The sequence below is a fragment of the Oncorhynchus mykiss genome, chromosome 24, assembly GCF_057628025.1.
Source record: "Oncorhynchus mykiss isolate SJ-2025 chromosome 24, ASM5762802v1, whole genome shotgun sequence".
In the NCBI taxonomy this organism is placed as follows: domain Eukaryota; kingdom Metazoa; phylum Chordata; class Actinopteri; order Salmoniformes; family Salmonidae; genus Oncorhynchus; species Oncorhynchus mykiss.
In genome coordinates, this window is record NC_143045.1 from 11,138,017 (window position 1) to 11,281,534 (window position 143,518).

Genomic DNA, 143,518 nt, shown 5'->3' on the forward strand with positions numbered 1-143,518 from the left:
GCAGTTTTATCACAACACAATGCCACAGATGTCTCAAGTTGAGGGAGTGTGCAATTGCCATGCCGCCATGCTGACGGTTTGTTCATGTCAACGTTGTGAACAGAGTGCCCTATGGTGGAGGTGGGGTTATGATATGGGCAGGCATAAGCTCCAGACAATAAACACAATTACATTTTATTGATGGCAATTTGAATGCAGAGATACAGTGATGAGATCCCGAGGCCCATTATCGTGCCATTCGTCTGCCGCCATCACCTTGTTTCAGCATGATAATGCACTGCTCCATGTCGCAAGGATCTGTACACAATTCTTGGAAGCTAAAAATGTCCACTTCTTCCATGGCCTGCATACTCACCAGACCGCGTGTTCCAGTTCCCACCAATATACAGCAACTTCGCACAGCCATTGAGAGGGCAAACATTCCACAGGTCACAATGGTACCGGAGGGGATGGCTGACGATTTACGTGCTCCAAACCAACTGTGTTATTTTGTTCGTTTTTTTAGCGTTGTTTGTAACTTATTTTGTACATAATGTTGCTGCTACCTTCTCTTATGACCGGAAATAACTTCTGGAGATCAGAACAGCGATAAATCACCACAAACTGGTAGAAGCTTTCTCCTTTAACGAGTCCAATGAATCCAACGTAAAGGATATACTGCTTTCCCAGGAACAGGCCCAAATCCTTGTCATTTGCGTGAAGAGAAGACGGAGAAAAAGGGGTCGGAGGTCAGGCTGCCTTCTGAGAATTCGTAGGCAAGTGAGTAAACCCCCAATGCCATCCGTTCTATAAAAACAGTATGTTTTACCGAGTCGTGGCTGAATGACGACATGAACAACATACAGCTGCCGGGTTTTACACTGTATCGTCAGGATAGAACAGCGGCCTCTGGTAAGACAAGAGGTGGCGGTCTATGTAGATTTGAAAACAACAGCTGGTGCACAATATCTAAATAAGTCTTGAGGTCTTGCCTGCCTGAGGTAGTGTATCTCATGATGAGCTGTAGACCACACTATCTGTATTTTTCGTAGCTGTCCACATACCACCACAGACCGATGCTGGCACTAAGACTGCACTCAATGAGCTGTATACCACCATAAGCAAACAGGAAAATGCTCATCCAGAAGAGGCGCTCCTAGTGGCCGGGGACTTTAATCCAGGGACACTTAAATCGGTTTTATCAAATTTCTACCAGCATGTTAATGTGCAACCAGAGGGAAAAAAAAAAAAAACTAGACCACTTTTACTCCACACATAGAGACGTGTACAAAGCTCTCCCTCGCCATCCAGTTGGCAAATCTGACCATAATTCTATCCTCCTGATTCCTGCTTACAAGCTAAAATTAAAGCAGGAAGCACCAGTGACTCGGTCAAAAAAAAAGTAGTTAGATGAAGCAGATGCTAAGCTACAGGACTATTTTATTAGCAGAGACTGGAATATGTTCCGGGATTCTTCTGATGGCATTGAGGAATACAACACATCAGTCACTGGCTTCATCAATACGTGCATTGATGACGTCATCCCTACAGTGACTGTACGTACATACCCCAACCTGAAGCCATGGATTACAGGCAACGCACTGAGCTAAAGGGTAGAGCTGCCGCTTTCAAGGAGAAATCCCGCTATGCCCTCCGACGAACCATCAAACAGGCAAAGATTCAATACAGGACTAAGATCGAATTGTACTACACCGGCTTCAACGCTCGTTGAATGTGGTAGGGCTTGCAAACTATTACAGACTACAAAGGGATGCACAGCCAACACCTGCCCAGTGACACAAGCCTACCAGAGGAGCTAAATTACTTCTGTGCTCGCTTCGAGGCAAGTAACACTGAAACATGCATGAGAGCATCAGCTGTTCCGGACAACTGTGTGATCACGCTCTCCGCAGCCGATGTAAGACCTTTAAACAGGTCAACATTCACAAGGCCGCAGGGCCAGACGGAGTACCAGGACGTGTGCTGCGAGCATGCGCTGACCAACTGGCAAGTGTCTTCACTGACATTTTCAACCTCTCCCTGTCTGAGTCTGTAATACCAACATGTTTCAAGCAGACCACCATAGTCCCTATGCCCAAGAACACTAAGGTAACCTGCCTAAATGACATCCAACCCGTAGCACGCGTCTGCAGCCATGACGTGCTTTGAAAGGCTGGTCATGGCTCACATCAACACCAGTATCCCAGAAACCCTAGACCAGTGGTTCCCAAACTTTTTGTAGTCCCGTACCCCCTCTAGCACCAGGGTCAGCTCACTCTCAACTGTTGTTTTTTGCCATCATTGTAAGCCTGCCACACACTATACGACACCAGCCATATCCACCGCAGCAGGAAGAATTAAGTCCTCCACAATAGTATGGGGCTTGCCTGTCCTAGCCACTCGGTAGCTCACCATATAAGACTCTTCTAGCCCCTTCTTATTCATGATATCTGTTGCTTTTAGACATGTCTTACTACTCATAAGTCTTAATTCTCACTCAAAAAACTCTGGAGTCTTATTTTTCAAATTGGCATGTTTTGTTTCTAAATGTCTGCACAAGAGTGAAGGTTTCATCGAGTTGTGAGATAGTACTTTTGCACATACACTACCGGTCAAAAGTTTTAGAACACCTACTCATTCAAGGGTTTTTCTTTATTTTTTACTCTTTTCTACATTGTAGAATAATAGTGAAGATATCAAAACTATGAAATAACACATATGGAATCATGTAGTAACCAAAAAAGTGTTAAACAAATCAATATGTATTTTATATTGGAGTTCCTTTCAATAGTCACCCTTTGCCTTGACAGCTTTGCAGCTACTTTGTGTAGCTAACATATTCTTGCTTTGCATTTACCTCTAATTTAGAAGACACTGTTGCACAAACATGCTGATTTAGGTCTACACAATAACTGGTATTATCAGGCTGTATAGCTAATTACGCTTGCTCTTACTCAGTACATTTATTAGCTAGCTAGTGATTAGCAGCTAACAAGATTTAAGAAGTTGCTAAGAAAAATTCTAACTAGCTGTTTGCAGATGTAAGAAACATAAGCTAATAGAACGCTAGTAGATTTATATTAAGAAGCAAAGTGACAACTACATCGTTGTCATCAACAGTGCTGCGTTGACCATGCAGACTGAACACAAGTGTCTCGTGGTTGAGGAACATCAAATGCGCTCCTTGAGTGTCAGGGTGGCGTGGCTAGGTCTGTGTGGAAAGCGGAATAGAGAGAGTGGAGAGAGATGACTCAAGTAAGCGAAGTAAACTAAAAAAATTGATGTTACACACTGCGTATCACATTTAACAAACCAAACATTAAAATACCGGTATAGAAGGTAAAGTAAAAACCCAGTGGCCCGTGTATCAACACCAGTATATCACAAAAAAACAGTATACCGGCCAGCCCAAAAAGGGGGGAAATACAGTCCCTATTTTTGGTAGTAATTCCTGGAATGGACTTAATGTTATCAGACTAGGTCAATGTAATCAGTGAAAAGATCGGCACACTTCGGGTCTGATTTTGAATGGATAATTAACATTTATTGTAAAAGGTTGGTTTGAGGAATATGTACTGCTGTCTGGCTGATTTTTTTATTGTGCATTGAGTGTGCAGATGCGTCTGGGTATCACTGAGATGTGGCCATGATGCTGGATACACCTGTGGAAGAGGGACAGAAACAAAGGAAAATACAGGAGAGAAAACAGGGAGAGGAAGGCAGGGGAGCAGGAGAAAAAGGGAAAGAGAAAAGAATGTCAACAAAATTGTCTTTCCATGAAAAGTCTTAAATCTACACTGACAGGAGTGAAGAAGTTGAACTTTGAAGTTCTAAAAGTGACTACAGACTAGACAAAAGCCACTTCACTGGATACCAGCAAGCAAGACAGAAACTGAGACACAAGACAAGGAAACACTCACTCTCAAAGTCAATCTTCTCCACAATGTTCTTGGGCTTGACACTCTCCTCCTGGTTAAAGATGAAGATCTGCCCTTCCTCATTCTCCGTCCACCCGTACTTGCTCATCCACACCTTCACCTGTGTGTCTGAATGGGGAGCAGGAAGTCAACTGAGCAGGGGGAAGTGGGATATGACTTACAGATAATTAACACTGTAGAGTCACTGAAAGAAAGGAAATCAATAGGACAACACTCTCCAAAAGATATACATCATAAATGAATGGCCTTTACCAAGGGGGTCACCCAGCATCTCAGCTAGAAGTCGATGCTCAATGTTCTGGTATGTGATTCCAACCACATGGCAGATAACTGTGGAGAGAGCAGCAGTTAGAAAGGCTATTATCAAGTTTGTATTGCAATATTATACAGTCAGCAACTAACTTGATTTCCATATGTTCTACTCACACTTGCGCACTGAGTCCTCAAAGCCTGTGATGCCATCAATGAATTCCCTGTTCTCCTCCAGGCTGGACTGAGTGACAGACAAAGGAATGAGTACCATACAATCATACCATTTGGAGTACTGGAGGTCACACTTCATAATCAAGTCATGATAGGGGTTGTCTATTGGTACAGCCGTCAATCTCCAGTTAGAGCCACAATGTACAGTCATGTTTAACCTCAATGTTCTGTTTGAAACCATTCCTTCATATTAGAATACGATCCCCAAAATTCTCTGACAATGACTGGAAAGTTGAGTGAAATGAGCAGGACAAAAAGCAGGTGAAATAAAGAGACAGACCAAGATATGTATTGTGTACATACCCAGAAGGACTGGAAATGGCAGGTCTCCAGGAGGTTCCCCAGGTACAGGATCTGCCTTATGGGGCGCTCCTCCTGCTGCTTTACTGTAGTCAAGGCAAAGCACCACACACACAGCAAACAACTGGCCACATAATAGACAGTAACGTCCACACCAAAACCACTCAATAAGGTATACCGCCCAGGACTAAATGATTGTCTGTTTCTGAACAAATTATTGTCAATGTTGTTGTTGACAGGGAGTACAGAAATGGACTAACTGCACTAGTTGCAGGGTTTATACTAGAATATACAGAGCACCGAAAGGATACGTGTGTCTGGTCAATCATGCACTTGCACAGAGTAAAGTCTGTGTGTGGTAGGTTGGTCAGGGCCTTGAGCAGAATTTGCGACGTCACTGTGACCTGGAAGTAGGCAGGGTTGAACTGGTACCTATAGGAACAAGAACAGCATCTCTGTTATTGATATAGCCATGAGTGGTGTTCTGCTAGACCAAGAATGTACACCTTAAGGGCCAAGTACCTTATGTTATTTTCAGAGGTAGACTGGCTCTGTCAGCCAAACACTCCATATAAATGTGAATTGTTTCTCAATTGCGATACGGTTCTAGAAACATAAAGCTCTTTACCTTCATATCACATCAAAATAATTTCACAAATGCAAAATATACACTTACTGTACACCGTTTTAACAGTCTTTATCACAGTTGCAGCCGACAGCATTTTTAATTGACAACACGTTTCTGGCGGCCTTCTTTAGTTACATACATGTTCGGAGCATGCTAGATAGTAGGGATGTGCATCCCTCCCTTACAAGCACGATTCAATACGCATCTAAAGACATGGGCTCCGATACAGGTACGATACTATTAGTTTGAAACGATTTGGTGCGTTTTGATGCAACGCACAAACAATTGTTGCATGAACACATTCATTTCCCATTCTAAATCGATATCTGATACTGATCGAGCTCAGGAGCTGGATCGGTCTGAGTTGACTTCTCTGAGCTGCCCTGTGTGTTTGTGTGTGTGAATGATGTAGTATGTGCTGAGCCATATGGCAGACCGAGCGTCTACCACTGTTCATGTAAAAATGACCAAATGCACTGACTGTTTAAATATTTTGTACGGCGTACATGGCAATCGGAAAGCTCCAATCAGCAGTTGTGCTGATGTGCGATCAGTTGTGTCCACCCGGTAGCCCACACAGCTCCACTGATAAAAAATATATTTTGGGAACAATGACTAGCAAATGACATTGGTTGTCATTTAAGATCGTAAAAGCCATTTTACAAACATCTGAACGCTGAAGGTGACTTGCAGATGTAGCCGGTTTTCTTTTGGAATTGTGGAAACACTAACCGTGTTAATGTTCAGATTGCCGGGTTGATAACAAAACTTGCCCATACAGAAAAAGCCTTCACCCAATTACTTATGTGTAATGGAATTGAGATTCATGATCAAGGGCTGCTTGCCACCCAGCAGACAAATCGAACTACATATGTTAACCATTTTGTTCTAGCCTAACAAATGTGATAGTAGTCAGACAGTCAGAGGTAGGGTGACTCACAATTTGAGGATAGCCAAATTGGCCTCTAGGTCGTATGCATTCTCTTTAACTTGTGTTTCCACGTAGCGTTCCAATGTTGCAAGGTTCTCTGGGTTGTATCTGTAAGAAATCATAAACAATGTAACATTAAGGGCATGTGTTCAACAGATAGCCGACACAGCTAACAAACTACAACAAGTTGAGCAAAAATATGCATAGAGTCAATCAAGCTACAACCAACCAACTGTCAAATGATGTTGTGTTAGGTAAATACCGTTAGCTTAACGTTACAGTTTACCGGTAAAAGCCTGTGTACCTAAATAGCTAACGTTAGCTTACAAGTAGCATTGGGTAAAACAAAGATCTGACACAAACACGTCGTTAGATGTTGGAGATGTCTAATTAATGACCCCAACAGCTAACTGTAACTTTCTATATAATGTCAAACAATCAAATGTAGCTAGCATTACGTAGTAGCAGCACGCAAACTGAATGGGCTAGCTAAGCTAGTATTTGTCAAACAAGTCTGCATACCTATCAATTCCTCGTAAGAGCTTTCCCACGTTGGCTCTCATCTGCTCGAATGAAGACGCCATTTAATCCAAACTCGTATTGCGGTCTTTTTGGTGCTAAATTTGAGAAAATCCGCACGTGGACCGAGAAGTGGAAAAGCGAGTGAGTGGAGCGTAAATGTCTTGGAACGGAAAGGGATGTGGTGACTTGACGTAAACAGGAAGTTAGTTTACTGACGGACCACTAGTTAGAAACTGCAGAACATGTCGCTGAAATATGCATTGGAGACAGCATATGATCAACAAATCAGTATGTTTAATTTGTGAACATATAGACGAATGGCCGAATATATGCACTATAATTATCATTGACGAGCGTTTCGAATGACGTGAATGCACCGAGGAGCCCGAATGTGATGGTTTTACTACCACTAGACTGAAACCAATTTGGTTCCTGGTTCCTACCCAAACAAAATGACTGCTGCATTGTAAATTGACTGCCTCCTATTGTTGTGATGGAGTATGAACTATTAAGATAAATATATTGGTTGCTGTAAAAACAGTATATTTAGTATTGCTCTCACATTGTAATATGTTATATAGTTACAGGGTTTTGCTAATTAGCAAATCAACCTTCATTTGTTTATTTTACCTGAGAACACATTCTCATTTACAGGGGAACAGTTACAGGATGAATGAGCCAATTGTAAACTGGGGATGATTAGGTGATGGTATGAGGGTCAGATTAGGAATTTAACCAGGACACCAGGGTTAACACCCCTACTCTTTTGATAAGTGCCATGGGATCTTTAGTGACCACAGAGAGCCAGGACACCCATTTAACATCCCATCCAAAATACAGCACCCTACACAGGGTAATGGCCCCCATCACTGCCCCAGGGTATTGGGATTTTTATTTTATTTTTTTGAGCAGTGGAAAGGGTGCCTCCTACTGGCCCCCCAACACCACTTCCAGCAGCATCTGGTCTCCCATCCAGGACCAAACCTGCTTAGCTTCAGAAGCAAAGCAGCAGTGGGATGCAGGGTGGTAAACTGCTGTTGGGATCATCAGCTAGATCCAGCAGGGGACAGATTTTTTCTTGAGGGGATGCTCAGGAGGCCGGTACAGCATTACAAATTATTTGTAGACTGCAATTTGACTGCAAGAATCCCAAACATATATAATATTTGACTAAAACATAATCATTTCAATCCTTGCTTACATTTGTATACAATCACTTATAGTGTCTCTAATATGCGTGGGAATACTTGGGAAAAGATTTCCAAAAAGTAAATAATTTGGAGGTGATTTCCTGATGTTTTTACAGTATTTTATGTCCAACAATGAACATTTGAAAAAATACAAATGTGTATTTATTTTTGCTCAGAAAACCATTGGTTTCCAGTTGGGGAACACTGTGCTAGTGCATGTGGTATGTGATATAGCCTGTGCCTAATGCAACAGTGATCTATTTTTCAGTGGTGATGTGTGGTTTCTAGGAGACTGCACAAGTGCAAGACATTACTTCCTTTTATGGCCAAACCTTTAAATGACATAGGCATCGACTTATCTCTCTGCCTTATCTCTCTGCCTTGAAACTCCATTATAAAGTGACATTTCTATTATCAGTTAGTGCACACTGTCATATGCGTATCACAACTAACGCCAAATAGTCTAATTTCAAACCTGATCATCAGCCGTACTATCCCATAGGCCTTAATTGCCCTTTCGTTATTTTAATGAAGGTTATCTGTGGTTGCTTTCTATATGCCTATGGCAAACACCAGTGGGTGTTTGTGTGCTATGGCCTTTGACAGACACACTTTGGGCTTTCTTGTATGCTCAGACACGCGCACACACTTCCACACACATCATCATACGCTGCTGCTACTCTGTTCTTTATTTTACTCATATTATGATCTATCCTGATGCATAGTCACTTAACCCTGCCTTTGTGGACATATCTACCTCAAATACCCTGCACAGTGATCTGGTACTGGTACTTCCTGTATATAGCTCCACAGTGATCTGGTACTGGTACTTCCTGTATATAGCTCCACAGTGATCTGGTACTGGTACTTCCTGTATATAGCTCCACAGTGATCTGGTACTGATACTTCCTGTATATAGCTCCATTCTTGTGTATTTTATTCCTCTTGTGTTAATTATTATGATTTTTAACTCTGCATAGTTGGGGAGGGCTCAGGGCTCGTAACTAAGCATTTCACAGTCAAGTCTACACCCGTTGTATTTGGCGCATGTGACAACATTTGATTTGACAATATTATGCGATAAAGCCTGCTGTCATTCTAACAACAGTATGTGCATATTATTGTACAATGTTTTTAGTGCTCTCAGCAGGTCCAGAAAAGGTTTTCTCTCTTTTGATTTCTTACTCATTTCTTATCACCAATACTGGAGCAATGTGATGCCTTTGACTTATGTCCTTTGGTAGTCAGTGAGTCAGAGAATTCAATCAATATTCAATCAGTATGCGTCAGAATGTTTTTTTCAAGTTTCCTCATTGGAAGTAATATTTTAGATAATGAACGCTACCACTCTGAAGCATGGCAAATAATGGTTTAATGTTTAACACTGTTCTTGTTTCTCATGTGTATCGACATGCTACTGTTGCTCTACAGGAAGTCAGGCCATTATAAATGGCTCCAAACGAGAGCAGTGTTGCAGATTTGTAGCTCACACCTCTGCAGGCTTGCCCAAGTGACAAGAAAGAACCCACACAGAAAACCGAGTAGCGCAGCTGCACGCACGCACGCACGCACGCACACACACACACACACACACACACACACACACACACAAATAATGTAAAACAGCCAATGGTGAAACTAAGTCTCATTCCCTCTCTCTCTCTCTCTCTCTCTGTCTCTCTCTCTTTCTCTCTTTCATACACTCATACCTTCACAGACATACACCCAACAGGAAATAAAACCAGAGTAAATGTAAATGAGGGGGGTTTAAGTGGGGAGTGAAGAAGGAAGGTGAGAGAGAGTGTGGTGTGGTGTTTGTTCGCCTCAGCCGGAACAGCAGTCAGTGGAGGGAGTTTGCGTCTGTGTGTGTGTTTGTGCCATGCCCCAGGAGTAATGGACTCCCAGAACCGGGCTGCACTGGACATCTCCACCCGGAACCCCCAGGAGGACTTTGAGATTCTGCTCCGGGTCGGTGGAGGCACCTATGGCGAAGTTTACAAGGTCAGAGATTAAAACAACTCACAGCCAGGACATTTTCAGAGAGTTTTATGCTACCTTGTTGTTGTGCTTTTAACTTTTTTTGTCATGCGTCTAATGGTGGCCTGTGTTTCGAATGTCAATAGTCTGATTAACAGTAACATTTTCCCATTTAAGATTGTATTTGTGGGGGCAGGCAATGGTTTGATTTCATGTAGGCCTAAATCATGTCTCAAGTAAATTAACCTTGTTGGATTATTTCATTCACATTCTCAGGGAATTTAGACTTCGATTTTTTTGTAATTCCTGTTAAGTGGTTTTAGAAAAATAGATTTTAGATTAACTTTTTTTCATATACAGGTTTCCTTTGTCTCTTCATCTTTCACTTTTGGTTAATGAATATGGCCCTTTGTATTACATTAAAGCACACTTCAATCACTCTTGCTTTATCTCAGTTCTGTTTCCTCAAATAGTGAAAGATTGGCTCATAGCTCACCAGGGAAAAGAGGTTGATCTGTTGTCTTTCTTCAGGTAACTAAGTCCTATACTCTTACCATGAGGTCAGTTGTGTTTACCTCTCACAGCTCAACCCCAGCCAGTTACACTGTGGCTTTGTATGTAGCAGTTTTGTTCATGGGCAGAATGTCTTCTCTGTCAGTAACTGTGTTGGAACAAGACAAACTCTCACAGCTCTGGAGAATTCACCGTCCTAAAGACACATTTATTGTGACCACATTAGATACACAATGTGTTCACCTTGAATCAGGAGAGGTGCGTAAAGGATGTGACCAGTAAGTGAGTTGGAACATCACATCCATTAAAACAAATACAGAATCTTAATCATTGATATGCATGGATGTTGGGAGGCAATATCAAACTGTATCCTGCAGTACCACTTGTTTTCTACAAGTTGCAAGGACACATTCTATTTCTTGAGTAAGTCATATTATCGCCAGTCACAGAACTTTGCAGAAATGCAGTGTGCTTTGCACCTGTTTGAACACCACATGATGAGTGTGCTATTCTGCACCAGCCCTGATCATTTCATTCAGTTGCTACGTGCCTTCTCTGTGCTGGACGCTAATGCTACAGTATAGGAACATTTGGTGCAAATTGTGTATCTTATGTGGAATGTATACCCCTTTCCAGGATCCTGATACACTCTACAATGTCAATAATGGTATTGTAGAAAAATGACAAAGATTTTACAATATCATGAGTGGCCTTACTGAACGAGCATAGGCAGAGTATGCCAGCTGCTGTGTTCAGGAGCTTGCCCACTGTACATCTGACTGATGCAAAGTCTGAGGGATATGGAGCTCACTTCCTCTCCAGAGAGAAACGGAGGCCATCGATAGATTCTGCTCTATTTTCACAGTACTTTGCATTTTTTCAACAACTTATGGTAGCAATGTCTGCAAACAGTTTTTTTCTGCAAAGTGAATAAATACACATTCAAAGCACTGAAGCCACAAGGGCTTTCACAATAATACACTCACCCACAGGCACATACACACAAGCCGACACACATAGACACACACAAACACACACACTTATTCACTCTCTAAGGCCTATGTGTTGATTCAACAAGCAGACAGAACACTGATGGAGACCTGCAGATGCGGCACTTTGCTTACCCACAGTGTCAAGGAAACAGGCCAGCCTTGAGTGAGCGTTTTGTATTTTTTTAAATTATACCTTTATTTAACTAGCATGTGGGGAAGAGGAAGAACATGTTTGGTTTGCATGCTGTCTACGTTAAGTGTCTGGAGGGGCTGAGGTGGGGGGCGGTCAAGGAAAGAAAAATAAACACCAGAAAAATACCTGGACTTCTGCCAATGTTTGTCAATGTCTCATACAGTGCCTTGCGAAAGTATTCGGCCCCCTTGAACTTTGCGACCTTTTGCCACATTTCAGGCTTCAAACATAAAGATATAAAACTGTATTTTTTTGTGAAGAATCAACAACAAGTGGGACACAATCATGAAGTGGAACGATATTTATTGGATATTTCAAACTTTTTTAACAAATCAAAAACTGAAAAATTGGGCGTGCAAAATTATTCAGCCCCTTTACTTTCAGTGCAGCAAACTCTCTCCAGAAGTTCAGTGAGGATCTCTGAATGATCCAATGTTGACCTAAATGACTAATGATGATAAATACAATCCACCTGTGTGTAATCAAGTCTCCGTATAAATGCACCTGCACTGTGATAGTCTCAGAGGTCCGTTAAAAGCGCAGAGAGCATCATGAAGAACAAGGAACACACCAGGCAGGTCCAAGATACTGTTGTGAAGAAGTTTAAAGCCGGATTTGGATACAAAAAGATTTCCCAAGCTTTAAACATCCCAAGGAGCACTGTGCAAGCGATAATATTGAAATGGAAGGAGTATCAGACCACTGCAAATCTACCAAGACCTGGCTGTCCCTCTAAACTTTCAGCTCATACAAGGAGAAGACTGAGCGGAGATGCAGCCAAGAGGCCCATGATCACTCTGGATGAACTGCAGAGATCTACAGCTGAGGTGGGAGACTCTGTCCATAGGACAACAATCAGTCGTATATTGCACAAATCTGGCCTTTATGGAAGAGTGGCAAGAAGAAAGCCATTTCTATAAGATATCCATAAAAAGTGTTGTTTAAAGTTTGCCACAAGCCACCTGGGAGACACACCAAACATGTGGAAGAAGGTGCTCTGGTCAGATGAAACCAAAATTGAACTTTTTGGCAACAATGCAAAACGTTATGTTTGGCGTAAAAGCAACACAGCTGAACACACCATCCCCACTGTCAAACATGGTGGTGGCAGCATCATGGTTTGGGCCTGCTTTTCTTCAGCAGGGACAGGGAAGATGGTTAAAATTGATGGGAAGATGGATGGAGCCAAATACAGGACCATTCTGGAAGAAAACCTGATGGAGTCTGCAAAAGACCCGAGACTGGGACGGAGATTTGTCTTCCAACAAGACAATGATCCAAAACATAAAGCAAAATCTACAATGGAATGGTTCAAAAATAAACATATCCAGGTGTTAGAATGGCCAAGTCAAAGTCCAGACCTGAATCCAATCGAGAATCTGTGGAAAGAACTGAAAACTGCTGTTCACAAATGCTCTCCATCCAACCTCACTGAGCTCGAGCTGTTTTGCAAGGAGGAATGGGAAAAAATGTCAGTCTCTCGATGTGCAAAACTGATAGAGACATACCCCAAGCGACTTACAGCTGTAATTGCAGCAAAAGGTGGAGCTACAAAGTATTAACTTAAGGGGGCTGAATAATTTTGCACGCCCAATTTTTCAGTTTTTGATTTGTTAAAAAAGTTTGAAATATCCAATAAATGTCGTTCCACTTCATGATTGTGTCCCACTTGTTGTTGATTCTTCACAAAAAAATACAGTTTTATATCTTTATGTTTGAAGCCTGAAATGTGGCAAAAGGTCGCAAAGTTCAAGGGGGCCGAATACTTTCGCAAGGCACTGTATGTTCATTATCGTGGCAAGTTGTTCTTGCTGGGCTACAACATGAAGCTCAGTAATTGAAAGAGCTGTGGGGTTTTATGTGTTTGTAACTTTGTACTTCTGCTTCGGCACGCTGTTCTATGAAAGCAGAATACTTTTTTTTGGGTACACATTTAGCTAAGACTCTTTTTTCAACTTCAACTCCTATCCTCTATCTAGGTTAAAACCATTTCACTTTTTAATAGCACCCGTTTTGATTTGAATTAAACCTTCCAGACATGCAGTATTTGCCCATTGTAGAAGTCGTCATAAAAGTGACTTTTTGGACCTGAATGCCAAAACATTCAAGAATAAAGGTGCTCAAAGTTGACCTATTTTGTATACCCCACCATACCATGAGACAGTGATCACTGGAAAAGATAAACAGTTGAGATTTATTTCATTTAAAAGCTTATGAACAGGTTTGTCAAACGGTTTTGTAATTCCTTGATAAAAACTGTTTTTATAACAATTTAATATTTTGATAACCTTAAATGTAAATGATCTAAAAAAAACATGTACATCTTTTTTTTTCTTCTTCTCATATTTGCATATGTTGTAGCTTAGATCCTGTTTAACATCATCTGAGGTGTTTGTGTTGTGCCCGCCATCAGTTGAGGCACAACATGCTCCTGAATACAGGGTAGGTGTCAAGTTTTGGCTGATAAATGTACTAAAATGGGAATAAAATAGAAATGTCTACTTTCAAATGGTACCACAAAGATGGTTGGAGGTCCACACATCATAGAATACAGTTTTTTAAAAATGTTATATACTTACGTCAATCCTCCATAGGAAAGTATTGAAATCCTAGAAATATAGATGATAGAATAGACATTTAAGTTGACATTCGACCATGGGTGGACCAGCGGCCATCTTTGTGGTAGTAATTAGAAGTAGAAATGTAAATTCTATTTAAATGTCAATGGTGGACCAGCTAAATTGCAGTGGTCTGAAGGGGTAGGTCCATTCTATGAAACATTTTTTCAATGATTGAAATTATACCCACCCTGTATTCAAGAGCATGTTGTTTCTCAACCGATGGTGGGATCAACAAAAAAAACCTCAGATGATGTATGGTAGGGTTTTAGCTACTACATATGGAAATATGAAACAAATCTGAGTTCATGTGTTTTTCGATAATTGACACTAAACGAAAATGTATGTCATAATCTTAATTGAAAAAAACATTTTCCAAGAAGTTCTAAAATAGTTTGACAACCTTGTTAGTAAGCTTTTAAATGACATAAAATTCCACCGTTTATCTTTTCCAGTGATGAAGACATGGATGACTCATAGTATGGTGGGGTATGCCAAATTTGAGCACCTCTATCTCCTGAATGTTTTGGAACTCAGGTCCAAAAAGTATCTTTCTGACCACTTCTTCCATGGGCAAACATGTATGGATACTTTCAAAAAGTGGTTCAATTCAAATGGATTTACCCTCTATGGAAGTAGACTTGTTTTGTTTGTAAGCAGGGATCCTACTGATGTGACATTCAGAAGAACTACTTACACAATCTCAAGTTCTCGATGCAATACAATTTATCCCACAGGCTCAAATGCATTGACTCGTCATGTACCAAACTAAAAAGGACAGGATAAGGTTGAGTTTCCAATAAAATGCACTGACATGCTGTACCAGGTGCAATCTTTGGCAACAGGCCAGAAAGTGAAAATAAAGAAGTGAGAGAGTCATTGGTATTTATAGTATCTACACTTCACGAGAAATAGTGTGTGTATGGGTGTGTCTGTGTGTGTGTGTGTGTGTGTGTGTGTGTGTGTGTGTGTGTGTGTGTGTGTGTGTGTGTGTGTGTGTGTGTGTGTGTGTGTGTGGACTTGTGTGGACGTGTTTAACTAGACTTGTAGAAGTCCCCACAAGAATAGTAAACAAAAAAAATTGAACCAACTGGGGACATTTTGTTGGTCCCCACAAGGTCAAATGCTATTTCTAGGAAGTTGAGGGTTAACGTTAGAATTATGTTAGGGTTAGAATTAGGTTTAGGGTTAGGGTTAGGAGCTAGGGTTAGTTTTAGAGTTAGGAGCTAGGGTTAAGGTTTTTGGGTTAGGGTTAGGCTTAAGGTTAGGGTTAGGGGTTAATGAAAATAGGATTTTGAATGGAACTGAATTGTATGTCCCCACGAGGTTAGCTGCTCAAGACTTACACTGTAATGGTAAATGGTGACACGTGACCTTTAAGAGTGTCCCTGTGTTTGAACTTTCTGAACTCATAACATAACTTCCTCCCAGTGGTACTTCACAAAGTAGAACCTCTTACTTTTTGTTTGGCTGAATTCTTTCTTTTACTCCTCCGCCCAAAACATCTTCTGCATTCGCCTATTTTTATAGATTTAATTTGAGGGATCATAAGTCACTCATCATTATCGACTGCTGCGCTTCTTAAGACATTTATCCTCTATGAGTATAAGAGCTGGTGAGTGTCTGCATCTGTGTGGTGTCAATCTGTCAATAATGTCAGTGACGTCACCATGGAAACGGCCTGACTTCGATCACAATGTTTCCAGTGGTCTGTGAGAGGAGCACTGTTTGTTTTGTGGCTTTCCTTCAGTGACCATCTCTCTCCACTCAACCCAGCCCCCCGCCAGCTAACCCCGCCCTATTGTCTGCCTACTTTCCACTGTGCACACCCAGGGGCTTCAGTTGAAGTCGGAAGTTTACATACACTTAGGTTGGAGTCATTAAAACTTGTTTTTCAACCACTCCACAAATTTCTATAGTTTGTTAACAAACTAAAGTTTTGGCAACTCGTTTAGGACATCTACCTTTTGCATGACACAAGTAATTTTTCCAACAATTGTTTACAGACAGATTATTTTACTTATAATTCACTGTATCACAATGCCAGTGGGTCAGAAGTTTACATACACTACGTTGACTGTGCCTTTTAAACAGCTTGGAAAAATCCAGAAAATGATGTCATGGCTTTAGAAGCTTCTGATAGGCTAATTGACATAATTTGAGTCAATTGGAGGTGGACCTGTGGATGTATTTCAAGGCCTACCTTCAAACTCACTGCCTCTTTGCTTGACATCATGGGAAAATCAAAAGAAATCAGCCAAGACCTCAGAAAAAACTGTAGACCTCCACAAGTCTGGTTCATCCTTGTGATCAATTTCCAAATGCCTGAAGGTACCACGTTCATCTGTACAATCAATAGTACGCAAGTATAAACACCATGGGACCATGCAGCCGTCATACCGCTCAGAAAGGAGACGCGTTCTGTCTCCTAGAGATTAACGTACTTTGGTGTGAAAAGTGCAAATCAATCCCAGAACAACAGCAAATGACCTTGTGAAGATGCTGGAGGAAACGGGTACAAAAGTATCTATATCCACAGTAAAATGAGTCCTATATCGACATAACCTGAAAGGCCGCTCAGCAAGGAAGAAGCCACTGCTCCTAAACTGCCATAAAAAGGCCAGACTGCGGTTTGCAACTGCACATGGGAACAAAGATCTTACTTTTTGCAGAAATGTCCTCTGGTCTGACAAAACCAAAATAGAACTGTTTGGCCATAATGACCATCGTTATGTTTGGAGGAAAAAGAGGGAGGCTTGCAAGCCAAGGAACACCATCCCAACCGTGAAGCACGGGGGTGGCAACATCATGTTGTGGGGGTGCTTTGCTGCAGGAGGGACTGATGCACTTCACAAAATAGATGGCATCATGAGGTGGGGAAATTATGTGGATATATTGAAGCAACATCTCAAGACATCAGTCAGGAAGTTAAAGCTTGGTCTTCCCATTTGTTGTGGCAAAATGGCTTAAGGACAACAAAGTCAAGGTATTGAAGTGGCCATCACTAAGCCCTGACCTCAATCCTATAGAGAATTTGTGGGCAGAACTGAAAAAGTGTGTGCGAGCAAGGAGGTCTACAATCCTGACTCAGTTACACCAGCTCTGTCAGGAGGAATGGGCCCAAATTCACCCAACTTATTGTGTTAAGCTTGTGGAAGGCTACCCGAAATATTTGACCCAAGTTAAACAATTTAAAGGCAATGCTCCCAAATACTAATTTAGTGTATGTAAACTTCTGACCCACTGAGAATGTGATGAAAGAAATAAAAGCTGACATAAATCATTCTCTCTACTATTATTCTAACATTTCACATTCTTAAAATACAGTGGTGATCCTAACTGACCTAAGAGAGAGCATTTTTACTACAATTAAATGTCAGTAATTATGAAAAAATGAGTTTAAATGTATTTGGCTAAGGTGTATGTAAACTTCTGACTTCAACTGTATGTTTAGTGTTGTTGTGTCAACCAACAATCAAGGGCTCTCATTGGTGTTCTCTAGTGTATGTCGGGTGTGTGATTGGGCAGTGCTGAAGTAAATAGGACAGTCTGGACTGTCCTGTTAGGTGTTTCCTCACAGCGGACCACAGATCTTTTTAGCACAGTAAACAAAACAGTGAACGCCACAGAAAAGCTACACCATATCAACTCTCAACAGATAATGAACACAGTTTTTCAATGGAAAGTAATTGTCGCATAAACTCATTGACCCAACATGATCTGTCCTGAGGTCAGTGAATCAGGTTATACTCCCCTTCCATAACAAGTCCACTGACTGATGCAGCTGTCTGTTACTCAGGCTCGGAACAAGCAGAACGGGGAGCTGGCGGCCATCAAGGTCATCAAGATGGAGCCAGGTAAAATAACCCCCCTCTATTACTACAGATACTGGAGACCACACATGGGCTCAAATCAATTATTTATATATACACTAGATGACTGATAGGGGGTGCTGTGTTGAAGCCACCATGCCTCCATCTTGGTACTCCTCCACCGGTGTAAAAAATGTTTTGGAATCTATAGAAATACATTTATTAATGTCTATATTCATTTTGCCGTGTTTATTCTATTACAGACACCTTATTGCATACTTTAAATTATATTATGTGAGCTAAACATACAAATTAAAAAATATCTATATATATTTTTTATCCTTAAAGTATGATTTTTTGAGATTACTAATGTTACTGTCCCCACTACAACAACAAAAAAATACTTAAATACATGTAATTTTGTCCTTGAAACATTTAATTGAAATACTGTAGAATTCCATTCATTCCTATGGAAGACAGCACCTACTGGGGAGTGCCAAGATGGCCGACCGGTGGCTTCGAAGCCTCTCAATGGCCAATACATAGCATCAGTAATCCAGGGTTTATATACATCATTGGTTCAAATACTATTTCATATCTTTCAAATACTTGGAGCGTTTGCTGTAACCTGTCTGGAGTATCAGGTGGGTGGAGTTTGGTCATTCTAGACATTTATGTTTGTTCCATTACAACCGGCAAGTTTAATTGAGCACAAATATAGTATTTGAAATGATTTCAAGTAGTATTTGAATCCAGGTCTGAAAGAAACAAACCTTTCAATCCACATTGGTATCAGATTTCCGAGGTAATGCCGTTATTACCGTTCCACAAAAAGAATTGGTTACAAACCAAGATGATGTTGTGGTGCTATATTGTGACATCATCTGGCATCCATATACATTGCAGTGTGGAACGTGATATAAAATGATATAACCTTTTCCCACACAGAGGAGGACTTCTCAGTAATCCAGCAGGAGATCGTCATAGTGAAAAGCTGCAAGCACCGCAACATTGTGGCCTACTATGGCAGCTATATACGGTGAGTGGGCACTGAGCAGGCCCTGCCACACACAGCCACATATCATACTCTAGTTGGAATGGGATGATACAGACTAACTGGGAATATTATCAGTTGTGATCATGATAAAGTTACTGGAAATATAAACCTTTAATATGACAGAACCGTCCGTGTGTGTTTCCAGGGCCAACACGCTGTCGATCTGCATGGAGTTCTGTGGAGGAGGCTCTCTCCAGGATGTCTACCATGGTGTGTGTGTGCGTGTGTGTCAGCTTAGGTTGATTTGTGATGTATTAACTGAGAAAACTCTGAGGAGGAAGGTGAAATTGTTAGACTAACAGAAGGTGAGAGGTGATCTACAGTATGTGTGGATGAAAGAGACATAAAGCTGTTTGATCAGGCTTTGACTACAGATCAGTCTCACAACCAGCAGGGTTTACTCTGTGAAGTACCTCTGGCAGGAAGTTTTGTCACGTTAGGACGTGCACAAAGTTCAAACACAGCAACACTCTTAAAGGTCACCTACACTCTTGTAAAAAAAAAAGGTGCTATCTATAACCTAAAAGGGTTCTTCAGCTGTCCCCGTAGGAGGACCTTTTGAAGACTATTTTGGGCTCCATGTAGAACCCTTTCTACAGAGAGTTCTACATGGAACCAAAAAGGGTTATCCTATGAGGACAGCCGAAGATCCCTTTTGGAACACTTTTTTTCTAAGAGTGTATCACCATTTACCATTACGCTGAAAAAAACCCTCCGCCCAAAACATCTTCTGCATTCGTCGATTTTCATAGATTTAATTTGAGTGATCATAAATTACTCATCATTATTGACTGCTGTGCTTCTTGTGACATTTGTCACGTTGTCCTCCAGAGTAATGTGTGTGGGTGTGTGTGTGTGTGGGGGCGAACTGGAGCAGATTACGATCTACAACTGTAACAGAGTTTATAAAACAGTGTCCTACTTTACACCCTCTCTCCTCTCCCTCTAGTGACCGGACCTCTCTCTGAGCTTCAGATTGCATTTGTCTGCAGGGAGATGTTGCAGGTTAGACCACTCATATCACACATTACAATATAGCATGGATAACATGTTACTTGGCTGTTTTAGGTAATAGTTTTGATATCTCCAGCTTTGATATATCAACACGTAACAGTGTACTAACTGTCTACCTGCAGGGTCTGGATTACTTACATGGCCAGAAGAAGATTCACAGAGACATAAAGGTGAGATGACCAGGGTTGACTCCCTAATCTGCTGGGATGAGTCATGCCTCTATAACGGGTATGAATGGCCCATGGGGGCAGGAGCCTATCTCCTGTTTCAGTAGCATGAGTCAACTTGATGTACTAGTACACCTCCTAGACAGGACGCTAGTCTGTCGCTAAGGGCCGTTCTGGCTGAGACAAGGCTTGCTTTAAGTTATGATGCAATGTTTGTTGTGTTTTCATGCTGTCCAGACAGCATATACTGTACACATTGCTCTGTCGTGATGGCTTTTGTCTCTTCTTCCTGTTGTCCAGGGTGCCAACATCCTCCTGAACGACCTTGGAGAGGTGAAGCTAGGTGTGTGACTGTGAAGCCCTAGTACACTCATCAGGAAGTAAATAATGACACCGAAATTATACATTTTCTGTCCTCACATTAAACAAGTGACGTATTTATCTGGCTGTTTAGCGGACTTTGGGATTTCGGCACAGATCACGGCTACTCTGGCACGGCGGATGTCCTTCATCGGGACTCCTTACTGGTGAGGTTGAAGGTCAAATGAGTCTCCTCCCTTTGGCTCTTCTTGAGGTTGTATCTGATGTCAGATGGTCTTGATGTTGATGGTAGCGGTTGCCCGTGTCTTCCAGGATGGCGCCAGAGGTGGCTGCCGTGGCGATAAAGGGGGGTTACAACGAGCTGTGTGACGTGTGGTCTGTAGGAATCACTGCTATCGAGCTGGCTGAGCTGCAGCCCCCATTGTTCGATGTGCACCCACTAAGGTAATCACACACCCACAAATCATTCCTCTCATACACACACACACACACAACATTCTTTCTTACATTCACACTCCCCGCAGAAAGAATAAAGACGTTCCTCTTTCTACACCTTCTTATGTTCCAGTTGTATGTACATTCATGCCTGACCTTTATGCACATGCCGTTTACCCACTTTTTTACATTTCATTTCACCTTTATTTAAACAGGTAAGTCCATTAAGAACTCATTCTTAGTTACAATGTCGACCTGTGATGACACACACCCACAAAAACACACACACAGACAGACAGACACACAAACCTCACATCAAAGTCTTGTCTTTTCTCAGGGTGCTGTTCCTCATGTCCAAAAGTGGCTACCAACCTCCTAAACTAAAGGAAAAGGCCAAATGGTATGCAGTAAAACCATTACTATCCACCTGGGCTGTGGCAATGATACCTGTATTCTTTAATTCCGTCAATTAATCTACAGTCTGTAATATGCAGTTGGTTAAAACAACAGTATCTCTTCCACCACTTTCATGTTAGGTCCTCGATTTTCTATAACTTTGTCAAGGCAATGCTGATCAGGAACACTAAGAAGAGACCCAGTGCCTCAAAGATGCTGACAGTGAGTAAACCTCAAGAAACACAGAGAATGTCTCTCTTCTCTGCTCGATCTCACTCACTCACCCACCGGTTCTCTTTCTCCTTCCCTCACTTTTCTTCTAATGCACTAGCTGCAATAGTGAAAGTGGGCAGTAAGATCACAGGAGTGCAGCAGAGTAGTCCGTCTGACCTGTACAACAGAGAAGGGTTGAGAAAGGAAGAATCCATCCTGTCTGACTGCTCCCACCCCCTACAACATGAGTTCCAGGTCCTACCTTCTGGCTCCCAGTTTAGATCCCCCGCTGTTAAGACTAACAGGTCCAAGCACTCCTTCACCCTTATGGCCATTGCCCTTTTCAATACCGGGAAGAGAAGGAGGTAGGCTAGGGATGATGATGATGATGTTGAGGATGACGACCGTAATATGTTGTTGATGATGGTGGTGTTGACGTTGATGATGTTTTTTTTGTTTTTGCCGGCACGTTGTTGATATATTGTTGACTAGATGATCTGAAAATGCACTAAGCACTTTACTTATTAGGTGACTTTGGCTTGCTATACTTTTGTGCTGCTGCTAATGTCAATCACTAGTAGGCCTATTGTATACACTCAGTATACCAAACATTAAGAATATGGTATTGATATTGAGTTGCACTCCTTTTTGCGCTCAGAACAGCCTCAATTATTTAGGGAAAGGTGTCGAAAGAGTTCCACAGGGATGCTGGCCCATGTTGACTCCAATGCTTCCCACAGTTGTATCAAGTTGGCTGCGTTGCAATTCATGCCACAAGCCCTAAAAATCCTTCTTTAACCTGTCTCCTCCCCTTCATCTACACTGATTGAAGTGGATTTAACAATTTACATCAATAAGGGATCATAGCTTTCACGTGGATTCACCTGGTCAGCCTATGTACACACAGTGTATATGTCTATTGATGGCTGCCCTATGACTTCATGTACTAGCCCACAAATAAAGTTGAAACTTGGGCTCATCTATTCATCTCTTGTAATCACTGTACGCCTTTTTCTCTCCTTGATACCCCCCCCCCCCTCTCTTGCTCTCTCTTTCTTTCTCTCCCTATCTCTCTATGTCTCTCTCTCTCTCTGTCTCTCTGTTTCTCTCTCTTCCTGCAGCACCTGTTTCTGACCCAGCCGTGTCTGAGACAGGATCTGATCTTGGATCTGCTGGAGAAGCTGCGTCACCCTGAGAAACTGAAGCCCTCGCTGCCATCTGAGGAGGAAGATGTGGAGGTCAGAGCATCACACACATACCCTGCACAATCAAACACACACACACAAACACTGCCATCTGAGGAGGAAGACGTGGAGGTCAGAGCATCACACACATACCCTGCACAATCAAACACACACACACAAACACTGTATCATATAGTAATATATTTTGTATACACAATACACATGAATGATACGTATCAATAAACATGATCACACATTGTAAAAGACATGTAAAATGTAAGAATGCAGTACTCATGGCTATATGGTGATATCTCCTATAGGTTGTGGTACCCGGCTCCCTGAGAAGGATCTACTCCATTAACAGACACAACCAGGCAGAGAGAACCAACTCTGACATCAGCTGTGAGATAGATATATATATATAATTATTATTTTCCTTTGTGAACCTGTCCAGGAAATGTACTCGGTTGTATAGATGTGCGACTAATCACTGGATTTGTGTGTGTGTGTGTGTGTGTGTGTGTGTGTGTTATCAGTGGAGCAGCTCTACACCAGGAGGCCAGTAAAGACAGCCTCACCAGAAGCAATGGTAAGTGTGTGTGTGTGTGTATGAGTGTATATGAGTGTATGTGGGCAGTGGTGTAAAAAGTACTCAATTTACGTACTTGAGTAAAGATACCTTAATAGAAGGTTACTCAAGTAAAAGTGAAAGTCAGCCAGTAAAATACTACTCGAGTTAAGTAGTACTTTAAAGTATTTTTTTACTTAATACATTGCATATAAAAACTTGAGCTAGCGCACACCCAGAATAATAGTTTGTGTGGAGGTGCTGACTAACGGCGAATAAACTATAAACTATCAAAATAAAGGAATCTCCCAGCAATTTATTATACATGGAGTGTGTGACTTTCTCTCTTTTGATAGTTTATACTTAAATCTTTACACCACTGTACCTGTGGTGTATCCATGCCTGTGTACCATTGTGCTTCCTTGTGTGGATACAAATGTAGGCCTGCGTATCTTATTGATCTGAGTCTTCTGTCATTGTCTTTCTGTACTTCAGGTACGGTCTACAGTGCAGTGGCACACACTGGGATCCACTGGCAGCGACAAGAGCCTAATTAGGTATGGGGATTACTGCTCAGCAAACCAATAACACACTGACTGATGTCTCCTTCATCTCCAAGTCTTCCACTTACAGGACAAATTATCCTATGGGTAATAAGAAGACCACTATTGACTACCGATCTTATCTGGCACTGTGTTGATCTCCTTCCCTTTCTCTCTTCCCCATAGAGACCAATGCATGGACTCAGATGATGACTATGATGACGTGGACATGTAATCCCAACGCACACTTGACTATTCATTCATTAGTTTATTGAAATATCTTCAGTTGTACATTTATCTGAGCTGTTTGACAACCCTCTCTCCCTTCTCTCTATCTTCTGTCCACAGTCCGACCGTCTGCACCAGAAGGTAAGCAAGCCTACTGAGACTTACTTCAACCATTCAGTCTCATCTGTATTTCTGAGCCCATATTCACACAGTCCCAAAGTAGGAGTGCTGATGGATCAGCACCACCTCTCTTATCCATTATGATAAAACTGATCCTAGATTAGCACTCCTACTCTGAGACACTTTAGTGAATACAGGTCCGGATGTACACTCTTAGAAAGAAGGGTTCATCAAAGGGTTCTCCTAGGACAAATAACCTTTTTTTCTGAGTGTACTGTATTTCTCAGTTGGGATGGAGAGGATGGACTTCGCTCAACATCATTGTCTTTACCATGGTTAAGTTCTGAACAAATGGAGTAAAAACTCAAAGACAACTAGTACAAAGCTCAAACCAAGTTTATTCACCCACTGGGACAAACAGCGGTCTTATACACATGTCGCGCTTCACATATCACTGTTGTTGACAACACACATAACAAAAATGATTCACAATTGTCTCCCTATTTCCGTATAATCTGTCACAGTTCCCCTCCCCAATAGGGCATAAACCAACCTCTCTCCTTATTGCTACTGCTAAGACACACAAATCATGTTCAAACAACGTTTGAATATCTTGGATGGGGCTCTCATCCAGAACTTATAGGCAACCTTTTAACACCATCCACATTCCCACTCACTGACAATGTTTCATCAGCACAGATATTCTCAGATATCTCCTATTCTCCATGGTATGCATTTCTGTCCTTTGTCCTTCTAGATGGGCTACTTCTCTACAACCTTTCGTACTAGTACACAAGCATGACAATTTATCCATACACACGCACACTCTACGGCCTCATGGCCACCACGGCTGGGACTTTCGTCCCAACTACGGATCTTGCAGGAGAACAACCCCACTAGGGACCTATCCTTACGCAACCTACCCTACAGTGTAGTGTCACCCACGGATCTCGAGGAGAACCAGCTCCACTCGGGACCTATCCTTACGCAACCTACCCTACACTGTAGTGTCACCCACGGATCTCGAGGAGAACCAGCTCCACTCGGGACCTATCCTTACGGAACCTACCATACACTGTAGTGTCACCCACGGATCTCGAGGAGAACCAGCTCCACTCGGGACCTATCCTTACGGAACCTACCCTACACTGTAGTGTCACCCCCGGATCTCGAGGAGAACCAGCTCCACTCGGGACCTATCCTTACGGAACCTACCCTACACTGTAGTGTCACCCACGGATCTCGAGGAGAACCAGCTCCACTCGGGACCTATCCTTACGGAACCTACCCTACATCAAATACATCATTACACAATGAGCCTACTGATTAAACTCATGCTTTCTAGGTCCGTATCCTATAATTGGTTCAGCCTACGACTCTCATCTTCCCAAGATGTCAGAATGAATGGTAAAAGGTATAGGAACTGTGCCTACCTTGTTTTTGGTGCCGGCTCCTGTTTCACTGATTCGGACTCTCTAGTTCGACTGTAAATCGTGGTGAATCCTGCCGACAACGCCAACTGTTATGTTCTGAACAAACAGAGTAAAAACTCACGGACAACTAGTAAAAAACTCAAAGCAAGTTTATTCACCCACTGGGTCAAAACAGCTGCAAAGACATGATTACACAAGCACATATATTTATAACCCCCTACTAGGAGTCAACTCCTTGCACATCGAGACAGCCCTCTGTTGCCAGTCAGTGTTACGAAATGTAATTTTTTTAAATTGTATATAACTGCCTTAATGTTGCCGGACCCCAGGAAGAGTAACAAAGCAGCAGCTAATGGGGATCCTTAATAAATACAAACACAAATGGGACAAAATAGACAGGGTTGGCATAGAATGTTGACAACATGTAAACTATATTTTAGTCTCCAAATGTTTATTGAAAACATAAATACATTTGCACAATGAACACTTGATGTCTCTCAAATACATCGTTACAGTTGTTGGTTAGCTAGCTAGCGAATTTTTGCCAACCCTTAGGAAAAAAGATTGTGGTCAGAGTGCAGTATAACTGCAGTACGCTACAAATACTGTGTCCAAAATAACACCGTTTTATTTTGCAGTGTAACTGCAGTTACAGTACAGTATAACTGCAGTTCAACTGCAGTGTACGTTATTCTGCAATTACTGCGTCCAAAATATCACAGTGGACTGCAGTTACTGCACTTTTACTGCAGTTTCACAACTGCAATTTTTTTGTTGTACTGGATATTAGCATGGACATGTCATCAGTCAAAACACCTCAAAACAAGACATGGTATCAATAACAAGATACAAAGAGCTGAAATGAGCCGCCAACGATACCCCACATGGCAGCTTCTTGTAATTGTTGCTAGCTAGCTGACCGTTCAGAATGATAACAACGCCCAACTTCTGGACATTTTCGTGACATTGTCAGCCGACCGGTCTATATAAGAGCTGCATGGGAAAATAGATCCGAAGATTTGGATGAAAACAACAATCTGAAACACTGAACTATTTCTGTTTCTCCCTGAACAGTGTAACAATCCCACGAGATGACATCCCACCCCCACTCCCTCCTAAGGTAAACAAACACTACATTTTCTATACTATGGCCATTCGTTACCTCTACATATCCCATGTGTCTATGAATATGGTGTTGACATAGCCTACAGCATAAAGTTGATTAAAGCCACAATTCCAGTGCTTCATATTACTACGTAGTGGTGGAAAAAGTACCCCATTGTCATACTTGAGTAAAAGTAAAGCTACCTTAATAGAAAATTACTCAAGTAAAAGGCATCCGTTAAAATACTACTTCAGTAAAAGTCTAAAAGTTAAATATACTTAAGTATCAAACGTAAAAGTAGAAATCATTCAAAATTCCTTACAGTAAGCAAACGACAGCACCATTTTCATGTTTTTTTAAAAATTTACGGATGGCCAAGGGCACACTCTAACACTCAGATATAATTTACAAACTAATAATTTGTGTTTAGTGAGTCCGCTAGATCAGAGGCAGTAGAGATGACTAGGGTTGTTCTCTTGATAAGTGTGTGAATTGGACCATTTTCCTGTCCTGCTAAGCATTCAAAATGTAACGAGTACTTTTGGGAGTCAGGTAAAATGTATTGAGTAAAAAGTTTTTTAGGAATGTAGTGAAGTAAAAGTAAAAGTTGGCCAAAATATAAATAGTAAAGTATTGTACAGATACCCCCCAAAAACTACATAAGTAGTACTTTAAAGTATTTTTACTTAAGTACTTTACACCACTGTGCCCACACAGCCCAAAGTTTGTCACAGTTCAGAGGAGATTGTAACAGGAGAGGACGAACGTGGCCAGACACTTCACTCCCTCTACGTCCCCTCGCCCCTCCTCCGGACCTCTAGTGCCACCCACACACGCCCCGTCCCCCGTCCGCGCTCCCAGCGAAACGTCAACTCCGGTGAGTGTCAGCTCCACACTTATCCCTATTTGTTACCTACAGTTACCGTTATAGGATCTTAATTTGATAGCCCTGTTGTCCCTTCTGAATTGTATACTGTACCATATACAGTGAATGACCTTTGACCTATGACATTTACCCTGAAGCACATCTTCTCCATGCTCTCTAATGTACAGTAACAACATGATTGTGTCCCCTGTAGACCCTGTTTCCTTCCCATTACACATAACAGACAGACCAGCGGACCTCCAACCACCTGAGTTGCCCCCCAAGAAAGACAGGAGAAGGAGACAGCCCCCCCAGGTATGGATGGGACCAGGAAGTAAATCAGCATTTCATTCCAATATGCATGTTTAGAGTATGTGTCTGTTTTCTGTTGCAGGATCCAGTTGAATGTGCCAGCCCTGTGCTGAAGAAACCTCCAGTAAGTTTGTCCACCAGTCTCACGAGTATGTCGCTCTACATCTTACGACAGTTACTGTAACTCTGTATTGATGCACTGAGACGTACTCACACCTTTATCTGGAACACTATACACACACTACGAACAATGACAGTGACTCCTGGGCCAATGTTTATAAAGAGTCTCAGACTAGCAGTACTGATCTAGGATATGTTTCGTTTCGTTTATCATAATGATTCTGATGATATGGACACGGGGTACCTGAACCTAGATCAGCTCTCCTACACGGAAACAGTTCATGACTATGGGTCCTGTTCTCCACCTCGTCTCTAGGTGTACTTTAAGAAAGTATTCCATGGCTGTCCGTTGAAAGTGAATTGTTCAACGTCGTGGGACCATCCGACAACTAAAGACCACCACCTGATCCTGGGAGCAGACGAGGGGATCTACACCCTCAACCTGAACAGCTCAGAGGCCACCATGGAGCTGGTGAGAATCTGCTCTAATGTCTTTCTATGTCTGCAGTGAGGCTAGATCTGGTCCCGTGTTGAACGTGTCCTAACGCCCTGGACCAGAGCTACAGTGAGGCTAGATCTGGTCCCGTGTTGAACGTGTTCTAAGACCCTGGACCAGAGCTACAGTGAGGCTAAACGTATTGTTTGAGAGACTAAGCTCATGCTACAGTATGACTGTACAATTCAGTAAAATGGATGTTATAGCTGCAGTATTGCATTTTGCTTTGATATTGCTTGTAATCTCTACCTAACTTGAAAACCATTGAAATGTTCTCATTGCCCGACTCTCTCCTGCAGCTCTATCCAGGAAAGTGCAGCTGGGTTTACACCATTAGTAATGTCCTCATGTCAATATCAGGTGAGATCTGCAAACCATAGACATTCTACAATACTAACATCTGTCAAATAAATAGACTGAAATATATGTGTGTGTGTGTGTGTGTGTGTGTGTGTGTGTGTGTGTGTGTGTGTGTGTGTGTGTGTGTGTGTGTGTGTGTGTGTTCATCCACAGGTAAGTCATCCCAGCTCCATTCTCACTTACTGAAGGAGCTGTGTGAGCAGGCCCGAAAGGAGCAGCGAATGGTGGCCTTGCCAACCCACAGACTATTGCCTAGGTAACCCTACAACTCATTGCCATACGCTAGTGCTGCCCTCTTATTCATCAGTGAACACCGTAGCAAAGCCTTTCCCAACAGAAAAGCCTAACAAGCATTTCTTATTCTTATTTCGTATTAAGTTCAGTAGTAGTCCCACCCCTGTTTCGGCCTGTTTCCTTCCGCTTTGTTCCTAGTGAATACAACCCTGGTGTTTGTTGTTGATTATAACAATGTCTCCCCCTGTAGTTAGTATTACATATCAACATACATTTTCTTTCTTATTTGCAGGAAGTTTTCTGTGTCATGTAAGATACCGGACACCAAAGGCTGCAAGACCTGCTCAGTGGGTGAGAAAAGAGAAGTTGAGAAGTTCTGTTTAGCTTGATAACTAAAGGGTTCAGGCGGTTTGGTCACTGAACTTCAGTTGTAACACGAGTGGGTTTGAAGTCAACGTTGATTTAGATCAATGTGTCTGCTAAATGACTGTTATACTAGAATGCTGAGGTCCTCTTCTGTCCCCCCCCCCTTGCTCTGTGCAGCCAGTAATGTGCAGCAGGGCTGTGTGTTCCTGTGCTGTGCCCTGGAGACCAGTGTGGTGCTCCTGCAGTGGTACGAGCCCATGCATAAGTTCATGCTCATCAAAGTGAGTAAACACAGGTCTGACACACCCCCCTGACTACCTCCCTGACTACTTCTCTGACTACTTCTCTGACTACTTCTCTGACTACTACCCTGACTACCTCCCTGACTACTTCCCTGACTACTTACCTGACTACTTTCCTGACTACTTTCCTGACTACTCTCCTGACTACTCCTCTGACTACTTTCCTGACTACTTCCCTGACTACTTCTCTGACTACTTTCCTGACTACTTCTCTGACTACCTCCCTGACTACTTCCCTGACTACTCCTCTGACTACTTCCCTGACTACTTCCCTGACTACTTCGCTGACTATGTGTATTTGTCTCATGCAGCACTTTGACTTCCCCCTGCCCAGTCCCCTGCGTGTGTTTGAGATGATGGTGGCACCGCAGCAGGAGTACCCTCTAGTGTGTATTGGGGTACACAGGGGTCCCAGTCCTGAGCAGCCCATTAAACTGGACAACATGAACCTCAACTCCAACACCTCTTGGTTCACCAACACTGGCTTAGGTACTATGAACTGAACACATCCCAGAGCATGCTTGTTTCTATGAACATACTGTCCAATGGAATTGTGAGCTTTGTTCTTAGTTTGGACCAATCTTAAAGTTGTGTTGTAACTGTGTGTTTGTGTTCCAGAGAGCCGGTGTCCTGACACAGTGCAGGTGAACCAGCTGGACTGTAACACTCTGCTGGTGCTCATTGAGAGTAAGTCATGTTGTTAACGTCACCATCCACATGAAGAGTAGGCTAGTTACAGACAAAGTCTGTTTTAACCCCTGAATGACGTTGTCTCTATCAATCTATATGAGGAAAATGAAATGTGTAGGAAGGGCTAATGTGTGTGTACCTCTCTCGCCTTTGAATAGATTCAGTACATATTGTGGACCTGGAGGGGGTGCAGAGGAGCCACCGGATAATTCAAGCTGAGACTACTTTCACTTTTGATGTGGAAGCTGTAGGTAAGAGGGGAGGAGGAGAGGAACATGGTCATCATGATAAATCATTGTGAGGTTTGAGGGGTGTGGGGGGGTATTGGGAGACAGAGGGCCTAATGCACATTCTCTCCGTCTGTCCGGTTCAGTGTATTTTGAGAACACTCTGCTGGCTGTGTGGCGTCATGGCTGGCAGAGGAGAGGAGAGGGCCCATACGTACTGCAGGAGATCACAGACCCCAAGAAGACTTTCCGTCTAGTGGGATCAGACCGGTATGTGTGCCTGTATAGTTCCATGGGATACACACTCACACACACAATCAAGTAAATATTGTTTTGATTAACACATTAATAACCCCCTGCAGGATAGTTGTCATGGAGACAAGGCAGAGTGAGGACAATTCGGGGCTCTGTAACCTGTACATCCTGGAGATTGCGGAGAACTATGTCCCAGTACCTTGAGAACTCTAGCACATGGGACCAATCTCAAGGTAGCTAGCACCACTGTGAACACTCCAAGCAGCAGCCATAGCACTGTGTCCATGCCCAAAAACACTGCTGTGCTGCTGGTTTAAAGGAGCACAGACAGAATTCATCCCTCACAATCTAGGAGCAGATGGAGTGCTTCCACTGCCAGCCCACACAGGCAGTGTGCCCAGACACACATGTGCATTCATTCTTCCACAAATACCTATTTATCCTGTAACAGTACTACAGTACTTGACCTCTGCTGCAACCTGGTCTCAGAGCATTTCGTATTATTCTGAATGTGAATCAGATTATTCTGTATGTGAATCAGAGACACTCCGTTTGGTATGATATGTTATGTTTCGTACGGTATGTATTAATTTATGGATTTCCATCACCCATTTCATATGTTACGAATTACAATTCATATTATATGTTATGAATTTCCAAATGTATAATGTGTTACGAATTTGCGAAAATTTACAATATGTAGCGCATTTGCAAAATGTATGATATGTTACGAATTCTAACTAGGTGGCGAACATTAGCTAGCTTGCTAACGTTAGCTAGGCTAGGGGTTAAGGTTAGGGTTATGGGAAGGGTTAGCTAACGTGCTAAATGGTTGCAAAGTAGCTCAAAAGTAGTAAATTGTTGAAAAGTTGCTAATTAGCTAAAATGTCAAAGTTGTCTGAGATGATATTTGAAATCGCAACCTTTGTATTGATAGATGTTCAGGTTATAAGCCTACCCATCCACCCCACTTTCGCTTTTGCCTTATGTAACAATCTGTTTTATGTAACCATACCAAACTTAACATGGCATACTAATTTGAGTGTCCCGGAATTAAGTTTACTATATTACGTCAACTCTGAGACCAAACCGTCCTTTTTCATCGTCAGGCTCACAGACACAAATGGGCTCACAGACACACTTCCCATCACAATCTATCCAAATAAATGGGGAACATTACCCAATAAAGATCTTCCAAGTCTGATTTATTTTTCATAATCCTGTAATGTCAACAAGTGGCCAAATGGTTTTACAGTGCATTAAAGTGTTTTTGGAGTGCCATAAAGTTGAATTGCCCATACACACTATTCTGAATGGAGCTCCCATCTCTCTGAGGTCTACGCAGACTGCACTGAAGGCCTCCTTCAATTTGTGAGTTGTCCTGATAATGTTATCCGGAGGTTGCTGCAAACTGATGAAAAACCTAGTCAAAACCCTAGTTGAATATTATTTGCTAGTTCATGATGGTCAGCCAGAGGGAAGAATACCAACGCTTTAAATCACCTCATTCCACACATCAGTAGCCAAGCTGCAGCTCCTCATTACAGATGGATAGCGACTGCGCAGCGCAGGTGGCCGACACACAAGAATTTGCAGCACCACTCGCACTATTCGATGGGGTGCGCGCGCCCCGGGCTGCCGATAACTAGATAATCGTGACCAATGATTTATGACGCTTGAAGAGGGTCTCTCAATTTGTTCACTGAATAGCAGTCTTTTAAAATGCGTTTGAAGACCCATTAATTTATTGGATCTACAGGCTCACTAACTATGCCCGTCGCTCCCATTTTCATTGTAGTTTCGATAATTATTTCCAGGTCAAAATTTCAGTTTCCTGTGCGGCTTGTTAGTAGGCTACTAAAAATGGCCGGTGATGGAGGCGCTCTGAAGGATATCAATGAGATTAAATCCCAGTTCAGGACTAGAGAGGGTTTTTACAAACTGCTGACCCTCTCGGATTCACAACAACGAGGCGGACTACCTCGGGGTCTGTCCGCAGGTACCACGGTGGGCCCCGGGGGTGGACCGGGTTCGATACCCGGTGGTGGTTTAGGTCTGGTGCAGGGGCCCGGAGCTGCCTCCTCCTCCAGTGCCGCAGCCAACTCCTCTCCGGCGGGCTTCCTCCCTCCTGTCAGGGTCTCCATGGTGAAGCTTCAACCGGAGGACCCGAGTGAAGAATCCGAGAGAGTGTGTTTTAACATCGGAAGAGAGCTTTATTTCTACACTTACACAAATATCAAGAAGGTAAGTTGAATAACGGCGTTGCAAGTAATGAATAGACGACTGAGATGTATTATAAACTAACGTTAGCCAATTTGCTTTAGTTTGGTGTAAACTCGCCTATTTTCTCGGGTGGCAGTAGCCGCAATGCCCCAGATTATTTTGCTCTAGTAGTTTTAATCCAAATAGCATATCCAGTAAAATCGTGATCACGTTATTTTGAGACAATCAAGTCGTGCATTCATTATTGTTTGCTATTTTTATTTCCATTTATTTAACCTTTATTTAACTAGTCAAATCAGTTAAGAACAAATTCTTGTTTACAATGACGGCGTCCGTAGACCACATAAAATGTTACATTTCAGAAATACAGTTGCAAGAATGTAGCTGCATTGATGTTGCAAGTAGCGCGTTTTTTTTATAGCAAATGTTTGCATCCGGTTTTACACAACAATCAATCGTAGTTTGTAATGCAAAAATGCCTCAATGGGGGGATCTTAATATACAACAATTATTTCCTCAAATATTCTATACTCAAAATGTATTTTAAACATGTACCAAATTGAACTTTCACAAAGGGGACAAACACTGAAGTAGAACACAGAAACAGGGAAACATTTTTGAAAAGGTTCTGTTGGATGAACAAACCTTCACCTGTTCATTTTAAAAGCTGCTTGCTCCTAACTCTCTTCCCCTCGGTGTTGTCTGTGTAGGCTGTGGACCTCAGTAAACCCATAGACAAGCGTATCTACAAGGGCACCCAGCCCACCTGCCATGACTTCAATCAGTACTCTGCCACAGCAGACAGTGTGGCCCTCATTGTGGGCTTCTCAGCAGGCCAGGTTCAATACCTGGACCCCATTAAGAAGGAGACAAGCAAGCTCTTCAATGAGGAGGTGTGTCTCTGTCTGTCTGTCTGTCTGTGTCTTAGTGTGTGTATTTGTCTGTCTGTCTGTCTGTGTCTTTGTTTCTGTGTGTGTTTGTGTGTCTTTGTTTCTGTCTGTGTGTGTCTTTTGTTTCTGTCTGTGTGTTTGTGTGTTTCTGTCTCTGTGTGTGTGTCTTTGTTTCTGTGTGTGTTTGTCTGTTTGTCTGTGTCTTTATCTGTATGTGTGCGTCTTTGTGTCTGTCTTTGTCTGACTGTCTGGTCTGTCTGTCTGTGTTGGGAGGGCGGGTTGAGCTATAGCCTATATCTGTGTTGCCATTTGCTTTATTTCATTGGAATATTTGGAAAAATGCAAATACTTTTTCAAGAGCTCTTTTTTTTTTAAGTACTGCCTGCCTTCTTGGAGAATGATGTTTTTAAAGGCCCAATGTAGCCATTTTTATATAAATATCAAATAATTTATGAGTAACAATTTAAGTACTTTACTGTTGCCTTTCAGAGGATGATAGACAAGTCCAAGGTGACCTGTCTGAAATGGCTGCCCAAGTCCGAGAACCTGTTCCTGGCCTCTTACGCCAGTGGCCACCTCTACCTCTACAATGTGGAGCACCCGTGTGGCACCGCCGCCCCACAGTACTCCCTGCTCCGCCAGGGCGAAGGCTTTGCAGTCTATTCCTGCAAGACGAAGACGCCCCGAAACCCGCTGCTGCGCTGGGCCGTGGGCGATGGAGGCCTCAACGAGTTTGCCTTCTCGCCAGACGGTGTGCATGTGGCGTGTGTGGGCCAGGACGGCTGCCTGCGCGTCTTCCACTTTGACTCCATGGAGCTGCAGGGCGTGATGAAGAGCTACTTCGGCGGCCTGCTGTGCGTCTCCTGGAGCCCCGACGGCAAATACCTGGCCACAGGCGGTGAGGACGACCTGGTGACGGTATGGTCGTTCGCAGAGAGCCGCGTGGTGGCCCGGGGACATGGCCACAAGTCCTGGGTGAACGTGGTGGCCTTTGACCCCTTCACCACCAGCCTGGAGGACGAGGAGCCCATGGAGCTGAGCGGCAGCGAGGAGGACCTACAGCAGGGGCCGCTGCACTTTGGCCGCGTGCGCACGAGCAGCACGCTGTCACGCCTCTCCCGCCACAGCTCCAAGGGAGGCTCGCCCTCCGTCACCTACCGCTTCGGCTCGGTGGGCCAGGACACCCAGTTCTGTCTGTGGGACCTGACAGATGACGTGTTGTACCCGAGGCTGCCCCTGTCCCGTGCCCTCACCAACACCTTCGGCCCCACCATCCCTCCCTCGGTCAGCAGCACCATCAACAACACTACAGGTGGAGGGGTCATAGGAGGGGTTGAGGGCCACCACCACCCCACCACTAACCCCCACCAGCCACCCCCCATGCCCCTGCCACTCCCCCGCTCCCTGTCGCGCTCCAACTCCCTCCCCCACCCCGCCGTGGCCAACGTCTCTAAGGGCCAGAGCACGACGGAGGGCGGAGGAGGGAGCGGAGGGGGCAACGCCACCCCCTTCAGTATCGGCCGCTTCGCCACGCTCTCTCTGCAGGAGCGTAAATCAGACAAGTCTGGAGGGAGCGGCGTGGGCGGGGAGAAGGAGCACAAGCGCTACCATAGCCTGGGAAACATCAGCAAGAGCAACGACAAGATCAACGTAGCGCCACGCAGCAGTCGCCTGGACGCCGCCAAGGTCCTGGGCACCACGCTGTGTCCGCGGATGCACGAGGTGCCCCTGCTGGAGCCCCTGGTGTGTAAGAAGATCGCCCACGAGAGACTGACCGTGCTGGTGTTCATGGACGACTGCATCATCACCGCGTGCCAGGAGGGCCTCATCTGCACCTGGGCACGGCCGGGTAAAGTGGTGAGTCCTGCGCCCAGCGTCCGTAACGCTATGGTAGCAAAACATCTATCAATGAATAATGCTCTTTAGGCTGTCCTATCAGCTTTTAGTTTACTAGTTTATACTCCAAGTTATTAGAAAGGACCTGAGGGTATTTATGGATTACTTGCCATGAGTCTAAACGTTCTTCCTTCCTTTCTCTCCTTCCCTGATGCTGCCTGGCCCCTCATCCAGAACTTGACAGCACAGAACGGGAACTCGCCCAGTGGCACGGTGGTATAGCTGGAAGTGGAACTTTGCACCCCTCACCAAACCCCCATCATGGCTGAAGAGGGGCCAGCATCTGCACCGTATCATCCCAGTATTGACCCCTGATGTATTCCCTTGCCTCTCACCGCTTCTCTTTGGGAAGACTACAAAACAAAAACTGGGACCGTCCCTCTTTTCCCAGAAGCATAGAGAAGGCCGACTCCTCTCCACCCTGCAAACACGAAAGTAATTGTATTTTATTTATCTTATCTCAAGACTGAAGTAATTTATATTGTAAATAATACGAATACTCTATCAATACAGAGGACAAAGAGTATCAAAATATTGACTCAAGCGAGTGGAAAAAAATAAAATATTACTATATGAAAATCCTATATTGTACATAGCGACACAGTTAACATTGAATGTCTGCAGTTAGGGACCTGAAGATAGTGTTTTTGTGTGATAGAGTTCCTTGATTTGTCGTGTCTCTTGAAGCAAACTGGTTTGTCGATGGAGATGGACGCATTTAGGGTCTCCGGCATCAAAGACTTCACCCTTGTGCAGTACGGAGAGCAATCTTCCTATGGCTGCTACTGTTACTCTTCAGCTGAGACTGTCCGCTCCCAATGATACTTGTTCCCAACATTACTGCACAGTGACACACCGTACGCTTTCAAGCAGTGTAGCCTCCATTAGCCTCCATTCCCCCTCACACCTGTAATGCCTCTTGCAAGATTTTGCACATTCAACATTGGTCATTTTAGCCCACAAAAGGAATCTGGAGGCAATTTGTCCTGTGATTTTCCTTTTAATTGACATGGCTTTTATTTCATGTCATTTTAAGCTACTGATTCTACTCGGCTGTATTATTTGTGGATTATTCTGTGTTCGTGACATCCATGATATTCTACCAACCTGGATAAATGACAATGATCAGTGGGTCTTGCATCAAACCATTGTTTTACCTAGAAATGAAATTTCATGTGTGGGATTTGAGGTTCGGTATGCTGAAAGGCATGCGACTGACATGAGTCAAAGCTACCGGTGTAAACACCAGACTGGAAATGGTGGTGGACCAACTACAACAATTTGTAAAGAAGTGACTGTGTTTAGGATCTGGCCAGTTATGATAACTGTTGATAATGGTATGTACACTGAAGACTACCCATTATATTAGTGTGTTAATGCCCTAATAACAGTCATGTGAAATGGCAGAAGGTGACACTAAAACCATCAAATAATTTACTGTACACCCGCTGAAGGCCTTTTTCAATACTGCAAGAGAATGGGAACTAACCATTTTATTCCAGGGGAAGAAAATCCATTCCATTTGTTTTTCTTTTTGACCGTTTACAAACCATAGCATGTCATGTCTTAAATTCAGTGTGCATTATACACACACACACTTACACCTGAGGTGGCAAATTATATCACAGTATTAAGTTTGTATGTAGGGGGATCTGTTATTAAAAGTCTAAACCCAAATGCTACATGTTACTCTCCGGGCTCTTGCACTTTAATCACAAAATATAGTACTCTTGTCATCAAAGTTAAGTTTTTCATGACTTTGATAGGTGTGCAGCTGTATGACAGAACGCAAATAGTTTCTTGAACATTGAAACCCTGTCATGATTGTTATCTTGGGCCTCTTTCATGGCAAATGTTGAGTCGAAAGTATGCCAGAGAATGGTCATTTATAGAAAGAGAAATATGTAGACAGATACTTGCGTTTGACAGACAGGCTTGCGTTTGAGTTTGCAATGAGTTTTTATTTCACTGAGCTGTAAGATGGAGTCCAGAGAAATTACATTGAATAGGATGAAAACCGTCTCTTGCTCAGACAAGGTAAGCAGAGAAACAAACCACCGTATGCATCATGACTTTCAGTACAAATAACATCCGTTGTTTGGAAAACACTTCACATTACCTATGCATAACTATAAAGGAGTAACCTATGGAGTAATCAAGTAGTAAGTAAATACAGTCACGTAGTAATGTTTGGTAATACAAGTGTATGAAGAACATCATGAAAAGTGTGAAAGTTCACTTTAGCATGTCATTAAGGGACAAGTAGAAAATTACTGGGGGGATGTCCAACTCCAGGTACCTCCCCATATACAATGTTTACGACCACAAATAACTGTAGCGACCCTGTGTTTATAAGCGTGGATATCGACTTTACCACTACCAGCATGCTTTTGTGGCGCAGTTGATGCCACGCACCGCTAAGGTAGAGGGTTCGCCGACCACCACCGACGAGCTCACTCTCTCTCTCTGCCTGTTTAATTACACTACGATCAGAGCCAGCTGCAGATGATCAGCTAGGGGTAAATAAGATTTTCAAAATGTAAATGCTATATAATTATATGCTATGCATTTTCCAACAACACATTTCTGTGCCAATGCCCCAAACAACCAAAAAGCAAAGCATAGCATACTCGATTACCGACTTTGGGCTCTTCAAAATCATGGTTTGCGTTTACAACACCAAAATCAAATAGACTATGTCAATCTCGACAAAAATCAAATACATCCCTTCCTACCTTGTACCCAGTATCGAAGGCTTGACAATCTCAGAATATCAGTTGTTGGTGTTTGGAAAGAGATCTGCTACAATTCATCAGTTTGAATGCAGGAATTAAATTAGAGTGGAGTGGACGAATGTGCGCAGGTAGGCTATAGGAGATTTTTGAAGTAGCCTAATCAGATTAAAACATGGTACTGGGCACAGCACATATTTTCAACGTGGAGAATTGGGTAATATCAGGTAGAAACGTTGATTAATCAGATTCCAACCTATTTTCACCCCTCAACTGCTAAAAGTTTGTTGAATTCCCAATGTGTTATCACTATGCTTTCAACCATCTAAAAACACAACCAAATTCCAATAGAAAATCATTGTAAAATGTTGTTTATTTAAGTAGAACTGAATGTGTTATCACTGTTCTTGATCTAATAGCACAACCAAATGACCTGGATTGCAGAAAATGTAGATTTCATTAAAGTACATGGTGCAAGTGATCAATGCCTTTGAGATTTTGTGCAGATTATTATAACAATTGAAGATTTTTACAGACCTGCTGAATTGTGTTTGGTGGTTAGCGCAACCAAATATAAACATTTGAAGGAGATGTATCTTCTGATTGGATAGCTCCATCTGTGCCACTGAGCCTGGCTTTAATTCCAGTTTGTCTGCAAATTAATAATTGATATGTTGGATTCACATCTCATATTCAACCAACATCTAAATTGAGGAATATGACTACATTTTAAATGTACTTTAAATGCAGTTTGATTTGATTTGATCCTATTCTTTAACTTTTATTTTTGGTTGATGTGAATCCAACATATTTTATACAAGGTTTGTCTATGTTGAAATTACTTGCCACCATGACATAATCCTGTGTTTGAAATTAGTTATCCTCAAAGCAACAGTTTACGTTGATGACTTTCTTCAAATCCAATGTATTTTCCACATAGATTACAAATCACAATACGTTGACAAATTACGTGAAAACAATTTGACTCCAATGCATCCCACAGTTGTGTCAAGTTGCCTGGATGTCCTTTGGGTGGTGGACCATTCTTGATACACACGGGAAACCGTTGAGTGTGAAGAACCCAGCAGCGTTGCCGTTCTTGACACACTCAAACCGGTGCGCCCTGCACCTGCTACCATGCTCAGGCACTTAAATATTTTGTCTTGCCCATTCACCCGCTGAATGGCAAACATACACAATCCATGTCTCAATTGTCTCAAGGCTTAAAAATCCTTCTTTAACCTATCCCCTCATCTACCCTGATTGAAGTGAATTTAACAGGTGGCATCAATAAGAGGCCATAGCTTTCACCTGGATTCACCTGGTCAGTCTATGTCATGGAAAGAGCAGGTGTTCCACATTTTGTCAAATTATTCATTTTGTGTATGGTTTCCTAGAATCAAGGGTGGCTCAACTTACCCTTTTAGCCAAACTTACCCCACTCTCCCCTGCACCATGGACACATGTCCATTTTATATCAAATTTGATGTGTCAATCTGTCTGTTATATGTGTTGCTTGTGTGCACCACGATGTGTGCATTTGTGATGCTCTGGACTGGATACTGGCCACTTTTGGGATTGGGAGACTGAGGACTGTCATGTTATTCACAGCCCTACAGGGGGCACTCTACTAACCTTCCCCTCGGCAAGGTGAGTCTCACACAAGCTCAAAGTACTTTTATTTATTTTAAAGTTGTCAAAACAATCAATTCCTTAGATACATTTTCAAAAGGGTGAATTAACTATTTGGGAAATTTAGCTGTGGCCAATATTACACAATGCTTGAGACACTACCCTCCGTATTATTGGCCAACGTACAATCATTGGAATACAAACTGAACAATGTAAGATTAAGACTATCCTACCAACGGGATATTAAAAACTGTAACGACGACACATAATATAGAGATGGCTGGCTTTTCCAGGTAAGACGAGGAGCGAGGGTGTGTGTCTATTTGTCAATAACTGCTGGTGGGCGATGTCTAATGTTAACGAAGTCTCAAGGTATTGCTCGCCTGATGTAGAGTACCTCATGATAAGCTGTAGACCACACTATCTACAGAGAGAGTTGTCATCTATATTATTCATAGCCGTCTTTTTACCACCACAAACCGATGCTGGCACTAAGACTGCACGCAACGAGCTGTATAAAGCCCTAAGCGAACAAGAAAATGCTCATCCAGAAGCGGCGCTCCTAGTGGCCGGGGACTTTAATGCAGGCAAACAAATCTGTTTTACCTCATTTCTGCCAGCATGTCACATCTGCAACCAGAGGGGAAAAACTCTAGACCACCTTTACTCCACACACAGAGACACAGGCAAAGCTCTCCCTGGCCCTCCATTTGGAGAATCTGACCATAATTAAACTCAGCAAAAAAAGAAACGTCCTCTCACTGTCAACTGCGTTTATTTTCAGCAGACTTAACATGTGTAAATATTTGTATGAACATAACAAGATTCAACAACTGAGACATAAACGGAACGAGTTCCACAGACATGTGACTAACAGAAGTGGAATAATGTGTTCCTGAACAAAGGGGGGGTCAAAATCAAAAGTAACAGTCAGTATCTGGTGTGGCCACCAGCTGCATTAAGTACTGCAGTGCATCTCCTCCTCATGGACTGCACCACATTTGCCAGTTCTTGCTGTGAGATGTTACCCCACTCTTCCGCCAAGGCACCTGCAAGTTTCCGGACATTTCTGGGGGGAATGACCCTAGCCCTCACCCTCCGATCCAACAGGTCCCAGACGTGCTCAATGGGATTGAGATCTGGGCTCTTTGATGGCCATGGCAGAACACTGACATTCTTGTCTTGCAGGAAATCACGCACAGAACGAGCAGTATGGCTGTTGGACTTGTCATGCTGGAGGGTCATGTCAGGATGAGCCTACAGGAAGGGTACCACATGAGGAAGGACTATGTCTTCCCTGTAACCCATAGCGTTGAGAATGCCTGCAAAGACAACAAGCTCAGTCTGGTGATGCTGTGACACACCGCCCCAGACCATGATGGAAACTCCACCTCCAAATCAATCCTGCTCCAGAGTACAGGCCTCGGTGTAATGCTCATTCCTTCGATGATAAACGCAAATCCGAACATCACCTCTGGTGAGACAAAACCGCAACTCGTCAGTGTAGAGCATTTTTTGCCAGTCCTGTCTGATCCAGCGAAGGTGGGTTTGTGCCCATAGGCGACATTGTTGCTGGTGATGTCTGGTGAGGACCTGCCTTACAACAGGCCTACAAGCCCTCAGTCCAGCCTCTCTCAGCCTATTGCGGACAGTCTGAGCATTGATGGAGGGATTGTGCATTCCTGGTGTAACTCGGGCAGTTGTTGTGGCCATCCTGTTCCTGTCCCGCAGGTGTGATGTTCGGATGTACCGATTCAGCTCGGTCAGCTGTCCGTCCTGTGTCCCTGTAGCGCTGTCTTAAGCGTCTCACAGTACGGACATTGCCCTGGCCACATCTGCAGTCCTCATGCCTCCTTGCAGCATGCCTAAGGCACATTCACGTAGATGAGCAGGAACCCTGAGCATCTTTCTTTTGGTGTTTTTCAGAGTCAGTAGAAAGGCCTTTTTAGTGTCCTAAGTTTTCATAACTGTGACCTTAATTGCCTACTGTCTGTAAGCTGTTAGTGTCTTAACGGCCGTTCCACAGGTGCATATTCATTAATTGTTTATGGTTTATTGAACAAGGATGGGAAACAGTGTTTTTAAATCCTTTACAATAAAGATCTGTAAAGTTATTTTGATTTTTTTAAATTATCTTTGAAAGACAGGGTCCTGAAAAAGGTCTGTTTCTTTTTTTATTGAGTTTACATGTTTCAAACATACCACTGTAGTCCCTGTGCCCAAGAAAGCAAAGGTAACCTGCCCAAATGATTACCTCCCCTTAGCACACACGTTGGTAGCCATGAAGTGCTGTGAAAGGCTGGTCATGACTCACATCAACACCATCATGCCAGACACCCTAGACCCACTCCAATTCACATACTGCTCCAACAGATACACAGATGACACAATCTCAATCGTACTGCACACTGCCCTTTCTCACCTGGACAAAAGGATCACCTATGTTAGAATGCTGTTCATTGACTACAGCTCAGTGTTCAACACCATAGTACCCACAGAGCTCATCACTAAGCTAAGGACCCTGGGACTAAACACCTCCCTCTGCAACTGGATCCTGGACTTCCTAATGGGCAGCCGCCAGGTGGTAAGGGTAAGCAACAACACATCTGCCACGCTGATCCTCAACACTGGGGCCCCTTAAGGGTGCGTGCTTATTCCCCTCCTGTACTCAAATCAAATTCAAATCAAATGTATTTATATAGCCCTTCGTACATCAGCTGATATCTCAAAGTGTTGTACAGAAACCCAGCCTAAAACCCCAAACAGCAAGCAATGCAGGTGTAGAAGCACGGTTCACCCACGACTGCGTGGTCAAGCATGACTCCAACACCATCATTAACTTTCCTAACGACACAACAGTGGTAGGCCTGATCACAGACAAAGATGAGACAGCCTATAGGAGGAGGTCAGAGACCTGGCAGTGTGGTGCCAGGACAACAACCTCTCCCTAAATGTGAGAAAGACAAAGGAGTTGATTGTGGACTATGGAAAAAGGAGGGCTGAACAGAACCCCATTATCATCGACGGGGCTGAAGTGGAGCGGTCGAGAGTTTCAAGTTTCTTGGTTTCTACATCACCAACAAACTATCATGATGCAAACACACCAAGACAGTTGTGAAGAGGGAACGACAACACCTTTTCCCCCTCAGGAGACATGGGCCCTTAGATTCTCAAAAAGTTAGCTGCACCATTGACAGCACCCTGCCCAGTTGCACCACCACCCGGTATGGCAACTGCTCGGCATTGATCGTAAGGTGCTACAGAGGGTAATGCGTACAGCCCAGTACATCACTGTGACCAAGCTTCCTGACATCCAGGACCTATATACTAGGCGGTGTCAGAGGAAGGCACAAAAATGAAAGCCCAAAGGGACATCCAAGTCATAGACTGTTCTCTCTGCTACCGCACGGCAAGCGGTACCGGAGTGCCAAGTCTAGGTCCAAGAGACTTCTAAACAGCTTCTACCCCCAAGACATGAGACTGCTGAACAATTAATAATATGGCCACCATTTACATTAATTATCTATTTAAAAGTCATTTTTCAAATGACCTCGACTAACCTGTACCCCCACACATTGACTTGGTACCGGTACCCCCTGTATATAGCCTTGTTATTGTTATGTCATTTTCTTGTTACCTTTTTTCTTTTCTTTTTTACTTTAGTTTATTTAGTAAATATTTTCTTAACTCTATTTCTTGAACTGCATTGTTGGTTAAGGGCTTGTCAGTAAGCATTTCAAGGTAAGGTCTGTATTCAGCACATGTGACAAATAAGATTTGATTTGATCAATGTTCACCAATGCATTCTGCTTTTCGCCACCCAACTCTTCAAGCCAATAGGTGGTGGTAGTCAGACAATGGCAGCAAAATACCACTGATCCATCCATAGAAGTAGAAGAAGAAATTGGACCGTTCGAGTGGATCAATTTCCCTAAGTTGGTGAACATTGTTGGTCATTGCCTTTCAAAATGTTGACTGCATGAACTTGACAAAAAAACATGTCATCAAAGGTCCTGCAGTTTTTAATGAAGTCACCTTCAAGTTGCTGCAGTTGCTTCTCACTGGCTACCTACACAATGCAGCCATCAGCCTGGCAAGTGGGATTTGTCAACCAATCATTAGGGTGTTTTTAAATGGTGAATCCCAAACCCGCCCCTCACCCCTGCCAACTAGGAGGGCTCCAGGTCGTCACGTGTTTCTGACGAAACTCTGAGGGTGACTTCCAGAGAGTGGTGAGGGGATCAATAAACCCATTGGGTGTGTTCGAGCAGGAAGGCGGAGGAGGAGGAGGAGGAAGAGGAGGAGGAGGAGGAGGAGGAGGAGGAGGAGGAGGAGGAGGAGGAGGAGGAGGAGGAGGAGGAGGAGGAGGAGGAGGAGGAGGAGGAGGAGGAGGAGGAGGAGGAGGAGGAGGAGGAGGGGCACGGTTTACCTACAGCAAGAGAGAGACTATAAGGACACTGCAGACCTGCAAAATGACTATCCAAAATCTAAAACTGACCTTTAACTAAATCCTTACCTACTTTGGTCCCGGGGATTCTCACAGATAAAAACTGATATTCACTAATTTCCTTCATCTGCTTGCACTGCCCTCATATTTTCAGGAGTATTGAATTACAAAAAAGTACCCTTCAAGATACACTTAAGTATCTTAAGTACACCTAGTTATTACATTGTACATATGTAGTATTATGTATTACATGTCCTCTGTGGTGTACTAGTGTGTTTAGGTCAGGAGTGTCCATATAGCCTTCTCCCTAAAACAAGGCTCCGTGCAACATGGTTGTGTTGCCGTTGCGGTTTGCAGCTCAGGTGTGTCCGTATAGCCTTTAACCTACAGCAAGGCTCCTAGCAACATGACAGTGTTTCCATTGTTTATAAAAATGTTTAATTGTTTGTAATGTCAAAAATAAACATGAAATAAGCAGCTACAGCGACTTCATGCAGTTGACATGTAGATGCAAGGCAGGCTTGCAACACACTTTGAAAGGCATGACCACAGACAGAATTGATCAGCTCAAACTCCTCCATATAAAGAATAATGTGCTCGTTCGAGCTGATCACTTTTGTCATGTCGGTCACCGGCTTTCAAACTGTGTTGCATTATTGGGGGGGGAAATGTCGGACTTGCACCTTCATGTCCACTGCATGAACATAAATCATGTGACCAAAGGTCATGACATTTTGACTGCAGTCTACTGTTAGTTTCTGCAGTTGCTCTTCACCAACTTCATTCTGCAGCCACCGGCTGGCTACATTGTGGGAGGCTCTAATTGTCAACCAATCATTATTGTCTTTTTGTTTGACCTACATGAACCTGACCAAATACGTTACTGAAACAGGAACCAACTTTGCTGCAATTTGTGTATACAGTGGATATGTACAAATTCATGTGATATTTGGGACTGTCACTAATTGATTGAACAATGTACACACATTTTTATTTCAGTTTGTGCTTGCGTGATATGGGGGTTGGAGGCATGTTTATTTTGACATGATAAAGAAAAACTTTGATAAACAATGACCCCGCCATGTTGATCTGAGTCTTGCTGTTGGAAAACCACATTAGTGTCCGACCATTCGGCTGACACCAAATGCACCTCCCCCAACTTTACTCCAATTTATTCTAATTTCGGTGCCTTCAGCCTTACCACTCAAACGAACACAAAAGACAAAGTTGTGCCTGGGGTTCGGTCAGTTCGATTGAATGTCTGCTACGTTACGTCACGGTTTGTACTGAACGGCACGTTTCCTCAGAACGCCCTTCAACGTTCTTGAACAGACTTTGAGGTACGTTTGATGGGTATGGTTTTAAAGCAGAGAGGGACGTATTTAAAGTGCCGTTCCCCAACCCACCATCTCTCCGTTTTTGAACTGGTCGTTCAGAACCGCACCTTGTCCCTTTAATTGAACGTTGCAGTACATTTTTTCGTACTGAACGCATCCCTGTTGTTCATGCGAATCTGCCTTCTCATTGGCTAGAATGTCTGCCAAGGCGGAAGCCAGTCGGGATGAGGCGTTGTTGTTAGAGCTTTCTCGAGTCAAACAGTCTCAGTATAGAATTGAACAATAATAAAACAAACCAGAAGTCTGATCCTTGAAGTTTACGAGTTTAATATGGATACGAAGGAAGAGCCTGTTGCACAACGGTAAGACATTTATAAATGAGTTATACATGTGCGTTTTCGGTTTCAATTAAACATCGTCGACATATTCCAAGTGTTCTCGTAGCCTATTGTCTGTTGACTCCAAAATAACTTGGACATGCGCACGAATGTACAGATGCGAGATATCAAAAAGTAAAATCCATTTTTTTTCAAGTCTTCTCCCAGGGGTGTCATACACCCAAATCCGAGGGTGCACAAAGTATGTGCATTTTCAAACACCTGAAACGGCTTTTTCCCTGCAATCTCTGGCCCAAAATCTTGCTTGCCTTTCTGAAGTCTACCAACCTTGCCAGCAGTCATGTGTAGCACATGGGGATGTGTGAAACGGACTTTAGCTAGTTTTTAATGTGGAGCTGACTGATAAGATGTTTCAGGATGGCAGCCATGTGTGCTAGCAAGGCAGAGGTCCAGAGTTCGTGCCAGGTATGGTCCAAAACGGGAGGAAGTGGCACTGGCTAAGCAAGCAACATGACGTTGTTTACACATGCCAGCTAAGATATTTGGACAAGTAGCTACTCTAACTTGATTGATAGCCTGAAATGGCTTCTTGGTAGCAAGTTATGAGGTTGGGATATTGGAAACCTATCTGGGCTAGCTAAACCCAACTTGATCAAATTGTGGCTAGTAGTATTACAGAGAAGAAAAAAATATATATTATTTTTTATTTTTTTTTACAGGAGAAATCTGAAGGGGCACTTACCCCTGTGCCCCCTATGGGCATGACGCTTCTGTGTCTCTGCATTTAGATCTTGGCAGTGGAAATTGTGCAATAACTATTAGACAACCTTATTTAAGTATATATTTTACTACATAGTTTTGGTTGAGAGATTCTTTATAGTTTAGGATATGATTGAGCCTACTCAATTCACACATCTCAATATCATCAACTCATTTTGAGGCAGGATTAAATGAAGAGCCTAGTAAACCTGTAAAGCGTGGAGTTGATGACGTCATTGACCTTATTCCAGAGGGGGTAGAGAGGACAGGGTGGGTATAATTTGTGGAACGTTCCAACAGGAAGATGTTGTAAAGTACAAGATTGCCAACAAACAACGCATACAAAATAGCATGGTCAATTCACCTAGCTAACTAGCTGCCGAATAGGCATCAACCCACCACGTAGCTTATTCTTAATGTTTGTCCATAGGCTCCAGAGTGAAGACAGACATTTTTCAGAATTAACGTGGTGAGTGAAAAACATAATGAAATAGCCCACTCCCTACCCGGTATCTTATTCTGCCGCTATACAACTTTGTATGCGTTGTTTGTTGGCAACCATGTTATTTACAAAGTTTTTGGAACAGATTCATGTTGGACCGTTCCACAAATTATACCCACCCGAGAGGACATATTCCATTGGTGTTCTTTCATGTTTGCCAGGTCAAACTGACACTGCCTACAGTCAGTCTTGCTGTTATGACTCCAATTGGTTTGCATTGGGTCATTTCACGTAGGCTACCAATATGCCTGGCGGGTAAATGCTCTGACGCTGCCCAAATGCTCTATCTTAATATTGATACGCCTCGCTTTCGATCTACGGTTTTGGAACCGTTTGGAACCTAAATTGTATATCGACGACAAACTATTTTAAAAAAACAACCGGTTAAAGAGAGGCCTAGTTCAGTCAATCTATATTTGGGTCGATTTACCTTAACCTTGAGATGTCTAAACTGAAGTGGTGACAATATATTTTTAGGAAATTTCAGCTTGCAGTGCAGCATTGCTAACATCGGTTTGGCTGTTTACATTCATGACATTTGACGATGCGGACTGTGGCAGAAGTAATAAATAGATTGTTGTGGATTCTGTCACCATGGACCTTGAGACACAACTCAAGTTCAGGGCAATTAGACCCAAATATAGATTTTGACTGAACTATGCCTGAACAACACATTTTATAGGGCTCCAACCTGTTCCAGTGGAGGGCTAAAACAGAGTCACACACAGTGTTGAAGTCGTCAGGCAAGCTCAGTGGGTCAATATTTCATTTCAGTGATTCCCCAACATCTTGTCAACATGTGCACAAAAAATGGAACAGATATCTTATACCAATCTGTATGTATACATGTTTATCCTTAACAAGGCCCAGGTGTCCTTGAGGTGTCAAAAATCTCTCAAATGTCAAATTGTGTAAAATATTCCCATTAATTTCTGTAATTTATGACAGTATTTGTATGGCCAAAATGGCATTCCTTGATATATACTATCATTTTTTCATGTTGTCTTGAGTGTTTGAGTTTATGTCAATATTTGGTCAAAAACCACTCCAAATACAATTATGTTTTTAGACATATTCACAAAATATCTTGCACTCTCTTTTATAATTTCAAAAGCTAACAGTCTGGCTGAGAGGCTCCAGCTCACTCAAACACCCCTCCCCCACTCTAGCATACCAGCCACTGAGCTATGAAGATCCCAGGAGCAGAAAAGGAGCTGACTCCAATAAACTGACCAATCAGCAGTCAGGGGGCTTGGCAGGCAGTGCACTCTATAACCCCTTAAACACAACAACTGCTACTTCAAAAAAAACTAGTGTATTATGGGACAGTACGGGTAAGCTGCAGTATTGCTGTGAGATAGGAGTGTGACTTCATAGCCCATTTAATCTCAGAGCCTATACAAGACAGGAGATAGAAACACAATCCTCTATTGACAAACAAAATATTATTTTGCATAGTGTGGGCTGTAGTATTTACTTTTAAATTGTTTGAATAATTGAATAACAATCAATCATGCAGAATGCGCGGCCAGTGTTGGAGAAATGCAGAAAACCGCTCATCTGTAGGCCAAACTGTTAAAAACTAAAGACCTGGGCTGCAAATCAAGCTGCTTCACATACACCTAAAATAACTTTGCGGGACTGGGGTTGGGTTCAGGGACAGTTCTTGCGGGAGCAGGTGGGAGTCGGACAAGAAGTCAGCGGGAGCGGGTGGAGGCAGTATGAAAAGCAGCCTGAGTGGGTTGAAGAAATCAGTCCCGTACTGTACTGTATTATCTACTGTGGTGTACTTTGATGTCCAAACTTGTGAAACGTAGACTTCTATGATTGGTTCCGATTTTGTCTGGACCAACCAAATTTGGTCTTGCTTGGTAACAGAGCTCATTAAAATAATAGCCAGTATGTAGAATAATACCCAAATATGCAAAGGAGGATATTGCATATTTCGACCGTTTTGTGTACCTATTTAGGATACACCATGAAGAGAATGACACTCATATCCATAATTATGCATTTCTGTGTTGTACAGATCAGGGACCCATGATGAAATTACATTACCGTATTTCTGTTACCAGGTGTAAATCCGCGTTACTTACTGTAGTTCTGCACACACATCTATTTGAAAAACGTGGTCACATGGAAGTGCCCTTATGTTGCCTGTTTCCCTGACCCCTCACAGGCTAAGTCTTTGAGAACACATATCTGACCATATTAAAATCAAACCCGAGCACGTTCTGTCACACCCTGGCCAATGAGAAACTCATTACTCTCACGTTATATTACCACAGCTGGTAAGGATCAATTACAGTTATTAAATAATCAATGATATTTTCTTTGGATAAACACAGATTGTGAGATGCTAAGGGACTGGGAGAACTCCTGAACTGTCTCACCCGGCCTGTAGTCATACATGGAGATACACCATTACTTCTGTTTAAACGTCCTGTGAAAAGCCAGGGGGATAGAAGTGAGGGCACAATCTCAGAAGCTCTCTGAGACTATAGAGAACAGAGGGACAATGGAGGACACGGGGGGGGGGGGTCTGTTGATTTGGCGTCAGATGCCATAAACGGGTTAACAGAGCCTGCCTGTATCCCCGTGGTGCGAGGGAGGAAGCTAAGGGGAGGGAGGTAAGGGGCGATTAAGGGCTGTGGTTCAGGGAGGATCGTTTCCCTGCCCCCTCACAGACACAGTGTGAGACTCGGTGAACACTTCAACTACACAAAGAGAAAACTATTTAGGAAATAAATTTTTTGTTCCATCTGTTTGTATGTGTGCGTTTGAATATTTAGCTATTTGCTTGTTCGGTTATGGAGGTGTGATGGAGTAAAGAGGATCAGAGACGTTTGATGCTGAAGAGTAATAAACAATGTTTGAATTTTGTTTGTCTGAAGAAGGAAGTGAATATTACACTGTGGATGTTAAATATCTGGTTTGACTTTGTGTACACTTTGTGTACTACTTCTCTTCCTGCTTCATCACTTCCTCACCACTCTTTTTTTCTCTCTCCCTCTTCCCTCTGACCAGGTCGGGTACGGATCAGCGGAAGGTGCGTTCCCGGGATGCGGCACGCTGCCGGCGGAGTCAGGAGACGGAGCTGTTCTACGAGCTGGCCCACACCCTGCCCCTCCCCCGCAGAGTCTCCGCCGACCTGGACAAGGCCGCCATCATGAGGGTGACGCTCAGCTTCCTTCGCATGCACCACCTCCGCTCAGGTGGGCTCCCATTGGCCAGTCATGTCCGTGTCCTGTGACTGAATGGTTGAGAGCTTACTTTCTTCACTACTTTCCTAGTAATAACCAACTCCCAAGATGGTGGTAGTCTAGACCCTTGAGTCGAAAATATGGTGACATGACGTGGGTTTTAATGTCATAGCAGGGGACACGAGTGAGGAGCGCGTCACAGATGGGGACGAGGACACGATGGATGGGTTCTACCCCCGGGCGCTGGCAGGCTTCATCATGGTGATGACCGAGGAGGGGGATATGATTTACCTGGGTGACAGCGTCGACAAACACCTGGGCATCCAACAGGTACGTACAGCCGCACATGGTCTTGGTAACATCAGGGTCATGGGTTTGATCCCCACTGGGGCGATCCGTATGAAAATGGATGCACTCGCTGTTGTAAGTCTCTGTGGATAAAAAGCATCTGCTTAATGCCATATAGTAGTACTATTGTAATATACAGTTCCACTGCTGTTGTGTGATTTTGTTTACAGTCCGTCTGTATCCACAAAGCTCTAATTGAGTATAGTCAAGTAGAATGAATCCGTTACAGACTTACTAGAATGTCGACTGCAGACTCGATACAAAAAGTGGATTCTCCCACTTACCGAATGGCAACGAGTAATGTTAATAATATTCCATTGTTAGTTTTACCACGTCTTTATTCATGGCCTTTGATGAACAGTTTGGTTGTCCAATTGGTTAGTTTTATGTTGCAGAATTGATTTAACGGTGTGAAATCATGAGGCTTTTTGGATATTTCAGTGTCTGACATGTGAGTTAAACCACACGTGATATGTGTTCTTTATACGTGCTTCCTTCAAAATAGGCTGTGGTCTCTGAGAGCCCTCAAGTTCTACAGAAAAAAACATATTTTTCACGAGAAGTCACCCCCCCCCTTCTTAGCTTATCTTTCTTTTTATTGTTTCACATGCAGGCTTGTAGTACAATCATAGCCAAAAGTTTATGGTTCCCTAGATTACCCTGCAGAACAAATTTAAGAGTCTGGTTGGTTGGATTACCAAGAAAATGCAGACATCATCATGTTTGTAGGAGTTAGCAAATAGATACAAGCTACGAAGCACCAGGTGTGATATTCTCGGCTTTGCAGTGCAGCTTTTCTTAATCTGCAGTTCATGGAAAAGGCGCCTGTGTGGCATTGTATTGACGTGGTTGTATTATTGTTGTTGTCCAGCTGGAGCTGCTGGGCCAGAGTGTGTATGACTTTGTCCACCCATGTGACCAAGAGGAGCTACGGGATCTCCTGGTGCCTAGGCCAGGTGAGACAAACTACCCGTTGTGTGTGTGTGTGTGTTCATCATGCATGCTCACACAGAGCTATAGGCCTAAACCCTAGAACCTATTCTCTCCATCCCAGGTGTATTCAAGAAGAAACCAGTGCAGCAACACACAGAGATGACCTTCTTTCTTAGGATGAAGAGCACTCTGACTGTTAGAGGGCGCACTGTCAACATAAAGTCTGCCACCTGGAAGGTACGCCCCCCACCCCCCCGCAGACACACACAGCTGAGCCCTACTGAGCCACCAACACCCCAAGCCCTGTACACCTGCGTATTCCACACCTGCATAGGGCGATCTTTACACTTGAAATGCACAACTAATGCTTGCTAGCAAAATATCTTCTAACTATACATTTGACTATCTAAGATGTGCCATATCAATTCTCTTCAGCTCTGCATTTGGTTTGCTAACTTCCTCTCTAGCTAAGTTGCTAGCTTTCAAGATTTACAGCAGAGATGATCAACCCCCTCCTTGATCAAGATCCCCGTTGTCTAATATTTGTTTTGTGCGTGCAGAAAAAGAGTACCCTTTTGAGTATAACTTTATGAGCTGGGCTGTCTGTTCTTGCCATTCGTTTGTCTGATTGCGCTTATTAGCATTTAGCTAGTGTCCGCTATGGAGAGAGAGTGCATACAAAGTGCTGCTATAACGGTAATACCATGTACCCCGCTATGGTACTGGATTGATATGAAGGGAAAGGGGGATACCTAGTCAGTTGTACAACTGAAATGCGTCTTCCGCATTTAACCCAACCCCTCTGAATCAGAAGGTCTGAACATCTGGATATTGGCCAACCCTATTCGGGCCATCTTTCACCATTCAGTGAGATTCATATGTTGCTGTTACCAGTGGCGTTGCTAAGACATTAGAGAAACATCCGAGCTATAAACATGAGATGTGTTTTGGATTCAGAAGGACAGGACACTTAATCCAGCTGAAAGGTTAGGTAGGACAGTCTGGCTGGCCTAGATATCAGGGATTTGTCTCCATTCTAATGATGAGATGTGGGGATTAACCATATCTCTCGGGTTTATGAGTCTGGTTCTCTATTTAATCCAGCCTGCCTCCCTGCCTTACTTTCTTTCCTATTGGAACTTTTTGGGGGAGTAAAAATGTTTGACCTTTTAAAAATACTATTTTCCCTAACCTTAACCCCTAAACCTAACCTTAACTTAAAACTCTAAAACCTAACCCTTAAATTTTAAATAGAATTGTAACAAATTCCGGACAAGAAAAAGGTTAGTGTTTTCCTACCTTGCCAGGACGTTTGGGTGAATTGTTAGACCATTGGGGTGCTGATAAATTAGGAAAACAAGTACACACACACACACACACACAAGGCATGGGTCCATCAGTGACCATGACTGTCAGAAAGCCTTGGCCCAGTTACGCTCTGGATTCCAGTAGAGGTGTGTGTGAACAGTGTTGACTCAGCATTTGTGTTATTGTGGTGAGTCTGTGTTCTCACTCTTGGCCGTGTTACAAGGGTGTCACATCCCATTTTCATACTGCTGTTCCTCTCCATCTCTGGTTATTTGGTCTGTGCCAGAGCTCTGGTCTGAAGTAGTGCACTATATAGGGAATAGAGCTCTGGTCTGAAGTAGTGCACTATATAGGGAATAGAGCTCTGGTCTGAAGTAGTGCACTATATAGGGAATAGAGCTCTGGTCTGAAGTAGTGCACTATATAGGGAATAGAGCTCTGGTCTGAAGTAGTGTACTATATAGGGAATAGAGCTCTGGTCTGAAGTAGTGCACTATATAGGGAATAGAGCTCTGGTCTGAAGTAGTGCACTATATAGGGAATAGAGCTCTGGTCTGAAGTAGTGCACTATATAGGGAATAGAGCTCTGGTCTGAAGTAGTGCACTATATAGGGAATAGAGCTCTGGTCTGAAGTAGTGCACTATATAGGGAATAGAGCTCTGGTCTGAAGTAGTGCACTATATAGGGAATAGAGCTCTGGTCTGAAGTAGTGCACTATATAGGGAATAGGCTGCCATTTGGGACAGAGCCTTCCTCTTGTATAGAAAAATCCTTACATTCCTTTATTTTCTTCTAACACGGCTTGTCAAGTCCCAGTGTGAATGTGCTGAACATAGTTATGTCTGCCCTGAATTGGAACAGGCAACTGGCAGGCAGCCCGCGGCACAGCCCCCCTTTTTTAAAGGCCCTCGTATCAATTTCCACACAACTACAAAAAAAGTGAGCTACTGCGGCCCCTCATGATGAGTTGTGATTTTTTTTTTAGGTGCCCTTTTTGTGCCCTCATCAAATTTGCCCATCCCTGCTCTCCAACATTCACATTGGGACTAATATGGATGGTCATGGTTGTCAAACTAACCTTCCTGCACTCTGTGGCCCCCAGGTGCTGCACTGTACAGGCCACATGCGTGTGTGCTCCAGTGACGAGGACTCGTCACCCCCTGCAGGCAGCTTCATGACGGTGCTGTGTGAGCCCATCCCCCACCCGTCTAGTGTGGAGTTCCCTCTGGACCGCAGTACCTTCCTCACTCGACACAGCATGGACCTGCGCTTCACACACTGCGAGGGCAGGTGAGGCTGAGCAGACACACACACACACACGCGGTGAATTCATTACGCCAATTCTGTTGCAAAACCTTTTGTTGCAAAACCATTTAATCCAAACGCTCTTCAACGTGACGTAAAAGCTGTTGCATTCTTAAATGGAAGGAGATCATTTAAATGTTCTGGTTTCCACGCGTTGCCATTCCAATATGACAAGTCTGAAGTATTGGGCACAAGCTGCACATCTATAAATTATTCATTCTTCCATGCTCTAAAGCAGGGTTTGCCAACCACCCTCCTGGGGGCATCTTTTGGTTTTTGCCCCCAGCACTACACAGCTGATACAAATAACCAAGTCATCATCAAGCTTTGATGATTTGAATCAGCTGTGTCGTGTTAGGGGCCAAACACTAAAACGTGCCCCCAGGGGGGGGCCCATGACTGAGTTTGGGAAACCCTGGGGCTCCATCCAAATCTTTCCAGAAAGAGAAACAACTGAACAACAATTTTCATTTGAGAACAAAATGAACCTCAACAGCATTTGAAGTAAACAGTTTTGTTTGCAAAACATTTTGCAATAGAATTGGCCGTAGTGGATACACCCATGATTAAACTAGACTGAACACTACACTCACTTTTAGGCTAATACACACATGCATAGCAACAGAAACATCACACACAAACACACACCCTCATACACACTCTGTAAAGGGGATTGTGAAATGAATAAAAGCAGGGGTTGGAACTGGTTCAGGGAAAAGAGTGAACTAATTAGAGGACAGGAAACAGAACCGGAAACGAAAGTGATCTCTAGTGTTTCGAAAGAGAAAAGTTATTTTAAAATCATGAGAACCGGTAAATAATATGATTTATTTTTTAATATTCAGAATATCTATGATATAATTCTGTTATTCAGTGAAGTTCTGATGCTAGTAATAGCCTAAACACATTCCAAGTCATGCCATGATGTTCAGGACATCAAGCCACCTAAAGGTCTCGATCTCTCCCTACCCGTTATATTTTGGTTCCAATCCCCTGAATAATTGTGAAGAGTAGTTGCGGTTATAGTCAATCATAAATCAATTCGGGTTCATACAAGTTTCAACGGGAGACAACCTCCAGCATAGAAAAAGTCTGCCTGGCCTCCTCGGAGAAGGCCCTTATATCCACTATCAGCAGACAACTGTTCAGTCTTCATGGTCACTAAATCTTCTGACTCCCAACTAAGACAGTAGCCGTTGCCACTGTCGACACAGATTACCAGTAAGTATACCATCAGCACCTAAACAGGTCAAAGGTCTAAGAAGTAAAAGGATATCAGTAGTCAGTTACAACATATTTATAGACTATCAGAAGAAAACTACTTAACCAAACATGGTGTCAACATGGGGGTACATGGCTAATTCCGGTTTCACCTCCCAGGGGAATGCCTCGGTCCACGTCTCTCCGCGTATACAATTATATTTAGAACATATCATTAACCAATCAAGTACAGAAAATCGTGAATGAAATAATTTCCCACTACACACAAACAAACAGACCGATGGAGATGGCCATCTCCATACCGTGGGAAAGTTTATAACCATTGTTTGTTGCCCACTCTGAGTGGGGCTCATTACAATAACTCATAACTTCATCTGCTGGGGCAAATGAGTCATTTTATACCATTCCCTCTTGCAAAACTACCATACTGCATCATCGATGGGTTGTTGACTACAAGCTGACCTCTGACCCCCTCCTTCTGTATCCACTGTGTTGCCAGGGTGGCAGAGCTAGTGGGATACGAGCCAGAAGATCTGATTGGCAAATCTGCCTACGAATTCCATCATGCCCTGGACTCGGATCATGTGACCAAGAGCCTGCACATCCGTGAGTCTCTGAGAGCAGGGTGTGTGTGGATTGTAGGTGGAAGGGGGCATGCTAAAACATTGGTTTCACCGAGCTAGTCTCCTTTGTAACATTATCATGTGACATATAACAGTTCCGTGAGAGTCAGTGTAACACTGTAAGGCGTTATGCCGGTGAGTGATACAGAAGTAAAATGACACTGTGCGAGTACTGGGGACGACGTGTTGTTGTGACCGCTGTTGTCAGGCAGACTTGCTACTGCTCAGCCTTTCCTCCTGGGTGTCTGGGAAGCAGACTGAACAGTGAGGACAGAGGATTGGACAAATACAACTACTGCTAGACTGCGTGAATACATGGGGTGTTTCTCAATTTGCGTACTACCGTGAGAAGCGCTTACACTCCCACCTACTGTATTGCCTCACGCTGCACCTCGCATTCACTGAAACCTTCTTTCAGCCAGCAAAAATAGAGACTAGACCACACAGGCAAAAATGACCTAAAAGTAATGTTGTGCAAGGTAGATGTCAATTCTTTGCGGGTAGCTAGCTAACAATTGTTCGTGACTATCACGCTAGCTAACAGTAGTGTCTGTTTGATCCTCATTACACACCACGGACCAACAAATACTCTTTACATCAACAACATAGAAATCACTACAAAACTTATTGTATGATCTCTTATACACTATATTAGGCCCAGCCTTTGGAACTTTAATTTTCCTAGATATGGCTACTATATTGTGATCACTACATCCGATGGATCTGGATACTGCTTTCAAGCACATTTCTGCAGCATTAGTAAAGATATGATCAATACATGTTGATCATTTCATTCCTGTGCTGTTTGTAACTACCCTGGTAGGTTGACTGACAACCTGAATCAGGTTGCAGGCACTGGTTACAGTTTGAAGCTTTCTCTTGAGTGGGCAGCTTGATGAAAGCCAGTCCATATTTAAATCACCCAGAAAATATACCTCTCTGTTGATAACACATACATTATCAAGCATTTTACACCTCTTATCCAGATACTGACTGTTAGCACTTGGTGGTCTATAGCAGCTTCCTAGCAGAAGGGTCTTTAGGTGAGGCAGATGAACCTGCAGCTGTATTACTTCAACAGTATTTAACATAAGATCATCTCAAATCTTTACAGGAATGTGGTTCTGAATATAAACAGAAACACCTCCGCCATGGGCATTTCTATATTTTCTATAAATGTTATAACCTTGTATTGCTACCACTGTATCCTCAAAGGTATTATCTAAGTGAGTTTCAGAGATAGTCAGAATATGAATGTCATCTGTTACTAGCAAATTATTGATTTCATAAACCTTGTTTCTTAAGCTACATATGTTAACGTTTTTGAGCACTTTTCTTTTGGGACGCTTACTTGTTTTCATTGCTTTACAGGGAAGCTTAGCAGAAGTAGATATGCTCAGGTTATTTATGTCAGTGCAGGGTGATCTGCACACAGTGGACTTCCTCCTAGGGCACACTGCCTCAGTGCTAACAGTATAAATCGGGTTCATAGGCACGTGATTACTGCATACAATAGCTGTGGGATCAGCAGAGACATTTAGGGCAGTTAGAGGGACATAAATTAGGTTACTTACATTGTGTCTACCGACTCCCCTGGTGTAATGTCCATTTGCTGAAGCATTATGACGACTCTGCGACACAATGGTAGGGATTAACTGAGCTGGACTTCGGTCATTGATAAGTCATTGTCTCAACGCAGCCTTATAATGCTATGAAAGGATCCAGGAACCCAAATGATTTGGGTGGATCCCATCCTCCTTATAAAATGTGTTTGGTTTCTGAAAGGTATCGCAATTGTCAACAAAAGTTACACACATTGAGCTGCAATAATCACGTAGCCAGTTGTGAAGAGAGAGAATCCTGCTAAAGCGTTCCATCGTGCGTTTCAGAGAGGCCACGGGGCCAGATATGACGGGTCTTCTATTAGTGTCTAGCAGAGAGTCAGTCAGCTCTTTTAAAATCCAGTTTCAACTATTCATAATGTCATTAAAACCCACATGGATTCCTGACGTAGGACAATCGGGAGCAGTTTAGTAATGTCATTTACTCCAGCTCCGGGAAAGGACATTGTTTTATGAGCCCTGCACAGCCTTTTAAGGGTGCTATGGTGAAGTGGTCGACTTGAAGTGTGCCTGTGGGTGTGTGCGCGTGTTTGTCTGTGTACATTGATATGTCCACTGTCCCCCTCCCCCCCATCCCAGTTCTGTCTAAAGGCCAGGTGTGCACCAGCCAATACCGTTTTCTGGCTAAGAGTGGGGGCTTCGTGTGGGCAGAGACCCAGGCTACAGTCATCTACAACAACAAGACCTCTCAACCAGAGGCTGTGGTCTGTCTTAACTTTATCCTCAGGTAATGTCCCACCACCTCTACTCTCATCTCCTTTTTCATGACACATACGTTCACCCCTTTCCATTCTCCCTACCCTACATAATCTCTTTCTCTCTCTCTCTCTATCTCTCAGTGTGGTGGAGCAGGCAGATGTGGTGTTCTCAGTAGAGCAGACTGGCTGTGGGCTGAAGAGTGATCCTGTCTCTGAGGCCTCAGAGGAGACTTTGTGTGACAGTGACAACAGCAGCAGTGGAGATCTCTTCCAACAGTTGAAGGAGAACCCAGAGGACCTCCTCCAACTGGCCCCTGTCTCCGGAGACCCCATCGTACCCCTCACAGGTCATCCTCACACTTTAATTCACACCGTAGTACTGTACCATCTTGTGGTTAGTGTCTCCCCTGAGGTTGGGAGTTTGGTCGAGTACCAAAAGATTCTAGGGCCTGAGGCGGACCTGCGACAGACTAGTGTACTAGTAGATCAAGCTGCCTCATGCGGCAGCCTCCTGCCCTATGGGCCATTCTGGCTGAGACAGGGCTGGCTTACTACATATTCATTCACTGTCATAAGTGCTCAAAAGACTGTTTGTGTTTGCGGCTTGTGTTCCTGCAGACTTTGCGGAGCTGTCGTTCAGCCTTCCATCAAGCCCTGACTCCGCCCCAGTTTTCCCACAGGACCTGTGCACCCCCGAGCTGTGGACGCTCCTCTCACCCATATTCGACAAGCCCACCTCATCATCACCAACACCAGCACTGGTAAGAACTTTAGTAGATTCTTAAATAATAGGGGGTTTACAGTATCTCCTTAGAGTCTATAACATACGAACCCGATGTGTTCTCACTGATGAGGAGTCCACTATATATCTGTCCTCGTCAGATCCCCATTGAGGAGCTGCCAATAGAGGATGAGGTGGAGAAGTTGTTTGCCGTCTGTCCAGAAGAGGTCGTGCAGAAGGAAGACCAGCCTGAGGTACATGCAGAACACAGCCAAACACTAAATGATGAGCATAGTTCTTTCCTATTTCTACAATAAGTCAAACTATTTTGAGAGAGGGAAATTAGGAAGAGGGAGCCTATACCTGTGATTGAGCAGTCTGTCTCCTGTGCTGGCAGGACGTGGAAGTGGTTGATCTGGACATGCTGGCTCCGTATATCTCCATGGATGATGATTTCCTGCTCAGCGTCCAGCTCCCTGGGATCCCTGACAGCCCGTCCCCAGAGCCCCCCACTGCTACCAGGAAACGGTACAAATCTATTCTACTCTACTGACCCACTGCTGTCTGGGTCACACCAGTGAGAGAGATGAGACGCCTGGTTGGATTGAGTGTTTTGGAGTGACAGACAGTGGTGTTGGGTGTTTGGGAGTGACAGACAGTGGTGTTGGGTGTTTTGGAGTGACAGACAGTGGTGTTGGGTGTTTTGGAGTGACAGACAGTGGTGTTGGGTGTTTTGGAGTGACAGACAGTGGTGTTGGGTGTTTTGGAGTGAAAGTGTTGCTGAATGTTAACGTTCCTAACTGTAACTTCCACAGGAGCCATGAGCAGGATGAAGACATGCCCTCCCAGCTGATGAGTCAGGACAAGAGACCGAGACACTCTGTGTCACCCATCCAGCAGGAACTGCTTCTCAGCTACACCCTATTGGTGAGGAGGGGGTTTAGGGTTGGGTGAGGAAAAGGGTTTAGGGTTGGGTGAGGAAAGGGGTTTAGGGTGGGGTGAGGAGGGGGTTTAGGGTTGGGTGAGGAAAGGGGTTTAGGGTTGGGTGAGGAGGGGGTTTAGGGTTGGGTGAGGAAAGGGGTTTAGGGTTGGGTGAGGAGGGGGTTTAGGGTTGGGTGAGGAAAGGGGTTTAGGGTTGGGTGAGGAAAGGGGTTTAGGGTTGGGTGAGGAAAGGGGTTTAGGGTTGGGTGAGGAGGGGGTTTAGGGTTGGGTGAGGAAAGGGGTTTAGGGTTGGGTGAGGAAAGGGGTTTAGGGTTGGGTGAGGAAAGGGGTTTAGGGTTGGGTGAGGAAAGGGGTTTAGGGTTGGGTGAGGAATGGGGTTTAGGGTTGGGTGAGGAATGGGGTTTAGGGTTGGGTGAGGAAAGGGGTTTAGGGTCGGGTGAGGAAAGGGGTTTAGGGTTGGGTGAGGAAAGGGGTTTAGGGTGGGAGTTGGGGAGAGTGTATGAAATGACTTAATGAACAATGATGTGCTATTAAAGTTGAAATTGTGTGTGTGTTTCAGGACTGCCTGGAGGATACAGACAGCCCAGAGTTGGAGCTGGTGCCACACCCCCACAGGCGGAGTCAACTGCTGACGGACAGAGACCCCATCCTCGGGGAAGCCCAGGGACGATGTGACACCGCAGGTACAAACACACGGACACACGTCATGGTACTACTGTATCTTAGGCAAATATTTAGGCTTCATGTGTGGCATTTGCATACCGTACCTACCAAATGCACTCTTGCTAATATCTACTGAAATAGGAGATGACCAATCCAACTCAGTTCTCCTCTTCCCCTTCTCTCTCATTTTCTCCCTCAGCCTTGATGAGGGACCTCTTCTTGTCCCGCCCACCTGACCCCGTGACCTCCTCTCTGACTTGAGGAAGCAGCTGCCAATCATCCCCTGCCAGCTGCGGAGTTCTGAGATCACAGCGCCTCAACAGCATTCACACACTCCCCAACCAGACGCGCGCATTCTCTCTGCCAGCGCCTCCAACTCAGAGACTTCGTCACGCTGGCCAACTATGTCCACAACAACAGCTTGCTATGGTTTTCTGCGAGGATGCCTGTAGCTTAAACCTGGTTCCTCCTCTTCTCTCCACTCTTGTATGTCTCATGTTCTAGGGGGTAGGTGGCAGTACTAGGTTTAGCCCCCCCCCACCTCTCATTCAGGGTTGATAAAGGTGTTCTCCTCAGTTCTTGCGAACACTTGTAGATTTTAGTCTAAACACTACACTTGACCCAATGGTGCTTCCGAGGTCAGAACAGACTCAAACAACACACGCACAAATCAAGCCTAAGACACACACGTCCAGTAAATCTGAGAGTGGTGTTTTAGGGCACAGCGACGACCCTTCAGTTGGTGTACTCTTCTTCAGTACGGTATGTGGACCTGGCAGTCTGTACGGGACCTTTGGGTTTATTATTATGATATTATTTTGTAACGGAAGCGCACAACGGTTATAAGATATTCCAATATTACCTCAGAACGATCGTCTATGGGTCATTTTTTATAAGGAAGGATCAAATGAATGACTAACATCCCAAGCCATTGCTATTGAGCAGTTGGGTGCAGTACTCAGGCAGTTGTTACCTCAACAGATCAGCTGTATGCTGCGTACTCGACTGCCATCTCTTTCCAACCAAACAGACAAATTATTTCAGTGGCATCTTTTTACTTGGTATTTTTATATACTTTACATGCTAGACTTTAGAAGAAAAAAAACATGTATTAAATCAATGTTTTGTCTGCTCGCTTATGGACGACTATTGTAGAAACCGCAATGGTTTTGTTGCTTTTATCATGTATTTCTAGGTGGTGCAAGATCTTGTCATATTCAAGCAGAAATGATTTCTTTTCAGAATATGGTTGCTGTTTTGCAAATTCAGTGGATAAAATATCTGATATCTGCCTTTTTCATTTCACGTACTGTAGAAATGATTACTTAACATCTTATCAATTACGCCCCCGTTGTCATTATTATGAATCTATCGTTTAAAGAATGCGAAAGAGATAGAAAGATAATTGGTTTGAAGCACACATAGGATTTATTTTACCTGCATGAGTATTGCATTTGCAATAATGAAATGATCCCATGGTGGCATTAGGTTCGTCTCTATAGATTCATCAGAATGTGTTAAGTATCGTTTATCTGCCCTGTACGATGAAAGAAGCACCGTAACCTTGTCACCTGTACGCTCTGTAGTGTAAACCTTTCTGAGAGTATTACGTTTTTGGGGTGCCATTTGAGCTTTTTTTTATTTTTAAAGAATGTACTTTTCTTTTCATTACAAAATAATCTTCAATAGCAGGGTGGCATGGGGTTACCCCCCCCCCTCCACCCACTTTAAATGACTCCAATAAAATGATTGAAGTACATTGATCTAATATTTTATAATAAACAGTGATGTATTCTAATGAAGTTAGATCTATACACTTTTAAAAATATATATATTCTAATAGGGGAGCCAAAAGAGAATTTCTCTCTAATCAAGTGGATTATTTATCCGTTTTTAATCAAGTAGTACAATTTATAGTGAGTATGTTTGGCAAAAAATGGAATTATGCCCACCTATTTCCCTTCGAAATGTGTTTACCTGCGGATGGCACATATCAATCAGTCTTACCCCAACCTACCCTATAATGATGTAGGTCTACCACCATTTGTAGTTATGTAATTTACATAACATAATACTTCTGTTTATAAATTTGGCTTTTATCATAACTTTCATTTTCAAAGACTAGTGTTTGTCTGTACTGTTTTGCATTGTATTATTCACTGAATAAACTGAAATGGATATAAATGCACTTTTTATTCAAGAGTATGTAATGTAAAGAAATACTGCCATCTTGTGGTGTTTATGGTAGATTCATATGTTCGTAGTACAGCTTGTTTCTTTACTTTAATAATGCTCCTTTGTTTCCCCCGAAAAAAAAACAAGCTAATCTCAGAAACCCAGAACTAAAAAATCTCAGTTATGTTACATACGTCTGTCAACGAGAGATTAGGTTACTTCTGACCTAGTTTTATTCAGTTAATGTAAAGTTTATGCAGGGGCAAGATTATGCAGTACCCCCAGACTAGTTATAAATTGTGTAACGGTGTAGTCTACACATTAGTCGCTCTAAACACAGCACACCATGTGTAAATGGCATCACCTTTAAGTTTGTCAGTGCCAAATAAGTTGAACATGTCATGAACATAACACCCATATGTATAATGGCCACAAGATTTCACAATAGTTACAAATGAACTGGCACTTTAGAGCAGAGGTGTCAAACATACGGCCCGCGGGCCAGATCCGGCCCACGAGGGGTCCAACCTAGCCCGCGGGGGGTTTGAGTAAAAAAAATAAAAAAATAATAATCAGTATGTATATTTTGGTTGGTGGGGGAAACAAACTCCATATACTTTAAAATGACTAAAACCAAATCTAAACTGTGTAAAATGATAATGGACCTACATTCATAGTTTCTTGACTGTGTCCAGTTCACTAATAATCACAGAAATGAAGCTAGACAGGGAGCATCGGAAATTACAAATACGATCGATATAGGACAATTTTTTTGCAAATGTTAATGTGGCGAGGAAATAGTAAAAATGTTCAGCACGACTTTCCGGACCGCGTTGAAGACCGAATGCGTCCCCCCCCCCCAAAACCTGTGGAACTATGTTCTATTACATATCACTTCCTGCTTGAAACTGTTTGATGGGGAAACAACCATAATGCACCAACTCTATTTTGTCAATGAGTCTTTCCATTCACTAACTACAACCTCAAATCAGGGCTGAACACACAGTAGTTTCTCAACTGATTTCAGTAAATAGGTCAGTATAGCAGTTCTGCATTCCTCATAAGCGGATGTTGTACTTCTCCATTTGGACACAGCAGTTAAAGTGAGTCTACTCCACTTCCCTCACAGTGCCTTTCCCTGGCCATCCTGTTTGTACAAAGTTCTGTGTAACATAAAGGAAGAATGAGTTGGTCAGAATGTCAGATCCCATGTTACAACTTGGCTAAAACTATCCTTTTTATATCATGGATGGTCAGTCCTGCCTATGAATTTGAGAGTGGTTACATTTCTCAGGCCCATCCTTCAGCTTTTTACTGAAACGGGTGACTTATTGTTTCAACTGCTGATTGCCGCTTTAAGCTGAAATTCTCACTTAGAACTTAACTTAATTATTCAACATGAGCTGGTTATTACACTAACTCTGTCTGTGCGGTGTCCCAAATAGTGCCCTATTCCCTACTTTCTAAAAATGTATTTTACCCCCTTTTCGTGGTATCCAATTGGTAGTAGTTACTGTCTTGTCTCATCGCTGTGACTCCCCTACGGACTCGGGAGAGGCGAAGAGAGGCGAAGGTCGAGAGCCATGCGTCCTCCGAAAGACAACCCAACCAGGCCGCACTGCTTCTTGACACAACACACATCCAACCCGGAAGCCAGCCGCACCAATGTGTCGGAGGAAACACCGTACACCTAGCGAACTGGTCAGCGTGCACTGCGCCCGGCCCGCCACAGGAGTCGCTAGAGCGCGATGAGACAAGGATATCCCTACCGGCCAAACCCTCCCCTAACCCGGGCGATGCTTGTGCACCGCCTCATGGGCCTCCCCGTCGCGGCCGGCTGCGACAGAGCCTGGGCGCGAACCCAGAATCTCTGGTGGCACAACTACTGCGCCTATAGTGCCCTACTTTTGACTAGGGCCTATAGGGCTCTGGTCAAAAGTAGGGCACTTTATAGGTAATCGAGTGCCATTTGGGTGCAGACTGTGTCTCAGATCAACCATGCGATCTACTTTCCTTTGACTAATTATTCCCAGAGAGCACCATAACTGAGTAAGGCCAAGAGGTTTTACAATTAGAAACAATGTGGACGTTTAATCTTCAGTGCAATGCAGTAATTGCAATATTATGTCAATGTTACATTACATACATCCATTACATTTTTTTCTATTGAAAAGAAAATGAGAAACAACTACATTCAATGTCTATAACAAATAAGTACATCCTGGGGGTTTCTACTCCAAACCCTCCCCAAATTCTGGTCAATAATTCAAAGCAGATAGGGGAGAGGTGCAAGGCGGGAACAGGGTCGGTCTGCTGGTTTCTATATCGACGCTACAACTCTGCCATCATCGCAAATCATCAACCAACAAAAAGGACACGCAGGTCCCTGTGATGTAACAGTAATATCATTACCAAAGTCACCTCAACAAACGAGGCTCAGGTCCCATCACTGATGGGATATAAACCATGTCTCCATGGCAGGATACGTCTCATAACATTACCAACAGCCAATCAGAACTGGTGTGCCATGTATAAGGTTGAAACCTGAAAAGAAAGTCGATCCATGCTGGTAGGCTTGAATCCATATACAATGGGGCAAAAAAGTATTTAGTCAGCCACCAATTGTGCAAGTACTCCCACTTAAAAAGATGAGAGAGGCCTGTAATTTTCATCATAGGTACACTTCAACTATGACAGACGAAATGAGGGGAAAAAATCCAGAAAATCACATTGTAGGATTTTTAATGAATTTATTTGCAAATTATGGTGGAAAATAAGTATTTGGTCACCTACAAACAAGCAAGATTTCTGGCTCTCACAGACCTGTAGACCTGCACCAGGCTGGGAAGACTGAATTTTCAATAGGTAAGCAGCTTGGTTTGAAGAAATCAACTGTGGGAGCAATTATTAGGAAATGGAAGACATACAAGACCACTGATAATCTCCCTCGATCTGGGGCTCCACGCAAGATCTCACCCCGTGGGGTCAAAATGATCACAAGAACGGTGAGCAAAAATCCCAGAACCACACGGGGGGACCTACTGAATGACCTGCAGAAAGCTGGGACCAAAGTAACAAAGCCTACCATCAGTAACACACTACGCCGCCAGGGACTCAAATCCTGCAGTGCCAGACGTGTCCCCCTGCTTAAGCCAGTACATGTCCAGGAGAATGTCATATGCTGAGTTGCATTCAAAGAACACCATACCTACTGTGAAGCATGGGGGTGGAAACATCATGCTTTGGGGCTGTTTTTCTGCAAAGGGACCAGGACGACTGATCCGTGTAAAGGAAAGAAGGAATGGGGCCATGTATCATGAGATTTTGAGTGAAAACCTCCTTCCATCAGCAAGGGCATTGAAGATGAAACGTGGATGGGTCTTTCAGCATGACAATGATCCCAAACACACCGCCCGGGCAACGAAGGAGTGGCTTCGTGAGAAGCATTTCAAGGTCCTGGAGTGGCCTAGCCAGTCTCCAGATCTCAACCCCATAGAAAATCTTTGGAGGGAGTTGAAAGTCTGTGTTGCCCAGCAACAGCCCCAAAACATCACTGCTCTAGAGGAGATCTGCATGGAGGAATGGGCCAAAATAACAGAAACAGTGTGTGAAAACCTTGTGAAGACTTACAGAAAACGTTTGACCTCTGTCAATGCCAACAAAGGGTATATAACAAAGTATTGAGATAAACTTTTGTTATTGACCAAATACTTATTTTCCACCATAATTTGCAAATAAATTCATAAAAAATCCTACAATGTGATTTTCTGGATTTTCCTTCTCATTTTGTCTGTCAAAGTTGAAGTGTACCTATGATGAAAATTACAGGCCTCTCTCATCTCTTTTAAGTGGGAGAACTTGCACAATTGGTGGCTGACTAAATACTTTTTTGCCCCACTGTAAGTGCCTGAGCACATGATTTTACAAGTCAGTACATCATTGGTGGGTAACACAAATACGCCAGTCACTCAAATGTCCTTGTCATCGGGAAGTGCAACTTGTATGGCCCGCATGAGCACCTCACTCTGACTCTCTCTGGGACGGGATTGGATCTCCTCGTAAGGGGGCGGAAGGATCTCGGGGCTTTGATTGGATTGAGGGATAAGGTGACTGGAATCTGATTGGTTGTGAGCTAATGATGGACCTGGAGCCTCCTGGGCCAATAGGAGCTGGGTGGGCCCTCTGCAGGGGGGCAGGTGTTGCCCCCAGCTCCCGTAGACAGCCTCCTCATAGGTGGGCAGAGACACAGGTAGGCCATCCACCATCAGATCCATCTGGTCAGAGGAGCGCCTGCTGAACAACAGTAGAGAGATGATCAGATCACTTCACAGACAGCACTCATACAGTGGGTGGATTTACCTACAATCTAACTGACACTACAGCTATGAAACACCCAGCATCAATGATAAGATGACTATCAAACCACTGAATTTCCTTCTTCCTCCTCCTCCACAGTCTTTCAACTTTCACTCATCAGATTATAAAGATGCTTTCATTACAGGATGTGATGCATTTCCAAGCCTCTACTGTACAAAGCCACTACAGCACTGTAACCACCCTACAGAGCAACACACCTGATTCAACCAATCATCAAGACCTTGGTTAGCTGAATCAGGTGTGTTAGTCCTGGGCTGGAACAAAACCTACATACACTAATGCTCCAGGACCAGGGTTAGTAGTGACAACACCGCTATAGAGGATCCAGTCGTATGAATATAGCTGTGTGAGTGACAGGGATAAGAACCAGTCATGTGTGCTTACCTGTGTGAGTGACAGGGAAAAAGGCGGGACTTGATCACCAAGCAGGCCGTGGTGGTGAGAAGGAATATGGACACGCCCACCGCCGTCGTGGCTACGCTAGGGAGTGAGTGGGCCACCTGGTCCTCATAGTTAACATGTCTGTCTGAAAGAAAACACAACACAAACAATCAACACACACACCCATCAACTACCTACAACACACTTAGCTGTGGTCCAGGGCGTTAGTGTGTGTACTCACTAACCCCCCTGAACACACACTGTCGCCCTGGACCAGAGCTACAACACACTCAACAAATACATTCAGGAAGTACACACATCATTTAGGGGAAACACACTACTGATACACATATGGACAGCATAAAACAGGGTATCTCAAAGGGAGTCAGTCATGCATCTGCAGGTGTGGTTTCCTATATCCATGACGCATTACATTTCCGTGAGGTTTAATATGGCAGAGGAAAGAGACTGGTTAGTTTGGTGACTTTGCTCACTTCCCGTTTCTTGATGCTGGTTTCCTGCCTCGATGCAGCACAGGCCAAAAGAGGAAGCAAAAGGCTCTAAAGTAGCATGTTAAGAATCTGCTATGTCGGCTTTTGCATCTCACCAAGTAGGTCATTGACCTCTTGTGTGGAACTACGGGGTTGGTACCAGAAAGTTACGACAATCAAATCTTAGCACTTAACAGGCCACACACCATCATGTTAACCAGCCTAACACACTGCTCAGCTCTAGTGACACTCAAAGCTCATGTAGGGCTATACTCAAGGCCATTGAAAGTATAGCACAACAGTCATAGAGTGGTATAGAGTGTATGCTTCCACTTGCCTCTTCCATATCCAATAAGACATGACTGGAATTGCCCAGTCCTCGAGGGCCTGATTGGTGTCACAGTTTTGCCCCAGTCCCAGCTAACACACCTGACTCCAACAATCACCTAATCATGATCTTCAGTTTAGAATGCAATTTGATTAATCAGCTGTGTTTGCTAGGGATGGAGAAAAAGTGTGACGCCAATCAGGCCCTCAAGAACTGGAGTCATCCATCCCTGCAGTAAGAGGACGAATGAAGGAGGGTGGTCATAGCGTTGCTATTAATCAGCTTATGAGATGAATATGTGGAAGAAAGCCATGTAACATTTAAATCATCAACCCATAACCTCCATGCATGCATATAGCCAACCCGGAATCAGCCAAAGTAATTGTTGGGTGTCTGGGTTAATGCATTTACAAAGGCGGTGAGTGATTGAGTACAGAACGAACCTACCTTAAATCACACTGCAACCTTTGACCTGACTGTAGTTTACCTAACACTTATCTCATATCAGTCACTCATGGACATACTCCACACACACATGCGCTAGACCAGGGATGGGCAACTGGCGGCCTCCTTTTGTAGGCCCGCGGATCCATTTCCAAAAATAAATAAGCTGCAATTTCGAAGTTTGGTTGTGTGCATCAGCAGTTTTTCTCTTGTTATGGCAGTCACTGACAGTCACTCAATTAGCCCATTGAGTGACATTTGTTAGATAGGTAAATTAGTATAGCAGCCAGCTAGCTAAACGTATAGTAATCATGGTCTAATACTGACCAGTGGACCCCCATTGATTTTGTTCGTCACTCTCACTCAGATATCATATTAACAACTGTTTCTCTCTCCGTCCCATGGCAAAATGAGTAGAATTGCAAGAAATTGACTTGTGTCATTTTTTTTCTCTAAAATTGAAAAATCTTCCCTCCGCCCCATGGCAAAACATGTAGAATTGCAGCAAATTGTCTTTAAAACTGCAACATTTTATCTACGCCCCATGGCAAAATTGCAAAGAGGAACAATAAAACATCAATGTTTTCTCTCTGCTGCCACTAAAATGTTTTGCTCGCGAAGTGGGGATCTAACTGCATATGTGGGTATGGATGTGGGTACACAGACCCGCGAGCCACCCCCAGTTCAGATTTATTGTTGCCCCCACCCCCATCAAAGTTGCCCATCCCTGCTCTAGTCCATTACACTAGGAGCAAAGGTTTACCCCTCCTCCCACACGGCCGTGGTGACTCACCAGCTGTGGACAGACAGGTGGGCACGCTGGGGATCCATTTGCCGTGGCGGCAGCGCGAGCTGTGCACCTCTTTTGGGATGGTGTAGCCGGGCTCACAGAAGTAGTAGATCAAGCTCTTCTGGGGGAAGCCTCGGCAGGGGGAGGGCTCGCAACGGAAGCCCCCGTGTTCTGGCACCAGTGGGTGGCTGCAGTTCCCTTGCCTGCCTGCGGATGAGGCATACAGTTTAGTTGTTAGACCTTGTTGTTGAATCGAACCGGCAGTTATTGTATCTCAAAGATCTGTGATTCAGGTTGAAGAGGAAAAAAGCTTTAGGTAGAGTGTTTTAATAGATACGGTCATATGAATGGGGTAAGACAGGTGGAGTCTGGGAGGAGGAGTCTTGCAGGTCTGGGGAGAGGGCTAAGTATCATTGCAGCATGATGCAGGTTGTATGTCCAGATAGCTATATAGTTAGCTCTTACAGATGGATTACAGCTTTTGGGTGCAGTGGTGACTGTTTCAACAAGTACATGGTGGTGCAACGTGGATGCCTAGCAGAGGTGATGACCTGGGTGGGCAGTTGTGGGTGGTTAGGGTGGGTGGTTGAGGAGGGAGACGGGTACCTGTGGTGAGGTCTGGAAGGGCGACCAGGAGAAAGAGCCCGTAGCCCAGAGTGATGTGTCCACACAGCCATAGAGACTCCCGCTGCGCAGACATCAAAACAGCCTTCCTGCAGGTGCAATAAACAGAGAACTCAGTGCCCTGCAGATAGTCACGCACATACATATGCACACAGTTGCAAAATATCGACAAATATCTAATCATGCACTTGGAAAGCCTCCCCTTTTGCCCTAACAAAGGCAGGGGACAGTGGTTCAAAGCTGCAGCTACCATAAACACCCACAGCCTGACCCTGAATGAGTGAATCATTCCCCAACCCTGTACCCTTTAATTTCCAGAAACTGGAACTAAACTTGGGTTATTGTTCAACACCAGACATTTATCAACATTACTTATATGACTGGTAGGGTTTTTTTTTGTTCACCTGGCCCATATTTCCTCTCTTAGCACTGAACTTGACACACAGGTATGGCACTAACACAAATCCCATGGCGGGTTTCGGAGCGCTTTCATATCGGGGGTGCAAGTCAACTCTGGAACAGCAGGGGAGGTCCCTGCCAACACCATGTGTGCCGTTCTCACATAGCCTGCAGGTGTAGGATCTTAAATTGAGCCAGTTTGCTACAGCAGGAAAATAATCCTGCAGCAACAGGAAATGTGAATTATTATGTGGATTATAATTAATTTACATTTTTGTAGGGGTTGATAACATTTTCATAAGGGAAAATCCAGTCTGAAATGTCTAAACGTTAATTACACATTTCCGAAGCTTTTTTAAACCTACACATTTTAAATTTCCTGCATTGCTGGAAGGTTCTCCTGCAACAGAGTGATCACATTAATATCCTACACCTGTTTCTATCAGGCAGTGAGCTGTGACCACAATGTAGGTGGGTGGCATCTTACTCACCATCTTATTAAAACATGACTTCTGTTCATGAATAAGCTGTGAAGTATGCCATTATAAATTGCTCCAGTTCCATTATAAAGCATTACTTTAAAACGCAACACTATAAAATGAAATGTAATAAACATCTATCAATACATTTACTAATGTAGAGAAAATAAGTTGTCATCAACAAATCTAGTAAAAAATAAACATGTTTTTCTCCTCTGAATGGATTTGGTAACTGTTTGTCTTCTGTGTGCCTGTAATGATTCCCATGTTTGATAGGTTAGTTAGTTAAGCAACAAGGCCAGAGGGGGTGTAGTATATGGCCAATAAACCACGGCTAAGGGCTGTTCTTAATAAGCACTACGCAAGGCAGAGTAAAAACAAATGTTTTGTCATACCCATGGTATACCGTCCGATATACCACGGCTTTCACCCAAACAGCATTCGGGGCTTGAACCACCCAGTTTATAATCAGTATTATAAACTGGATGGTTCGAGCCCTGAATGCTGATTAGCCGACAGCTGTGGTATATGAGACCACATACCACGGGTATGACAAAACATGTATTTTTACTGCTCTAATTACGTTGGTAACCAGTTTATAATAGCAATAAGGCACCTCGGAGGTTTGTGATATATGGCCAATATACTCCACGTTGCGTCGTGACTAGGAACGGCCCTTAGCCATGGTAAATTGGCCATATACCACACCCCCTTGTGCCTTATTGCTTAAATAACCCATGGGTTTAATGACTTCTGCTATGTGGTACTTCGCACTTTCTGCTCTGATTGTCAAACTACTCAGCTGCATCCCTGTTTCTGTAAGTGTCATACATGGATGGCATTGGCACACAGTAACACTTTTCATGCCATCCCACTCATCCAAGAGGAATAGGCAAGTGATCAATTATAATATGACTCACACTACCTATGTCTTTGTGTTGTCATGGAAGTGAGGAAATAATATCAATGGTCATGTTATGCATCCTATCAAAACACATCCAGGCACAAATTATAAGGAAGGACCTTGTAGACTACGGCAGAATATGGTAAGCAAAGGCTATTGTGTTAATCATAGAAATAAGGCTCATAGAAATAAGGCTAGTGTTTGTGGTACGTTCATGACAAACCGAATAAATAACCTACCAGCGCTCGCTGAACATAAACGCGCAACGGAGCTGAATGCACAGGTGCATACCCAGAAATCACCAGACATCCCCAAATAAGTACAAATGCCAAAGCTGACGCATTTATATCATATCCAGAATGCTAATATATCAAGCCAGTCTAATTAAAAATCGCAATTTTCTTTAGCCGACTAAACTCAACTTCCACTAATTAAACAAAATATTCCTACAGCCTACATCAACACTATGTCCTACAGGCTAGTCATATCCTACATATCACATGTTCTATTATTGGGGTTACATTTATCTTTAGGCAAGTTCAAAAAAATACTTGGCTAAAGATAACCTCTTACCAATAAGGCTACTCACCTGTAGAATCTAGATATAGGAATATTCCGTTCAAAGACTAGTCCAAGATGGTATAAATCAATACTTCCCCGTCTGTTTGATATACGATCCACTCGAGATCAATATCTAATTTGTTTAATTCTCCTCCAGATTAATGGGGCATATAGCAACAACTGGATCTATTTCACAGCCGCTGACAACGGAGTCATCGCTCAGCTGTGTTTTTGACAGGAACAGAGAGACTTATCACAGGCTCCAGTCCCGACTACGCGCGCTGGTGACATTGATCGAGTTAGTTTTGCAGGGTGGGTGGAGTTGCCTCATTTTAGGCCATTCCATTGGTCCTTAAGCGAATTCTCCGCCCGGCCATGCAAAACGAACTCCACCACTGTATACAGTGCGTCTTCACACAAACCCCACCCTTAGCAGGCGTCCGCTGGACCTTGTCATATTCAGTAAATTCGAGCTAAATTTCGCAGAACTGTGGAAATTGAACATTCCGTTCACCGCAGTATAATGAGCGGTCATTGTTTTTGGACCACGCTTTTCACAAATCCTCTGTTTACAACACTGTCTCCATCGTGGTCGCCTGCTAAGATGAGTGAACAAAACAAGTCTACAGTGCAAGGCCAGATGATACTGAATCACATCTGACAGAAGGACCAGACGGAAGTGCTAAGAATATAGTGCGCCAATGCAACATAATTTTAGTTTCTTCCAGAGATACATATTGTATTGTGTAATATTTTACCTTAAAATATTTCTCCAATGTATCAGGTTGATAAATATGAAAATAGACAAACGTCTGGCCGTACCTAAGATACAATATAACTAACGAACTTATTAGCTGGGCCCCAGCCCATACCTTTAAATGTGTGACGATTTAAAACCATAAATCAAAGACAAATGTTATCAATCATCAACACCATCATAATCATCCTCATATAACCACAGGCCAAGTCTTTTTGGGTAACCTTTATTTTACGAAGTCATTTAAGAACACATTCTCATTTACAATGACGACCTACCACGGCCAAACCTGGACGACGCTGGGCCAATTGTGCACCGCACTATGGGACTCCCAATCACAGCCGGATGTGATTCAGCCTGGACCTGAACCAGGGACTGTAGTGACGCCTCTTGCACCGAGATGCAGTGCCTGACCGCTGCACCACTGGGAGCCCAAGATGATGAGTACCATCTGAGACTAAGGCTATTGCTATAACACGACTTTTGAAATGGTTGACATCCTCAAATGGTTACACAATACACAAATGATAAGGCATGACAAAAAAACTTACATTTTAGAAAAACTGTATTTGCCAAAAATATTTAAAATGAGTTGTTTTTACAATAACCAGCAGAAATGCAAAAATCCAGGGGTGGGTTGGAACTCAAGAAAAACATTTCAACCATCTCAAACTTTACAATACTGATGCCTAAATGATTTAGCATACAAGAAAGTGTGAAAAATGATCATACAAACAAGTTGGAGAATTTCACAGAAATATATTAGTAGGCCAGTCAGTAGGTGTCACAGCTCCTAATTTGAATTTGAGAATCCTCTCAACAAACACAAACCAACGATAATGAGTTTACTCTGAGACACTACAGACTCCTGGAGATTTGTAAAATCATCATGTACATTTGCAATTAACAAAAATGACAAAGAAGGGAATCATATTGATCGTGAACGTTAAGGCATTAACACACAAAATAACCGCGAAAAAAAAAAAGTTAAGCGGTTCTAACCTTGACAGGCATTAAATGAAGTAGAAGCTACAGGAATGTCAAATACCAAGTGCGGAATGTACGCGATTGGTTTCATACCAGCCACTGAAAACTGTAGTTGACGTGAGTGAAACCAATGGCGATTGAAATCACATCTTACACGTGGGGGTTAATGAGATGATTCAATTCTGTAGTTTGAAGAATGATACGTCTTTTTTTTTGTCATTCATCATTACAGTATATGATATAAAACACAAAATACCAGTGTGCCATCAGTTCACGGTAATGATTAGTTAAGCGATTTAGAAATATACAGTATGCAAAGATGGATTTAATGGGTATCAAAACAGGATTGGTTTAGAAAATCTGCACAATTACAGTTACAAAACTTTGTGAGCAATGAAAAGTGATCAGTTCAGAATATTGTTGAAAAAGCAGACAGTGAATTACTAACTTTGATTGTCATTCTTTCAGCCCATCTTTTCACTCAGTTTTGCAAAACTAAACTGGAAGAACATTTTATTTTTTTACACATGGAACACAGACGGATCACATCTTACTCAGGCTTACCAATCATCATGTCACTTTTAACAGACATCCACTTGTCTTTTGGAAATATGGAATATTGACAGAATGTTAAAACCGTACAGTAACCTCAGACGCATCTAATTAACAACAGTACTTCACAATGTAGTGTTAGTGTCTACTTATGGAGTCTGTTCCGATATCCTCACTGAAACTCACAACAGACACATTGGCTACTCTTTGCTGTGCACTAAGGCCTCGTGGTCTTTGGATGCTCTCTATGGTGAATGTACATATGCGACTTCGTCTTACTACTCTAGAATTGGAGGGGAAAGCTCAGAGAAAAATGAGGACTAACGATGAATAGAGCCCTATAAAACCTGTTAGATTTTTTTGCCCAAGTTCTGTTTTTCCAGGTTTCCCTCCGTTTTTTCATGTGTTCGCTCTCAACAACAAAAAGATCACACGTTTTAAATAGAAAAAGAACAGCATTTGATATTCTAAGTCCACCACAATGCTTAAACCACATCAGGAGATCACTTTCGAGGTCTGTGAAAAATCAAATACATTTATATTTTTGGCTGTAGTTTGCACCAGCCAAGAGACTTGTTTGGTTATCTGTGTTTCTGTAACGTGTGGTTGCAGTATGCTGAACAATTTAAAAAACATTTTTTAGAAAGCCTTCCCATCTACCAGAAAACGGTGATTATTAGCATCATTGCTAACGGCTACACGAAGTGGTAGACAAACGTGCACTCAGAGAGGGGAATTACCATGCCTTTTGCTTCTGAAAGTGGAAGGAAAATACAAATCACGGGTGCAATTTGTTTATGTCTTATGATAATCTTGGCTAAATAATACATTTTCAAATACATTTAGTTGATTTCCTACCAAAGTACAATAAATGTTGTAATATTCTTGAATTCGTGATTCCACCCACAGACTTTCGTAGGGCCTTGCATGAAGTGTGTGTGGGTGATTGTGGTGAGTGTTTACTATTTCAGTTTGCATCTGTGGGTCTGTTTTCTGCCATACAGTTCCTGTCATTGCTACATTATGGACAAGAATTCAGTTATAGCAGCTGTTGCACACTTCATTTAGCCAAGCACGAATTTTCACCTTGTGTGTCCGTTTCCTGTTCTAATAAGCCCTTAAAGCTGGGATCCTTATCCAAAATGGTGAAACAGTCACGTCCATTTGCGATATTAATCCCCCCCCCCCCCCCCCCCCCATGCTGCGCAACGCTCCTCAGCTCGGCAACAAAAAAATAATGGTGGTGTGGGGCAGCCGGTGTGACTGTTTCCCCCTACTGCAGATTCCATCTTTAAACACAGAGCCAGTTTGTGGCTCAGCACTACATTCACATAGTCCAGAACCATTGTCCAGACTGGCCAGGTTGGGCGTTTAAGAAATGAATCATTAGGAAAAATGACAAAAAGAATGTACTTTCTGTATATACAGGTGTGTATGTGTGTGGGGGGGCTTTCATAAGGGTGGTCCTTCCGTTGACCTAGTGGTCACTACTATAAACTAACAGCTGAAGTCTACAGCAGCAGATCGAGGGGTTACAGGGAGCACAAACTACATGGCTAAATTCCTAAAGTACAAATTAGCCTTTAGAAAGAAACAGCTGAAACTCTGCCTTGAAGTTCACTTTATATTCTATTAAACACAGGTATATTAAAATAAACGAATTATCTTGTAATAAAAAATAATTTAAAAAAACCTATATGATATATTGGAATCAACCAGGCGTGCAGCTTCTATCTCAGAACAGTGCTTCAAATCTCACTGTAACCCCCCCAAAAATAATCACAAAATAGAGAAAACAAAGCGGATATATCTATGTTCATCATACTTACCAGAAAAATAAAGAAAATAATCTAAAACACAACTCCAGTGTCTACCTTTGCTTAGTGTTTGTAACAGGAACCAAGTGTTTACTTTCATTAAAAAAATACTTCAATGCATCATGTGGTAAGAGAAAAGCATAGTCCTCCTTCAGTAGTCTTTTCTGATGTCCTGTCTATTGGAATAGAGTTGAGTCTGGGCCATGTCGTGAGGAAGGCCTGTAGTGTGGAAGCATGGTTCAGACCATTCAGCTAGGATGCTAACAGTGTTTTTTTGTGAGTCACCCCAGCAGGCAGCACTTTCCAAGCCTCATTCTACACCAAACCGCTCAAGCTATACATCCTTGTAGTGTCAAAATCTTTTCTCCCATAGGAAAGGGGACAGAGATCCTTTTCATTTCAAAAGGTTCTTAAAAAAAAAAAAAAGAAAAGAAGCTTGACCAGTAAAAATGCTAATATGAGCTGGGCAGTGTTTCTCTGCCCCCCCCAACCTCCTCGCTCCAGAACAGTGTGAGTCCGAGGTGTGAGCTTGGGGAGTTGAGGGTCCATGTGACACTACTCCTTAGTGGGGGAGAGGTCTCCGCTCGCTCTCATCTCATGCGGTTCTGCCTCATGAGAGGCACAATGCAGGAGGGCGGGCCAGCCTTGCTCAGGAAGGGGTGCTTGAGTAGCTCATTGGCTGAGGCCCTCTGGGTGGGGTCTCGCACCAACAATTTGTCCAGGAAGCCCTTGAGAAGAGGAGAAACCTGGGAAAAATAACAAAGGATGACTATCAATTTCAAAAATGTTGAATAACAGGGCCTTGTGTGAGAGAGGCGCTCTTTCTAGTGTGCCTCGTACCTTGTGTAAGTTCTTGAGTTTGGGTGGTAGGTTGTCACGGATCATCTTCATAGCTTTGAGGGGGGGCTCATTGAAATAGGGGGGCTCTCCGTCCACCATCTCGATCACCATCACCCCCAAGGACCAGATGTCCACCTACGAAGGTAGAATATTGTATACACACAGTGATCAGCGATAGTTTCGAATTATAATGCATGCACACAGACAACTAACTGGACATTCATTACCTCAGGCCCATAGGGCAGTCGTGAGATGAGCTCTGGGGCCATCCAGTAGGGTGTGCCCACCAGGGACTTGCGCCGCTGCACCTCTTTCGACACCTGGGCGCAGAAGCCAAAGTCTGACAGCTTCACCTGGGCGGGGCAATAGAGGAAAGGGTCAGAGCTTTTAATTAATTATTTACGGGGGAAAAAACACAGGCATTCTAAAAATACTGCCATCTTTACAAATGACTAAATGAAAGACTTTTCAGCTGACATGGACGTTATGTGTTATAGATTGACAGGCTGAACTCTTAGCGTACCACAAACAATCCTCTATCTAGCAATGTGCTGCTTTACAGTATTACACATCACAGTAGAACACCTCCCACAGTTCTCTGAGAAAACCTTTGCAATGCCTGGGTGGATGAATATCCTGTCTGCCAATGGTGACCTCTGAAGAACAGGGCTCACTGACTAAAGCATGCTTTGAATTGGTAAGGGGAAATGTGAATACACACAAACGCACGCACGCAAGCACACACACACACACTCTTCTGCCGAGAATCAGCTGAGGGTAACTGACTACACTTCCCCTTGGGTCAACCACAATAAGAGCTAAGCACAGCCCTTAGCATGCCAACCATGACAGCTACAAGTGACTTCAGGTTGACACTTGGGCTCAATAAAAGATAAACGAAACTGTTGTATCATCTACAAACTGTTGTCGGGTAAAGTAAGAACTAAATTAACAGCGTGAGCTTCAAGCCCTCCATTACCTCTCATACTGTATATTACAATACTTTGGGAACAAACATGACTGCAACAAGTTCCTCTTTCCCATATCTTCATTTTCACAGCTGGTTTCATATCGTTCCGATATGTAAACGAGATAGCCTGTTATGACTGGGCGGTATGGGGAGGGTTGTCACAATACCAGTAATCCCAATACTCGGAAGTAATATCATGGCAAAGAAACAAAACAGCAGCCATTCTGTTGGACACACAGAGCCTTCTTTTGTCACTCAGTCACATGAGTTATTTTCCAAAGCTAGGCCTCTATCACACAATACTTTATATCATACAGCAGCTTTTTCAAGGACCATAGAGGTCAGTCTATTCCGCATTCTCTTTTTTGCTATGGGACAATTATAATATCTTTGTGTATGAAGCAGGGTTGGGGTGAGTGATGTGTACATACTCCAGTCTTATAATTGTCTATGAGGGAGGTGGTGATGTAGGGTTGGGGTCAAAAAGAAACAACAACAAAACCATGACTGAAACTTACAATCGGATCTCAGATCAATTGTCTGGGGCCAAGTTAACCTCCCTTTCATGTAAGAAAGTCATGACCATCATGTTTGACCAATTCCATTTTTATGTAGAAGGACAGAGAAGCTCAGAATACTTTTTGAAAGGACATTCTACTCCAAAATTAATTGAAAACAATTTCTATCTCCATAAATGGGCCCAATAACATATTGGTAAGAATGTTAATTATTTAAACATATTGGACCACGTCCATATAACCTATGCATGGTCTATATTATCAGATGTGCTATTAGCAATAAGCATTATCACCTGTAGCCCAACTGATGAAGCATAGTGGCTATAAAATGTACGTAGGCTGAAGCATTGGGTTTGTCCTTTGCATTCACCCTATTGGACACAACATCCTGATTTATAATAATAATAATTAATAACAATATATATCAATTAAAATTCACCATTACAGTGTCATGGCCCTTGTAAGATGACTATGCCCATTTAAGTGGTCTGTTGCACAGCTGCCCATGAACCATGCTTGAAACTAAGCGTAAAAGTAGAGAAATAAAAGTGGGAGCAATGTAAAGAATGTCAGTTCAGTGCACACAGCTTAACAGAGAAAATTAAATATTTGAGAAGAAACTTATTTTGGAATATATTTAACAGAACAGACATGGCCCGGCCCACCCCCCATATATGAAGGAAATCCAATGCAGTCACAGAGCTTTAACCTCTGAAGGCAGGTGTACGTACTCTGCCGTCGTGGGTGAGCAAGATGGAGTCACTCTTGATGTCCCTGTGGATGACGCCCTGGGTGTGCAGCACTGACAGAGCCTTCAGCACAGACAGGCACACTGTGGCTATCTGCTCCTCATTCATCCTGGACACACACACACACAGGTCATTAGCACTCAGAGCTGACAGAGAAATAACATCTCACACCACAGGTTGCATTGCAGTGACATGAGAGTGTAGCCATGCGACACTACCACCTAGTGGTGAAACAAATAACTAAACAAAAAACTTTAGTGGTTATTTTTACTTAACTAGGCAAGCCAGTTAAGAACAAATTATTATTTACAATGACGGCCTACACTGGCCAAACCCGGACGACGCTGGGCCAATTGTGCGCCGTCCTATGGGACTCCCAGTCACAGCAGTTGTGATATGGCCGGTTGTGATGCAGTGCATTAGACCGCTGCGCCACTCGGGAGCCCTTACCATTGCTTGTACTGTAAAAACAGCTACGATATGAGCAGTTGAACACTATATGACTAGTATGAAACACAGACATCTTAATTCTAATCACCATAGCCCAGGGCTGCCCATGGCCCTTCCTGGAGATCTACCTAGGTAGGTTCAGTCCAAATCTATTTAACACACCTGATTCTGCTCACCAAGACCTTAACTAGCTGAGTCACGTATGTTAGGGTTGGACTGAAAACCTACAGGACGGTATAGTTCCAGGAAAAGGGTGGGCAGCCCTACCTAGTCCTGCTGGTCAGTTGTCAGAGCAGCAGATCAACGGTCATTGCTATCCGGGACCCTTGGTACGTCCAACTCTGATATCACCTCATTGAAGTTAAAATGTAAAATAGTTAGGATGTAGGCTATGGAAATCCCAAGGATGCCAGATGGCACTAAACCTCAGATCAACAGACACACACCTGGTGTGTGTGACAATGTCAGTCAGAGCCCCTCCCTCCAGGAACTCCATGACGACCCAGAGTTCATCTCCCACCAGGTAGCTGTTGTACATCTCCACCACGTTGTCATGGTGATAGTCCCGCATGATCACCACCTGAAGAGCACAGGAACCAGCGTTACTAAGGAGACCGTGGGTGATTACATGGCACATGACATCACTCATTACACCACTGCAAAGATATGCATGAGCCGCACCCTCCATGCAGGACAAATCTTTCAAACATTAGCAAAACTCTGTAATAGCCACTATAAAAAATTATGGATCACACAACTAATAGCTTACAAATCCATTATACTGTATTCCCTGAACATCAAAAATCTTAAAGACCTTCATCTCAATTGCATTCTGTTCAAGTCAATACAGGCCCTAAAACCCCACCTCATTGAATAGCAGCTCCCGGCGCTGCTGCTTGCGCAGGTCCATCTTCTTGACAGCCACCAATTTGCCAGTGCTCTTGATGGTGGCAATGCACACAATGCCGGTGGAGCCCTCTCCGATCTTGATGTAGTGGTCCAGGTAGGTGCGCGGGTCACCCAGATCCACCACCATCTGCAGCGCGGCGCGGAACTGCTCATGGGACACCCGCTGGGGCTCCCTCTGGGGCGAGAGGGCCTGCTGTGGTGGTAGGGCAGGGGCCGGGATGCGGGGAACGGGAGCCTTCTGCTGCTGGTGGCTGTGGGGGGGCTCAGGACCCAGGACAGGGTGGGAGGAGTGGTGGGGGTCTCCTCGTAGCTGGCCCTTCTGCGGTGCTTTTCCCCCGTCTCGGCTGGAGGCACTAGAAGGACCGTTGTGTGGCGGTGCTTCGTGTGGTCTGGCTGGCTTCAGCTCCTAGAAGGGAGAGGAAATGACACTGTATGATCAACACTTATGTCAGAGGTCTGTTAAAGACATGCGATAGAACATTAGCGGCACGCACTGGTTTCCATATCTCCCAATGTCTGGTGTTCTCCTAGCAGCCTGTCAGTACCTGGCTGGTGGGGCTCCTTCCTCCTTCACTGTCAGCGCGGGGGTAGGTGTTGAACGGCCTGCTGGTCTGTTGTGCTGTCTTTATCACCCCCTCTGTGACAGGCAGGTTAGGCATACGGATGTTGGGCCCCGAGAGAGGCCTCTTATCACGGGGCGACTGGGGGCTGCCGTCCCTGCCCGTGTAGCTGGACTTAGGCCTCTGGTCGCTGGGCCCGTCCCTGCGGACTACTTGGTCGTGGTGGTCCCGTGGGTCCGTGTCTCTGGGCTTTGGCGGGGGAGGGGGTGGGCCAGGACGCTCCCTCTCTCGGTGCCTGCTGCTTGGTTCCTGGCCCCGGGGCTGCTGCTGTGGCCTGCCGTCCTCTCGCTGAGAGCGGGGTACCCGCTGGGGCTGCCGGGGGTCTCCACTAGCTAACTGGTCCGGCCTGGGCTGCTCCCTAGTGCAACAGAGAAAAGGTAAACAGGTTGCATCTCTCTGGAGTGGTGGAAACATTTCTTCAGAGCCATTTTACAGCCGAGATCTGGCCCCTACTGACGACACTGTACCTGTCTCTGATGTCTCCATAGTGATCTGGGTGGTGGTGTGGCCGGTGGGCCAGGTCCCCGTTCTCATGGCCTCCTCCCCCCGAAGATCCGGAGTCTCTGCGGGGCTGGATAGGGGGGCTACCTCGCCTCAGGGAGTTGGAGCGGGTCACCGACATGGTATCAAACTCATCCAGCAGCCATGTCAGCGAGCCGTCCACAGCGATCTTACTACCCCGCACTATGGTCTACAGGAGGGAGAGGCAGAGACACCAAATGAGTTAAGATCAGACCACAAGAGAGACTTCCTGGACTGTCACAGCTTCATTCTAAAAACGGATATGATGACTGGCAGATTCTATTTTCAGTGATGTCTTTTGCCTTCACTGCGTTTATTGTTCAGGAAAGAAGACAATCATGTTTACTGTTTAGGTTCTGTGGATTCAGACTTTGATCCAAATCTGAAGAACAGTAAGCTGAGACCGCTACAGTTCTGTGCTCTTTCCCATGGCCTACATACACACTGAAGGCAACAAAGACGAAACGTCTGTGTACGCTATCCCTGATCAAGTGAAAATAACTTTAAAAAACATTGAAAATGAAGTAAGAGTCATGTGACATCTTCGAGTGCATGGCCCATCACAGCTTTTTACCCTGGCATTCTCTCAAATTACAACTCAACAGAGAATGCAACAGTGAAAATATCACTTCCTGTTTGTGACACGCCCCTTTCCTCCCACATCCCATTTTAATGACCCCTGACCTTGCGGGGCTCCACCGTGGTGATGACGGTGACGTCGATGAAGGGCTTGGGCCTCTTGGCTGTGTCCTCGATCAGAGACTGCCATTGCCGCGGCAGCCCCACAAACTTCTGTTCCTGCTCGTCAAAGTCTGTGTGCACGCGGTGCTCGAAGTTGGAGGGCGCCGAGATCTGGACGCGGGGCTTCTTCTTCTTAGTGAACATGGCGGCGGCTGGGCATCAGACCTGGAACACAGAGAGGAGAACAGGAGTGTATTCATTAGTGCACAGCGTGGAAAACTGTAACAAAACATTTTGCATGGATAAAACACGTTTCTTATTTGACAATTACAGGTTGCTCCCTTCCCGCTACAGTCTGTTTGCTTCCGTTTGTTTCCAAAAGAATACACACCAGGAATGACTTTGGAACAGCGTTAAACACATCAGCAGTTCATGATGATAACAAATGATAATACCAAGGAAGTCCTGTTCCTTTTCAATAGAGCTGAGAAGCTAACGCATCAAAACTTGATCTGTCATGTGGCCACAGACACACTTCAGACTATAGAGCTGAAAACCTTTTCATATAGACTGACAAAATCCCACAGTGAATATCCTTTGGCAAATGCACAGAGAGACACAAACGTGTATGTAACCATGACAGGTTGACAGAAGTATAATTTATAGGGACATCTCCCATAAAGACAAGTAGCAGCCACTTTCTTCAGAGCCAAAACATTTATTAGTCAGGTAAGTATTACTCAGAGGTGAGCCAAGGCCCCCAGAAAAATGACTTCCCCTTTCCTTCACAAGCACATTTTCCCTCTAGCTTATTTCTCTACGCTCAAACATTCTGGATTCCTTCTCTTGCTTTAGATAGAGAGGCAGCTCTCCCTGAATCCAAACACTGGGCTGCCTGCCTGCGATATGCTGCAAGTTCGTGCCCACGGTCCTAGACCCACCCAAGCTGCAGGGAAGGGGTGCTTGGTGAGGGGCTGAGGGATACCGCCTGACTGGCCCATAAAGCAGAACTCACTCTGAGTGTTTGAAGTGTAATGGGATCATCCACCCATCTGCACAAACCTGTACAAAGGGTCAGAGATGAGGTCAACATGGGCCTTCCATTAACTATTTAAAAGCCACCATTGATGGTCAGAGTTGAACGACCAAGTCAGCCTGATGACTAAACCAAATGTAAGAAATAAGGCAGCTGCTACTAAGGAAGTCGGTTGCTAGATGATTTATTTGCTTCGAAAAACTGCTAGAGGGGCTGCTAGAGGCAGCTGCTAGATGATTTATTTGCTTTGAAAAACTGCTAGAGGGGCCTCCCGTGTGACGCAGCAATCTAAGGTACTGTATCGCAGATCCGGGTTCGATCCCAGGCTGTAGCACAACCGGCTGAGATCGGGGGTCCCATAGAGCGGAGCACAATTGGCCCAGCGTTGTCCGGGTTAGGGGAAGGTTTGGCCCAGCGTTGTCCGGGTTAGGGGAGGGTTTGGCCGGGGGGGGCTTTACTTGGCTCTTCGCGCTCCTACGAGTCCTTGTGGTGGGCTGACTTCTGTTGTCAGTTGAACGGTGTTTCCACCAACACATTTGTGCGGCAGGCTTCAGAGTTAAGCGATAGGGTGTTAAGGAGCGCGGTTTGGCCAGTAATGTTTCGGCGGACGCATGACTCGACCTTCGCCTGCCGAACCCATTGGAGAGTTGCAGCGATGAAAAAATTTAAATAAAAAGGTTAGATGAGTTTACGAAAACTGACTGAATGGGAAACATACTGAGCAGCAACCACAGAGCCCCACATAATTGAATCTTGCTGACAGACTTGTAAAGTGGTTTGCTGAAGCATTCGGTTGCTCCTCTGAAACCCTGCCTTAGTGGAGCCAAGCAACGAAGGGGGAAATAGTTCAACACAGCCAAGGGAAAATGATTATTCAATGTCAGAAGTTGGTTTTTTTTGGCCATCAGCAACTGCTGAGATGACAAAAACACGTCCAAACTGATATTCAATAACTCGGGAGTCAGAGAGACTGACAGAATTGAGTTGCATTATGATTTGCTTGACAACTTGGGTGTCATGAAAACAGCATTAACATGGCATAGGCTTAGGATAAGTGACTGAATGAAAGCGGAAAGCACCACAAACCACATGGTGGATTTCAGGCTACAGGCAGTGCACCGGTGAGACAGGTTTGAACAGGTGAGGCCCAGCTGAGAGTGACGCAGCAGCAGGTGAAGTAGCACCTCCCCCAGAACACAGACCTCTCTCTTCCGTGCTGTACACTTCCCCCTTACGAAGCAGGTAGCAGGGGAAGAGAGAGACAAGTGTCCATGCTCTCAAGACTAGACAGACGGTTTCAGGTACAGAAAATAAGATGCCCCTGTGAGACCAACAGATGCACACATTTTCAACTATAACTGTGCCGATTTATCATCTCCATTTTCTTCTTCCCTTCTGTCAGTAAAGCGGTCATAAAGCCTAGCTTATATAACTACCATTCATTGATCATTTCCCTCTGTGTATGAAGAGAGCAGAGCTGCAACCACCCACGCAGTGAAGGGAAAAAAGGTGACGTTCACGACACACTATCCCGTTTATGGAGTCTCTCACATTAGCATACTATTACGCACCGGTGAGCAGTAAGAAAGGCACTTCAGGGGGAGCGTAGACCCAGATGGGTCATGGCCAAAGAGCTACTGTCTGTCCAAGCACAAGGGGTGGTCCACCAGACTCAGCCATGGGTGTCAACTCTGTGCTGTAGCAACGCAAAACACCTCATTTGAGCTCTGTGATGGGTTAATGTGGGGCTCTCAGTCAAAGTAGTTAACATCAAAACAATTGTGCTCAGGGCAGGCCCCTCTGGAGGAGGATAAACCGTAAGGCATGACTGACGAGGCGGCCATTCAAAAGGTAAGCCCCTCATCATTCAGACTGCACGGTCACCACACAGATCCGTCAATTGCCTTATTCTGCTAACTCAAATGGTTTTCCTCTGTCCCATTTAGGCATACCTCGCATACCATTTTACAAGGACTACACTCGAAGGTTAAATAAAGGACATGTAAACATCTCAAAACCCAAAATAGATTTAGGTGATGACTTATTTCCAGGAAGGCTTTTTAAAGAGATACTGTATGAGTCATTGCTAATCACTATTCCAAATGCACGCATGTCAAATATAGTAAGAGTACACACCTATATTGTATAGCACAACACATGCATGCCTTTGACATGAAACTGAATCATGTCAACTATATTCATTGCATGTCTATCTGCAATGTTCAGTGTTCCCTTCTGAATGCAAATGCAGTAGGTTGTGTCATCTCGGACACTATGCCGGGTTCAGAGGTGACACAAAATTAGGTCACATCTTCAGGGATTTGTCTCGCCTTGTCCTGCATCCCTCTGCCTGTAGCAATCATCATTGTCAATTTATCATGATGTAGCTTAGCCTAGACGTTTGTGGGCGTGCTCCACTGTCGCACCCTTTCATTTGAAGTTTAGCCTACTGCCCAGTGATGAGTCAGAAATGCTAACTAACATAATTCTACCCTCTAACTGAGATTCCCTGATTTAGGAAGTGCAGTGCAAACAGTGTGACCTTGGAGCCGACCCCGATTCCAGCCAGAGTGCTTCTTATCAGGTCTTGCCTATGTTGTTTACCAAGTCTGGTGTTGGGGTGTAATTTGCAGCAAAACAAAACGAGGATAGGTCTATGAGCAATTACAGTAAATGTAGGAATTAAGATAAAGAGTCCCATCCACAAGCACGTGGGCTACAAGCAGTAACGATACTGACAGTGTCAGATCCAACTAAATAACTACTACACCATTGGTTTCATTACCTTGTTATGCTTTCTTTAGTGTCAAACATGTACTTAGGCTATAGCTTGTAAAAACACTACCAAAAGAGAAAACGTGTCGTTACTCTGAAAAGTATCGTTACTTAAGGGTGTAGCCTACCTCCCTCAATTTCATGAGTGTAATCCCGTTGTTTCTTATCACTTTGACAGTTGTTTACATGTGAAACAGCACTAGGGAAGTAGTCTCATGGTCGTATAGCAAAATAAAACAAAAACAGATATGTGCAGGTTTAAGAACCAAAACGTCCGATGGGAGAAAATAAGTACCAGAATTCCACATGCTGGTGGTAAAGATTGTGTAGATGAATGTGTAGTGAGAAAACACTGCGTTTATTACTCATTTGATGGCTGTACATAGAGTATTTGTTGGATTTGACCGCTATAATAAAAACGTGTTTCAAATTGATTTGAGGCTAATCTTAAGAGTGAGTTTTGACCTCAGAATACAAATTTACATTTTGCAGTCTAGATATGCTTCTCGACCGTGAGAAGTTTATTAGGCTAAATTATATTCGATATTTTGACGTAAGAATGACTATGAAAACAATGATTAACGACAGTAAAACTGCCTTTGATTTACTCACCAGAATGTCTATCCAACGCGATACAATCCACCTGATACCATTTCACGATCACGCATGAGAACAAACAAGGAAAAAAATAACCCACGCAGCCTCGCTCTGTAAGAAGACTCTCCAAAGTGAGATCAATAAGTTATTTCCGCAGCGTTTCAAATAGGTAAAGAGCTGCTTTTAGTGCACACGCCGTATTTACCCAAAATGTACGTTATGATAAAACGACTTATGAATAACTTCTCAAGTAGAACTGTAAACCTCTAAAATCAATGTTGTAGCATTCCGATAGTTTCACTAACGCGGGCCAGTATCGTGACATCACCGGGAAACAGGGGTAAAATGAGAGTCACGTCTGACTCATTCAAATCCCGGAACGCCCACTGCCTGCGGTGTCTGTTCAATTATCACTCTTTTTACTAGTCATTATGATTGTTAAGTAATCTATTATATGACACGATCGAGCTGAAAGCTTGACCTAGGCACATCAGGGGGAAACAGGAATGTTCAACTACTGGTAAATACTAATGTACTCGCATATTTATTATAGCACTGTCTTATCAATACTTTAACGGCATCTTGTGAAATACCCTGAGTGACTGCTAATTTGAACAGGATTGTCAGCGGATGAACACAAGCAACCAGTGAAGAGAAAGGCCTCGGAACAAAAACACGCACTGTAGCTTCCTCCATCAAAACGGTTCATAGTGTAAGCAAATGTTGTCAAATAATTATGATGAAGCAAATGTCAAAAAGATTTGTGAAGATCCCATGACTGCCATCATAATGACTTGCTACTAATGTGCTGGGGAACACTTGAACTAATATATATAAAATATTATTGGTCACATACACAAAAGTATGTGGACACCCCATTCAAATGAGTGGATTCGGCTATTTCAGCCACACCCATTGCTGACAGGTGTATAAAAATCGAGCACACAGCCATGCAATCTCCATAGACAAACATTGACAGTAGAATGTCCTTTCTGAAGATCTTAATGACTTTCAACTTGAAACAGTCATAGGACGCCACCTTTCCAACAAGTCAGTTAATCAAATTCTCTGGCGTGATGAATCACGCTTCACCATCTGGCAGATTGATGCCAGGAGAACGCTGCCTGCCCGAGTGCATAGTGCCAACTGTAAAGTTTGGCGGAGGAGGAATAATGTTCTGGTGCTGTTTTTCATGGTTCGGGCTAGGTCCCTGAGTTCCAGTGAAGGGAAATCATAACGCAGTTTGGAACTCTGTAGTGAAGCCACTCATTTGAAGGGGTGTCCACATACTTTTGTATATAGAGTGTATTCGGAAAGTATTCAGACCCCTTGACTTGACATTTTGTTACATTACAGACTTGTGCTAAAAATGTATGAACGTTTTTTCCCCTCAGTCTTCACACAATACCCCATAATGACAAAGCAAAAACACATTTAGAGATTATGGCTAATTTTTAAATAGAAAAACAGAAATACCTTACTTAAATAAGTATTCAGACCCTTTGCTATGAGACTCGAAATTGAGCTCAGGTGCATCCTGTTTCCATTGATCATCCTTGAAGTGTTTCTACAGCTTGATTGGAGTCCACCTGTGGTAAATTCAATTGAGTGGACATGATTTGGAAAGGCACACACCTGCCCATATAAAAAGGTCCCACAGTTGACAGTGCATGTCAGAGCAAAAAGCATGCCATCGAGTGAATTGTCCGTAGAGCTCCAAGACAGGATTGTGCCGAGGCACAGATCTGGGGAAGGGTACAAAAAAAATGTCTACAGCATTGATGGTCCCCAAGAACAGTGGCCTCCACTCTTTAATGGAAGAAGTTTGGTACCACTAAGACTCTTCCTAGAGCTGGCCCCCCTGGCCCAAAACTGAGCAATCAGGGGAGAAGGGCCTTGGTCAAGAAGGTGACCAAGAACCCGATGGTCACTCTGACAGAACTCCAGAGTTCCTCTGTGGAAATGAGAACCCTCCAGGAGGACAACCATCTCTGCTGCACTCCACCAATCAGGCCTGTATGGGAGAGTGGCCAGACAGAAGCCACATGACAGCCCACTTGGAGTTTACCAAAAGGCACCAAGATTGAACTCTTTGCCTGAATGTCAAGCGTCACATCTGGAGGAAACCTGGCACTATCCCTACGGTGAAGCATGGTGGCAGCGTCATGCTGTGGGGATATTTTTCAGCGGCAGGGACCGGGAGACTAGTCAGGATCGAGGGAAAGATGAACAGAGCAAAGTACAGAGAAATCCTTGATGAAAACCTGCTCCAGGACCTTGGGCTGGGGCGAAGGTTCACCTTCCAACAGAAGAACGACCCTACGCACACAGCCAAGACAACGCAGGAGTGGCTTCGGGACAAGTCTCAATGTCCATGAGTGGCCCAGCCAGAGCCCGGACTTGAACCTGATCGAACATCTCTGGAGAGTCCTGAAAATACCTGTGCAGCAACACTACCCACCTAACCTGACAGAGCTTGAGAGGATCTGCAGAGAAAAATGGGAGAAACTCCCCAAATACAGGTGTGCCATGCTTGTAGCATCATACCCAAGAAGACTGGAGGCTGTACTAGCTGCCAAAGGTGCTTCAACAAAGTACCGTGTAAAAGGTCTGAATGCTTACGTAAAATGTGATCAGTTATATATTTTTACTAAATTTGCAAAATAATTTTGCTTGGTCATTGTGGGGTATTGTGTGTAGATTGATGAAGAAAACAATTGAATCAATTTTAGAATAAGGCTGTAACATAACAAATTGTGGAAAAAGTCAAGGGGTCTGAATATATGATCTAATTTGCATAAAGTAACGTTTTCTAATTTCATAAATTGTTTCAAATTATTAAACTCTTCAGTTTTGCGTAAAGCATGAAGATCTGTTAATAATATGACCACCCTACCTTAAATTGGGTTAAATTACTGTAATTATGTATTCCGTACGGCTTCATTTGCAAATTGAGTTCCTAATTTGTATAACTCCACTCTGGGTGAATGGTTTCCTGTTTGCTATTCATTGACTACTGCTCAGCGTTCAACACCATAGTACCCTCAAAGCTCATCACTAAGCTAAGAATCCTGGGACTAAACACCTCCCTCTGCAACTGGATCCTGGACCTCCCGACGGGCCACCCCCAGGTTGTGAGGGTAGGTAGCAACACATCTGCCACGCTGATCCTCAACACTGGAGCTCCCCAGGGGTGCGTGCTCAGTCCACTCCCTTTTCACCCACGACTGCATGGCCAGGCACGACTCCAACACCATCATTAAGTTTGCTGACGACACAAAAGTGGTAGGCCTGATCACAGACAACGACGAGACAGCCTATAGGGAGGTGGTCAGAGACCTGGCCGGGTGGTGCCAGAATAACAACCTATCCCTCAACGTAACCAAGACTAAGGAGATGATTGTGGACTACAGGAAAAGGAGGGCTGAGCACGCCTACATTCTCATCGACGGGGCTGTAATGGAGCAGGCTGAGAGCTTCAAATTCCTTGGTGTCCACAACAACAAACTAGAATGGTCCAAACACACCAAGACAGTCGTGAAGAGGGCACGACAAAGCCTATTCCCCCTCAGGAAACTAAAAAGAGTTGGCATGGGTCCTGAGATCCTCAAAAGGTTCTACAGCTGCAACATCACTGCCTGGTACGGCAATTGCTCGGCCTCTGACCGCAAGGCACTACAGAGGGTAGTACGTACGGCCCAGTACATCACTGGGGCTAAGCTGCCTGCTATCCAGGACCTCTACACCAGGCGGTGTCAGAGGAAGGCCCTACACATTTTCAAAGACCCCAGCCACCCCAGTCATAGACTGCTCTCTCTACTACTGCATGGCAAGCGGTACCTGAGTGCCAAGTCTAGGACAAAAAGGCTTCTCAACAGTTTTTACCCCCAAGCCATAAGACTCCTGAAATGGTAGTCAAATGGCTACCTGGACTATTTGCAAACCCTCTTTTTACACTGCTGCTACTCTCTGTTTATCATGTATGCATTGTCACTTTAACTTTATATTAATGTACATACTACCTCAATTGGGCCGACCAATCAGTGCTCCCGCACATTGGCTAATCGGGCTATCTGCAGTGTCCCGCAACCCACCAACCCCTCTTTTACGCTACTGCTACTCTCTGTTCATCATATATGCATAGTCACTTTAACCATATCCATATCTACATACTACCTCAATCAGCCTGACTAACCGGTGTCTGTATGTAGCCTCGCTACTGTATATAGCCTGTCTTTTTTACTGTTGTTTTATTTCTTTACTTACCTATTGTTCACCTAATACCTTTTTTGCACTATTGGTTAGAGCCTGTAAGTAAGCAGTCTACACCTGTTGTATTCGGCGCATGTGACAAATAAACTTTCATTTGATTTGAATATTTAACTTGTGTTCTACAGCAACCCTGAAAATGTCATAACAATATGACCACCATCTTAAGATATGGGACTAAATGTGTTGAAATTAAGAATTCAGACAGGTGATTTGGTGCCATTTTGACATGGGATTACCATTTACCTGTCCGTGACCTTTGACTTTTTCTGATCATGTGAAAATAAGATCTCAGCAATGGTAAATCCTAACCTCATACACTAAAGTGTTCTGTGTTCCTAATAAACTGCTCTATAACATGGAATACAAAGTTTAACACCAGAAAAACATTATCATTTTGAAGGGTCAGTCGTCTACATTGGATGTACAATTTAATTATTTTATCTGCAGTTATTCTTCTATCTATTCTGTTACCAATAACATTTACATGTTAAAAGTATCTTCTGATTACAATTATTATGTCTCCTCTTAACTAAATGCAATCTATTAGATTCCAAAATGTATGTAGGTATATCTAGCTGTCCGATAACACATTCTGCACTTTGTAAAAACCCAGAGTGCATTGAGTGAATGTTGGAAATAGATCTGGGTTTCTTTCTAAACCTAGCAATGTGCATGCGGAGGACTAAGCCCAAAAAATATGTGAAGTGAACTGTCAAAAGAGTTGAGTCCGCATTTCACACTGCCCTAACCCATCTGGACAAGAGGAATACCTATGTAAGAATGCTGTTCATCGACTTCAGCTCAGCATTAAACACCATAGTACCCTCCAAACTCGTCATTAAGCTCAAGACCCTGGGTTTTGACCTCGCCCTGTGCAACTGGGTCCTGGACTTCCTGACGGGCCGCCCCCAGGTGGTGAGGGTAGGTAACCTCTTCAACCCGCTGATCCTCAACACTGGGGCCCCGCAAGGGTGCGTTCTCAGCCCTCTCCTGTACACTCCTGTACACCCTCTCCTGTACACCCATGACTGCGTGGCCATGCACGCCTCGAACTCAATCATCAAGTTTGCAGACAACACTTCAGGGGTCGGCTTGATTACCAACAACGACGAGCCGGCCTATAGGGAGGAGGTGAGGGCCCTCGGAGTGTTGTGTCAGGAAAATAACCTCACACTCAATGTCAACAAAACTAAGGAGATGATCGTGGACTTCATGAAACAGTGTTGGCTCATTGCGAACTGTGTGAAATCCATTTTTTCCTAACAAAGGCCGTAATTAATTTGCCAGAATTGTACATAATTATGACATAACATTGAAGGTTGTGCAATGGAACAGCAATATTTAGACTTATGGATGACATCCGTTAGAAAAAATACGGAACGGTAAATGTATCACTAACCACTTTAAACAATGCCACTTTATATAATGTTTACATACACTACATCTTACATTACTCATCTCATATGTATATACTGTATTCTACACCATCTACTGCATCTTGCCTATGCCGTTCGGCCATCGCGCATTCATATATTTTTATGTACATATTCTTATTCATTCCTTTACACTTGTGTGTGTGTACAAGGTAGTTGTTGTGAAATTGCTAGGTTAGATTACTTGTTAGATATTACTGCATGGTCGCAACTAGAAGCACAAGCATTTCGCTACACTTACATTAACATCTGCTAACCATGTGTATGTGACATAAAATTTGATTTGATTTAATATATTGTTGTCTCTACCATCTTGCCCTTTGTGCTGTTGTCTGTGCCCAATAATGTTTGTACCATGTTTTGTTGCTACCATGCTGTGTTGTCATGTGTTGCTGCCTTGCTATGTTGTCTTAAGTCTCTTTATGCTGTGTTGTCGTGATGTGTGTTTTGTCCTATATTTTATTTTTAATCCCTGCAGGAGGCCATTTGGTAGACTGTCATTGTAAATAAGAATTTGTTATTAACTGACTTGCCTAGTTAAATAAACAAATGGCAAGGGGTAGTGTGGATATAAAGAGAACAGTTCTCTATATGGGAAAAACAACAATGCAATGTGAATGGGGCTTGACATGTCCGATACTAACCAATCCAGAAGCTGGGTTCAAACAAAGCCCTTGCTGCCTTAGCCAATCACTGCAGACTTCCAGGTCTGGCTGAGGAATGTGCAAAGGTCAATGATAAAGGAGGGAATGTGAACTTCCACTGGGATACGGGTCAGTCGGTTCAAAGTGCTTTGATAGCCAACACTACATTTGAAATAATCTGTCCGTCTGGACTTTGACAGTCAGAGAGAAGGGTCTCCCTAAAATTCTCAAATACAAGCCGTCACATGTCAAGAAAAAGAGAGAACTATGAGATTCATTTCCTAAGCTTCCAGCTTGCAACTCAATAGTCGTAATAATTGTTCTCTTTAGTTGAGCCTAAAGCACACTGCAGAGGTTGACAAGCCAGGCTTTCATTGCATAACGACTCGGGTGCTATTCAAACATCTCGTCAAACTACGCTAATAGGCATGTTTGACATATCAAGCTATGCTGATTCAGTTTAGGAACAAAACAATGACATTTCAAATGAGGAGAGTTCGTGTTAACGAAATCGGTCAATCAAGTTAAAGGTAGAGTCAGCGATTCATGAACTAAACAACAGTATCGGGCACAACAACTAAGAGCAACAAGAGTGAGGCTAAACTCCTCTGCTGTTTTTGTCCAGCTGCGGCCACATTGTAGCTTAGTGAAGCGGACCTATGCACATGCTCAGCTACTCTGCATAATCTCGCATTGCATTCATTTACAATATCTGCAATTCATCTTGCAGCTTGTGGTCACGTCACACCGCTGATCGCCACATGTGATCGTAACAAAACTGCCCCTTCCACCCAGTCTGTCTGCAGTTGATGCCGAGCCATCCTTAAAAACAAACCCAAAAAGTTGACTCATACAATGTCATGACAAACTTGCCAGGTGACAAGGAAGAGGAAGTAATGAATTATGCAACTGCTATGAGAGTTGTGTTGCGAGAGATATGTCACAGTAGGTAATTGTGCTGCTGGGCCCAGGAACTAGTTGGCTTGACTAGAGCAGGGGTGGGGAATCTCCAGTCCTCGGAGTCCTGATTTGTGTCACTTTTGTCCCAGCTAACACACCTAATAATAATCACGACCTTCAGTTTAGAATGCAATTACTTTAAATCAACTGTGTTTGCTACAGATGGGGAAAAAGTGTGACACCACTCCGGCCCCTCGAGGACAGGAGATATCCATCCCTACTTTAACCCTCCATCTCTTCAGTGCAAACAGCAAACCACACAAAGCCCAGCAGCACATGGAGGGCTGCACCTCAACGTATTAGGTCCACATCAAAAGGGACCTGGGAGAAATCACAGCAAACAGTAGAGATGAAAAAATAAACCAAACTCTTCAACCAACAGCCTCCAATTTCAAAGAAGCTCCGTTTGGGGGGGGGGTGAACATAGATGTATGAATCTTACACACTGTAATTGGCAAAGTAATGTTGCCGTGCTTAGCCCTGTAATTAGCCTGTGGTATGTTACCATCATCAAAACAATTATGAAGTCATACTGTCAAGCACTTGTATGATCACATGTAAATATTGAGGTAAAATTGGGTCCCCTAGGCTAATATCTAGCTTGTGCAGAGCAGCTTGGAAAGTTTGGTGTGAAATAGAAAAATAAATGGATGACATTAGTATCAAAATGGCAGTCAACGCTGTCTTTGCTCAGTCTGCACAATCAGTGTCGTTTTTTTTCATGCCTACAGCGGCAGGGCCTATTCACCGGCAGGAACAAAAACACTGCCTCATTCACTTAGAATATTCCAGGTTTATGCGACAGGTAGCCTAGTGGTTAGAGAGTTGGGCCAGTAACCCAAAAATTTGCTGGATCTAATCCCCGAGCTGACAAGGTAAAAATCTGTAATTCTGTCCCTGAACAAGGCAGTTAACCCACTGTTCCTAGGCTGTCATTGTAAATAAGAATTTGTTCTGACTTGTTAAATAAAGGTTAAATCAAATAAATATGCCTGCATAATGCAACAGCACCTTTTTCTTGTTTTGCAACCACAATTCATTATTATATTCTCTCATTGTGCAACAGTTAAAGCAGAGGGGAAATGTGGCCAGCCCATTACCCACAATCCCCCACCAAGCTGTGTACACAAGAACTTTCTATTACCAGGCAAGCAGGTCCTAGCTTGATTGTGGACCTCTCTGATTGAAACGATTACACATTGCAAACATGGAAAACAATTCACTGTACTGTGTGTAGCCTACAGTCTACTACACTGAGCCTATATTACAGTCAGCATGACCTACACAGACAGGGCTTTGTTTAAGAGACATAGATGACAAGAGATTCCCAATGCCATCACTCTTACCCACACAGTGACATATCAGTCTTATCTGAAAACAATGCCAGCCAGCTGCAATCGCTGCTTAAAGGAAATATGAAACTGAAATGCAGAGTATGATAATGTGAAGCCAGGGCTGAAGAGATGACCAGTCCACACATTCAGGACTACAGCATAATATCCTCTGATCACTCTCCCCCTCAGTGAGACTGAGTTGCTCAGAAGAGAGTGAGGTAGGACTCAGAAAGCGAGACAGGAATGTGCGAGCAAGAGAGAGAGAAGCGCAACTGATGAGAAAGTGAGTCCATTAGATTCTGTGTCTTATAAAATTATAATCAGAGAGAGAAAGTGAGTTAAAGACTCAACGAGGGATTGACTCTGTCTAGTTGAAAGTTGGAGTGAGGGACCTCCCTGGGTCAGATGAAAACATTTTAATAGCCAAATAGTGAGGCATGGTGTGAAAATACAGTAGTAGCTGTGCTAAAGCCCTTCAAATGAAAAGTTGACTCCACTTTTCCCCTGGGGCGGAGGGGAGAGAGAGGGCTCCTAAAAAATGATAGTACATGTAGGCCTACAGGGTGTGGAATAGTAGTGGGAGGAAAAAAAGCAAAGCACATCATTAGAGGCTAGCCTACATTACTTTGGTAGCTGAAATTAGAAGATTTCACACATAATGGCCCTGAACATCTGTACATACACTGGAAGTCTGGTTTTAGGACTAGTCTAGGTACTACATGTTGTGTGGATGAGTTAAACCTGAGCTTGTTCATAAGTGGTCTACGAACATGACCAATGAATGCACGTAGGCCGTTCTCTATAAAATCAGCACTAGAGGCTACTTGATGCCTTCCATTTCTCTTTCCGAATCCTCTACTGGAAACGATTTATACAGCTGTGTTTTTCTCCCCTATGGAGGCAACCTTCGGGCTCAGATCAAAAGAACGACAACATGCCGTCCGTGATCATGTGGACCCAGTGTGGCCTCTGATCTAGGGTCTCTCAACTACAACGTCACACTGCCGCCCCACTCCACTCTCTGTTCTCTACTAAAAAGGGGATTTATGCAGGCAGGAAAAAAAGGAAAATGAGAGATGGAGTTAATTGAAGCCTCCTGTTAGAAAGAGTTACAATTGTAAGCCTAACTATCGGTGAAATTAATGGTCTATACATAACCACCCCCCAAAAATACATCTGAGAACACAGAGAAGTAATAAAATGTATTTTCTACTAACTACCAGCGAAAGCATAGGCCAGGCGTCCTTTGTGCTCAATTAGAGGTTGACTGATTAATCGGCATGGCCGATGTCAAGTTTTCACAACAATCGGTAATCTGTATTTTTGGACGCCAATTATAGACAATTACGGTCGATTACATTGCATTCCACGGAGGAAACTGCGTGGCAGGCTGACCACCTTGTTACGTTGTGCAGCAAGGAGCCAAGGTAAGTTGCTAGCTAGCATTAAAAACTTATCTTATAAAAAACAATCAATCAATCACCACATAATCACTAGTTAACTACACATGGTTGATGATATTACTAGTTTAACTAGCTTGTCCTACATTGCATTTAATCAATACGGTGCCTGTTAATTTATCATCGAATCACAACCTACTTCGCAAAACAGGTGATGATTTAACAAAACCACAATCGTTGCACAAATGTACCTAACCATAAACATCAATGCCTTTCTTAAAATCAATACACAGAAGTATATATTTTTAAACCTGCATATTTAGTTAAAAGAAATCCAGGTTAGCAGGCAATATTAACTAGGGAAATTGTGCCACTGCTCTTGCGTTCATTGCATGCAGAGTCAGGGTATATGCAACAGTTTAGGCCGCCTGGCTTGTTGCGAACAAATTTGCCAGAATTATGACATAATATTGAAGGTTGTGCAATGTAACAGCAATATTTAGACTTAGGGTTGCCACCCATTCAATAAAAAAAAACGGAACAGTTCCGTATTTCACTGAATGAATAAACGTTTTCAAAATGATAGTTTCCGGATTTGACCATATTAATGACCAAAGGCTTGTTCATTATATTATAATTAAGTCTATGATTTGATAGAGCAGTCTGACTGAACTGTGGTAGGCAGCAGCAGGCTCGTAGGCATTCATTCAAACTTTACTGCCTTTGCCAGCAGCTCTTAGCAATGCTTGAAGCACAGCACTGTTTATGACTTCAAGCCTATCAACTCCCGAGATTAGGCTGGCAATACTATAGTGCCTATAAGAACACCCAATAGTCAAGGTATATGAAATACAAATGGTATAGAGAGAAATAGTCGATGCGTCATAATTCCTATATTAACTACAACCTAAAACTTAACTGGGAAAATTGAAGAACTGGGAATATTGAACCACCAGCTCTCATATGTTCTGAGCAAGGAACTTAAACGTTAGCTTTTTACATGGCACATATTGCACTTTTACATTCTTCTCCAACACTGTGTGTTTGCATTACTTAAACAAAAGTGAGCATGTTTCATTATTTATTTGAGACTAAATAGATTATGTATTATATTAAGTTAAAATAAGTGTTCATTCAGTATTGTTGCAATTGTTATTATTACACACACATATATAAAAATGTAATAATCGGCCGATTAATTGTCATTGGCTTTTTTTGGTCCTCCAATAATCGGTATCGGTGTAGAAAAATCATAATCGGTCAGACAACTCTAGTCTCAATGTGATTTAAAGAATTAGTTTCTTATTTTATTTGCTTCCATTCCAAAACTCTCCGAATTCATGGGGAAAAAAATGTGCCTATGCCACACAAAAATGCTTATCAGAAATGTGTTGGTTCTGATAAATAGCCACATATCACAGTGGTTTTTGGGTAAACAAACTAAAAACACTGTTTCTGGGCAGCATGTAGATAGATACCCTGTCAATCTCCTAACACAAAACTGGGACGAGCTTAATAACTTGACACAGACTAGGTGGGGGAACACATTAGTCATGACTATTCCAAAACTCCTTACAGCTTATCACTGCGTCTGTTGATCTCTAACATCCATCCCTAACAAACAGATTGTGTGGTGGTACAGAGCTGTTGGGGTGACTGGGTGTAGTGTAGGTCTTTGTTTGGGTAGAGTGCAAGGGTTCCGTCTGTGACCCTCAGCAGTACTCAGACATGCCAGGAATGTGTGGAGTGCCCGACACTGATCACACAACCCTGCTTACTTGCACCCTGTCACACCAGCACTAAACATTTATCAGCTGCCAAGTCCCCAAAAGTAAGGATGGAACGAGAGAGAGGTTGTCTACACTTGACACTTACATGTAACTTCTGCTATCAGAATATGAATATTGCATTGAAATGTCGCTTTGGGGTGTGATGGGTGTTCAGATCCGGCTGACCATCTCAGGTGGTCAGGGATGCATTGTGTGCGGATTTCTCCTCAGTCTAGACGCAATCCGGCTACCGAAAGCGCATACAGTGGGCAGAATCATCAGCACTCTTCCCACAAGTATTTTAAAAAAAATAATGTTTTGGACCAAGAGACACCTTCTCACTATAACTTTGGAGGAAATACGTTCCTAGCGTGTGAGGAACATGTTTGCTGGCCTCAAATGCTAGCCAGCTCACTAATACTTCAAATAAATACTTTGTTTGGCTACAGTTACACTAACCCGTTTGCAATCCCTTTAGTGTTATTTGCTAGTTTGCTGGCTAGCTACAGAGATTAGCTGGCTAGTTAGCTAGAGTAGTTGGCTAATGCCATCAGCTGTTGTGTTATCATATGTTGCCTATTCCACCATTTGTGGAATTCATACTGACATCTGTATATAGCACAGGAAAAAGGAATAAGGACACACTGTGGACACGGTAGACATATTTAAATGTAGCAGCATGACACGTTCAGAATTCCATGATCAGAACTCTGATCAGAATACAAAAGCTTCATGAACTGTCGAGAGAGAGAGAGTTCAGGATTAGAGTCGTACAGGGCTAGAGTTCAGGATTTCATAGATTAGATAAATAATTATAATTTGGTGGGTGCTTACATTTGTACTATTTTACACAAGTACAAATGTGTAGTGTGTGAGAATTGGACATTTGTTTTTGCATATCCCACTGAGACACAGTTGGAGAGTGGGGTCATGGCCAGGGATCAGTCATTATTGATAGCCACCCCAGAGCAATTAGGGTTAAGTACCTTACTCAAAAGGCATAGAGATTTTTCACCTAGTCGGCTCGGGGATTCAAACCAGCGAACGGTTTTACCTGCTGCCTGGTTCTGATTACAAGAAAGATTAAATAAGGCCATAATACAAGGCCTGAATTCTTCAGTAGAGCAGATAGTTAGATTAGACTGCAGCTAACATCAAAGGTCTCTGGATAGAACCTCAATCTTGATTTTCCAAACAAAGTAATTGCTGCTCCTAGTCCAACTTTGTGTTATTGACTGTACTTTAGTTTATCCCACGTGTAACTGTGTTTTTTTTTGTCGTACTGCTTTGCTTTATCTTGGCCAGGTCGCAGTTGTAAATTAAAACTTGTTCTCAACTGGCCTACCTGGTTAAATAAAGGTGAAATAAATAAACTACACTACAGCACAGCAGACTACACACATCACTTAGCTCCCCTAGGGCGTTTGAATAGAAGGAGCAAGCTAGCAAAATCATTGTTTCTCAGCACAACAGCTACTTTGAGGTACACGGTTTCTACCTATAGCAGTGGATTACTAGCATACCTTAACCAATGTAATGTTTGTTAGTTTACCAGTTGGATTGGTCAACTCAATAACTAAGCTAGTTTAGAGGTTCTTATTGGCCGATAACGTTAGCTAGTTGCTATATTTTTACAATGAAAGAGTAGACTAACGTTAGCTCGTGACTTATTTCACTGAGTTTCAAGACCCATTATGAATGACTTTATATTGCATAAAGTTACTCTTATTCTAGAAAAGTTCGTTTTTGGTTCATTAGCCAAACAAACAAACTAGCAGCTAGCTAGTATTAATGGTAGCAAGTTGCTAACGTAGCTAGCTAAACTTAGTTTAGATAACTAACGTCAACTAACGTCCAAGGCATAGCTGAATGAATGAAAGACAAATGATCCGTGTCATAATTACCTTAAGTGTCCTTCGTGCACCGCTAAAATGGATAACGTGGATAAATAGTTTATTGATTCGCTTAATAAAAGAAGCTGCCCAAAACTCTGTAATATTAGCCGAAGTCTCACTTTCCCGTCGTCATACTGAGGCTGCTGGTGGTAACACTACATCCGGGGAGCTGCTCCGTAGCAACCAATACTACCATGCTTGATTGATTCACTGAATGATTGTATTGTTTCATTGAAATGACATCAGGAACTATTAACCTTGCCAAAATCACAGTTGGTTTAACACCGAAAGAAGGGTAATGACTAGGGAGTTCAGCATGGTTGCCCCAAAGCCATTCATTTATACAGTGCCAGTCAAAAGTTTGGACACACCTACTCATTCAAGGGGTTTTCTTTATTTTACTATTTTCTACATTGTAAAATAATAGTGAAGACCTCAAAACTATAAAATAACACCTATGGAATTATGTAGTAACCAAAAAAGTGTTTTAAACAAATCAAAATATATTTTATATTTGAGATTCTTCAAAGTGGCCACCCTTTGCATTGATGACTCTTGGCATTCTCTCAACCAGCTTAACCTGGAATGCTATTCCAACTGTCTTGAAGGAGTTCCCACATATGCTGAGCACTTGTTGGCTGCTTTTCCTTCACTCTGTGGTCTAACTCATCTCAAATCATCTCAATTGGTTTGATGTCGGTGATTGTGGAGGCCAGGTTATCTGATGCAGCACTCCATCACTTTCCTTCCTTGTCAAATAGCCCTTTCACAGCCTGGAGGTGTTGGGTCATTGTGCTGTTGAATAACAAATGATAGTCCCACTAAGCCCAAACCAGATGGCATGGTGAATCGCTGCAGAATTCTGTGGTAGCCATGTTGGTTAAGTGTGCCTTGAATTCTAAATACATCACAGATAGTGTCACCAGCAAAGCACTCCCACACGATCACACCTCCTCCTCCGTGCTTCACGGTGGGAACCACACATGCGGAGATCATCCATTCCCCTACTCTGCGTCTCACAAAGACACAGCGGCTGGATCCAAAAATCTACAATTTTGACTTATCAGACCAAAGGACAGATTTCCCCCTGTCTAATGTCCATTACTCGTGTTTCTTGGCCCAAGCAAATCTCTTCTTCTTGTTGGTTTCCTTTAGTAGTGGTTTCTTTGCAGCAATTTGACCATGAAGGTCTGATTCACACAGTCTCCTCTGAACAGTTGATGTTGAGCTGTGTCTTTTACTTCAAATCAAATCAAATTTATTTATATAGCCCTTCGTACATCAGCTGATATCTCAAAGTGCTGTACAGAAACCCAGCCTAAAACCCCAAACAGCATGCAAAGCAGGTGTAGAAGCACGTGAACTCCGTGAAGAATTTATTTGGGCTGCAATTTCTGAGGCTTGTAACTCTGATGAACATATCCTCTGCAGCAGAGGTAACTCTGGGTTTTCATTTCCTGTGGCAGTCCTCATGAGAGCCAGTTTCAGAATAGCTCGATGGTTTTTGCAACTGCACTTTAGGAAACTTTTAAGTTCTTGAAATTTTCCAAATTGACGGACCTTCATGTCTTAAAGTAATAATGGACTGTCTTTTCTCTTTGCTTATTTGAGCTATTCTTGCCATAATATGGACTTGGTCTTTTACCAAATACGGCTATCTTCTGCATACCGCCCCTACCTTGTCACAACACTACTGATTGGCACAAAAGCATTAAGAAGGAAAAAATTCCACAAATTAACTTTTAACAAGGCACACTGTTAATTGAAATGTATTCCAGGTGACTACCTCATAAAGCTGGTTGAGAGAAAGCCAAGAGTGTGCAAAGCTGTCATCAAGGCCAAGGGTGACCGCTTTGAAGAATCTCAAATATAAAATATATTTTGATTTGTTTAACACTTTTTTGGTTACTACATGATTCCATATGTGTTATTTCATAGTTTTGATGTCTTCACTATTATTCTACAATGTAGAAAATAGTAAAATAAATGGGCAATTACCACTGAACATGCTTTTAAGTTCAGGGTACACCTCAACATAATGCCCTGGGTATGCTACACCTCAATATAATGGAAGGTGAGCCCTGTAACTCCCCCTCATGGTCCCCTTACCAAAATACAAAGAGCGTACCTGTCATGTGCTTTTAGTGTCACCATAGCAACATATCTCCTCCAATAAGCTGAAAGAGCATGATGATGGTAGAATATATCTACGTTTAAAAAAAAAAGAAGGTTAAAGGCTCATTGGCTCATCAGATATGTGAGAGAACAAAGGAAGGGGGAGGGACAGTAATGGAGAGTGCTGACAGCCTGGGGGGCCTTTCCATCTAATCAATATGTTATTGGGCACATTGCAATACAGACTGATCCTGCACGCTCAATCCACATTCTGGGATGTTATAGTGAGTGTTGATAGAGAGCGAATGTGTCGAGCTCTTCTTCACACCGTGGCACACCTGCTGACATGATGGATGAACCAGGTGGTCTGATCAAGCGGTCTGGTGTGGGAATCTTCCTCCAGGCCATGGAGGAAGGGAAGGTCCAGCTAGCCCACTTCATCCTAGCTGCACTGGGTGAGGCTGCGGTAAATGCCACCATAGAGGAGCAGCAGGGGCTGGCGACAGGCCGCACCCCACTGATGTGTGCCGCAAAACTCCCACGGACCGCAGATCGCACCCATTTCCTGAGGCTGCTCCTGGCTAGGGGTGCGGAGGTGGACCGTAGAGACAGCAAAGGTCGCACCGCCCTCAGCCTGGCCAGCGAATGTGGTCATTTGGATGCCGTCCGCCTCCTAGTCCAGAATGGTGCACACCCAGGCAGCTCAGACAGCCAGGGGAGGACGCCTCTCGCTTATGCCGCCCGCTGTCGCCACAGTGCCGTGGTCAAGTTCCTAGTGAAGGATCTGAAGAGCAGGGGGGAGGAGGGGATGGGGGACGAGGCTGTGGGGGAAGAGACATGGCTTCTGGGAGAGGAAGAGGAGCATGATGGTCACTCACTGGAGGATCTCCATGGAGGGGTAGAGGGGGTCAAGAAGAGCCAAGAGAACCCCTCAGAGGATGGACCCTCAGCAGTTGAAGCACAGGGTGGGCAGAGAACGTTTATGGAGACTGCAGATGTTGAAGGGTCAGGTAGTGGCTATTTCTATCTCAGACTGAGTGGTCCCCCAAAAGACATGGGCTACTTTCTCTGTGAGAACACCGTGGGTGACCTGCTCCTGGTTGACCATGTGATTTGCAACCCTTATGCCCTGGACGAGGAGCCTGGGGATAGGTGTGTTAGTGGAATGAGCCGTGGCCACTGCTCCACTTGTTCAGCAATGTCCCCACTCCACCTCCAGTCACTGACTGACCAGGTCATCCAGAACCCTCTGCTCTGCCAGTCAGGAGCCAGAGAGGAGTATGTCTGCCACTCCCAACCCTACCAATCACCACAGGGCTCAGGGGAAACGCCCAGGAGTAGGTTAATCTCTAGCTGGCTGAAAAGAGGACACTCCTATAGTATTGACCAGTCTACCACAGAGGTCAAACCCTCTAGTAGCTTCTGGAAATGGATGACACCCAGACGAGTGCTGCTGAGCACTGCTGGGCCTGGACCTCACATCCCTCTGACTGACACCTCTCCAGAGTCACACTCAGAAAACAACAATCCCCTACAAGATTAGTCTTCCTCCACCACCTCAGCATTGGAGTCCCACTATACATCTTAAGTCACCATGCTTCCAAACTGGTGCTTTCTGGAGGAAGGATATGTTGGGAGTAGGATGATAGATGGTTCTCTACAAACAGGGTATTGTAGATGTCACAACGTCAAACGATGCAGCATGCCTAATGAGATGTGTGGCGTGAGCAGAGATAGAGATAGCAGACCCCCTCAGCAGGCCAAGCGTTGTCCCTACTGTCACTGAGGATCTAGGTCTGGGTCTGGGTGTAACGTTTTCCAAGCACTCTGCCGCCACACATCCCTGGAGTTGAACTTCCTAAGGGAAGTTTGTGACACTGATCTGGAGGAACTAGTTCCTGAGGACCACACTGAGACCGAGAGTCTCAGGCTGATGACTGGTTGACAACAATTCAATTGAAGAGATTTTGGAATGCCAACATGATAATGTGAGTTGTCCACGTGAATTGTTGAGTTGTTTTACTATAATATCTAGTTTTGTACTTAACGGAATGTTAGAGCGGCAGCTTTTAATTATGAAAACTCAAGCAAATATTGATTGCTGAGAATCAGCAAATACAACACTGTGTGCTTCCATTACATTGCAAATACTGATATTGTGTTCAACATATTTTGTCGTCAAAATACAATATTAATGTCCAATTGCAACTGGGTGTGCCAGTTTATAATTATTTTTGGAAAGTCGCCAAGGACAGCAGATATGGCTGTTACAGATTGTAATAGAAGACTGGCATGATGTAATCGTCCACATACTCATAATTTGTATAACAATGACCCCTAGTGGCGAAACAGATATCTTCTCCCTTATTAGTATTGTGTTGAAGTGGAAATGTTCGATAATGACCACATACTACACATTTTCTAAACTGTAATGAAATATTCGTATTATTACCTATATATTAATAATTTTTAGTGTTCTCTTAGAGCACAACAATTGCAATTCTGTGTATTGCTATTTGTATGCTATTATTTTATTAATTGACAATAATAATAGGTAATAAAGACAATTCTACCTTTCTAATGACTTGAACTTATTGAATTTCCATTGGTCCAATGGTCTTGAACCCAGAGTGGATATTGTTATCAAGAGAATTCCACACAACCAAACTAAGAACATTGAGGAAATGACACGATTTCTTGTGGAAATTAAACTACAGCAGTTAGGATATTTTCCCTAACCGTCTCACTATCTTGTTTCTAGTGAATGTAATGAGAGAACATTAGGGCACCGTGCTCCCATTGCAGGATCCCATGGCATCGTAGAGCACCAGTGTCATTTTCTAATCAATGTTGTTCAGTGTACTGTTTAATATCAAGTACAGCAGTGTAGCTAATACTTCTTTACCTACACAGAAGGCAGAACTCCAATAGAGCTGATCCTGACAGCAGGAACATGAGCGGAATGTCTGGTGGCAGATTTGTAGGGGTCAGATCCAGCTCAGACAGGTCCCTCAGTTCCCTTCTTAACGACACTTACAACTTCTGTCAGGAGTGTCCACCCTAATCCACCTTCCCAGTTCCCACCTTGGTTAATCAAAAGTTGGGTGTACATTTTTTTTTAAAGTGTCAACTGACAGGCTTCTTCAGGAGCCATCACATCACAGCTGTTGAAAAAAATGTGAGCTTCTTGGAGCCTTTGTTCTGTCATGCTGAGTCATACATGGGTGTCGCCTCGGAGATGGAGGCAAAGGCAGCCAGAGAGAAGGAATGGGTCCTGACAACTTTCAGTGCAATTTAATTATTGATCGAAGGAAGTGTTGCAACTCTCTCCCGCTTTCCCCATATGCCTTCGAGACATAGGGAGAGAGTAGTGGGGTACACCAACTGACTGTTCAGTGGTAACAATAATTGTCAATCATAGCTACTGTCATGATGTTTGAAAGCAGTGGGCTAATGGTAGGCTGTGTTTACTTCTCTTAGCAATAGACCAACTGAAGTTTGATAAAACAAAGATAGACAGGTAATGACGAAAATGGACAAAAAAGAAGTGCCGATCAAGAGGAGTCTGGGGGTCAGAGGACAAACTGCACTCTTTCATCACTATTGTGAACCATGAAGCATGTAGGATCATAGGAGATGCTTGACTCATTAAATGACAAAAGGCAGATGTAGTGTGCCCAATTCCTGTGCCTGTTCTCCATGGAACAGTACAAAAGAAACATCAGCTTGATTCTAATTGATTGCCTTTTGAGAATATCATATTACACACAGAGCATAATGAAATCCAAAACATACATTGTGAATGTTTATGTACTTAGAAACGAAATGCTGTCTATAATGAAAAAGTAAAAACAACTGTCACATTTTTGTTATACCTACTTAAATTGTACAGGGGGGGGGGTACAGTGCAACACAATAGATAACAGATAGTCCACAGGGGTGTGTCACAGGCTACAACAGTTCCACTGAAGGTGAATTATTTGTCTATGCTCTGAAGTTACGTACTAAACTGTCTCTACATTTCTATAGTAACAGAGATAATCTGAGTGGATGGGTTTATTGAATAAAATGTCCCTCCCTCTGCATCCGAAAAGCTACAGGCAATCACAAGTCTTTAGGCTGTCAACCTCTAATTTGATTCCTCGGTAGGCTAACCTGTATAGTTCAGCAGACTGCTGCAAAAATCCCAATATCCTTCTTCAAATAACGTCTTGCTGTCCCCTCTGTCGCGGTACATCATTGCTGCGTGTGCCTAGGTTGTCTCCAGGTGTCCTAAAGCGCATCTAAAAAGTGTCAAGCATTGCGCGGGATATCACCGCGGAGGATAGTCTACGGACCTAACGCAGTCATAACCTTGGCTGGCACATTGTGTTATTGGTTACTGCCGGGATGGTGACATTGTCCGATTCCGGGGCATTGACAGGATCCGGACTCCAAAAGAAAACATAGTAGATTGCCAGAATAAAGGCAGATATTGACACGCATATGAAATAAGCAATCGCCATCGCCACTTTCACCCAAATCTTTGTGGTTATGTTGGCATGTTTCACCCGCTGGTCGCCGGTATAGCTCGGCCTCCTGTTCATATCCCCGTTCTGCTTCACCGTGGTAACTTGTGTGTTGGCTTTCATCTTGCAATTGTTATACCCTTGTTCTGGCAATGAATGTAGTCTGTTCATGTGGTAGTGTCCAAATCCTCAAAATGATCTCTTCCCCCATCAAGTCAGGTGGGCATTGTGGAAACCGCTGTCACTGCTCCCGGTGGGATGATGCTTTAATTAACCCTCTCTATGAACTGGACAGGGCGACTGGAGCGCACCAGAAAAGCTCACAATTTAAAAGGCTCAAATGGGGCGGGTCAAAAACTATAAAAGCACATTGATTGGATTATAGTTTCACAGTTAGCAGTTAGCCTACGTCCCAGAAATATGATAGGCAAATGCACCTATGTTTATCGCACAGACCCCTATCAAAATGTTGTCCATGAGGGTTGTAGATCTAAAAATCAAGTTAGATTTATTTACCAAAGCATGAACATAAAAATCTGCAGGGTATTCATTTATTTTATTTTATTATTTCTGGTCTCGTGGAAGGTGAAATAGATTTAAAAGCATCAAACAATATTCTCCCTGGAGTGTTCACATTATAATCCCAACACTCACAAGAGGCGCAAAATAGGTCAGGCAGCCGTTTGAGGTTGCACTTATTTATTTAACCTTTATTTACTTCACTAGGCAAGTCTGTTAAGAATACATTCTTATTTACAATGACGGCCTACCAAGAATACATTCTTATTTACAATGACAGCCTACCAAAATGCCTCCGGAGGGGAGGCGGGCTGGGATTAAATCTTTATTTTTAAATTGGACAAAACACACATCACGACGAGAGACACCACACCATTACATAAAGAGAGACTTAAGACAACAACATAGCAAGGCAGCAACACACCATGGTAGCATCACAATATGGTACAAACAACAGCAAAGGGCAAGGTAGAGACAACAATACATCATGCAAAGCAGCCACAACTGTCAGTAAAAGTGTCCATGATTGAGTCTTTGAATGAAGAGACTGAGATAAAACTGTCCAGTGAACTGAAAGAGCAACCCTGGAATGTGCACGCTTTGGGGACCTTTAACAGAATGTGACTGGCAGAACGGGTGTTGTATGTAGAGGATGAGGGCTGCAGTAGGTATCTCATATGGGGGAGTGAGGCCTATCAGGGTTTTATAAATAAGCATCAACCAGTTGGTCTTGTGACAGGTATACAGAGATGACCAGTTTACAGAGGAGCATAGAGTACAGTTATGTGTCCTATAAGGAGCATTTGTGGCAAATCTGATGGCCGAATGGTAAAGAACAACTAGCTGCTTGAGAGCACCCTTACCTGCCGATCTATAAATTATGTCTCCATAATATAGCATGGTCATCCATCTGAATCAGGGTTAGTTTGGCAGCTGGGGTGAAACAGGAGCGATTACGATGGTTTCCTCTAAGTCTAGATTTAACTTTAGCCTGCGGGTTTGATATGTGCTGAGAGAAGGACAGTGTACCATCTAGCCATACTCCCAAGTACTTGCATGAACCCTCAGAGGTAGTAATCACACCTGTGAGGAGAGTGGCATTCTTCTTACCAAACCCCATAACCTTGTTCTGAACACCTCCAAAACAAAGGTAAAGGGTAGAGAAAGCTTGTTGGACACTAAGAAAGCTTTGTTGTAGAGCATTTAACACAAAATCTGGAGAGAGGCCAGCTGAGTACAAGACCGTCATTTGCATATACATGGATGAGAGAGCTTCCAACTGCCAGCTATGTTGTTGATGTCAATTGAGAAGAGCGTGGGGCATAGGATTGAGCCTTGGGGTGCTCCCTTGATGACAGGCAGTGGGTGAGACAGCAGATTTTCAGACTTTCTACACTGCACTCTGAGGTAGTTAGTAAACCAGGCCAAAGATCCCTCATAGACACCAATACTCTTTAGCTGGCCCACAAGAATGGAATGGTCTACCATATCAAAAACTTTGGCAAAGTCAATAAAAATAGCAGCACAATATTGCTTAGAATCAAGGGCAATGGTGACATCATTGAGGACCTTTAAGGTTGCAGTGACACATCCATAACCTGAGCGGAAACCAGATTGCATACCAGAGAGAATACTACAGACATCAAGAAAGCAAGTCAGTTGATTATTGACAAGTTCTTCTGACACGTTTGATAAACAGGGCAAAATAGAAGTAGGCCTATAACAGCTAGGATCAGCTTGATCTCCCCCTTAAATAAAGGATGAACCGTGGCTGCCTTCCAAGCAATGGGAACCTCCCCAGAAAGGAGAGACAGGTTAAAAAGGTCAGGGATAGGCTTGGTGATGATATGGGCAGCAACCTTAAAGAAGAAAGGGTCTAAACCATCTGACCCAGATGTTTTTTGGGGTCAAGTTTCAGGAGCTCCTTTAGCACCTCAGACTCAGTGACTGCCTGCAAGGAGAAACTATATGGCGAGGCAGGGGAAAAAGAGGGAGAAGAGGAGCATCAGGGATAGTCGCATTAGAAGGGGTGGGAGATGAGGAAATGTTGGACGGGCAAGGAGGCATGGCTGAGTCAAATAGGAATCCTGACTTAATTAAGTGGTGATTAAAGAGCTCAGCCATCCTGTCAGTAACAACCACATCATCAACATTAAGGGACATGGGCAGCTGTGAGGAGGAGGGTTTACTCTCCAGGTCTTTAACAGTTTTCCAGAACTTCTTGGGGTTAGACCCACAGAGAGAGAACTGCTCCTTAAAGTAACTAACTTTGGCCTTCCGGACGAGAGCCAGTCAGCCTGAGTATGCGTGTGCCGATCCTCTAGCCAAATGCAATTCGAGGTGGAGTAACTCCACAAGTTCACTGTAGAACCAGGAGCTGAACCTGTTTTTAAATTCTAATTTTCTTTATGGGGACATGTCTGTTAACAATATCACTGAAAGTATGAAAAAAAATATGAAAAAATAGAAGGTCCAAGCGTCTTGGACAGAGGGGGTCAAGCTGATTCTATACCATTTTACAGAGGCCAGTTCATGAAGGAAGGCTTGCTAATTAAAGTTTTCTAGCAAGCATCTATGGCAAATCAGGACAGGTCGTTTCACTGAGCAGCCATTACGAACACAGGCTGCAAAACAGTGATCACTAAGGTCATTACAGAAAACACCAGACTGACACCTATCAGGATTATTTGTGAGGATAACATCGAGGAAAGTAGCCTTTTCTGGGTGTTTGGAGTCATACCTTGTGGGATTGGTAATAATCTGAGAAAGATTTAGGGAGTCCCATTGTTTTAGGACTTGGTCAAGTGGTTTAATAAGCATGTCCCTGTTTAGGTCAACTAGCAGGACAAATTCAGACTTAGTGTAAGGGGCCAGGATAGGGCTTAGGGCAGATAGGGTACAGGCCGGTGCTGGAGGACAATAGCACCCAGCAACAGTCAACAAAGTACTATTTGAAAGTTTAATGCTTAAAACCAGCAAATCAAATTGTTTGGGGACAGACTTGGTGGAGACAACCGAGCACTGAAGGTGATTCTTGGTAAATACCGCCACTCCCCCACCTGGAAGATCTGTCTAGCCAAAAAAAGGTTATAACCAGAAAGGTTTACATCAGTATTCAAAACACTCTTCCTTAACCCCGTCTCAGTAATGACCAACATCTGGATTGGAGCTGTGAACCCACACTTTCATTTGATCCATTTTAGGTAATAAGCTTCTAGAGTTAACGTGCAGAAAACCCAGGCTTTAATGAGAGCAGAAATCAGTGAGGCAGATATCGGAGCACAAGTCAGAATTGGGGCCTGAAACAATAGATGGGCCAGGGTGTACATGCACATTTCCAGATATCATCAATAGTTATACAATCAAGGCACGACAGAGGACAGGGAGAGCTCTGCGTAACCAATAGAGTCAGAGTCCCGAGTGTGGGAACAAACAGTCTGTCCCACGGTTGGGTAAAGAAAGTTTGTAGTCATCAAAGCATGCAGGAGTCATGAGGCAAACAGCAAAATGCACAAGAAAATAAATAAATAACGACTTGGGGCTAGCCATCAAGTTCAGAGTCACTCGCCCCGACAACGTGTGTGATGGAGGCGGGCAAAAGCTCGGGAGGGAGGGGGGTACCTGTACCAGACAGGAGGAGACAGGCCAGGGAAGACGGTGAACAGATCGCCAGGTGGAATCCAAGCAGCAGTCAACAGGAATAGGTGTCACACCCACTTGGGAGAAACTTTTATTTCTGGAGGCAGATTTCTTGTAGAAAACGCCAGTGGATGGTCTTTGAACAGCAGGAGGTGTCTTCAAATTCTCCTGCCACTGGTTGGGCCCAAGGCCTCAACACCTTTCACTTCACACCTCAGTGCTAATTGAAGTTATATCTGGTCTGTCTAGCAAGCCTGGCAGCCTTAACTCAGCATTCAGTCTCCATAAATTAAAATATATAATTGTAATGTACTTTATTTTTTCTTCTTGGCTTTCAAAATAGCATCAGAATAAACACTACTCACTCAGTTCCAGGTTGGAGGGTGTCCTCAGGTCTCTGCTGTTTGTTTGCTAGAGCACCCTCTGTATAGCTTGGAAACAGGAAACCTTGGTAGCAGTAATCTATCCGGTTAATTTGGCCAAAATTAGGTTGTATGTTTGGAGTTTTGATCTGGAGCGAAGGCCATGCTGTGGAGGGTAGCATACTGCATTTGTCCCTGATGAAAATCTCATTACTCCAAATCTATCTGTTTGAAAAAAAATGTTGAAAAATGTGAGAGCTCACATGCAGCTGTGTCTCGCTCTCTGCCTCCCCAAGACTATTGTGAATCACAAGAAACATAGAGACCTGACCACCATACATTTATTTGATATGGAAACTAAGAAGCAAAATAAACAGAACACATTTCATGTTGTACATTTGACAGTTGCGTATGAAACAATGAATTTCCTGCCAAATCACAATGTAATACTTAAAGAAAAAGCTATCAAATGTAATCTTCTGCTTGATTGATTAAAGTGTCAATATCTTGGGATAAAAACTAATTCATGGTAATCAACAGATAAACAAAGTCTTGAATTTTAGATCATGCTAGTTTAGACAGGCCAGTTACACTCCACTCCAAAAACATACCCAAATAATGTAGTTTTATATTCAAAACGCAGACATTTTAGAAGTGCAGGAAAATTTGATGCTTGTAATACAATCACTAAGTCATCAGAAACGGAAAAGAATGAGGATATCCAAATGCAAATCACAAAGAACAAAAATAGATGCCTTTTTTCCCACACAAAACATTGGAATGTTTAGTTGGAATTCAAAGTACTAAACTACATATTGCATTTCCTTGAGTTCTTGATCCATTCAATTCATTTAAACTCTTCATTCCTTTTCAAGAAATAAAATTAAAGCATAGTTTAATATCTGTGCTCGTGTTCATTATAGGTGAGCCAGATTGAGTTCATGACCAAGAGTAGGCAAAAAAAAGCCAACGAGACTTAAAAATCTAAACAAAATCTTGGTCTGTTGAGGTACATGTTGGTACATGTTGGTACATGTCTGATGCCCCTCGACTAAAACTAGAAAGGCCACTAGCGATCTATCGCAAATGAGAAACGAAAGGAAAGCTTTGGATGGTTATTAACAAACATTGTCAGGGTCACTTTATGCCTGTGCTTGGTTAAGTACAGTGTATCTCACTTAAAAATAAACTAATATCATTTTAACTACACTCCTCTTGGGGTCCCAAATCTAAACCAACTTTGTTACATGATTATTAGGAAACATAATGTACATTTTTCAATGCCATGGCTTAAATTTGTTCACATGATTTGTTTCATGACAAAATACAACTAAAATGTATTGAGTTAAGGATAAAGGGGACCAAACCCTAATCATACAAACTCCACAGAGAGAGGGTTTGGGAATCTTTAAAGTAAAGGCTATTAAAACAAGTGTGGATAAACTGTAGTCAATAAGCTGTCTATATTGAGGGAGGAGAATGCTCTTTCAACTGTTAGCATTCCATATATGTATTTTTTTGCCATGTTGAAGAGGCATAACAGTCTCTTTGACCTTTCAAAAGAGTTGGAGTTAAAAAAAAGAAAATGCCAAGGTTGAACAATTGAGGTGAGAATTTCATATTTGTGAGTCTTCGCTAAATGTAATAATTTGATTTGTTAAATCATACACATATATCAAAAGGTAAAAACAAGTTGGGGCTTTGTTGACTTGACATCACAGTAAGATCCTAATTGGCTGCTATAAAACCTAAGCCATTTACCATAGTGGCTCAGATGAATGGCAGTATCATTATTCTATGCAACTTGCAGCTCAAACAGTACAGAACATATGTGGTCTGATTATTGAGGAGAGGGAGATGTTTGGAGGCCAGGTGCCTGGCCACGTCCCTCCAGGATGTCTGTGATGGCTGTTCCAGTCATGGTGTGCGAGGCCCGGTTTCCTTTCTTCTTGTCATTATTTTCTCCCCTCCTCTCTCCTCATCCTTAATCTGTGAACCACTAGCACTGAAAAGTCAGTTTCCCAGAGCAGCTCTCAGCCTGTCGATAGAGAACAGAGGGAGTGTGGGGGTCACTGGCTGCAAGCTGGTTTAATCTGCTGTCTGGCTGTCTGCAACACTGCTAACGCAGCACAACATGCATGGGACAGCATGGCATGGTATGGCAGGGCATGGTCCTGGTATGGTCTGGTATTAGCTCTCAGCAGGCAAATAAGTACCAATAATTGTCCAAAAATGTATGCAAAACTCATTCATGATATTATCACCATTGATAGTATGTGTCCAACAACCAAACAGGCATTTTCTGCAATGCTCATTTGATCGGGTAACAGTCCCTCTCATGGACCAATATTAGTCTCCCTCAAAAACATCAAAAGAACTCGAAGAGAGGCGGTTTTAATCAATCAGGCTCAGAGTTCAAAAGGGTCTCCATTACATCCATACCATCATGTCGGTCAGACTGCGGCTAATCTCCTCATAAAAGCCTTTCAATGCTAATTGTGCCTCTTCTTCCTGTACTTCACCGATCTCCACCCTCATTAGACTAATCGGATTTGGCGCAGTGAGCGTCTTCATTCAGCCAAAGCATAGACACCCAGGTTTAGTCCAAAATGGCACCCTATTCCCTTTGACCAGAGCCCTATAAAAGTAGTGCACTATCAATGGAATGGGGTGCTGTTTGGGATGCATACCCAGCCATTAGCTGTGGTGATTACCACCAGAGAAACACTTAAAAGGCTGTAAGGAGAAACCTAACAATGATGACAAGGACCAGACAACAAGGAATCATTTATCTACTCAGAAGAGCCTTTTACAGACTATGGGAGTTTTCACTACATTAGCTTCAATAAGAAAAACAGTCCTAACGGTATCATGTTGTGATACAGAAGTACTGCTGTCAATCACCTCATATTTGAAGTCATGGCGTCAGATGGGTGCAATAACCTACAAAAACCAAAATGAAGGGAAAAAAACAATCCATGATGAAGCTATCGGTCTACAACAGAACACTCATAAGGGTTGAGGGACAGATTCTACATTCTAGTACTCACGACTAAACATCTACAAAAATCTATTCATAGAATCCCACCTTCAAAATGGCAATTTTTGGGGGGCATTTAAGCTGCGTTGTCAAAGTGTAGTGCATTGTAGCTCCACAGGGAAATGCTACATTTATTTGTTCTGTGTATCACTAAATATACAATCTGGGCTGTTACAGATAAACTCTACTGATGTATTAAAGAGCATAAAAACTTGAGTTATTAATAATAAATGATCCACTTCTAAAAAGGCATGTCAGTGCTAATTCTTAGCACTCTGCCCTCAGAGACAAAGGGAGCGCAATGAATGCACATTATCCTACACATCGTTAAAAAATGATTTATAGAGTGCATTTTATACTGTGCTAATGGGCCACGTTTTATAATGTAACTATTAACATTATTATTATTTTTTTTAACTAAGCTTATGAGAAAGCAATAAATGGTTTCTGAAAATATTAAAGCTAGAATCCTTAATTGAAACAATAACAAAGTGGACACACCCCTTCTGTTTAGGTATCACGCTAAGGGATGGGGCCTGGAGAAATGTAACCGCTCTCAAATTCATAGACAGAGCTATGGATGCAGACACTGACCATCCATGATATCGAGATGATCGTTTTAACCATCTTTTGAGGCTATAGTGTTTGTTTACAAACACTGGAGTAAAACAAGCTTATATTTTGGGTTCTCTCATAGAGTATGACAGTTGAACTAAGCTCATGAGGCATTTTTTTTTTGTGTGTGTACTTTTTACACAATTTGTCTCCCCAATTTCGTGATATCCAAATTGGTAGCTACAGCCTTGTCCCATCGCTGCTCCCGTACAGACTCGGGAGAGGTGAAGGTCGAGAATGTGTGCCTAATGAGGCATCTCTAAGTTACACTCTTCAAGAATCCAATGGGTATACGTCATTAACTTATACGTCCAACACCGGATGTGGCAACTAAGTATTTTAGCTTTAAGTGAGAAACACAGGAATCGTTGTGTTTGTCATTGAAGAGCTTTAAAGAGACGCGGTATTCAACCTTCCTAGGAATGTCAAAGTGGAGACTCTGGGAAAGGCTAAGTTATGCATTTTGATGACATGAGACAAAATACATAACAAACAGGGCAAAAAAACAAACATTTTCCAAACACACATGTGATTGGTGGTTTCAATTGAGTAATGCACTGTTTAAACATGTTCTGTTACCATCCAATGAGTGTCTAGTTCTGGTTAGCATCATTTGCAACATTCCATTTCAGGCGTAGTGAAGTCTTTGCCAAACAGACGTCAATTTAAGAAGCAGCACGACGAGGAAAAATTAAAGGAAGAGCAAATTTGATTTCTCATCCTTCTCAAACCACTCTTCATCCCATGACAGTCATGCGATTAACAAACCCATGAAAAACAGAAAATATATATGATTCTGCTCATTCGAGGTTGGGGACAGGGTGGGCAGCATGCGTAGTAAATGCATTAACCCACAAAACAAGGAAATGAGAAGGAGAACCAAAAGGAAAGGTGTTGAAGGGGTAAAACGACAGGGGTTCACACAGTGAGGTGTGGTAGCCATAGTGATGGCGACGGAGGTTAGTACATTCATTTCCCCAGGAGGAAACAGCAAGGCGGAGGAGTTTCACAGAGGATTTGGAGAAAAGAGAGGGCTTCAATTGGCCAAAGAATGCCAAGTGATGCAGTGAGTGACAGTAGACGTCGGTTGTGGGGTCATGCCAGTCAGCCAACTTCCGACAGACAGATGGAGAGGACAGAGAGAGGTGAGTGGCGAACAAAGAAAAATAAATAAGAGAGAAAGATAGAGGGAAAGAGGGAGGTACGTTGGTTTGTGTTTTGTGGTTAGTGCTCGGCGGGAGTCAGAGACTTCTTACAGAAAGCCACCGTCTCAAAGTCAGTGATATGAACCGCACCTGAAGACGACTGTTCCGAGGTGTCTGGGGCCATCTCTGGGGCAGTGGCCAGCTCAGACAGGCTCTGGTCAATCACCAGGACAGGGGTAAGAGTGGCGGCAGGGGTCTCCTCCTCATCTGGTTCAGATGGTACAGGGAAGGAAGAACGAGTCAGACACATCATTTGATTTTTACCACAACCTTCAAATGGTCATAAATATAAAATGTCAGGTGACCATAAGCAACAGTGCTGCTTTGCCTGCATTTATATTATGTGTGTAATTCAGCCCTATGGGATCTTTTAGTCACCATATTAACAATAAAGGCAGAGTGCAGTCGAAAACATGAAATTCATGTGTTTTATATATATTTCTGGAGGCTGGAATAATACTGTGAAATAGTGAAAATTATGATAATGCCCTTTTAGTGTAAGAGCTGTTTGAAAAGGCCGCCTGAAATTTCTGCCTGTTTAGGTGGGATGGAGTTCTGGCCTGCCTGGTGACATCAAGCCAATTAGTTAATAGACCAATAAGAAAGAAAGTTCTAAACCTTTCTACGAATAACAGCTAGTTTTCAGTTGTCCCCTCCCCACTCAGACCACTCACAGACGGTCTTAGCAAAATTCTTGCTTGAGAAATTCTTCTTTGCTAAGAAGCTATTTTTGTTTATTTTTTACCATTTTAATTGAAAACTATTGGTAAGCTACTCCATTGTTACCCAGAAATGATTTGATATTGAGATAAAAACAGCTGCTTTGCAGTGTGATAATTACCCTCTGTGGGGGTAGCAGGTGTCTCTTGGGCTGGTGGAGTGGTTGTAGTCTCCTCTTTCTCTGGGAGGTCAGTGGGGGTAGAGACAAGCTCTAATGATGATGATGATGATGATGATGATACAGAAGTTATTTCCTGGATCAGAGTCTCCTCCGGTGGAGCAGCAGTGACCACAACTGTGAGTTATAGAGAACGATAGGGGGAGGGTATGAGTGTGGATGAAAAACCCCCCAGAACAGACTACTGATAGAATGCTGAGCATCAAAACACACATCTTCTTCTGATCAACTTTGCAGGTTTATCCTGAATTAAAAGGGTAGCACATTCAACAGCATGCCAAATGTATGTTATGCTCTTGCAATATAATACAACCGTCAAACCAGTATATAAATATCTGTACCTGTCCGTGTGTCCCTCTCCTTCTCTGGCTCTGCTGGCTTGCTGGGACTGGGGGTTGGGCTGGGGCTGGAGTTGCGGTTGTCTTCTTGGACCTTAACCTGGGCAGGGCTTCCCTCAGTGCTAGGCGGTTTCAGGTGGTTCTCCCCCATACTGCTCCGGGGGGACTGCATCTCCATCTCCTCCCCCCAGTCTGTGACAGGCTGGTGGCCGTCCAGGGGAGAGAAGGGGCTGAGGGGCTTGGGGCCAGCGGGGGAGTCCTGAGCCTCCTGTTGGGAGGGGATGTAGACCTTGGGCCTCGGGGTGCGCTGCTCTTTAGGACTGGCTGCGGAGGGGGGAGTGGAGGGAGGAGGTGAGGTGGCGGCGGGCTTCCCTGCTGTGGTTTCTGAGCGAGGTGCCTTCGTCGGGGACAGTCCGTCTTTCCCTTCCTCATCCCCCTCATCGTCTCCCTCCGAGTCATCAACCCCGTCCATATCCTCGTCCTCTTCGTCGCTGGCATCCTCCCACTCATCCTCATCCTCCTCTGCGTCACCACTCTTCTCCTCCATCTAAGAGGGAAAGAAACAGACAAGTCACCTCTTAATGTGGATCATGGAAAGAGATCATGTTCAAAAACAACACAGGCATACATGTGCTAAAACACAGACCCCAGTGTGGGGTGGTGGGAGACGACATACCTTTTGTGATGAGGGAGCTTTGGGCTTCGCTTCCTCCTTCCGAGTCTTCTCCTCCTTCTTGGGTTTGTCTTCCTTCTCTTTCTCCCCGTCCTCCTCCTTCTCCCCGTCCTCCTCCTTCTCCACCTCCCAGCGGTTATCGTGCATGCTGTCAAAGAGATCCAGTCAGTGGAATGGAGAGGAACCAAAACAACAGATGCAGTCAGAGCCTTAGAAGAGATGCTATACCTGTAGCTCTGTCTCTGTCCTCGTCCCCTCCCCCGCTCTCCACGGCCCCCCTCCCTGGGTCCTCTACCCTGCCCCAGGAAGTCTCCGAACGTGGGCACCTTGGGAGGCGCCTTCACCTCGTCTGCGGGAAGTAAAGGATGAGGGAGGAAGAGAGTTCAGTTTAGAGGGTTTGGGGTGGAAGACTAGGTTTCAAGACCTTGAAAACAAATGAATGGCAGCCCCAGTACTGACACAGCAGCGCTGCTCTGAAATGGCACCCTATTCCCTTTATAGTGAACTACTTTTGACCAGGACCCTAGTTAAAAGTAGTGCACTAATAAGGGAATAGGGTGCCATTTGGGGGACACACATTTGCTGTTGGGTTTCGAGGAAGGGATGGAGAAATACTGCAACACATAGCAGCTCAGAGACGCCACAGAGCGACAACTGTGAGACAAACACACACGGACACACAGCCAAAGCAAGTGCATTCAATGAGGGAGGCTAGTTCCATCCTCGGGAGAGCATCCTCGGGGCAATGCATATATTCAGACTACAGACACACTGGTATTCCTGGCTAGGTTGTGCTTGATCAACCCGTGGCGGCATTCCATGGTTGTCTCGAAGTCAGACGTGATGTCTAGAATAGGGCTCAGTCCCAAATAGCACCTCTATTAACTATTTAGTTCACGACTTGGGAATCAGATGCCGTTCGGGACACAACCTAACACACACGCAGGGGGGGGGGGGGGGGGGGGGACACGGAACACACACCAACTCAGTCCCATGCCATTGGCTAACCTGAGGCCCTGCCGTGAGGCTGCGTGCGGGAGCCACGCCCCCTGGCTGTGGGGAGGACACACAGAGTGACATCACTCACATCACTACACACAGGGCCACCACAACAACACTATCTACCATATACACAGATAATACACTATGTTAACGGGGCCTGGATAAAAGTGTTCTTCAAATGAGAGTGTTGCTCAGACAAAGCATCAACGTGTCTAAGGGAAAGGTTTAGGTTTGAAGTGTTGATTGTGTGCGTGCACTTATCCGTGAATGGGTGAACGTGTTTGTTTGGGATAGAGAGGGAGAAAGGGTTGAGTAAAGTCTGCCGTCCTTGTCCGTCAGTGATTGTGGAACAGTGGGAACTAACAACGCCTTGTCATCAGAGTCTGGGGGGGGGCGGGGGTGTGACTTGCCTCTCCTTCTGCCTCCCTGGTCTGGCAGCATGGCCTCTGCAGCCACAGCTGGGTCCTCCTTAAACCTGTGAAAGCGCCGCAGGGTCAGACCTTCTCACCCTGTCACACTGCATCACCACTGGACCTGTCAATCCCTACCTGCCACCACCCCCACACCTATCGCACCTTCACAAGAAACAGAGACATGCCTAAAGGACAATCAGACTTGTGAACATATTCCCTAGCTGGGTATTGCCGCTTTCCATGTTATCTGTCTGTAGCTTGTGAGGTGTGGAAACACTGTTTCCGTTATGCATTTTGTTTTCTTGCTTTTTGTGCTATTGCGCTGTCTGTCTGATACATGTAGTTTGTCCTATGCTGCTCTGCATGTGCTCGCTGTTCATCGTTTATCTGTATTCTTAATAAACTGCCCAGGGACTTGCGGTTGAAAATTAGCCGGCTGGCTAAAACTAGCACTTTTACTGAAACGTTGATGAATGTGCACTGTCCCTGTAAACATTTTAAAAACTCAAACGCAACCCCTTCTCACGGCCAAGCCCCTGACCAGCCTCCCTCCTGTATGGACCTCCTAATCTCACATGGCCTCATGCTCTCATGGCTAAAGAAAGACCTAAAGAGAGGATGTATTGAATGTGAGATGTTTATCCACTATTATTTAGATATGTCCTATTCCAGTCATCTTGCTCCTGTGGTTCTCCCTTTCTGGGCTGCATCTCAGGATGTACAGTAAATTGAACACAACATCTAAAACATCAAGTGTGGCATCCGGTAATAATGAGATATTTAGGAGCGGTGTTGTCATTCCTGGGCTTCAGTAGGCACTGTCTGGTTTGGTTCACTGAATGCCTGCTGTTGTGGTGTTTTTGTGAATAAAGCCCTGGCTGTCTCCGTGATCAGAGCGTGTCAGTGGTGTTCGCGGTTCTCCTCCAGTCGGTCACTCACAAGCCGTCAGTCTTCTGGGCATCCCATTCCCGTCTCCACTGGCCCGTGGCGTTCCTGTGCCTGGCCAGACGCTCCTCGTCAATCTCCTCACGCTCCTTCTTCCAGCGGAGGTACTCGGCACGCTCCCGGCCCGTCATAGACATGGTCATATCCATGGAGCCCTTAGGGCCTCCTGGTCTCCGACTCTGTTGGAGAGAGAGAGAGAGAAAGAGAGAGAGGAAGTGTAAAGTAGCAGGATGTAAGAGAGAAGGGAACAGATAAATCAAACTTTGTTCTAATTTTGAATAAAGGAATCATTTCAACAAAATGAAGAAGACAAACCACACAGAACATTTGACCGATCAGGTCTTCTACAAAACAGAACAGAGCACTCACTGTCCACTCCTTCTCCAGCTCAGATCCCGTCTTCACATTGTCAAAATCTACTCCACCCCAGTTTCGGACATGTCGGCGGCTGCCCTCCTTGCGGTCCATGTCCGGGACTGGGCCGGAGCGCCGCGGGTCATCCAGGAAGTTACGGATGGGCTTGTCTCCCTCGGCAGGCTGCAGAAGGATTCCAAAGACAGCACCCTTACCCTATCTATTTCAGGTCTTCAACGCTAAACTGTCATCAAATAATCTGATAGTAATCCAATTTTTACAAAATGGCTTCCTGTACAAACCCTTTGTCCTCTTTCATACTCTGCAATCTTCTCCATCTCCTCGTTCATCTTCTCAATGTTCTGCCTCCTTTTCTCCTCCCACTCCTACAGAGACGCACAATATTTTAGAAAGAATAAAGAGAATAGAGGAGCATGCCATCCCAATTCGCTAAATTTCACACCCATATATTCTAAATCTTGTTCAGTCTTTTTCTTCAATTACTATAGTATGTACTCATCTTCCCATTACTCATGTCATTGCAAAGTAACCAACATCATCATCATCAAGATACACAGTCCAACCATCATTATGGAGACTATACCCATGGTAAACCTCAACCTGGCACATCTATAGCAACATTGCCTCGCTAGTTATTAGCTGATATGATTTTGCTCACAGACCTTAGACTTCCTGTCACCACCCTGTGGTCCTCCTCCTTCTTCTCTTTCTCGTCCTCCTCGGCCTCCTCTTCCTCTCCGTCCTCCGCGTGGAGCACGTTCACTGCGGCCGGGCCCCTCTCCTGGCCCCTCCATGACTGGACCCCTGTCCTCTCGCGGAGGACCCCTGTCCTCTCGCGGACCCCTGTCCTCTCGCGGACCCCTGTCCTCTCGCGGACCCCTGTCCTCTCGTGGAGGACCTCTGTCCTCTCGTGGAGGACCTCTGTCCTCTCGTGGAGGACCTCTGTCCTCTCGTGGAGGACCTCTGTCCTCTCGTGGACCCCTGTCCTCTCGTGGACCCCTGTCCTCTCGTGGTGGTCTGTCATGGGCCTGGCGTGGGTCTGCTAGGAGTCTGTCAGGGCGTTGCTCTCTCCTCTCCTGCCGTGGTCCTCCCCCTCTCTGTCCACCCCTGCTGAGCCGCCCGGACCCGGCCCTCAGCGGAGGGCTTTCACCTTGGGCTCTGGGGCCGTCTCCCTCTTCAGAGTCCCGCCTGCCTCGAGGTGGCCCTTGTTTCCAGTCATTGATCACCCGTTTCTCCTGCAGGGAGAACACAAGTTTTGATTAGACCCACTTGACCCACTAAAAGACCGGAATAAACCTTGCATACATACAGTGCTATATTGTCACTCCAAATTCCCAGACACACAACAGATGTCTCTGAAAACAAAGGTCAACAATATAATACAGTGGGGGGGAAAAGTATTTAGTCAGCCACCAATTGTGCAAGTTCTCCCACTTAAAAAGCTGAGAGAGGCCTGTAATTTTTATCATAGGTACACTTCAACTATGACAGACAAAATGAGAGAAAAAAAATCCAGAAAATCACATTGTAGGATTTTTAATGAATTTATTTGCAAATTATGGTGGAAAATATGTATTTGGTCACCTACAAACAAGCAAGATTTCTGGCTCTCACAGACCTGTAACTTCTTCTTTAAGAGGCTCATCTGTCCTCCACTCGTTACCTGTATTAATGGCACCTGTTTGAAGTTGTTATCAGTATAAAAGACACCTGTCCACAACCTCAAACAGTCACACTCCAAACTCCACTATGGTCAAGACCAAAGAGCTGTCAACGGACACCAGAAACAAAATTGTAGACCTGCACCAGGCTGGGAAGACTGAATCTGCAATAGGTAAGCAGCTTGGTTTGAAGAAATCAACTGTGGGAGCAATTATTAGGAAATGGAAGACATACAAGATCACTGATAATCTCCCTCGATCTGGGGCTCCACATAAGATCTCACCCCGTGGGGTCAAAATGATCACAAGAACGGTGAGCAAAAATCCCAGAACCACACGGGGGGACCTACTGAATGACCTGCAGAGAGCTGGGACCAAAGTAACCTAAGTAACCAAAGCCTACCATCAGTAACACACTACGCCACCAGGGACTCAAATCCTGCAGTGCCAGACGTGTCCCCCTGCCCCCAGCCAGTACATGTCCAGCCCTGTCTGAAGTTTGCTAGAGAGCATTTGGATGATCCAGAAGAAGATTGGGAGAATTTCATCTGACCATATGACACCAAAATATACATTTTTGGTAAAAACTCAACTCGTCGTGTTTGGAGGACAAAGAATGTGAAAGCATGGGGGTGGAAACATCATGCTTTGGGGCTGTTTTTCTGCAAAGGGACCAGGACGACTGATCCGTGTAAAGGAAAGAATGAATGGGGCCATGTATCGTGAGATTTTGAGTGAAAACCTCCTTCCATCAGCAAGGGCATTGAAGATGAAACGTGGCTGGGTCTTTCAGCATGACAATGATCCCAAACACACCGCCCGGGCAACGAAGGAGTGGCTTCGTAAGAAGCATTTCAAGGTCCTGGAGTGGCCTAGCCAGTCTCCAGATCTCAACCCCATAGAAAATCTTTGGAGGGAGTTGAAAGTCCGTGTTGCTCAGCAACAGCCCCAAAACATCACTGCTCTAGAGGAGATCTGCATGGAGGAATGGGCCAAAATACCAGCATCAGTGTGTGAAAACCTTTTGAAGACTTACAGAAAACGTTTGACCTCTGTTATATACCCTTTGTTGGCAATGACAAAGTATTGAGATAAACTTTTGTATATTGACCAAATACTTATTTTCCACCATAATTTGCAAATAAATTCATCAAAAATCCTACAATGTGATTTTCTGGATTGTTTTCCTCATTTTGTCTGTCATAGTTGAAGTGTACCTATGATGAAAATTACACTTTTTTGCCGCACTGTATAAGGTGCAAGAAGACTTAGGTGTCTGAGCTTTTAACTCTAAAACGTATCCATATCATAACCCATTTAGGGCAATACTACAGCACCCTCAACAAGTCCCTTCTTGTCTGAATGAGTGACCTTTAGTGTGAAGAGTGGGGTGGATCACAGCTGTAGGGGCCATCTGAGACCCAGAAAACCTCACCAGGCTTTGATTAAAATGTACTCCAGCCTGTCTCTCCAGTCCACAGGAGGCTGATTAAAAAACATACTGTCTGACAGGAGGTAGTATGTACTGGAATTACATTCAAGAGCAGCAATGGCTTGAGAGCATCCCCTTCAGGTAGAAATACAGGGTGCATAGGCTCTAGTCAAAAGTAGTGCTTTATGTAGCAAATAGGCTGCCATTTGGGACAACCATAGCAAGGGATTTGCATTCACCTCTACCTATGTAGAACAGAATTATATAACTTACCCATCTGAATATACAGTAGATGTATAATCATCAAGCTGAAGCAGGGGTATAAAGTTGGAACCAGACACAATTTCCATGAGTGGTTTCAAAACATCTCTCTGTTCATGGTGTACGTCATCACTTTCCTGTCTGTGTCAGGAATACCACTCAGCTAGCATCATTTCACCCAGCTGCTTTAAGATATATGTCCCTCTCAAGTGTACCTCATTTCAACATCCTCCATTAGGTATCACTAATCTCATCCAGCTGCCACAGCAGGGGAATATGAATAGTTTGACTGACAGGAAATTGGATGTGAGCGGGCAAATAGATGTGCACCTGTTAAAGTCTATGAGACTTGTTCTGGTAGAGGCCATCTTTCAGAGCTCAGGGGGTTCTCTCCAAGCAAAGTGTTTGAGAGTGCACATTGTCATGTTTGTGGTCTTCTTAAATCATGTTTATTCAGTTGGCACAAACTGAATAAATAGTTTTCAAATGGAAAATGTGTGTTCTTATTGGACAGGTTCAGGTAGTAACTAGTCCATATCTAATTTTTGTGCCTAATGAACATGATTTATTTGGGCATTCGTTAGCTTGGTCTGATATAACCTGGTACTACAGTATGTGCTGAGACAGAGCCCTCATTCTGGCCTCACCCCTGCAGGTTTGGAGAGGTCTACGGTGACAGTGAAGCTCTCTTTCTCTGTCCTCCATCTGTCTCCCTCTGGCGGGCCATCGTGAGGGCGGCTCTTCCTGGGTGGGTGCGTCTTCACGGCAATCCCCTCTTGCTCCGCCTTCTTTTTGTCCTCTTCTATTTCCTGCAGAAAGATAACAAAACAAAGGTTGGCTGATGATAGACTCACAAAGGCGCATCAGTGTCTCTCCCTAACCTGATAAATCAAGCATGAATACAGGGAGATTCAACAGAAAAGTATAATAACCATAATATGAATATCCTGACAGTCAGATATCTATTTTGCGATGTGGCCGTGCAATTTACAGTACTAGTCAAAAGTTTGGACACAGCTACTCATTCAAGGGTTTCTCTTTAGTTTGACTATTTTCTACATTGTAGAATAATAGTAAACGTCAAAGATATGAAATAACACATATGGAATCATAAAGTAACCAAATAAACTAGAGTCAACATATATTTTATATTATTCAAAGTAGCCACCCTTTGCCAGTGGTGGATAAAAGTACACAATGTCATACTTGAGCAAAGGTATAGATACTTAAATAGAAAGTACAAGTGAAAGTCAGCCAGTAAAATACTACTTGAGTAAAAGTCTAAAAGCATTTGGTTTTAAATATACTTAAGTATCAAAAGTAAGTCATTTAAAATTCCTTATATTAACCAAAGCAGACAGCACCATTTTCTTGTTTTTAAAATGTACGGACTGCCGGACTCCAACACTGAGACAATATTTACAAAAGATGCATTTATGTTTAGTGTGTCGCCAGGCCAGACGCACGAGGGGATGACCACATTATCTCTTGATAAGTGCGTCAATTTAATTATTTTCCTGTCCTGCTAAGCATTCAAAATGTAATGAGTACTTTGGTTGTCAGGGGAAATGTATAGAGTAAAAAGTATAATATTGTCTTTAGGAATGTAGTGAAGTAAAAGTTGTCAAAAATATAAATAGTAAAGTAAAGTACGGATACCCCAAAAAACTACTTAAGTAGTACTTTAAAGTATTTTTACACCACTGCCCTTTGCCTTGATGACAGCTTTGCACACTCTTGGCACTCTCAGTTTCACCTGGAATGCTATTCCAACTGTCTTAACGAGTTCCCACATATGCTGAGCACTTGTTGGCTGCTTTTCCTTCACTCTGTGGTCCAACTCATTCTAAACCATCTCAATTAGGTTGAGGTCAGGTGATTGTGGAGGCCAGGTCATCTGATGCAGCAGTCCATCACCTTCCTTCTTGGTCAAATAGCTCTTACACAGCTTGGAGGTGTGTTGGGACATTGTCCTGTTGAAAAACAAATGATACTCCCACAAAGCGCAAACCAGATGGGATGGCGTATCACTGCAGAATGCTGTGGTAGCCATGCTGATTAAGTGTTCCTTGAATTCTAAATAAATCACAGACAGTGTCACCAGCAAAGCACCCCTACACCATCACACCTCCTCCTCCATGTTTCATGGTGGGAACCACACATGCGGAGATCAAGCGTTCACCTACTCTGCGTCTCACAAAGACACAGCGGTTGGAACCAAAAATCTCAAATTAGGACTCATCAGAACAAAGGACAGATTTCCACCTATCTAATGTCCATTGCTCGTGTTTCTTGGCCAGAGGCATATCTCTTCTTATTATTGCTGTCCTTTAGTAGTGGTTTCTTTGCAGCAATTCTATCTCGGAGGCCTGATTCACAGTCTCCTGAACAGTTGATGTTGAGATGTGTCTGTTACTTGAACTCGGTGAAGCATTTATTTGGGCTGCAATTTCTGAGGCTGGTAACTCTGATGAACATATCCTCTACAGCAGAGGTAACTCTGGGTCTTTCTTTCCTGTGGCGGTCCTCATGAGAGGCAGTTTCATCATAGCGCTTGATGGTTTTTGCGACTGCACTTGAAGAAACTTTCAAAGTTCTTGAAATTTTCCGGATTGACTGACCTTCATGTCTTAAAGTAATGATGGACTGTTGTTGCTCTTTGCTTATTTGAGCTGTTCTTGTCAAAATATGGACTTGGTCTTTTACCAAACAGGTCTATCTTCTGTATACCGTTCCTACTTTGTCACAACACAACTGATTGGCTCAAACGCATTAAGAGGGAAAGAAATTCCACAAATAAACTTTTAACAAGGCACAACTGTTAATTGAAATACATTCCAGGTGACTATCTGATGAAGCTGGTTGAGAGAATGCCAAGAGTGTGCAAAGCTGTCATCAAGGCAAAGTGTGGCTACTTTGAAGAATTGTTTATGTTTAACACTTTTTTGGTTACTACATGATTCCAAATGTGTTGCTTCATAGTTTTAATGACTTCACTATTATTCTACAATGTAGAAAATAGTACAAAATTAAAATAAAATAAAAACCTTGAATGAGTAAGTGTCCAAACTTTCGACTGGTACTGTAGCTGTTTGATATAAGCTAATAATATAATACAATAGGGTATATTATTTAGCATAGTACATACATTTTCGAATGGGTGGTCACAATGGGAATCGTACCCACAATCCTGACATTGCAAGTGCCATGCTCTACCAACTGTACCACACAGATAATGCTGCTGCAACAACAGGGCTATATCTCTGATCCTGTGGGAGCTCACCTGGTACCTCCGGACCAGAGCTTCATTCTTCTTGCGCAGGGCCTCGATCCTTCTGTCAAGCTCTGCATCCTTCTCCTCCTTTGTCTTGAGATCCACCACTGTAGACTGAGAAATTGAAGGTGTATATACATTTAGAATAAGATTCTACAAAGATTCTACAACGTGTTGGTCAAAACAAGCACTGTGATTGGTGCTGATCTACGGTACTCGGCCACAGCCGTGCTAACACAGTTGTTTCCCACTGTACAATTACTTTAGTGTTGCATGTCATAGTTAACCAACTACCAACTAGTATCAGCACATTTGATTCCCATTATGGTTTGCATTATCACATATTCTCAGAGAAGCTATTATGTATGATTATGCAATGTTTGAATTAAGACTAAAATAATATATCAGCCTAAACTAGTCAATCTGCAAAATTACAACACATAATATATAATTGCATTTCAGAAGCTCACCATGGCCTCTAGCCCGTCCTGATGCGCAGGTGGTGGGCTGAAATCCTGCCTCTTCCAGCTGATGTGGGTTTAAAAAAGGTCTGTGAGAAATGCAGCCTGGAGGGTTGTTTACACAATAACCACTGCGGTGCATAGAAGGGGGATACAAATGTGAAACAACCGTGTGTACAGCATGAACGGAGTACCAGAATGGAATTGGCCACTTAAAGACTATTGGTAGCCAATAATTACATAAAGCGAAGGTGTTGTAGCCTACGTGAATCCATAAATCCTTCATGAGTCCAAGCTGCGTTCTGTGAGAAAGCCTTCTTAAGCGTATTAGTGAGTGCACATAACCTAGAAAGGAGCTTAAAATTATACGCAAACCACATGTTATAGCAAATACCTTACACATTAGCCTCTCTTTAAAAATTAAACAAGTAAGTAACCTTGGTTTTAATAGTTTTATTTAGACACATGTGAGGTATGCACACCACACCGGGCCATGTCTGCGCTATCAATATGGAGTTGAAGCCCCCTGTTGGAAGTAACTGCATTAAAAATATGCAACATTGTTTATAAGGTTGGCGTAAAGATACAAAGTATCACAATACAGTCGAACTAGATTACCTTTATCAAAGCGAGTTGTGTTTACCGACAGTGTGATCAATACAATGTATCAGATCCAGCTCCACGACATTGTAGCCCCATACTAATTTCCTGTAATGGCAATTCAACTTCCTGCCAAATTTGGAACCTTCACAGTTTTTAAAGAGACAGTAAGCAAAGCGTGCTATTTCAAACCTGCCTCCACAATGTGGGCTATGTTAACAGATAAATAGCCTATATATCTAGGAAATAAATGAACGGATAGCAGTTTATGTTTGGTAAGGATTCACTTGAGTGAAAATGCATATAATTTGCCTACATCTGCCAAATCCACAAGGGGGCGACAATGTCTACCAAAAAAAATACACCAATAATCCTGCGTTGTCAAATCTGGTAGTCAACATCTATCAGTTATTGTGGTTATTATAAGGGTTCGGTTATTAGAGTCTGTGGCTTTATAATTAAGATACTTAACTGGATCAGGCAGAGGGCAATATAACACCCCCTTCACATTTCAATGCATTCAAATAGATCCTATGAACATATGAGATCTTCTGGCCACATGTTGCCAAATATTAATTATGGAAACAAAATGTGTAATTGTGGTGAAATGGGAATATAACATTTTAAAATAACAATAATGTGTAGGTCTATAACAACTGAAACAATTTGGACAATTTAAAAAATTGGTCCTTCCTTATACAGTTTAAAAATAGGTGCGTGTATCACTATCTCCTGAATAGGCAGGCAGACAAATGGAAAACGGATGATGTTAAAACTGAGTGACACAAGCACTTCATTGAGTTACTGACATCCTCTCAACGGCTTCCATGCCACGCACAGTTCCAACCAATCGCTCATTCCCCGCCACTGCTGCCCCTACGCTGTTTCCGGGCAGAAGAGATTTATCAAAGGAAAACAATCCGTGACAGATATGGTATCGCTCTCTCACACGCACTCTCTGTTGTAGGGACGCATAATTCGAGATTACCAATCATCACGTGGTTCTTTATGAAGTCTTTTCCAGGGGTGTCATGCACCCCTTAAATCTGAGGGGGCACAAAGTATGTGAGGATGCCTGGAGGCTGGTCTGGAAAGGTGCTATGCCCATAAATTGGAGACTGTTGTATTTTTCAAACACCTGAAACAAAATCTGAGGGGGCACAAAGTACAGGAAGATGGCTGGTGGCTGGTCGGGAGGGGTGCTATGCCCAGTCCATAAATTGGAGACTTTTTCAAACACCCGAAACAGCTTTCTCCTGCAACTAAAAAAAGGGTTCCAAAAGGGTTATTCGGCTGTCCCCATAGGAGAACACTTTTTGGTCCGGCTCCAGCTAGAACCCTTTTTGGTTCGGTTCCAGGTAGAACCGTTTTGAGCTCCACATAGAACCCTCTGTAGAAAGGGTTCTACATGGAACCCAAAAGGTTCTTCAAAGGGTTCTTTTTTTAAAGAAACTACATATGCTTCTCTGCATTTCTGCTAAAATCTGTGTAAAAGATTGAAAGGAATGTGAGTCTTATTCAGTACATTTAGTTATTGCTTGCTTTTCTAAAAATCTATCAACCTTGTCAGCAGGCTTGCCAACTAAGATAGACAAACTATCTACTCTAACTTGATTGATAGCCTGAAATGCCTTCTTGGTAGCTAGTTATGAAGGTTGTGACATTGGGAACATATCCGGGCTAGCTAAAGCCAACTTCATAAAATTGCTACGTGGCTAGTAGTATTACAGGACAAATCTGTTTGGGCACGTACCCCTGTGCCCCCATGGGAATGACGCCTCTGGTATTTTCTATGGCAGAAATTATGATAAAGGTGCAACAGGTTAGTTAGAGAGTTGTGTCAAGAAAGTGTAGCCTACAAGAAATTGTCAAGAAAGTGTAGCCTACAAGAAATTGTCAAGAAAGTGTAGCCTACAAGAAATTGTCAAGAAAGTGTAGCCTACAAGAAATTGTCAAGAAAGTGTAGCCTACAAGAAATTGTCAAGAAAGTGTATTCTACAAAGAAACCGATGAGGTAAAACCCTAAATAATAATAAATCCATCATCTTACTCACCATGGCTCATGAACACCAGGATGTAGGCCTATATTGCGTTTACATTTGAGTCATTTAGCAGATGCTCTTATCCAGAGCAATTTACAGTAAGTGCATTCATCTTAAAACAGCTAGATGGGACAACCACATATCTCAGTCATAGTAAGTACATTTTTCCTCAATAAAGTAGCTATCAGCAAAGTCAGTTGACACAGACAATGACGTGTGGTCGAATTCTGTTACAGACCTTACTATTGTTTGTCCACCCATGGTCCAAGATCCTGGACCTGTCACTGAGCGAAAAGGTGTCCTATAACTGCTATGCAATGGCTACCACCTCTCTGAGATCTGTAAACAGAGCAACCCAACAGAGACCTGGTGATGACCTAATTGTTTTGACAGGCAAACAACGGACCCCTGAGAGCCCATATGGGAACCCATGAGTCTACAGAGGGAGGAAAAAGTGCACTGGTTTGCATTGCTGGGCTGCTGATGAGGAGTATCCAAGATGCCATTTTAATTTAGTTTCTATTGCTAATCCTGGGTTTCAGCCTCGCTAGCGCATGGGAAAGCAGTGTGTGGATCTCATGTGGATTGCTGAAAATGCACATTCCTTCATATTGTGTTCCACAGCCTTATGATAACAAGGCATTGTAGGACTAAAAGGAGTCAGATGAGGGTACGATGGCAACAGCTGACACCCCTCAGCCATGAGCCATTTGTCCAGCCAGCCCTGGGTGATGATGATGAGGTAATAGTTGTTCCTGAAGCATCACACCTCTTTATCACTAAAGCCCTGTTCAAACAGGAGCATCTCTTCACATATTTCATGAATTATCCTACAATGCAACAGGCCCTGTGACCTCAACGTAAAGTCATGTCTGGGTTAGCCTTCACGAACAGTCATAAAAAAGTCACAGTCAATGCTTTTTGTGACATGCATGAGATGGATTCAGAGATACAGTATAGAGGAGGGGTGCAACACTAGAAGAGCACCTGGTAATTTTGCCACGGTATATCACATTTTAAAGAGAGAAAATATGTATATGTACATATGAATATATAAATATATTTGGATATTTGATAATCATTAGCTATACTGAATTCACACAGAATTTCAGAATCCATTTAACTGTTTTGTTTCTGATAGGGCCTAACTGAATTTGGTGTTTGCTGTCAAGGGGGCCAAGGTTTCTTCAACCTTATCCAATATGATAAGACTTTGCTGAATTTACTGCAGAGACTGACATATGCACCATTCAGAGAGATGAGAGAGAATGTCATTGGTCCTGTCGATCTTTCTGATCTTTCCGATCTTGCCTCCTTGTTCGAGCATCGGAGGTGGATGTCACCGTCTTCTAGCCATCATTGATCCATTTTTTTCCCCCATTGGTTTTGTCTTGTCTTGTCTTCCTACACACCTGGTTTCAATCCCATTCATTACCTGTTATGTATTTAACCCTCTGTTCCCCCTCATGTCTTTGTCAGAGATTGTTTGTTGTTTAGATTTCGTGTTGTTTGTATTGGTGCGCGACGGGTCCTCGTACCCACTTTGTTTTATGTTATTCATAGTTATGTTTTGTTTAAAGTTACTAAACAACTCCATTCCACTAAGTTTGATTCTCCTGCGCCTGACTTCCCTGCCACCTATACACATGACTCTGGCAATGTTTAATTTGTTAAGGTGGTTTATGCATCTGCAAAACCAAGCATAGGCTATACATTTGGTACACACAACATGTAAGGGATAATCAACGAGGGTCTATAAGTTCTATGGAAAATAATGAAAGGCATGGAAGGTGTGTTCCGGAGTGGAACTTGCCCTCCATGGAGTTACCTATATATATATATATATATATATATATATATATATATATATATATATATATATATATATATATATATATACACTGCTCAAAAAAATAAAGGGAACACTAAAATAACACATCCTAGATCTGAATGAATTAAATAATCTTATTGAATACTTTTTTCATTACATAGTTGAATGTGCTGACAACAAAATCACTCAAAAATTATCAATGGAAATCAAATTTATCAACCCATGGAGGTCTGGATTTGGAGTCACACTCAAAATTAAAGTGGAAAACCACACTACAGGCTGATCCAACTTTGATGTAATGTCCTTAAAACAAGTCAAAATGAGGTTCAGTAGTGTGTGTGGCCTCCACGTGCCTGTATGACCTCCCTACAACGCCTGGGCTTGCTCCTGATGAGGTGGCGGATGGTCTCCTGAGGGATCTCCTCCCAGATCTGGACTAAAGCATCCGCCAACTCCTGGGCAGTCTGTGGTGCAACGTGGCGTTGGTGGATGGAGCGAGACATGATGTCCCAAATGTGCTCAATTGGATTCAGATCTGGGGAACGGGCGGACCAGTCCATTGCATCAATGCCTTCCTCTTGCAGGACCTGCTGACACACTCCAGCCACATGAGGTCTAGCATTGTCTTGCATTAGGAGGAACCCAGGGCCAACCGCACCAGCATATGGTCTCACAAGGGGTCTGAGGATCTCATCTCGGTACCTAATGGCAGTCAGGCTACCTCTGGCGAGCACATGGAGGGCTGTGCGGCCCCCCAAATAAATGCCAATTTGCCAATCTTGATGTTCTCTGGCAAATTCCAAACGTCCTGCACGGTGTTGGGCTGTATATGCACAACCCCCACCTGTGGACGTCGGGCCCTCATACCATCCTCATGGAGTCTGTTTCTGACCGTTTGAGCAGACACATGCACATTTGTGGCCTGCAGGAGGTCATTTTGCAGGGCTCTGGCAGTGCTCCTCCTTGCACAAAGGCGGAGGTAGCGGTCCTGCTGCTGGGTTGTTGCCCTCCTACGGCCTCCTCCACGTCTCCTGATGTATTGGCCTGTCTCCTGGTAGCGCCTCCATGCTCTGGACACTACGCTGACAGACACAGCAAACCTTCTCGCCACAGCTCGCATTGATGTCCCATCCTGGATGAGCTGCACTACCTGAGCCACTTGTGTGGGTTGTAGACTATTCTCATGCTACCACTAGAGTGAAAGCACCGCCAGCATTCAAAAGTGACCAAAACATCAGCCAGGAAGCATAGGAACTCCTTTATTGGGGGTGTCTTGCTAATTGCCTATAATTTCCACCTATTGTCTATTCCATTTGCACAACAGCATGTGAAATGTATTGTCAATCAGTGTTGCTTCCTAAGTGGATAGTTTGATTTCACAGAAGTGTGATTGACTTGGAGTTACATTGTGTTGTTTAAGTGTTCCCTTTATTTTTTTGAGCAGTGTATACACTACCATTCAAAAGTTTGGGGTCACTAGAAATGTCCTTGTTTTTTAAAGAAAAGCACATTTTTGTCCATTAAAATAACATTGAATTGATCAGAAATACAGTGTAGACATTAATGTTGTAAATGACTATTGTAGCTGGAAACGGCAGATTTTTTTATAGAATATCTACATAGGCGAACAGAGGCCCATTGTCAGCAACCATGTGTTCCAATGGCACGTTGTGTTAGCTAATCCAAGTTTATCATTTTAAAAGGCTAATTGATCATTAGAAAGCCCTTTTGCAATTATGTTAGCACAGTTAAACTGTTGTGCTGATTAGACTAGTTGAGTATCTGGAGCATCAGCATTTGTGGGTTCGGTTACAGGCTCAAAATGTCCAGAAACAAACATTTCTTCTGAAACTCGTCAGTCTTTTCTTGTTCTGAGAAATGAAGGCTATTCCATCTAATAAATTGCCAAGAAACTGAAGATCTCGTACAATGCTGTATACTACTCTATTCACAGAACAGTGCAACTGGCTCTAACCAGAATAGAAAGAGTGGGAGGCCCCGGTGCACAACTGAGCAAGAGGACAAGTACATTAGTGTCTAGTTTGAGAAACAGGCGCCTCACAAGTCCTCAACTGGCAGCTTCATTAAATAGTACCTGCAAAACACCAGTCTCAAAGTCAACAGTGAAGAGGCGACTCCGGGATGCTGGCCTTCTAGGCAGAGTTGCAAAGAAAAAGCCATATCTCAGACTGGCCAATAAAAAGAAAAGATTAAGATGGGCAAAAGAACACAGACACTGGACGGAGGAACTCTGCCTAGAAGGCCAGCATCCCGGAGTTGCCTCTTCACTGTTGACTTTGAGACTGGTGTTTTGCACGTTGTTTGATTTATGGAACACTAAGATAAATAGTTATCTGTGTCGTATACAGTAATAACTACAGCCATATAATGTTTATATATGTTTGTCATGTATAGTTTCAGACTCTGCTACAAGGTTTACAACCTCATTATATTCCAATAAGTCATAATTACAACACTGATTTATTACAGAAGTGACTTACAATAGTATTTACATTAACTCACTTGTATACAGTAGTCTTAGTCTCCACTCTATGGAGACCAATGATTGTAGACAGAACTCTCGGGAAAGCCTGTTTATCACGCGCTGTCTCTTACACAGTAGTGTAGACCCCGGTTGCTACAGTACTCCATGGTAGGGGTGCTACCTGGTGATGGTTTGCTCAGGTCTCAGGTCTGTCTCTCAGCACCCTGCCATTACCTTGTTTGTGGAGGCAGCTGTTTGCCCAGTGCCACCTCAGCTGGCCCAACTACGCCTGTTTGGCAGCTAATTAAGGCAGCAACAATGAAAAGTAATTTGTGAAATTGAGGTGGGGGGGAGGAGGGGGAGGGTTCTGCAGTCTCCCATCTTAATTGAAAAAAATAGGAGAGGGTGTGTGTGGGGGGGGATAATGGATGATGTCATTGTGGTAACCCAAACATTGGCTCATCCTACAATGTGTTAGGAGACGTGCTGTGGCCTTCTGTTTTGGTTACTACTACCAGACTGATACAAACAACACACACACACACACACACACACACACACACACACACTCCTCGCAAGGCTGGCAGACTTGACCAGGTTGTGGCATTCAAGTAGGCTGCCCCCCAACACCCTCCTACCCACCGGAGAAAGGGTCCTCTTCTCAGCACCTGTAACACCTACAATACTAATATTACACTGGATTTAAATAGCGCTTTTCAGAGACCCAAAGACGCATAAAGACACCTTTTACCTCTGGCCCTCCTACAGAGTTTTGACTAGATGGTATACAGTTTATGTCAGAATTTACATTTGGTGCAGAATTTGTGCAGCAGGTTAGGATAATTAAAGTTGCAGGTTAGGATCCTTTGTTTTAAGGTTAGGAAAAGGGTTAAGATTAGGGTTAACTCAAGTGCAAAAATGACAAAGTAAATTTGACATAAACTGTATCTTGACATGACCCTCCTACAGGGGGGACCTGATGATGATGCACAGAACAGAGGGTATGGGGAAAACAACAGGGAGATAACTCAGTACAAAGCAAATGATCTCATTTGCATGCTTGTCACTATCACAGAGGTGAAAATTGCCTATTAGGGAGTGTGTATGTGCAGGTAAACAGACAGGGCAGATAAATTAGTGCATGTGGTTGTGGCGCTAGCATGCCCTCATTTGAGTTGCATGACCTCACTCAAAGTATGTGCCCTCGTTTAACGCATGATGCAGCCAAGAATAGAACACCAATCACATGACCAAGGGCGTAACTTCATCATCCACCATTAACGGCATCGTCAGTGTGGCACCACACAGCGTACAGCAGCAGCATTATATATTCCAACAATGAAATTGTTGACAGCTTGTTGTCACATTTGATTATGAGGGCTCAGTTCCCGAAAAGCATTCGCTGTGCATCACAATCAAAATGTTCACTTTGTGTTCTGTATCAGAGCAATAGATCCCTAGAGCAGGATTCACTGATGTGTGAATACATTAATGATTATGACTGTCCAAGTGAGACGCAAAATTAATAAATCATTCAGCATGAAATTAAAATACAAGGCCATTTGGCTGTTTCTTATCTAAATAGCACACCAAATACGTTTAATTACTAGAGATTAACTAAAATATGTCTATATTTCATTCCTAGATATGCATACAGATAATGTCTCAATTAATGTAACTAGCTGTATGGCAAGGTGGGGAGAGTTGGTCGAGATTCATGTATATTGTATTGCCTTCTGTTCTGGTCTCTCGTGAGTCGTGTAAACTGACAAGATGCCAAGCCAATTTGCCCATGATGGGATGTTCGCCCGGACATGTACCTGCGAGGGGTTCCCCTTTTTTAGCGAGGACAATCTGCCATTTCCAGCCGATTAGGCACCGCAACAAAAGACACCGCGAGCACTCCGCAGCTGAATGGTTGGGGTCAATGGTCTCACAGTCACGTTTCACATCTGAGGTTAAAGGACAAGACAAGGGGATTTCCAATGCACAGTTTGTGGTTATTTTGACAGCGTGTATAGGCTACATTATCATAATTAAACGTGTTAAATGAATGCATATTTGGCTATAGAGACATAGGCTATGACATTGAGCCTGCAATGTAACCCAGTCAACAAACCCCTAGATCCTAAATCAGCAAAATGTTTGCAAACAACCACACACAAAAAAGCAAAGGCCTTGTCATTTGAAAAGCACATGAAGACTACAATTTAATATATCTAATCCAATATCAGCAAGCAGGTTGAATATCCACAGATTAGGCGATTTGTCATAACTGGATTTCAGTGTTTGACAAAACATGTCCTAATCCCATATTATAATTTGGGCATGTTTTCGTTTATGTGGGAGGTCATTTAAGGATTTGATTTAAAACATCAAAGCATTAGCTGCATAGGCCTAGTCATCATTTTGCATTTGGTGTCTTTAATGTAAGGGATTACAAATACCATTTTCAATTGCATCATTGCAATTATCCAAATGAGAAATTGAAAAATATACCTTTTAGAGATAAATCTCACCCTAAAAGGTTGTTTTTTCCCCACACAAAAGGGCAACACGTTTAAATGATTTTTTCAAGTATATTTTTCCCCTATGTGTGATCATAAAAATATCTGATCTCGAATAACAAGCATGCAATTGATAAAGAAAAGGGGTGCAATAAGTCAATGGGTGACCACCCCTAACAATGTGACAGGTTATGAGTGTCATTCAAGCAATGTGCAACAGGCCTACTCTACAATTGTTCATGTATGTGTCTGTGTTATTGTATCCTACAGCCCATGGTTATAACGAGGTTATAACCAATGACGTCATATATTACGTGTTATAATATGCAATGCAGAGGCACTTTGAACCCTTGTCATAGGCAGTCAATTTCCTCATACCCCATCTCAACTTCACAACACACCAAAAGAGACCAACATGATTTTTATGGTCTAAACAAATGCATGCATTGATAATGACGCTGCTGCTGTTGATTTACTATGCTGTTTACCATTCAATGTATACATAGGACAGGTTTAAAAATATTACAGATTTTTGCACCCATAGGCTCGAGGCACCAGCTACTATCCAACCAGGCTTTGTTGACCGTTAACATAAAAGGTGCAACAGACGTGGTAAACTCACAGGAAAGCAAAAGGGGAGGGAATGGGGCAGGGTTGGGCAAAAAGCTGTTTTGTTTCTTCCTTGAAAGTCTTGTCCGGGGTATTTAAACTGAGTAGCAGCATGTATCTTGTCGATGTGCATGTCAGGACTTGTTGTAATGCATCGAGGAGAGGGCGTGGCGAAACAGCCAACCGCGGGAGTGAAAGCAGAGTAATACCACTATGAAACAGTCTCTCCCCTGTTATCAACATTTGGACCATAGCTCGGTGATAACGTGTTGGATAAGCATCGTTTTCCACGGAATAAAAGAAGACCATACGGTTTGAATGGGCTGACTGTTTTGAGAATCGCAGCGGGAAACGTGGAATGTCACAAACTGCAAGTGGACTTTCTTCCACATCCAACGCAAGGACAAGCCGCTTGTTGGACACATTCTGATGTCAACAAGCCATCGACAGTGCCTCAACTACAGACAGATTGACAGTAATCGCGAATCATCAGATACATCAAGTAAGTCTTAAAAGTTAGCAAATATCTTGATGATGCTGCTAGACTTGGCTACAGCTGTACTGTACAGCTGAGTTTTGACAGGCTGCTAACGTTAGCTTTCAAGGTCGAGTTGTTAGATATAGCTAGCTACACAAAATGTGCTATCTAAATCCTTAGAGGGTTTTTCGGCTGTGGATTTAGCTAGCTGTCAAAATAACTTGACACGTCAAATTAGGCTATTATAGCTAGCATGCTACATTTTAATCGTATTGTATTAGTTTCAGAAGATAGTTTTCGAGGCAATCAATGATGTAAGTTAGCTATTTAGAAATATGAAAATAAAGGATTCACGTGGTAGGAGTCAGCGGCATGAATGGGTTTTCCTGTAATGCAGAAAGTGTGTTTGTGTGAAATTCAAGTGGCATCATCTTGTTGGTTGCTGCTTTCGAAAGCGTTTGTTGTCTCTTGTTTTACACACTTGGCTGTCATGAGTTTGATGTGGGAACTTTTATGGTTGTGTGGAGAGGAACAGATAAGATAACATATGACAGCAGCCCAGTGATGCATTTCCACGTTCAACTTCGAGATATGGAATTCACGTTTTTTATACCATTTTTCTTTAAAAAAATTCCCCATCTTCAATTACATGACTGTCACAGGCAGTATGTCAACAAGTTGGGACCGAGGCAGACCCCTATCGCGTGGAACGGTTTATCCTGCGCAATCACAATCCACCTTCAATGTTTATTTTCCATACTTCATTATTTCCGTGTGAAACGTTTTATGTATTTTGAGTCGGATAGGAATGATACGACCTGTGTGTTACAACGTAAATACATGTTTTGCTTGAGCAAAAAAAATAATATCAAGCTTTGCAAAGTTAATGGGATGACAGGCGTTTGACAAAAAAAAATACAATTTTACTGCCGACAGAGTTTGGCGCGCTCAGCGATGTGAATGAGCGCGTGTCGACCCGCTGCTGGCTTGGCTGTGGATTTGTTTATAAATAAGGATCGCACACACGAGGGCGTAGTGGCTGCCATCTAGCGGCCACATAACATATGGGTTGGTAGGTTAAACTGTCTGTCGAAAAGTCACTGTTTGAAAACATACATATGCTAAGACAATCTGTATTTCCAGTGGAACAAGGTATTTTAAGCTTGTACCTTTAAACCAAATTGAATGTACAATGTTGCTTGATATTTGGTTTTGAGGAATTTCTAACTCTGCAATATGAACGACCACAGCACCGAGACCCCTAGGACATAGTTCTTCCTGACATGGTGTATTACCCAATGATGTATATAAACCCTGGATTTCTGATGCTTTGTATTGGCCATTGAGAGGCTTTGAAGCCACCGGTCGCCCATATTGTCTCTCCCAGTAGGAGCAGTCCTCCATCAGTAGCGGTGCATGGGTAAAATCAGTGGTGAAGCCAGAAAAAAAACATAATTTATTACAACATATGTGTTGTGATAATTGTGTTGTTTGCTCTATAACATGGTAGTTCATATGCCTTGTGACCGTGATATATAGGTCTAAGGCCGAGACAATAAGAAGACACAGTGGCAGAATAATTTCAACTGCACCTTTGTTTAATCATAAAACCGGAGAGCAACCTCTGTCCGTTGAAGTCCACACAGCATATTGCAAGTAACAAACAGTTACATGACCTACAGCATGGTCAAGCAAGTTAATATTGCCAACATTTCCAGACCATTGATTTAGAACCAGAGAGAGTTACCTCAAGTCGGAAAGATGGCTTATCTTATACGGCTTAATTGTTTGCATACCTTTACACACAAACACACACTGCTCATAGTAAAAAGTTCCCCAATATCCGCCAGGTGACAACAGCTTGAAAAAGGGGCGATCAGTCATGGTCTATTACAATTTTGTTATGCATTTGTAAACATCAACAGACTGCACCTGGTATGGCCCGCCCCCAGATGGAGAGTGGAGTGGACCACCATGGTCGGGGCAGACAACACACCTGCAGCATGCAAGTCCATCGGCCAGACGCCTGGCCTGGTGGCAGCAACAACCCTCTCCAGGCTGCATACCACCAGTCCTGCCAACTGCCCTCCAACATGGACACCCAGCCCAGCCAGGGCTCTCCACCCCCCCAGCCCCAGAGAGAAGCCTCCCCACCCCCCAGTACCCATCCACTGGACACCCTCAGAAGAGCAAGCACAGGTAGGTTATTACTACTAGTTGCTGGATACTGTGATGTTTCATATAGTCTATGTTGCTGCTAATACAGAGTTCTTAGGCATAGGCCACTGAGGCAGAAACCATGGTCATGTTAGAATAGGATTACAAGTGGTAGCTGTGAATAGCTTACTGCTATGAGGAAATACTAGCATCAAAGGACACCATGCTCACATGCTAGTGCAGTGGCATTGGATGGGAAAGTTCCCCCCTCAACTGTGTGATGGAATGTGTGAGTCGATCAAAAAGGAAAGTTGATGAAATAGAGATGCATTGACTATGGAGCAATATAATTCAATGTGATTGTTATTATACTTGTTGATGTTTGTACATCTAAGATAAGCCATTGGACATCTAAGTGAAGTTCCTCATCTGCTAATTTTCCACCAAGTAGAAATGGGTTGGCTAGTAGTCATAAAACTGTTGTCATCACGTGTAGGATGTAAATACAAGCAGTGCCCTTTAAGCATCCTCCCTTATATGGCCTAAACCTGATGACGCTTTACCTAGTATGAACTTTTTAAATTTTTTATTATTATTATTATTTTTTTTTACCCCTTTTTCTCCCCAATTTCGTGGTATCCAATTGTTGTAGTAGCTACTATCTTGTCTCATCGCTACAACTCCCGGACGGGCTCGGGAGAGACGAAGGTTGAAAGTCATGTGTCCTCCAATACACAACCCAACCAAGCCGCACTGCTTCTTAACACAGCGCGCATCCAACCCGGAAGCCAGCCCGGAGGAAACACCGTGCACCTGGCCACCTTGGCTAGCACGCACTGCGCCCGGCCCGCCACAGGAGTCGCTGGTGCGCGATGAGACAAGGACACCCCTACCGACCAAGCCCTCCCTAACGACACTAGGCCAATTGTGCGTCGCCCCACGGCCGGTTACGACAGAGCCTGGGCGCGAACCCAGGGACTCTGATGGCACAGCTGGCACTGCAGTACAGTGCCCTTAACCACTGCGCCACCTTTAGAATGAACTTGCTAACTAAGAAGTCTGCCCCTGGCAATGGCATGGACCCCAGATAGAAAGCTTTCAACCGAATGTTACACATTTGCTACTGTTTTATTCACTCAGTTTGAGATCTGGTGTGTCCATGCTTGTGGAAAGAGTAAACAAACCGCTAAACAATTGAGATGG

The 143,518-nt window shown here is 43.4% G+C and overlaps 8 protein-coding genes across 20 annotated transcripts in view; 4 read left to right on the plus strand and 4 right to left on the minus strand.

Moving 5' to 3' along the window:
- Positions 1–3,505: 3,505 nt before the first annotated feature.
- On the minus strand, positions 3,506–6,961 carry if3c (Eukaryotic translation initiation factor 3 subunit 12). The gene is given in 8 exon segments (NM_001160658.1): positions 3,506–3,641; positions 3,900–4,025; positions 4,170–4,247; positions 4,344–4,410; positions 4,704–4,781; positions 5,012–5,132; positions 6,269–6,367; positions 6,782–6,961. Coding segments are annotated over 8 exon segments (663 nt in total). The 5' UTR covers positions 6,844–6,961; the 3' UTR covers positions 3,506–3,609.
- Positions 6,962–9,585: 2,624 nt separating this feature from the next.
- On the plus strand, positions 9,586–32,278 carry LOC110503709 (mitogen-activated protein kinase kinase kinase kinase 5). Its single transcript, XM_021582184.3, has 31 exons — positions 9,586–9,972; positions 18,064–18,121; positions 19,025–19,115; positions 19,279–19,343; positions 20,083–20,138; positions 20,270–20,317; positions 20,615–20,657; positions 20,769–20,841; positions 20,948–21,079; positions 21,408–21,470; positions 21,607–21,688; positions 22,801–22,917; positions 23,184–23,265; positions 23,400–23,452; positions 23,927–23,988; positions 24,160–24,204; positions 24,322–24,342; positions 26,829–26,874; positions 27,577–27,736; positions 27,939–28,039; positions 28,119–28,160; positions 28,473–28,628; positions 28,952–29,012; positions 29,166–29,268; positions 29,539–29,597; positions 29,790–29,893; positions 30,226–30,403; positions 30,533–30,601; positions 30,763–30,855; positions 30,978–31,101; positions 31,194–32,278. The coding sequence occupies exons 1-31, from the start codon at positions 9,865–9,867 to the stop codon at positions 31,288–31,290; spliced, it is 2,592 nt and encodes an 863-aa protein (XP_021437859.1). The 5' UTR covers positions 9,586–9,864; the 3' UTR covers positions 31,291–32,278.
- A 357-nt stretch (positions 32,279–32,635) lies between these two features.
- LOC110503711 (WD repeat-containing protein 20) lies at positions 32,636–37,772 on the plus strand. The gene is made up of 4 exons (XM_021582185.3): positions 32,636–33,330; positions 34,020–34,202; positions 34,689–36,056; positions 36,270–37,772. The coding sequence occupies exons 1-4, from the start codon at positions 32,857–32,859 to the stop codon at positions 36,315–36,317; spliced, it is 2,073 nt and encodes a 690-aa protein (XP_021437860.1). The 5' UTR covers positions 32,636–32,856; the 3' UTR covers positions 36,318–37,772.
- A 7,046-nt stretch (positions 37,773–44,818) lies between these two features.
- On the plus strand, positions 44,819–63,614 carry LOC110503712 (hypoxia-inducible factor 1-alpha). 2 transcript variants are annotated; one of them, XM_036961288.2, is made up of 15 exons: positions 44,819–46,605; positions 50,870–51,057; positions 51,218–51,375; positions 52,265–52,349; positions 52,448–52,563; positions 54,738–54,925; positions 56,661–56,767; positions 58,986–59,133; positions 59,246–59,451; positions 59,723–59,865; positions 59,987–60,079; positions 60,223–60,353; positions 60,641–60,752; positions 61,327–61,450; positions 61,630–63,614. In XM_036961288.2, the coding sequence occupies exons 1-15, from the start codon at positions 46,574–46,576 to the stop codon at positions 61,689–61,691; spliced, it is 1,893 nt and encodes a 630-aa protein (XP_036817183.2). In that variant the 5' UTR covers positions 44,819–46,573; the 3' UTR covers positions 61,692–63,614. The 2 variants fall into 2 exon arrangements, with proteins under 2 accessions (XP_036817183.2, XP_036817184.2); XM_036961289.2 differs by having other exon boundaries at positions 46,247–46,605; positions 51,221–51,375.
- A 2,054-nt stretch (positions 63,615–65,668) lies between these two features.
- Positions 65,669–73,997, minus strand: zgc:152863 (CCP domain-containing protein). Of its 2 annotated transcripts, none has more exons than XM_021582187.3 (5): positions 73,412–73,997; positions 71,023–71,129; positions 70,420–70,623; positions 68,367–68,508; positions 65,669–67,898 (listed from the first exon to the last, which is right to left on the minus strand). In XM_021582187.3, exons 2-5 carry the CDS (start codon positions 71,114–71,116, stop codon positions 67,574–67,576), a joined length of 765 nt encoding a protein of 254 aa, XP_021437862.1. In that variant the 5' UTR covers positions 71,117–71,129; positions 73,412–73,997; the 3' UTR covers positions 65,669–67,573. The 2 variants fall into 2 exon arrangements, with proteins under 2 accessions (XP_021437862.1, XP_021437863.1); XM_021582188.3 differs by having other exon boundaries at positions 65,669–67,895; positions 73,412–73,737.
- A 355-nt stretch (positions 73,998–74,352) lies between these two features.
- On the minus strand, positions 74,353–102,225 carry LOC110503714 (serine/threonine-protein kinase PAK 4). Of its 3 annotated transcripts, XM_090218249.1 has the most exons (11): positions 101,880–102,014; positions 90,084–90,367; positions 83,759–83,980; positions 83,020–83,243; positions 82,478–82,910; positions 81,889–82,338; positions 81,470–81,603; positions 80,556–80,682; positions 78,564–78,689; positions 78,337–78,471; positions 74,353–78,242 (listed from the first exon to the last, which is right to left on the minus strand). In XM_090218249.1, the coding sequence occupies exons 3-11, from the start codon at positions 83,957–83,959 to the stop codon at positions 78,087–78,089; spliced, it is 1,986 nt and encodes a 661-aa protein (XP_090074375.1). In that variant the 5' UTR covers positions 83,960–83,980; positions 90,084–90,367; positions 101,880–102,014; the 3' UTR covers positions 74,353–78,086. The 3 variants fall into 3 exon arrangements, with proteins under 3 accessions (XP_090074375.1, XP_021437865.2, XP_021437866.2); XM_021582190.3 differs by lacking the exon at positions 90,084–90,367 and having other exon boundaries at positions 101,880–102,225; XM_021582191.3 differs by lacking the exons at positions 90,084–90,367; positions 101,880–102,014 and adding an exon at positions 88,179–88,532.
- An 11,111-nt stretch (positions 102,226–113,336) lies between these two features.
- Positions 113,337–130,346, minus strand: LOC110503715 (coiled-coil domain-containing protein 9). Of its 9 annotated transcripts, none has more exons than XM_090218254.1 (17): positions 130,225–130,346; positions 129,616–129,673; positions 129,155–129,259; positions 126,519–126,680; positions 123,497–123,752; positions 123,180–123,415; positions 122,799–122,882; positions 122,512–122,679; positions 122,137–122,321; positions 121,195–121,259; positions 120,791–120,835; positions 120,011–120,131; positions 119,786–119,930; positions 119,113–119,656; positions 118,715–118,888; positions 117,964–118,080; positions 115,278–115,956 (listed from the first exon to the last, which is right to left on the minus strand). In XM_090218254.1, exons 2-17 carry the CDS (start codon positions 129,616–129,618, stop codon positions 115,931–115,933), a joined length of 2,436 nt encoding a protein of 811 aa, XP_090074380.1. In that variant the 5' UTR covers positions 129,619–129,673; positions 130,225–130,346; the 3' UTR covers positions 115,278–115,930. The 9 variants fall into 9 exon arrangements, with proteins under 9 accessions (XP_090074381.1, XP_021437868.3, XP_090074379.1 ...); XM_090218250.1 differs by having other exon boundaries at positions 123,180–123,457; XM_090218252.1 differs by having other exon boundaries at positions 123,479–123,752.
- Positions 130,347–139,676: 9,330 nt separating this feature from the next.
- Positions 139,677–143,518, plus strand: part of LOC149972363 (uncharacterized) — a 14,010-nt gene continuing 10,168 nt past the window's right edge. The window contains exons 1-2 of the mRNA XM_090218262.1: positions 139,677–140,182; positions 142,084–142,357. Coding sequence (XP_090074388.1) covers positions 142,096–142,357 — 262 coding nt within the window. The 5' untranslated portion in view covers positions 139,677–140,182; positions 142,084–142,095. The remainder of the gene's footprint in view (positions 140,183–142,083; positions 142,358–143,518) is intronic.

Coding starts and splice junctions, on each gene's coding strand:
- LOC110503709 (XM_021582184.3), top strand. CDS start 9,865: ATGGACTCCCAGAACCGGGCTGCACTGGACATCTCCACCCGGAACCCC. Junction 28,629..28,951: donor CAGAGGCCACCATGGAGCTG/GTGAGAATCTGC, acceptor TCTCTCCTGCAG/CTCTATCCAGGAAAGTGCAG. Junction 29,598..29,789: donor CTGCAAGACCTGCTCAGTGG/GTGAGAAAAGAG, acceptor TGCTCTGTGCAG/CCAGTAATGTGCAGCAGGGC.
- LOC110503711 (XM_021582185.3), top strand. CDS start 32,857: ATGCCCGTCGCTCCCATTTTCATTGTAGTTTCGATAATTATTTCCAGG. Junction 33,331..34,019: donor CTTACACAAATATCAAGAAG/GTAAGTTGAATA, acceptor TTGTCTGTGTAG/GCTGTGGACCTCAGTAAACC. Junction 34,203..34,688: donor GCAAGCTCTTCAATGAGGAG/GTGTGTCTCTGT, acceptor GTTGCCTTTCAG/AGGATGATAGACAAGTCCAA.
- LOC110503712 (XM_036961288.2), top strand. CDS start 46,574: ATGGATACGAAGGAAGAGCCTGTTGCACAACG. Junction 51,376..52,264: donor AACACCTGGGCATCCAACAG/GTACGTACAGCC, acceptor GTTGTTGTCCAG/CTGGAGCTGCTGGGCCAGAG. Junction 60,354..60,640: donor CCCACTGCTACCAGGAAACG/GTACAAATCTAT, acceptor TAACTTCCACAG/GAGCCATGAGCAGGATGAAG.
- zgc:152863 (XM_021582187.3), bottom strand. CDS start 71,116: ATGTCTGCGCAGCGGGAGTCTCTATGGCTGTGTGGACACATCACTCTG. Junction 70,624..71,022: donor CCTTCCAGACCTCACCACAG/GTACCCGTCTCC, acceptor CCTCATCCGCAG/GCAGGCAAGGGAACTGCAGC. Junction 68,509..70,419: donor CACCTGTCTGTCCACAGCTG/GTGAGTCACCAC, acceptor GTTTTCTTTCAG/ACAGACATGTTAACTATGAG.
- LOC110503714 (XM_021582190.3), bottom strand. CDS start 83,959: ATGTTCACTAAGAAGAAGAAGCCCCGCGTCCAGATCTCGGCGCCCTCC. Junction 82,911..83,019: donor TATGGAGACATCAGAGACAG/GTACAGTGTCGT, acceptor CTGTTGCACTAG/GGAGCAGCCCAGGCCGGACC. Junction 80,683..81,469: donor GACATTGTCACACACACCAG/GTGTGTGTCTGT, acceptor GTGTGTGTCCAG/GATGAATGAGGAGCAGATAG.
- LOC110503715 (XM_021582192.3), bottom strand. Junction 122,322..122,511: donor AGCTGGAGAAGGAGTGGACA/GTGAGTGCTCTG, acceptor TCTCTCCAACAG/AGTCGGAGACCAGGAGGCCC. Junction 121,260..122,136: donor GCCCAGAAGACTGACGGCTT/GTGAGTGACCGA, acceptor GCGCTTTCACAG/GTTTAAGGAGGACCCAGCTG.